The following is a 144,179-nucleotide window of genomic DNA, read 5'->3' as shown; positions in this document are numbered from 1 at the left end:
ACCGTGTTCTAACAGTCCCGGACAGACGGCGGAGCCCCGGAGTAAGCCGTTTGTCACATATGGTGGAGAATGCGGGCAGAACACTGAAAGGTCTGGGGGTTAAAGAACTTTAAAAAAAAAAAAAAAAGAAGGTTTTTTTTCTCTCTCTCCAAACAAGATGGAAGACGTGGTGAGTGCGCTGGTACGCAATGTCGCTGTCCAGAAAGACGCGAATGAAGCCCAGCAACAGGCGAGTGAAACCCAGCGACAGCTGTTAATAGCCCAGCAAGAGACTAATGCAAACCAGCAAGAGACAAACCGCCTGCTGAGAGAGGAGCAAAAGCGGTTCGCTCAGGGCTTACAGCAGGAACTCGAGATCCTGAGGGGGACTATCAGTGACCTTCCACTGGCAGAGGCAGCCCCAGTTCCGAAAATGACCAGGGCAAGCCACTACCTTCAGAAGATGGGACCCTCGGATGATGTGGAAGCCTATCTTCTCACGTTTGAACGCACGGCACAGAGAGAGGGATGGCCAGAAGCTGAGTGGGCTGGTCTAATCGCACCCTTCCTAAGCGGCGAACCCCAGAAGGCTTACTTTGATCTAGAGCCAGCCGAAGCTAACGTCTATGCAAAATTGAAGTTCGAGATCCTCGCCCGCCTCGGCGTAACCACGGCTGTTCGTGCCCAAAGGTTTCACGCATGGTCCTTCACGATGGATAAAGCCACCCGAAGCCAGATGTATGACCTCATCCACCTCGCCCGGAAGTGGCTACAACCCGAGATCAACTCAGCAAGCCACATCGTGGAACGGTTGGTCATGGACCAGTTCTTGAGGAAACTTCCCTCTGCCTTACGCCGTTGGGTCAGTCGGAGTGACCCCCACAATGCGGATGAGCTTGTGGCCCTTGTAGAAAGGTACAGTGCAGCAGAAGAGCACCCGCAACCCACAGTCGTGGAGCAACCCCACTATCCGAGGTTCCAGGACTCTTCCAGAGACGGTAAAAGGGTACCGGGGTTAAGGGGCGCTGAAGAGCGGCGACCACCTTCACGCCGCTCCAGCAACAGTGGTTCGCACACTAAGGGCAATAGCCAACATGGGGAGCCGGGAAAAGGCTCTAAGTGGGACACAGACTATGTACCTAAATGTGTAAATTGTCATGAAAGGGGCCACACAGCAAAAATCTGCCCACTAAATGATGAGCCCATGCAATGCAACAGCGTGGAACCTTATTCGCTGTTGTCCCAATGTATGGGCCCTAGCCCAGAGGACCCCTTGAATAACCATCTGTGGGCATTTGTAAAGGTTAATGGTAAGAGGGTTCGGGCACTTCTTGACTCTGGGAGTATGGTCACACTAGTGTCCGAATACCTATTGCCCATTAAGAAGAAACAGGTAAACAGTTCACAAAGAGTGGCAATTTGTTGTATACATGGGGATAATCATGAATATTCCACTGTTGATGTTTTTTTTGAAACAGAATTTGGTTCTTTAGATTTCAAGGTGGGTGTTGTACCCAAACTGGCACATGATGTGTTAATAGGGACCGACTTTCCCCATTTTCTAAAAATGTGGTCCCCAGCTCAGAATAGCGCCCAGAGTTCAATAGCAGACCATAACGAAGTGTTAGAAGAAACAAATCCTTTCCCTTTTTCAGAAATGGAGGTTGACGAGGGCCCAAATAAGAAGGGGGAAAAGGAGGAGTGCTGTGAAATTCCCTTCCCCATCACTACTTTGGTAGGGAATACCCCAAATCAAGATGTTGATCAGGCACTTACCACCCCAGTACAGGATAAGACCCTCGCTGACCTAGAGGTCAGTCCTGGGAGTTTTAAGAAGGCCCAGTGGGAGGACCCCACATTAGCGGTAGCAAGGGGAAATATACGGGACCAGAATAGTACTCATGGCCAACCAGATAGGTCACTTGCTTACCCCTACTTCGAGGTAGAGAACGACCTAGTATATCGGGTTGATAAAAGAAAATCAGTTACAACTAAACAATTGTTGGTACCACGGACATTCCGTAACGTAGTATTACACCTCGCACATAGTCATCCATTGGGGGGACACCTAGGGGTGGAAAAGACAAAAGAAAAGGTTCTCCGAAGCTTTTATTGGCCTGGGGTTCTGGCAGAAATTACAAACTATTGTTCCTCATGCCCAGAATGTCAGATCACCGCCCCGTTCAAAGCATACCGCAGCCCATTGGTACCCCTTCCCATAATAGAGGTACCATTTGACCGGATTGCTATGGATCTAGTAGGACCCCTAATAAAGTCTGCTAGGGGACATCAGCATATATTGGTAATATTAGATTATGCTACCCGATATCCGGAGGCAGTTCCCCTACGTAGCACCTCTGCTAAAAACATAGCAAAAGAGTTAGTACTTCTGTTTTCCCGGGTCGGAATTCCTAAAGAGATCTTATCTGACCAGGGAACACCATTTATGTCCCAAGTAACAAAAGAGCTATGTAAACTCCTAAAAATCAAGCATCTCAGAACCTCAGTCTATCATCCACAAACAGATGGTTTAGTGGAAAGGTTCAATAAAACCTTAAAGAGCATGTTACGCCGGGCGGTCGATAAGGATGGGAAAAACTGGGACTGTTTGTTACCATACCTGTTATTTGCCATTAGGGAAGTTCCCCAGTCATCCACAGGCTTCTCCCCGTTTGAACTATTGTATGGCCGACATCCAAGGGGCTTACTGGATATAGCCAAAGAAACTTGGGAACACGAGGTTACCCCTTACAGAAGTGTAATAGAGCATGTTGCCCAAATGCAGGACCGCATTGCTGCAGTCCTACCCATAGTGAGGGAACACATGGAGAAAGCTCAAGAAGCACAAAGGAATACGTATAATAAGGGTGCTAGGGTCAGAATTTTTTTTCCAGGTGATAGGGTACTAGTTCTGGTTCCCACCGTGGAGAGTAAATTCCTTGCTAAATGGCATGGGCCATATGAGGTCTTGGAAAGAGTGGGAGAAGTAAATTATAGGGTAAGGCAGCCAGGTAGGAGGAAACCTGAGCAAATTTACCATATAAACCTACTCAAGCCCTGGAAAGATAGAGAGGTCTTGTTAACCCTAGTACCCCCAGGTCCGTCAGAGAATCAAGAAACTGACCCAGAGGTTAGCATAGCTGAAACACTGTCCGTGCATCAGAAACGAGAGGTCCAGAGTTTAGTGAGAAGGAACAAAGAAATCTTCTCTACACAGCCAGGTAAAACTAACGTAATTAAACATGACATAGTCTCTGAACCGGGGGTCCGAGTTAACCTTAAACCGTACCGAATCCCAGAGGCCAAGAGAGAGGCTATAAGTTTAGAGGTTAAAAAAATGCTAAAACTAGGCGTAATTGAGGAATCCCAAAGTGGGTGGAACAGCCCTATAGTTTTAGTCCCAAAGCCAGACGGTACAACAAGGTTTTGTAATGACTACCGGAAACTAAACGCGGTGTCAAAATTTGATACTTATCCTATGCCCAGGTTGGATGAACTTGTAGAGAGACTGGGCAAAGCCCGATATCTCAAAACCCTAGACCTAACAAAAGGGTACTGGCAGGTTCCCCTCACAGAAAGGGCAAAAGAAAAAACAGCCTTCTCAACCCCAGACGGCCTCTTTCAATATAAGGTGCTGCCTTTTGGCTTACATGGAGCTCCCGCCACATTCCAAAGAATGATGGATAAAATTTTAAAACCACATGTTCGGTACGCTGCCGCCTACCTGGATGATGTGGTAATCCATAGTGAAGATTGGCAGTCCCACCTTCCAAAGGTCCAAGCTGTGCTCGACGCAGTTCGGTCTGCTGGACTAACTGCTAACCCCGCTAAATGCACTATTGGTCTGGAGGAGGCCAAGTATCTGGGGTATTCTATTGGTAGAGGGTTACTCAAACCACAAACACTCAAAGTAGAGGCGATACAAAATTGGCCAAGGCCAGTCACAAAAAAACAAGTAAGGACCTTTTTGGGGTTAATTGGCTACTATAGGAGGTTTATTCCCAATTTTGCAACTAAGGCAACCCCACTAACCGACCTCACAAAAGCAAGAGGACCGCTAATGGTAAAGTGGTCCCCCGAAGCCGAACAGGCCTTTAGAAGCCTGAAAGAAGCTCTCTGTGCCCAACCAGTGTTGGTCACACCTGACTTCTCCAAAGAGTTCGTAGTCCAAACCGACGCATCTGAGGTAGGGCTGGGGGCGGTACTCTCCCAGGAGTCTCAAGGGGAGGAGCACCCCATCCTTTATTTAAGTAGGAAACTAAATCCCCAGGAGAAAAATTACTCCATAGTCGAGAAAGAGTGTCTCGCAATAAAGTGGGCTGTAGAGACACTCAAGTATTATCTGTTGGGGAGAAAGTTCCGATTGGTCACAGATCATGCACCCCTTACGTGGATGTGTCAAAATAGGGAGAAGAACGCTAGGGTGACCAGGTGGTTCCTAAGCCTACAGCCCTTTAAATTTTCTGTGGAACACAGGTCGGGGCACAAACATGGCAATGCCGACGGGTTGTCAAGGATGCACTCCCTAATATCCATGGTCGCTCACCCCTCGAGGTCTGAGCTGGGGGGGAGGATATGTGACAGAAACCAGGGGTTGGTAATAAACTCCATATACAGGGCTCCCAGGATACTGAACAGTTTCTGTCCTGTCTAAGCTGAACAGGGCAGCCTCGTGGTACAGGCACTCCATTCCACAGTTTGTCTGCTGCCTGTTTTCTGTCACCTGTCATGCTGATTAGAGTTCAGGTATATAAGACCTGTTTCCTGTTTCCTCTGAGCCCCGCCCAAGAGCCTGGAAGGCTGCTGAACTGCAGAGGGGTGAGAAAGCCTCTTTCCCAAATCGCTTCATTCATTCTGTTAGTTTGTCTAAAGACTGCAAAGGTACTTATTTTGTTGGTGGAAGTGGACAAGCCACTTCCAACTCTGAGTCAGGGACATCTAAGTTTAAGTTATCGCTCAGACGAGCAGCTTTTTGTTTGGCTTTGTTTTCTGTTTAAACTGTGGCAGTCTCAGTGCCTGGGACTGAATAAACCAGGCATAGCCTGTTTAAAGGAACAGTACGTGACGTCTCATCATTTAACCTACCCTAAAAGACCGTGTTCTAACAGTCCCGGACAGACGGCGGAGCCCCGGAGTAAGCCGTTTGTCACAGTAGGTACACTCCTAGTGGAGTGAAGGACACTTGGGACTGAGTTATATTGTGGAGTTACCCTCTACGGGAAGTATTAGCATTATAAGTGTGTGTTATTGTCTGCGTTACAGTAAAGTGGTTATATACATTCCTGTGTATGTGGTTATTGTATATGCGGGTCCGGTGTAGGCAACCTTCTACATCCCTAGAACCCTACACAGGTGGAGGCGCTGAAACCGAGAACGTTCCAGATGATTCACCCCAGGCTCTCACTGGCGGAGGCTCATACCTCCTGTGAGCCTGACAGGTATACTGCACCACACCTGGTAACACATAGGTTTCCACCCACACACGGTATCTGTGATTGGGATAGAGGGAATACCCGTTACATTTGGAGGCACTGCTGAGAGTCTCAGACCTGGGGTGCCCTATTCAAAACAGTATCATAAGAGATCAGCAACATGGTAATTCCCTCACGTCAAGAGGTCCATGCGTGGGCCACCTCCGTCCTGGAACCACCAAGTTACGTCGTGGCCGTAGGGAACGTTCCAGCGTTAGTGGCGGAAACTGACATCCGGGACTCACTGAGGAAGCTCTTAGGGCCAGATAAAGTATGGTGCCGTGGCAGGGTGTTCGACTCTACTTATAATAGGAGCGCCATACTATTCACTGTGGGGCGGGACATATGCCAAGAAACAGCCTCGAACACTCTAGTAGCCCCCGAGTGCCCGCCAGAAGGTTATCCCCTTATATACTCGGAATTACCAGTCATACGGGAAATGTTTTCATCAAGGGGTCCCACTCAGGTTCCAGATGAACTTGTCCACTAACTGCACCAGTGTCAAGTACTCCAATCCGGGTAGACCGCGCCCCACCCAAAGTCTCCTTTACCCCAAGCGCTCTCACGGGAGCCACTAGTTGGGCTGACAGTCCGCCCCCCTCACCAGCACCCGCCCTCCGTGAGATGAACTCCCGGCCTATCAGAGACAGTATGGTAACTAATGAAGGTTCCGTAATGGGGGTGACACTCCCTCAATTCGTAGAAGTCATCACCATGGCCGCACAGTCCCAAAGCTACCGGAAACTCAAAGCTTTCTCGGGAGTACTTCCAACACCACAGGGGGAGGAAGGGATAGACCTTTGGAGGGAGAATGCATTAAAAGTCGTAGAGGAATGGTCGTGCGCTGACACCGTAAAAAGTCAGCGTATCATGGAGTGTCTCAGGCCTCCCGCTTCTGCCATTGTAACCATCCACAGGGACCAACACCCAGAGTTGACGGCGTTGGAGATGGTTCAGTTCCTGCTGGAAGCATATGGACTAAAAGAGGATGAAGGAGCGATCTGGATGAAGTACTTCAATCTTTATCAGAAGGAGGGAGAGGACTTGTCGGCCTTTATACACCGCCTGCAGCTGGTCTTGGGAATCCTACTCAATCGTAAGCTGATTCCTGCCTCTGGGATGGATGAGGCGCTCCATAAGCAGTACCTGCGGGGATCAAGCCCCACTCACCCCATAGCCAATATGCTCCGCAGCAAAATAATGGACGGGGGTCCCCCTACGTTCACCGGGTTGCTGTGCCAAGTGAAAATGCAGGAGGCACATGCTATGTTACACTCTACCGCAAAACCCAAGAACCCCTCCGTCTCAAAGGGAAAGGGCTCTATGGAAAAGAAGGAAGAGTCTGCTGCCCCATCCAAGGGGTACAAGCCAAGACCCACCGACAGACCACCTTCCCCGTCCAAGGTTTGTCCGGAACGCCGCGAGGTTGTGTGCTATAACTGCGGTAAGAAGGGCCACTTCGCCAGTAACTGTCCAGAGATGGAGGGCCCTCCAGAGGAAAACCCTCCTGATAGAGGGAAATCAGCCCGGTCAATGGTCTGCCGCATACACATGGCAGAATCTGACCCAGAACCCCCTCCTTCTGGAACCGAAGATGCCCCTTCTGACTCCGGCCTCAGTGATGACGCCCCACCAAGGAAAGCTTACAGTCAAGTAGGCCCCGTGGCCATCGTGCCTGTTGTACTGGAAGGGATCTACGCATCGGCCCTACTGGACACGGGGTCACAAGTGACCATTATATACCGCAAGTTCTATGACCAGCACCTTAAACACTGCCCCCTGAGGCCGGCTGAACATATGAAGGTTAGGGGGTTAAGTAATGAAGACTACCCCATCGATGGGATTGTAAGGGTTCAACTGGAAATACTCCAACTGAACACCGGTAAGAAACACCCCATGCAGGTAGCGGCAATGGTATGCCCGGAGCCCCAAGACCAGTGCAAGTATCCGATCACCTTGGGAACCAACACTGATATAGTACAAGCTGTAATCAGAGCCTACCTGAAGGAGACCAACGAGTTGCCGCTGGCCAATTCGCTCCTAGATCCCTTCCTACGAGAAGAGTGCAACCGGGTATATGCTTTGGAGCGTCACGGGGATCTCTACAACCGTCAACGTGGACTGACGACCATATTACCAGGGGGAGTGCAACGCATGGACGTCTGGTGCTGTTATCCCGAGCGAGATGAGAACGATCAGCTCTTCTCTCTGGAGAGTAGCCCTGAGGAGGAAGTTCAGAAAGGGTATAGGGTTGTACCCGAAGTAAGGGAGTGGGCGACTAAAATCCCTCTACGAACTTACGTATATGTGCAGAACATCTCCCCCTTCCCGATGGAACTTGATGCCGGACAGAGTCTGGGTTGCATATATCCGGTCAGCCCTGTGGAAACAACGCCCCAGGTGAATGCGGCGGCAGCGGGTGAACGGTTAGCCGATCTGGACTTCAACTTCGGCGAGTTGACGTTGCCCACTGAGTGGAAAGAGCGGCTAACAACCCAATTGAATAAACGATGGACTGTGTTCTCCACAAGTGAGATGGATGTGGGGTGCAGTCGCAGCACTCAACATGCCATTAGGCTGAGTGATGCCACTCCGTTCCACGAACGCTCTCGTCGCATCGCCCCGAGGGATGTGGACAATGTGAGGAACGTCTTGCAGGAAATGGAGACCGCTGGGATTTTGACGGAGTCTCGGAGCCCTTACGCCTCTCCCATAGTATGGTGAGGAAAAAGAACGGATCCGTACGACTGTGTGTCGACTATTGAACCCTGAACAATCGTACAATACCGGACCAGTACAATCTTCCTCGCATTGAAGCGATCCTGAATGCTTTGAACGGAAGCCAATGGTTCAGCGTGCTCGATCTACGATCTGGGTACTATCAGGTACCCATGAGTGCAGAGGATCAGGAGAAAACAGCCTTTGTCTGTCCCCTGGGGTTCTACCAATTTACCCGTATGCCCCAAGGTATATGTGGGGCCCCTGCTACTTTCCAAAGGCTGATGGAGAAGACTATCGGGGACATGAACCCTCGGGAGTGTCTCGTATATCTGGATGACATCATTGTCTTCGGAAGGACGCTGGAAGAGCACGAGGAGAGGCTGCTTAAAGTGATAGATCGTCTTGGGAAACTCCCAGGACCAGGGGTGCGAGCTATGTGTAGCACTGCCGCCATCATCAACGATCAAGTGGCCTTCTCCGAATTACGGGTTGCATATTCCTTGGGATACCAGTCGCAGGCTGTCCCCGCAGCCTACTGCGACCCGAAAGGAATGCACATAACTCATGACAAAGTGCTGCAGTGGAAAGATCTAGTGGACTACCAAATACAGGATCCTGTAGTTAGTATTATTAGGCAAGCAGTTAAAAAGAGGAATCCAGCTCTCTTGAAGTGTGCTCCCAAGGACTTGGTCGCTTTGCTCATGCGGGAAGCGGACAAATTTGAAATAGACAACTGCTTACTCTATCGGGTGGTGCAATACCACAACCACCCCGATAGGCGACAACTAGTCCTACCTAGGAACTTGCAGTACATGGTGTTGAAGTCCCTACATGACGAGCATGGACATCTCGATGTAGATAAGACCATTGGGTTGGTCAGAGACCGTTTTTTCTGGCTCAAGATGCGAGAGGCCGTAGAATGCCACTGTCGCCGTTGTACTCAGTGTATACAACGCAAGGCCCTGCCTACCAGAGCCGCACCCATGGGCCATCTGAAGTGTTCTGGCCCAATGGACCTTGTGTGTATGGACTTTTTGTGCATTGAGCCTGATAGCCGGGGAATATGCAACGTGCTGGTCATCACGGACCATTACACCCGGTATGCCCAGGCCTTCCCCACGAAAGATCAGAAAGCCATCACGGTGGCAAAAATATTATGGGAGAAGTACTTCGTGCACTACGGTCTCCCAAACCGCCTTCATTCAGACTAAGGTCGGGCTTTTGAGAGCACTCTGATCCGAGAACTACTCGAAATGCTGAACATCGCCAAATCACGAACGAACCCGTACCACCCCGAAGGAGATGCGTTGCCAGAACGATTTAATCGAACCTTACTGGACATGCTCGGAACTCTACAGAGTGCTCAGAAGACCGAATGGAGTCGACACGTGGAGGCCCTGGTGCATGCGTACAATTGTACCCGACACGAGTCAACTGGATTCTCCCCATACTTCCTAATGTTTGGGCGAGAGGCGAGACTGCCAGTGGATGTACGTCTTAGAGTATCGACGGATGGGATACACAATGCTACCCATTTCAAATACGTACAAAGACTTAAAGACAGTTTGCAGCAGGCCTATCAACAGGCTGAGATGTCTACGGCTAAGCTGAACGCTGACAATAAAAGGCGATATGATCAAAAGGTCAAATATCGGGAACTTCGTCCTGGAGACGCAGTGTTGCTTCGCAATCTGGGAGTCCCGGGAAAACATAAGTTGGCCGACCGATGGAGAGACGGTGTATATGAAATAGAATCTCAAATGCCTGGCCTCCCGGTCTACCGCATCAAAGACACTGACGGCCGGGTAAAGGTATGGCACCGTAATCATCTCCTCCCCATTCCACAAGTGGGAGATGAGGAAGCAGAGATACTGGCCACGCCGCTCAACGGTGATTCAAACTTATCAGAGATTGGCCAAGAGACTGTACCTGATCATACCAATCTTGAAACTCTGGAAGATCCTATGGAAGGACCCTCTCAAAGGGATTCTCCCAATGGAGGGGCATCTCCCGGAGGAGCTACGGGTAAAGGGCCCTGTAGGCCAACGCCTACTAAGGTGGCTCCAGCGGGCCAGCCTTTGGATCCACAGAGCCCATGTTTTGTGCCGAACAGAGACTGTTCAGAGACATTTCTCCCCTCAAGGAAAGAGGCTGAGCCTCAGGACTTCACTTATTACTCCCCAGAGGGAGTTGCTGAAGAACAGCTTCGTAGGAGCCAAAGAGTAAGGTACCCTCCAAACCGGGTAACCTATGATCAAATTGGGGCACCCCATTATGAGACTCAGCAGTGGTCTCGGAGCAAAATCCAATCTGTGATTGTGATGCTCACAGAATTGTGCAACATCGTATAAAGTCAATGCGAATGTGCTAAGTTATATAATTGAGCAGCATTTTTATTATATAACTGATGTATATAGTTGTATTGTATTGTATTGTATGTCTTTATTTATATAGCGCCATTAGTGTACATAGCGCTTCACAGTAGTAATACATGTGGTAATCAAATAAATAACAGATAATATAAATAACAGGTCATGGGAATAAGTGCTTTAGACATAAAAGTAACATTTCGGAAGAGGAGTCCCTGCCCCGAGGAGCTTACAGTCTAATTAGTTATCAAGTATTGTGTCCCAAGCGAGGACGTTGGGGTTTTTACCAGGGGGAGGATGTAGCTAGAATCAGCAATGTGGAGGAGGACATGTCTGAAACACACCAAACAGCAGAAGAATTGAGGGGAAAAAACTGCATATTGGAGGAAAAAGTAGATGACCTTGAAAATAGTAGAAAAAAGGAGCAAACCGCGCACTGCCAGGGAGTCAGGTGGTGAGAAGATAAAAATCCATTTATTTCAGAACATATCTGATAAAAAACATCACCTCAGGGGGGGTAACAAACAGCCTCCTACGCGTTTCGGACGGGTAGGTCCTTTATCAAGGAGTGTGGAACATAGAGCAACCAGGGCGCTTTATATACTGCAGCCCATATCCAAGTGGCCCATTATACAGTAAGTGGCATGACTACAGGCATACCCCGCTTTAAGTACACTCACTTTAAGTACACTCGCGAGTACGTACATATCGCTCAATAGGCAAACGGCAGCTCACGCATGCGCCTGTCATCACGTCCTGAATAGCAATATGTCTCCCTACGTGTACCGAAGCTGTGCGCAAGCGGGGAGACTATAGAGCCTGTTACAAATGCGTTATTTACATCAGTTATGCACGTATATAACGATTGCAGTACAGTACATGCATCGATAAGTGGGAAAAAGGGAGTGCTTCACTTTCAGTACATTTCCGCTTTACATACATGCTCCGGTCCCATTGCGTACGCTAATGTGGGGTATGCCTGTACTGAACAACTGAAGTTTAAAAGGAAGGAACTCTTACCCTAATGGATCTTATCCTTCTTCTCTCCTCAGGTAAAATCCATCTCTAAATCCTCAAAGAAAGCCTCTGCTGTGTGTATTATATAGTATATGCAAGTGATCCAATGCTAGGTAAAATCCATCTCTAAATCCTCATTGAAGCCTCTGCTGTGTGTATTATATCGTATATGCAAGTGATCCAATGCTAGGTAAAAACCATCTCTAATTCCTCATTGAAGCCTCTGCTGTGTGTATTATATAGTATATGCAAGTGATCCAATGCTAGGTAAAAACCATATTTGAATGCTGTTTTCTGTCTACCCCTAATCAAATTAAGTGTTGCCACCTAGGCAGGGAACACCCTGTGTAGAAAACCATTTGTTTGAATGTGCCTCAGATGTGCTAATTAAGCAGACAGAACCACACTGTCAGGTGACTTTTTAGGCCTATATAAACCCAGTCAGAACAGCTAGTCTGCTTGCAGCCCAAATCCAAGTGGCCCATTATAAGTGGCATGACTACTGAACAACTGAAGTTTAAAAGGAAGTGGCCCATTATAAGTGGCATGACTACTGAACAACTGAAGTTTAAAAGGAAGTGGCCCATTATAAGTGGCATGACTACTGAACAACTGAAGTTTAAAAGGAAGTGGCCCATTATAAGTGGCATGACTACTGAACAACTGAAGTTTAAAAGGAAGTTCAAAAGAAGTGAGGAAGAAGTGGACACCCCATCTGGCCCTGATTCCTGCATTTGATCTAAGCTGGAAAGGAGGATATCATCAATACCAGACTGCATCATTACTGCTGTGATGCTGCCTTTACCATTTATATTTGCTGTGACTTCACTTCTTCTCAAATTATGCACTTCCTTCTACCAGCCTCAGTATGTCTCAAACTCTATTCATATATCTCCATCTCTCCTTTCTTCACCCCTTCTCAGTTCACATGAACTCCTTTCTTACCTGCGTCCTCTGACACCACACAGCTATATCCCCTGCACTAAAAAACACCCCTACAAATCCTCCTCACACATCCTCTTTCTATCCATGCTTCTCCTCCTTGCTTCTGGGGATATCTCTCCCAATCCTGGTCCCTGTCTTATTTCTACTTGCTCTCGTCCTCGTCTCCCACATGCAACTTCTACTCCTTCTGGTGTCAACCCCTCTAACCTCATACCCATCCCCTGCCACCCTCCCCTCCTCTCTCCCTTTCTCCTGTGCCCTTTGGAATGCTCGCTCCCTCTCTAACAAGTCACACTCTGTACATGACTTCTTTCTCTCTCACTCCCTGCTCCTATTTGCTATAACTGAGACCTGGCTCACTCAGTCTGACTCTGCTCTGGAAGCTGCCCTCTCCTATGGTGGCCTTTCCTTCTCCCACACTCTGCGCCCTGATGGCAGGGGTGGAGGCGTGGGGCTCCTGCTCTCCTCTCTCTGCCATTACCGAACCCTTCCTATTCCTCCCTCTCTTGCTTTTCCCTCCTTTGAGGCTTACACTGTCCAGATCTTCTCTCCTCTCCCTGTTCATGTGGCGGTCATCTATCGCCCACCTACCTCTACTCATCCCCCTTCTGCCTTTCTCTCTCACTTTGAATCCTGGCTCTCTTTCTTCCTCTCCTCAGACTCCCCTGTTCTTCTCCTTGGGGACTTCAATTGCCACATTGATGACCCCTCTCTCTCTTGGGCTTCCCGCTTTCTTTCTCTTACCTCTTCTTTTGGCCTTCAACAGTGGACTGCAGCCAGCACCCACAAGGATGGCCACTACTAAGACCTGGTTTTCACTAAAAACTTCTCTCTCTCTGATTTCTCCATTTCCCCTTTTCCTCTCTCTGACCATCATCTCATCTCATTCTCTTTATCTCGCTTCTCCCCTTCTCCACCTCCATCTACCCCCCGGTTCTGCAGAAACCTGCGCTCTATTCACTTACCTGACTTTGAGTCCACTTTACGCTCCTCCCTCTCCTCTCTCAGCTCTGCTACAGACCCTGACAACCTGGTCAGAAAGTACAACTCTGTCTTGTCCTCGTCTCTTGATCTACATGCCCCGCTTTCTCTCTGCCGCCCTTCTAACCCTAGACCCTGGCTAAATTCCTACACGCGCATGCTGCGTTCCTCCACTCGTTCCTCTGAACGCCTCTGGAGGAAGTCTCACACTCTCGCAGACTTCCTTCACTACAAATTTATGCTATCCTGTTTCAACTCTGCCCTCTCGCAAGCTAAACAAGCCTACTTTTCTTCACTAATCAACATGCACAAGTCTAACCCACGCCGACTGTTCTCTGTCTTTGATACTCTACTCAAACCACCCTCAGCTGCCTCTCCTTCCTCCATCTCCGCTCAGGACTTTGCTGACTATTTTAAGGAAAAGGTGGAATCCATACGGCAGAACATCCCCTCTGTTTCTTCCCCCCATCCTACACCTCTTCCTAACTCTCCTCCTGCCTTCCTTGACTCTTTTTCCACTGTCTCAGAGGAGGATGTGTCGCTGTTGATTGCCTCTTCTCCCTCTACCACTTGCCCTCTTGACCCCATTCCCTCCCATCTCCTAAAACCTCTAGCTCCTACTATAATCCCTACGCTTACACACATTTTTAACTCCTCCCTCTGTTCTGGAACCTTTCCATCCTCCTTCAAACATGCAACAGTCATACCATTACTCAAAAACAGCAAGCTTGACCCTACCTGTCTTTCTAACTATCGACCTGTCTCCCTCCTGCCTTTTGCCTCTAAACTCCTTGAACGTCTTGTATTCTCTCGCTTGCTCCATTTTCTCAACACCTATTCTCTCCTAGACCCTGTACAATCTGGCTTCCGCACTGCTCACTCCACCGAAACAGCCCTCACTAAAATAACTGACGACCTCCATGCTGCCAAAGACAGAGGTCATTACACTCTGCTCATATTACTCGACCTCTCTGCAGCATTTGACACAGTGGACCACCCTCTTCTCCTCCACATTCTCCATACTCTAGGTATTCGGAACAAAGCTCTATCCTGGATCTCATCCTACCTCTCCCATCGTACTTTTAGTGTCTCTTCTGCTAACACCTCCTCCTCCTCTATTGATCTCTCTGTGGGGGTACCCCAGGGCTCTGTCCTGGGACCTCTTCTCTTTTCTCTGTACACACTCTCTCTAGGTGACCTAATAACATCTTTTGGGTTTAATTATCACCTCTATGCTGACGACACACAAATATACTTTTCAACACCTGACCTTACACCTGCTATACAGACCAAAGTTTCTGAATGTCTCTCTGCTATATCATCCTGGATGGCCCTCCGCCGCCTTAAACTCAACATGGCTAAAACAGAGCTCCTCATACTTCCTCCCAAACTTGGCCCTACTACCTCCTTCCACATTACTGTTGGAAGTACAATCATTCACCCAGTGTAAGGAATCCGCTCCACGGTTTACTGGTTGCCTTACCTTACAGACCGGTGCAGTTCTGGAACAGCTCTCCTGAGGTTTGCTGCAGCCTGGATTCACTCACCAAAGCAATACACACTCCCTCTGGTATCTACTGCAGCTGTGCAGCCTATCACTGCAACCTAGACTTGCATTCATTCATTGGAGCAGTACCTTCACACCCCCCTCCGGGGATTGGCCCGCTGGCCTTTAAGTACTGTCTTCCCATAATGCTCCCTGCCGAGCATAGTCCTAACTGGATGTCTACTGTTTTGCCACAAGCCCTCGCTTGTTCTCCTATGCTGATACCAGGTTCCGCCCTGCGTCCTTCAGCTCCCTTCAAGCCGCTTGTTCTCCTTTGCTGATACCAGGTTCCACCCTGCGTCCTTCAGCTTCCTTCAAGCCGCTTGTTCTCCTATGCTGATACCAGGTTCCGCCCTGCGTCCTTCAGCTTCCTTCAAGCTCCCGCTTGTTCTCCTGTGCTGAAGCGGAGGTTCCGTCCTGCGTCCTTCAGCTTCCTGTTCTCCTGTGCTGAAGCAGAGGTTTCGTCCCTGCGTCCTTCAGCCTCCTGGTTTCCTGCACTGAAGCGGAGGTTTCCCTGTGTATCTACAGCTTCCTGGTTCCTGGGGCCTACTCTTTCCCTAATCTAGAGAGGCCGTGTCCTGGTTCCTGCGCTGTTACAGAGGATTCCCCAGCCGCTCAGGACTCTTGCGCTGTAGCACTGGTTTACCCGTGCAGCAAAGCGGTGTGCTACTCTGGTCTGCCTACCATCTCCTGTGACCAGTACCATGGGCCATGGTCGTCGCTCGCGCAGAGGCCAACCCCGCGCTCCTAAGCTGAAGCGGGGCTCTCCTGACTACCTGTTGCCGAACTCTTGCCTGAACAATGTTTATCCTGATGTCTCCTGTCCTGACCCTGGCTTGTACAACGACGACGCTGTCTTCTCCTATCCTGATCCTGCGATATATGACAACGAACTGCGCAATCCGGATCAGCCTGCGTGGTCTCAGGTCGGTGCTTTTACAACCCCACCTCAGCCTCGCGGTCCGACCCTGGTTTGTGGCGAGCAGAACCCTGACAGTATGCTCGGCCTCACAAACTCGGACCCCGCTGAGGTGTGGGTTGGTAAGTTTTTTCTTGAAAACCTGTCCCGGTCTGTAGACCAGTCCCAGTTTGAGAATGATGATTTTTTGTGCGATATACCCCTGATGGAAGATCCGTTTATGTCGGAGGGCTTAACTCCCTTGCAAAAGAAATGCCGTAATGATCTGGTTTGTAAGGCTTACTGCCTCAGAGACTTAAAACAGTATCTGGCCAGTGTTTTGGCCATTGCAAACAGTGCTTTCTCCCCTGATTCCCCTTTTGCTGGGGATGAGGTGAGCCCTGTGGAACTGGTCAACGCCTGTAGTACACTCAATGCCCTGGCTTTATCATTGGACATTCCTTTAGTACTCCCGGACCCTTCCGTCATGGTGGCTCTCGCTCACGACACGCTGCATGTACTTTCCGTGGTATTGGATGATTGCTTGTTAAAACAGGATCGCCCCCTGGCCGCTAACGCCGTCCACTGGCGGTTTTTCTCTGCTGCCAGTCCTGTCGCTAAACCGGGGAACGTATCTCCCGCTTCGGGAGATGACCAAACGAACCCATTAGCAATATCTCCTAACGTAGTAACTGCCACAGTCCCTAGCTCTGATTGTATGCCCGGGTTCCCTGACACCAATGATATGTCTACGTTAACCCCTGCCGATCAGTCCTGTGAGGTTCCCCTGGAGAGTACATATGTTTCACTACCTAACACTAAGGTTCTAGTATCAGAGAATAAGTCCCTTAGTTCCCCTATTTCTAGCTCTGAATCCCTCTCTTTAGGTCTTGAGGGTTTCCCAGCTTTAACCTCTGCTAGGCAGTCCTGTGCGCTTTCCCCGTCAGAGAAAGAATCCCTAAGTTCTGTTCCCAGGGTCATTTCTGTATTAACCCCTGTGGGGCAGCTCTCTGAGTTTCCTTTGGTAAATCCCTGTTCTCTGTCAGCCATGGTCACGCCCCTAGCTTCAGAGGAGAGATTCCTGGTCTCTCCTAATACAGAGAGAAGATTACCTATGTTTTACTCTCAGGCATTGTCTGCATTAACCCCTGTAAATTCTTGCTGCCTCCAAGTTAATGCCTTTGTTTTTGCCTCAGAGAATGAGTCCACAAGTCAGACAGCAGAGGTTGCATTGAGGGATTCCCATAACCGTACGGAGTCCTTAGATATTCTTTGTTATAAATCCCCTGCTTCAGCTCAAGTTTCCGCAGTTTCGTCTCCGGAGACTTCGGCTAAAGTTCTGGTTCCTGATAAATGTATTCAGGAGTCAGGTTTTTCCCTAAGCTTGGTCGCAGAGTTCCTTCTCCCGGGTGTTTCGCTGAACCAGCCTGTCGCCCACATAGCGGTGATCCCTGCTTCAGCGCATAGTTTCCACATTCTGGAGTCTGCAGTAATTTCTGGTTTCCCAGACATTCCTTACCAAATACCTACTTCAGAGACCAGTACAGTTATGATTCACCCCCGTGTACTGTCTGAGTTCTCCTCCTCTTTAAGCTTAGGGTTAAAAGCATACAGTAGTCTGTATGTCCCTCCTGGGGTTCATATTATGTTCCCAGGAATGTTTGCTGACGCACGGTTTTCTCCCAAAAGTGACGCTTTTTCATATAGATTAGTAAAAAGTCTGCACACTGTTTCCCTTTTCGCTGAATTGTGTCTTACTAGTTTTGAGACTCTGAGAGGTAATGATTCTCCTTCTGATTCTGAAGCTCTTCCTACAAGGAGTATCCTGATTGGGGGTCCCCCTGATTTCTCTGTCCAGGCTAATTCTCCAGGGATCAGCATATCTGTGGTCACTCCCTTAGTACTGTCTGAGGTCACCATGCATATATTACAAGTCCTGGGGTTTAAATCTGAGCTATTGAGCTGTCCTGCCTTTGCTGAAATCCAGTCCCTCAGTACTGTGTCTAAATATGCCCCAGCAAACATTGGGTTACTCTTGGAAGAAATTAAAACTCCTGTCTTAAAGGGTATTTTTTCTCACATGTCCAGCAAAACTAGAACCTCAGTAATTGTCTCTAAGTCACTTATCAATACATCTGATTTTTTCTCTAATCAAACCAAGACACCCTCACTATCGGTTAGGAGTCCTGGGATCAGAGATTTTGCACTAGAAAACACACCAATTCATGTTTTTGTCAGGTTAGGTACCCCTGTGGTTAGGGCCATTGCAGTTTCGGAAAAGACTCCTTGTACTCCTAAGGTGCCTGTCATCAAGAGTTTTCATAGTTCATACTTGCTGCTTGTTGATTCTCAGGGCCCTGTCACTGAGGTACAGACTTCAGCTTCTGATGTTAGCTTCCCTCCCGCCACTACCCTGGCTCTGCCTTTTTCTCAAGCTACTGATTTGAAAATCCCAAGGACTATTCCTGATTCACTGACAATATTATCTCCCAATGAAGATTTCCCAGTATTGGAGAGCTCTACTGTTGTTTGCTTCTCTGCTCCTGCTAAACCATGGTTTTGTCCCTCGGATTTTTCGGTTGCCCCTGTTATTTCCTCTCAGTTGGAAATACTCTGTACGTATCCCAAGATTTCGGTCCCTATGCCTGGTTTACTGCTTGCCTTGTCACCTTCCATACCAATACCGGGAGATGCTTCCAACCAACCTATACCCTTACTAACCATTACCTGGGAGCCTTCTAGAGGAAAAATTCCTCGCAAATTCCAACATGCAGTGGTCAGCCAAGACTTTTTCTGTTACAAAGTTCCTCCTGGTGTATTCGATCAACTATCAGGGCCGCTGATCCTAGATTCAGGTTCCTTTATTAAAGACTGGGCTTTCAGTGGGGGTTCTTCTGCCGTTTCTGCTCTGGAACTCTCTGGTTCTTCACAGCCCTGGATTTCCAAGACATTTTGCGAGGCGAGCCATGTACCAAGGATGTTTCTTCCATCAATCTCATATCCTAGAACTGTACTCACCAAAGAACTGCTCGTTTACGGATGCCCTTTCTACCTAAAGAATTTTAGGAACAACTCAATGTCCCCAAGGCCCATGGATGGTCCTGTCTGGCCGCAGTTCTCACCGGGGGGTGGGGGTACACTAAGGACTAATCACGAGTCTCTGGAGCACGACTCTAACCCCAATCCTAGACGGTTCAGCAACAATTCCCGGCCCTCCAACTCTATGTGTGCTCATGTTCGCCCGGAGGTCTCGCGTGAAGGGGGGGGGGGGGTACTGTAAAGAATCCGCTCCACGGTTTACTGGTTGCCTTACCTTACAGACCGGTGCAGTTCTGGAACAGCTCTCCTGAGGTTTGCTGCAGCCTGGATTCACTCACCAAAGCAATACACACTCCCTCTGGTATCTACTGCAGCTGTGCAGCCTTTCACTGCAACCTATACTTGCATTCACTCATTGGAGCAGTACCTTCACACCCCCGCCGGGGATTGGCCCGCTGGCCTTTAAGTATTGTCTTCCCATAATGCTCCCTGCCGAGCATAGTCCTAACTGGATGTCACTACTGTTTTGCCACAAGCCCTCGCTTGTTCTCCTATGCTGATACCAGGTTCCGCCCTGCGTCCTTCAGCTTCCTTCAAGCCGCTTGTTCTCCTATGCTGATACGGAGGTTCCGCCCTGCGTCCTTCAGCTTCCTTCAAGCCCTCGCTTGTTCTCCTATGCTGATACGGAGGTTCCGCCCTGCGTCCTTCAGCTTCCTTCAAGCCCTCGCTTGTTCTCCTATGCTGATACGGAGGTTCCGCCCTGCGTCCTTCAGCTTCCTTCAAGCCCTCGCTTGTTCTCCTATGCTGATACCAGGTTCCGCCCTGCGTCCTTCAGCTTCCTTCAAGCTCCCGCTTGTTCTCCTGTGCTGAAGCGGAGGTTCCGTCCTGCGTCCTTCAGCTTCCTGTTCTCCTGTGCTGAAGCAGAGGTTTCGTCCCTGCGTCCTTCAGCCTCCTGGTTTCCTGCACTGAAGCGGAGGTTTCCCTGTGTATCTACAGCTTCCTGGTTCCTGGGGCCTACTCTTTCCCTAATCTAGAGAGGCCGTGTCCTGGTTCCTGCGCTGTTACAGAGGATTCCCCAGCCGCTCAGGACTCTTGCGCTGTAGCACTGGTGCACCCGTGCAGCTAGGCGTTGTGCTACTCTGGTCTGCCTACCATCTCCTGTGACCAGTACCATGGGCCATGGTCGTCGCTCGCGCAGAGGCCAACCCCGCGCTCCTAAGCTGAAGCGGGGCTCTCCTGACTACCTGTTGACGAACTCTTGCCTGAACAATGTTTATCCTGATATCTCCAGCCCTGACCCTGGCTTGTACAACGACGACGCTGTCTTCTCCTATCCTGATCCTGCGATATATGACAACGAACTGCGCAATCCGGATCAGCCTGCGCGGTCTCAGGTCGGTGCTTTTACAACCCCACCTCAGCCTCGCGGTCCGACCCTGGTTTGTGGCGAGCAGAACCCTGACACCCAGTAGCCCAAGCACGCTGCCTAGGGGTCACACTCGACTCCTCTCTCACATCCGCCCCTCACATTCAAAACATTTCTAAAACTTGTCGCTTTTTCCTCCGCAATATAACAAAGATACGCCCTTTCCTCTGTTGTTCGACTGCTAAAACTCTGACTCAGGCCCTCATTCTCTCCCGTCTTGATTACTGTAACTTCCTGCTGTCCGGCCTTCCTGCCTCTCACCTGTCTCCCCTACAATCTATCCTTAACGCTGCTGCCAGAATCACTCTACTCTTTCCTAGATCTGTCTCAGCATCTCCCCTCCTGAAATCCCTCTCCTGGCTTCCGATCAAATCCCGCATCTCACACTCCATTCTTCTCCTCACTTTTGAAGCTTTACATTCTTCTGCCCCTCCTTACATCTCATCCCTAATTTCTCGCTATGCACCATCCCGACTCTTGCGTTCTGCTCAAGGATGTCTTCTTTCTACCCCCTTTGTATCTAAAGCCCTCTCCCGCCTTAAACCTTTCTCACTGACTGCCCCACACCTCTGGAATGCCCTTCCCCTCAGTACCCGACTAGCACCCTCTCTATCCACCTTTAAGACCCACCTTAAGACACACTTGCTTAAAGAAGCATATGAATAGCACTGTGGATATTCTGAACACGATACTTAATGCTTGGCCCCTGCAGACGCACTTACCAGAACTCCCTCCTACTGTCTCTGTACGTTCTACCTACCTACCAATTAGACTGTAAGCTCCTCGGGGCAGGGACTCCTCTTCCTTAATGTTACTTTTATGTCTAAAGCGCTTATTCCCATGATCTGTTATTTATATTATCTGTTATTTATTTGATTACCACGTGTATTACTACTGTGAAGCGCTATGTACACTAATGGCGCTATATAAATAAAGACATACAATACAATTCAATATACCCCTTACTTGATGATTAGAAAATTTCAATCACATGAAAAAACTCGGCCCGCTCCCCACTGCGCATGCGCGTGACGTCACGCGAGGCGCCACCATCGCCGACCAAGCATCGGCAGGTAGACACGCCCCCCCGCTCACCACGCGCATGCGCACCAAAGGGAAGGGCACCCGATGAGTGTATTCCTTTGTCTGAGGTGACGTAACACTTCTCCGCCCCCAAGGCACGCCCCTACCGGTTACCCATAGGTGTAGAGGTGCCGGTCCTTAGCCAATCAAAGACTGGAATTAGTGGGCAACAAAACGCCCCCCCCCCCCCCATCGGCGCCTTTCCTGATGGCCCTGGATGGTCAGGAGGACATAGTGATATATAATAGTGCTCCTTATACAAATATCAGACATAAAACCCATGCTGATTAATACACTATAAGGTAGGAAAGCGCAACAACTATAAACACCAGGGGTAAAGAAACCCCCTTATTGCTCCACGTCCCGAGCTCCGCCAAGGGTCTGTGCTCTCATTTGGTGCAGTGGAGTGGAACTACCAGCACTGTAATGTGCGTCTGCGAGGGCGGCACCCGCCATCGGCCTGTTTGCCTGCTAATCTGACATTACTACTGCGGAGGAGGATCGCACAGCCCAGAGACAACCGGGAAGGGTTATCGCGTCACATCCGGAAGTGACGTCACACCCGGAAACCCGCCGGGCTATGCAGAGTCAGCATCTTACCATCGTGACCGGAGAGGTTGTTGATTTGGGAGAACCATCGGGCCCCCACGAGACATCAGCGGAGGTTGGGTGAGCACCCCGAGCATTGGCTCAACCCACGGGCACCCCCCTCAACATCATATCCCCTGACGTTTTACGTATTCATCTGGGGACACTTCCCTGGTCACAAGACTTTGATCTTAAGCCAGGAGACATCCTGGTGTAACCCCTCTGACATTCAATTAGCAGGAACTTGCTTTGATCGCCTCTCAGTAATGCACCCACTTCCACTTGTTGTTTTTTATTAATATCTTTTGAGTTTAATTTGACAATTGTTGTTATTGTTTGTGATTATATTGACATAATTTAATATAAAGGTGTTTTCTTACCAGTTCCCCTTTGACTGCGCTTCCATATATATTTTTTTCTTTTGTACTACTATTTATCTCAAGGACTCGGGGTTCCTTGTTTAGGAAGCTGCGTTATCATTTGGGTTTTGGTTTTTCAACACACTTACCTTTTTGTTGCCAGACCCTACATGCTCCGGATTGGTTCATGTCACATTATATATTGTATATTTATTTGAATTATTTTATAAGATTTAGTCCAGTATTTTAAGTTGTATTTTCTATTTGGCGCACCCACTATTCTTTTTTTCTTTTTGCTTTTATTAATATGGTTACTACTGTCTCAGCATCCGCATATAGACAGAGGTATCCCCTATTAACGGTCCTCAAATTTCAAACTAAGGGGGTTATGCACTAAGCAGTGATACGTGGGTTTTCTGGGTGCTATGCACAAATCAGTGATAAGTGCTTTTAAATGAGATAACTGCCTTTATAGCGTGATACTGTCTGCTGTGAGATTCACAAAGCAGTGATAACACTGCAGTATCGCGCTATAATGGCTACTTAAAAGCACTTATCACTGCTTTGTGAATCTCACAGCAGGCAGTATCACGCTATAATGGCTTTTTATCCCACTTAAAAGCACTTATCACTGCTTAGTGCATAACCCCCTAAGCAACCAATGTGGACTTGACTTTGCTACAATCCAAGTTCCTAAGACTTGGTGCCCCAGCCATTGCCAAACCAATTGCTTCCATAATCAACTCTATCCTGTCTGCAGGCCATATCCCTAAGACTTGGAAAACTGCCAGAGATGTCCCAATCTTCAAAAGTGGGGACAAAAACACTGTCTCAAACTACAAATCAATCTCTCTTCTCCCAATACACACTTGCTCTCATTCATGCCTCACTGTCACCTGCCATTTCCTCTGATGCAAATGGTGTCAACCTTTTAGTCATTTAATACTAACTAACCTTAAAACTCGCCCCACAAATCAAGATTTGTCCTATAGCCTGCACTCATGGCTATTGTCCCACACACACAGTCACTCCTACCACCCATTGTGGCCAAGCACTGCCATCTACAGCACTTATTCCCTCACCTGCTATCTCTGTAAGTTCCATACAAATATTATCCAAAGTCATGGACAAAAATGTGTTCACTCCCAATTAATATAATCTATATCAAGACAAATTTCCCTAGCCAATTCCAATCTGGCTTTCACCTCACACACTTCACTGTAATTATTCTGCTAAAAATATAAAATGCCTTGTAAATAATGTATACCCTGTTCACCTATGCAACTGCACCTGTAACCATGCATCACCTGTCCTTTAACTCTATGTCCAGGACACACCCAAAAACGAGAGGCGACTGCCAACTCACTATTTCCTGGCAAAACATTCTAGATTACACAGCGATTTTGACAATAACTAATGATTATGGACACCTTTGGAAAAAATAAATGGTTAAAAGTTATAAAGTTGGCAGATATGATATATCCCGCAACATATGGATGGCTTGCTGCTTGCTTTGCTGTGACATCTGCAGATATCCTTGGGATTTGGTGATCCTTATATACGGGCAGCAAAACTCCAGTGGACTAAGTACATTTTTTGAAATTTCAACTGACATCTGGTTTTTATTTTATTTTTGAAGTTTCATATTTTTTATTTTTGCTATAGATTTCAGTTATTTTTATCACAAATTCGCCCTTTTGGGGATTCTTTGGTCAATAGCCTTGTTAACTCTATCTGATTTACACAGCTGATTTATCCTTATGTGAGGCTTCCTAAGGCGCTACTCCAATTTGTTATATATATATACATACAAAGATATAAACATAGTTATGAAAACAGTAGTGGCTAAAGTGTTGGTTGCTTGATATATAGCAAAATTAAACTGGTAAATAGATTTGTATACAGTATGTAGCGACTACAACAATATATACTGCTTGTGGTAAAAGGAAAAGCCTGTAGTAGGTCTTTTAACATCTGTGGCCTTAACAATAGGGAACCTGTAAATATAAGAAAAACCCTGAAATCCTGAGCAGGAGATTTCCTTTTAAAATAGACAAATGATTTTGCATAGGACTCCACACTAATTTCTTGTAATATAATTTCTTTGCGAAATGCCGAGCACACGGCCAGCTTTATATGTTTAAAGACACTCAGCATTAATTAATTTAACTAAAAAGTAATTCTCAAAGCTCTTTTTTTTTCTTTTCGGGCACAAAGCCAACAAGCTTCTGGGCGTTTCGCCAAAAACCTTGAGCGGTACAGACGGTTTCGCCGTCTTCTACATATTAATTGCTGGATTGTAACATTAGTTTAATGTTAAAAATGAAGCTTTCTCCACAGCCCTAAAAACGAAAACATTTTATGGCCTCTCAAAAATAAAATAACGGGTCTTTTATACCAATAGGTCACATTACAGCACCGACAAAGTTTATTGCAGCAAATGCCGCCGGTTCACCGGGATTTACTCCGGCTGGTGCTGAGGAAAGTCAGCACATCAGCCGCATCCAGCCGCGTCCCCTCCGTTCCCCCCCCCCCTCCAATCCGCGCGCAATTTACATACCTTCCCGACCCCCTAGCTGTGCCTGCTGTGCCCCTCTGCTTCCCCGCTCCCCCGCTTACCTCACTTCAAACCTTCAGGGGAGTCGGGGAAGCCGGGGAAGCCGGGGAAGCCGGGGAAGCCGGGCGCTCACGTGACTGTGACGTCACCGACGTCACGCGAACGAGCCGCTTGTCAACGCTACTCCACGCTGCCGCCACGCATCCTGCCGGGCGTTTTTTGCTGCAATAAACTTTGTCGGTGCTGTTACTTTATAAACACAAAATCTAGCCTAACAAGAGCATGCTACATTCTTCCACTCATTCCTTTGAATGCCTTCTTAAAGAAATCTCATATTCCCACAAACTTCCTTCACTACAAATTTATGTTATCCTGTTTCAACTTTGCCCTCTCTCAAGCCAAACAAAACTATTTCTCTCCATTAATCAATCTCTTCAAACATGCAACAGTTATACCATGATTCAAAAACAGCAAGCTTGCCCCTACCTGTCTTGTATTCTGTCGCTTGCTCCATTTTCTCAACACCCATTCTCTCCTTGACCCTCTACAATTTATCCTAAACGCTGCTGCCAGAATCACTCTACTCTTTAAACTCGGACTTTAAAGTGATAGTGAGTTTCAAGACACAACTATCCACACACCTCTCAGGGCTTTGTACCCCACACCGTGTCCACAGCAACCCCAAAGCCCCACACCCAACCTCCCTGGTGTGTGAGACAGCGCTGCCCACAATGTGTATGTATTTGTTGGTGCACTTAGCTACGATACCTGCCCAGTGCGCCAGCACCTGGGCCCGCTGATCTCTTCGCAAAGGATCCGCCGATCCCGCGATGAAACTGCCTCCACGTGGGTTGGTGTCCCGCCGGATGCTCCCATCATGAAGACAGTCTCTTTCCTGAAGAGGTCTGTTCCCTGACCAAACTTGCCATGCCACGTTGCACACAGCTGTGTCCCTGACTATATTGAAATACACCTGACTGCTAAGGGGATCCGTTCCCTAGCTAGGGCATGTCCCTGTAGCAGTTCCAACCTTTCAATGACTGGGGCCTAGGGCAATACAGGCCTCGTGCACTGGGTCCCTGACCCCTGCACACACAACCTCCCCTGACTGTATCCCAGCTCCATCTCCTCGCACACAACAATGTATCTATTCCCTGCTGCAGAGAATCCTAGAGCCCTACTGGCTGTAATGAGTCACCTGTGCTCCAGCACCAGGGGCTGCTGGGAGTTGTAGTCCCTTGGGAAGCTCTTTGCTATGGGGCCATGTGCGCGATCTATACTGCGTATGTCTAAAGCTGTTATGGCCGCCGCTACTCTTAACTTGGCATGCGCAACTTCCAAGAGCTCCTGCACACTTGGAATGGCCACCGCTACCCTTGCCAACCTCTGCGCATTGCACTGCGCAGGCGCGAACTCCCACGCCAACCTCAACATGGCCACCGCAACTGCTCTGCGCATGCGCGACCCTCCGCACATGCGCTGTCACATTAAACATGGCGGCGTCCTGACACAGCTCGCCCCCGCAGCGCCCCCCGCGAAGCTGGAGGTAAGGGGGAAGAGAACCAGGGGTCAGAGGGTCCGGGGGGGGGCCCTGGCTTCACTTACAAGACACACTATACAAACTAATGACAATAGATAGACTGGAGACACGCATAGACAGGAACAGAACAATGGGGGACTTCCGTCAGAGGTGGGATTGGTTCCTAGAGGACAGAGACATGAAGACAAAGGACGGTACAGGATAAAAGCACTAGATAGGGGACGGAAAGAAGAAAGAGTGAAAATACCAACACTGCAAGTTGCGTTAGAGTTCAAAGTTAAAATAGATAAGATTTGAGTTTGAAAAATATTGTAAACTTTGTATATAAACTTTGGGTGATACACTGTGATTGTAATTGGAAAAGTCAAAGATGATCGCCTGTATGCTGAAACCTAATAAAAAAGATTTGTGGAAAAAAATAATAATCATAGCTTTGACTCCTGTTATTATTGACACAGTTGACATCTTGTCTTGTCTTTGTGAGTTTTAATGTCATCTTTCTATGTGAGAAATCTGTGTGAAACAGAGAATGGAAGGTTTTTGCTCCTAGCTGACTTTATTGACCTTTCCTCATCCAATCAGCTCCAAATGAAAGTGTAAACAGGCCAGATATTATGAGAAGCCTTTAAGATAAGCTCAGATTCTTACAGTGAAACTGTTTCTCACACAATGTGCCAAGTGGCAGAACAGACACATCACATTTAACCCCATAATGATTTTTAGCTGACAGACAGTTATCCAGTATTATTATGTATTACAAAATGACATCAGCTTTAGTATTGTTATGTATTACAAAATGAGGTAATGTTTAGTGACGTGCAAGCCCCCCATAAAGGGGTGGAGCGTTAGGTTTTAGGGTATAAATATATGGCACACAGTGTTATCCGGGGGAGAGCTTTTTGTTTTGAAGCTGTCTCCGCTGTGTGCACCTGAAATAAACTCATTTGATAACTGAATTTTTGTTGTAACATTTTTACAGCTTTAACATTATTTAATTACTTATTCTATCTTTAATCTGCTATAGATAATTATTATATATGATTTACAATCGAAACTGGACCATAATAACTTACATCAGTGGAGTGAGACTGAAATAAAGTAAATGTGGAAATGTATCAAGCTGTTAAATAATAGTAACAGTTCATGAATATAAACTTTGTGCATTGATAGCACTCCATACGTGTGACACATACAGGTCACACGCTCACAGGTGCTGTACCTGTCACTCCCTGTCCCATATACAGGTCACACGCTCACAGGTGCTGTACCTGTCACTCCCTGTCCCGTATACAGGTCACACGCTCACAGGTGCTGTACGTGTCACTCCCTGTCCCGTATACAGGTCACACGCTCACAGGTGCTGTACGTGTCACTCCCTGTCCCGTATACAGGTCACACGCTCACAGGTGCTGTACGTGTCACTCCCTGTCCCGTATACAGGTCACACGCTCACAGGTGCTGTACGTGTCACTCCCTGTCCCGTATACAGGTCACACGCTCACAGGTGCTGTACGTGTCACTCCCTGTCCCGTATACAGGTCACGTGCTCACAGGTGCTGTACGTGTCACTGCCTGTCCCGTATACAGGTCACACGCTCACAGGTGCCGTACGTGTCACTCCCTGTCCCGTATACAGGTCACACGCTCACAGGTGCTGTACGTGTCACTCCCTGTCCCGTATACAGGTCACACGCTCACAGGTGCTGTACCTGTCACTCCCTGTCCCGTATACAGGTCACGCGCACACAGGTGCTGTACCTGTCACTCCCTGTCCCGTATACAGGTCACGCGCACACAGGTGCTGTACGTGTCACTCCCTGTCCCGTATACAGGTCACGCGCACACAGGTGCTGTACGTGTCACTCCCTGTCCCGTATACAGGTCACGCGCTCACAGGTGCTGTACGTGTCACTCCCTGTCCCATATACAGGTCACACGCTCACAGGTGCTGTACCTGTCACTCCCTGTCCCGTATACAGGTCACGCGCTCACAGGTGCTGTACGTGTCACTCCCTGTCCCGTATACAGGTCACACGCTCACAGGTGCAGTACCTGTCACTCCCTGTCCCGTATACAGGTCACACACTCACAGGTGCTGTACGTGTCACTCCCTGTCCCGTATACAGGTCACGCGCACACAGGTGCTGTACGTGTCACTCCCTGTCCCGTATACAGGTCACGCGCACACAGGTGCTGTACCTGTCACTCCCTGTCCCGTATACAGGTCACACGCTCACAGGTGCTGTACGTGTCACTCCCTGTCCCATATACAGGTCACGTGCTCACAGGTGCTGTACGTGTCACTCCCTGTCCCATATACAGGTCACGCGCTCACAGGTGCTGTACGTGTCACTCCCTGTCCCATATACAGGTCACGCGCACACAGGTGCTGTACCTGTCACTCCCTGTCCCGTATACAGGTCACACGCTCACAGGTGCTGTACGTGTCACTCCCTGTCCCATATACAGGTCACACGCTCACAGGTGCTGTACGTGTCACTCCCTGTCCCATATACAGGTCACACGCTCACAGGTGCTGTACGTGTCACTCCCTGTCCCATATACAGGTCACACGCTCACAGGTGCTGTACGTGTCACTCCCTGTCCCGTATACAGGTCACGCGCACACAGGTGCCGTACGTGTCACTCCCTGTCCCGTATACAGGTCACACACTCACAGGTGCTGTACGTGTCACTCCCTGTCCCGTATACAGGTCACGCGCTCACAGGTGCTGTACGTGTCACTCCCTGTCCCGTATACAGGTCACACGCACACAGGTGCTGTACGTGTCACTCCCTGTCCCGTATACAGGTCACACGCTCACAGGTGCTGTACGTGTCACTCCCTGTCCCGTATACAGGTCACGCGCACACAGGTGCTGTACGTGTCACTCCCTGTCCCGTATACAGGTCACACGCTCACAGGTGCTGTACGTGTCACTCCCTGTCCCGTATACAGGTCACACGCTCACAGGTGCTGTACGTGTCACTCCCTGTCCCGTATACAGGTCACGCGCACACAGGTGCTGTACGTGTCACTCCCTGTCCCGTATACAGGTCACGCGCTCACAGGTGCTGTACGTGTCACTCCCTGTCCCGTATACAGGTCACGCGCTCACAGGTGCTGTACCTGTCACTCCCTGTCCCGTATACAGGTCACACGCTCACAGGTGCTGTACGTGTCACTCCCTGTCCCGTATACAGGTCACGCGCTCACAGGTGCTGTACCTGTCACTCCCTGTCCCGTATACAGGTCACGCGCTCACAGGTGCTGTACGTGTCACTCCCTGTCCCGTATACAGGTCACGCGCTCACAGGTGCTGTACCTGTCACTCCCTGTCCCGTATACAGGTCACGCGCACACAGGTGCTGTACCTGTCACTCCCTGTCCCGTATACAGGTCACACGCTCACAGGTGCTGTACGTGTCACTCCCTGTCCCGTATACAGGTCACACACTCACAGGTGCTGTACCTGTCACTCCCTGTCCCGTATACAGGTCACACGCTCACAGGCGCTGTACGTGTCACTCCCTGTCCCGTATACAGGTCACGCGCTCACAGGTGCTGTACGTGTCACTCCCTGTCCCGTATACAGGTCACGCGCACACAGGTGCTGTACGTGTCACTCCCTGTCCCGTATACAGGTCACACGCTCACACGTGCTGTACGTGTGACTACCTGTCCCGTATACAGGTCACACGCTCACAGGTGCTGTACCTGTCACTCCCTGTCCCGTATACAGGTCACGTGCTCACAGGTGCTGTACCTGTCACTCCCTGTCCCGTATACAGGTCACGCGCACACAGGTGCTGTACGTGTCACTCCCTGTCCCGTATACAGGTCACGCGCTCACAGGTGCTGTACCTGTCACTCCCTGTCCCGTATACAGGTCACACGCTCACAGGTGCCGTACCTGTCACTCCCTGTCCCGTATACAGGTCACGCGCACACAGGTGCTGTACCTGTCACTCCCTGTCCCGTATACAGGTCACGCGCTCACAGGTGCTGTACCTGTCACTCCCTGTCCCGTATACAGGTCACACGCTCACAGGTGCCGTACCTGTCACTCCCTGTCCCGTATACAGGTCACGCGCACACAGGTGCTGTACCTGTCACTCCCTGTCCCGTATACAGGTCACGCGCTCACAGGTGCTGTACCTGTCACTCCCTGTCCCGTTTACAGGTCACGCGCACACAGGTGCTGTACGTGTCACTCCCTGTCCCGTATACAGGTCACACACTCACAGGTGCTGTACCTGTCACTCCCTGTCCCGTATACAGGTCACACGCTCACAGGTGCTGTACGTGTCACTCCCTGTCCCGTATACAGGTCACGCGCTCACAGGTGCTGTACGTGTCACTCCCTGTCCCGTATACAGGTCACACGCACACAGGTGCTGTACGTGTCACTCCCTGTCCCGTATACAGGTCACACGCTCACAGGTGCTGTACGTGTCACTCCCTGTCCCGTATACAGGTCACGCGCACACAGGTGCTGTACGTGTCACTCCCTGTCCCGTATACAGGTCACACGCTCACAGGTGCTGTACGTGTCACTCCCTGTCCCGTATACAGGTCACACGCTCACAGGTGCTGTACGTGTCACTCCCTGTCCCGTATACAGGTCACGCGCACACAGGTGCTGTACGTGTCACTCCCTGTCCCGTATACAGGTCACACGCTCACAGGTGCTGTACGTGTCACTCCCTGTCCCGTATACAGGTCACGCGCTCACAGGTGCTGTACGTGTCACTCCCTGTCCCGTATACAGGTCACACGCACACAGGTGCTGTACGTGTCACTCCCTGTCCCGTATACAGGTCACACGCTCACAGGTGCTGTACGTGTCACTCCCTGTCCCGTATACAGGTCACGCGCACACAGGTGCTGTACGTGTCACTCCCTGTCCCGTATACAGGTCACACGCTCACAGGTGCTGTACGTGTCACTCCCTGTCCCGTATACAGGTCACACGCTCACAGGTGCTGTACGTGTCACTCCCTGTCCCGTATACAGGTCACGCGCACACAGGTGCTGTACGTGTCACTCCCTGTCCCGTATACAGGTCACGCGCTCACAGGTGCTGTACGTGTCACTCCCTGTCCCGTATACAGGTCACGCGCTCACAGGTGCTGTACCTGTCACTCCCTGTCCCGTATACAGGTCACACGCTCACAGGTGCTGTACGTGTCACTCCCTGTCCCGTATACAGGTCACGCGCTCACAGGTGCTGTACCTGTCACTCCCTGTCCCGTATACAGGTCACGCGCTCACAGGTGCTGTACCTGTCACTCCCTGTCCCGTATACAGGTCACGCGCACACAGGTGCTGTACCTGTCACTCCCTGTCCCGTATACAGGTCACACGCTCACAGGTGCTGTACGTGTCACTCCCTGTCCCGTATACAGGTCACACACTCACAGGTGCTGTACCTGTCACTCCCTGTCCCGTATACAGGTCACACGCTCACAGGTGCTGTACGTGTCACTCCCTGTCCTGTATACAGGTCACGCGCTCACAGGTGCTGTACGTGTCACTCCCTGTCCCGTATACAGGTCACGCGCACACAGGTGCTGTACGTGTCACTCCCTGTCCCGTATACAGGTCACACGCTCACACGTGCTGTACGTGTGACTCCCTGTCCCGTATACAGGTCACACGCTCACAGGTGCTGTACCTGTCACTCCCTGTCCCGTATACAGGTCACGTGCTCACAGGTGCTGTACCTGTCACTCCCTGTCCCGTATACAGGTCACGCGCTCACAGGTGCTGTACGTGTGACTCCCTGTCCCGTATACAGGTCACACGCTCACAGGTGCCGTACCTGTCACTCCCTGTCCCGTATACAGGTCACGCGCACACAGGTGCTGTACCTGTCACTCCCTGTCCCGTATACAGGTCACGCGCTCACAGGTGCTGTACCTGTCACTCCCTGTCCCGTATACAGGTCACGCGCTCACAGGTGCTGTACCTGTCACTCCCTGTCCCGTATACAGGTCACACGCTCACAGGTGCCGTACCTGTCACTCCCTGTCCCGTATACAGGTCACGCGCACACAGGTGCTGTACCTGTCACTCCCTGTCCCGTATACAGGTCACGCGCTCACAGGTGCTGTACCTGTCACTCCCTGTCCCGTTTACAGGTCACGCGCACACAGGTGCTGTACGTGTCACTCCCTGTCCCGTATACAGGTCACACACTCACAGGTGCTGTACCTGTCACTCCCTGTCCCGTATACAGGTCACGCGCACACAGGTGCTGTACCTGTCACTCCCTGTCCCATATACAGGTCACACGCTCACAGGTGCTGTACCTGTCACTCCCTGTCCCGTATACAGGTCACGCGCACACAGGTGCTGTACCTGTCACTCCCTGTCCCGTATACAGGTCACGCGCTCACAGGTGCTGTACGTGTCACTCCCTGTCCCATATACAGGTCACACGCTCACAGGTGCTGTACCTGTCACTCCCTGTCCCGTATACAGGTCACGCACTCACAGGTGCCGTACGTGTCACTCCCTGTCCCATATACAGGTCACACGCTCACAGGTGCTGTACCTGTCACTCCCTGTCCCGTATACAGGTCACGCGCTCACAGGTGCTGTACGTGTCACTCCCTGTCCCGTATACAGGTCACACGCTCACAGGTGCAGTACCTGTCACTCCCTGTCCCGTATACAGGTCACACACTCACAGGTGCTGTACGTGTCACTCCCTGTCCCGTATACAGGTCACGCGCACACAGGTGCTGTACGTGTCACTCCCTGTCCCGTATACAGGTCACGCGCACACAGGTGTTGTACGTCTCACTCCCTGTCCCGTATACAGGTCACGCGCTCACAGGTGCTGTACCTGTCACTCCCTGTCCCATATACAGGTCACACGCTCACAGGTGCTGTACGTGTCACTCCCTGTCCCGTATACAGGTCACGCGCACACAGGTGCTGTACGTGTCACTCCCTGTCCCGTATACAGGTCACGTGCTCACAGGTGCTGTACGTGTCACTCCCTGTCCCATATACAGGTCACGCGCACACAGGTGCTGTACGTGTCACTCCCTGTCCCGTATACAGGTCACACGCTCACAGGTGCTGTACCTGTCACTCCCTGTCCCGTATACAGGTCACACGCTCACAGGTGCTGTACATGTCACTCCCTGTCCCGTATACAGGTCACACACTCACAGGTGCTGTACGTGTCACTCCCTGTCCCGTATACAGGTCACACACTCACAGGTGCTGTACGTGTCACTCCCTGTCCCGTATACAGGTCACACACTCACAGGTGCTGTACGTGTCACTCCCTGTCCCATATACAGGTCACGCGCACACAGGTGCTGTACGTGTCACTCCCTGTCCCGTATACAGGTCACACGCTCACAGGTGCTGTACGTGTCACTCCCTGTCCCGTATACAGGTCACACGCTCACAGGTGCTGTACATGTCACTCCCTGTCCCGTATACAGGTCACACACTCACAGGTGCTGTACGTGTCACTCCCTGTCCCGTATACAGGTCACACACTCACAGGTGCTGTACGTGTCACTCCCTGTCCCGTATACAGGTCACACGCTCACAGGTGCTGTACGTGTCACTCCCTGTCCCGTATACAGGTCACACGCTCACAGGTGCTGTACGTGTCACTCCCTGTCCCGTATACAGGTCACACGCTCACAGGTGCTGTACGTGTCACTCCCTGTCCCGTATACAGGTCACGTGCTCACAGGTGCTGTACGTGTCACTGCCTGTCCCGTATACAGGTCACACGCTCACAGGTGCCGTACGTGTCACTCCCTGTCCCGTATACAGGTCACACGCTCACAGGTGCCGTACGTGTCACTCCCTGTCCCGTATACAGGTCACACGCTCACAGGTGCTGTACCTGTCACTCCCTGTCCCGTATACAGGTCACGTGCTCACAGGTGCTGTACGTGTCACTCCCTGTTCCGTATACAGGTCACACGCTCACAGGTGCTGTACGTGTCACTCCCTGTCCCGTATACAGGTCACGTGCTCACAGGTGCTGTACGTGTCACTCCCTGTCCCGTATACAGGTCACACACTCACAGGTGCTGTACCTGTCACTCCCTGTCCCGTATACAGGTCACGCGCACACAGGTGCTGTACGTGTCACTCCCTGTCCCGTATACAGGTCACATGCTCACAGGTGCCGTATGTGTGACTCCCTGTCCCGTATACAGGTCACGCGCTCACAGGTGCTGTACGTGTCACTCCCTGTCCCGTATACAGGTCACACGCTCACAGGTGCTGTACCTGTCACTCCCTGTCCCGTATACAGGTCACGCGCACACAGGTGCTGTACGTGTCACTCCCTGTCCCGTATACAGGTCACGCGCACACAGGTGCAGTACCTGTCACTCCCTGTCCCGTATACAGGTCACACGCTCACAGGTGCTGTACCTGTCACTCCCTGTCCCGTATACAGGTCACACGCTCACAGGTGCTGTACCTGTCACTCCCTGTCCCGTATACAGGTCACACGCTCACAGGTGCTGTACCTGTCACTCCCTGTCCCGTATACAGGTCACGCGCACACAGGTGCTCTACCTGTCACTCCCTGTCCCGTATACAGGTCACGCGCACACAGGTGCTGTACGTGTCACTCCCTGTCCCGTATGAAGGTCACACGCTCACAGGTGCTGTACCTGTCACTCCCTGTCCCGTATACAGGTCACGCGCACACAGGTGCTGTACCTGTCACTCCCTGTCCCGTATACAGGTCACGCGCACACAGGTGCTGTACGTGTCACTCCCTGTCCCGTATACAGGTCACACGCTCACAGGTGCTGTACGTGTCACTCCCTGTCCCGTATACAGGTCACACGCTCACAGGTGCTGTACGTGTCACTCCCTGTCCCGTATACAGGTCACACGCTCACAGGTGCTGTACGTGTCACTCCCTGTCCCGTATACAGGTCACACGCTCACAGGTGCTGTACCTGTCACTCCCTGTCCCGTATACAGGTCACACGCTCACAGGTGCTGTACGTGTCACTCCCTGTCCCGTATACAGGTCACACGCTCACAGGTGCTGTACGTGTCACTCCCTGTCCCGTATACAGGTCACACGCTCACAGGTGCTGTACGTGTCACTCCCTGTCCCGTATACAGGTCACACGCTCACAGGTGCTGTACGTGTCACTCCCTGTCCCGTATACAGGTCACACGCTCACAGGTGCTGTACCTGTCACTCCCTGTCCCGTATACAGGTCACACGCACACAGGTGCTGTACGTGTCACTCCCTGTCCCGTATACAGGTCACGCACTCACAGGTGCCGTACCTGTCACTCCCTGTCCCGTATACAGGTCACACACTCACAGGTGCTGTACGTGTCACTCCCTGTCCCGTATACAGGTCACACGCTCACAGGTGCTGTACGTGTCACTCCCTGTCCCGTATACAGGTCACGCGCACACAGGTGCTGTACGTGTCACTCCCTGTCCCGTATACAGGTCACGCGCACACAGGTGCTGTACGTGTCACTCCCTGTCCCGTATACAGGTCACGCGCACACAGGTGCTGTACGTGTCACTCCCTGTCCCGTATACAGGTCACGCGCACACAGGTGCTGTACGTGTCACTCCCTGTCCCGTATACAGGTCACACGCTCACAGGTGCTGTACGTGTCACTCCCTGTCCCGTATACAGGTCACGCGCACACAGGTGCTGTACGTGTCACTCCCTGTCCCGTATACAGGTCACGCGCACACAGGTGCTGTACGTGTCACTCCCTGTCCCGTATACAGGTCACGCGCACACAGGTGCTGTACGTGTCACTCCCTGTCCCGTATACAGGTCACGCGCACACAGGTGCTGTACGTGTCACTCCCTGTCCCGTATACAGGTCACACACTCACAGGTGCTGTACGTGTCACTCCCTGTCCCGTATACAGTTCACACGCTCACAGGTGCTGTACCTGTCACTCCCTGTCCCGTATACAGGTCACGCGCTCACAGGTGCTGTACGTGTCACTCCCTGTCCCGTATGCAGGTCACGCGCACACAGGTGCTGTACGTGTCACTCCCTGTCCCGTATACAGGTCACACGCTCACAGGTGCTGTACGTGTCACTCCCTGTCCCGTATACAGGTCACACGCTCACAGGTGCTGTACGTGTCACTCCCTGTCCCGTATACAGGTCACACGCTCACAGGTGCTGTACGTGTCACTCCCTGTCCCGTATACAGGTCACGCGCACACAGGTGTGCCGTACGTGTCACTCCCTGTCCCGTATACAGGTCACACGCTCACAGGTGCTGTACGTGTCACTCCCTGTCCCGTATACAGGTCACGCGCACACAGGTGCTGTACGTGTCACTCCCTGTCCCGTATACAGGTCACGCGCACACAGGTGTGCCGTACGTGTCACTCCCTGTCCCGTATACAGGTCACACACTCACAGGTGCTGTACGTGTCACTCCCTGTCCCGTATACAGGTCACACGCTCACAGGTGCTGTACGTGTCACTCCCTGTCCCGTATACAGGTCACGCGCACACAGGTGCTGTACGTGTCACTCCCTGTCCCGTATACAGGTCACGCGCACACAGGTGCTGTACGTGTCACTCCCTGTCCCGTATACAGGTCACGCGCACACAGGTGCTGTACGTGTCACTCCCTGTCCCGTATACAGGTCACGCGCACACAGGTGCTGTACGTGTCACTCCCTGTCCCGTATACAGGTCACACGCTCACAGGTGCTGTACGTGTCACTCCCTGTCCCGTATACAGGTCACGCGCACACAGGTGCTGTACGTGTCACTCCCTGTCCCGTATACAGGTCACGCGCACACAGGTGCTGTACGTGTCACTCCCTGTCCCGTATACAGGTCACGCGCACACAGGTGCTGTACGTGTCACTCCCTGTCCCGTATACAGGTCACGCGCACACAGGTGCTGTACGTGTCACTCCCTGTCCCGTATACAGGTCACACACTCACAGGTGCTGTACGTGTCACTCCCTGTCCCGTATACAGTTCACACGCTCACAGGTGCTGTACCTGTCACTCCCTGTCCCGTATACAGGTCACACGCTCACAGGTGCTGTACGTGTCACTCCCTGTCCCGTATACAGGTCACGCGCACACAGGTGTGCCGTACGTGTCACTCCCTGTCCCGTATACAGGTCACACGCTCACAGGTGCTGTACGTGTCACTCCCTGTCCCGTATACAGGTCACGCGCACACAGGTGTGCCGTACGTGTCACTCCCTGTCCCGTATACAGGTCACACGCTCACAGGTGTGCCGTACGTGACTAATTGCCTATGACTTCGTGCTATCGTTGGTAAGGGCCCCCCAAGTTTACAGACTAAACACTGTATAGTCAGCGCTCCAAAGTGCAGCTACTTATTTTTGACCTGTATACAGACCTGGCCATAGAGGTCATTGCATTCGCTTTCAGTACAACACCTCTTTTCCTCCAGATCACAAATAATGTCTGCAATTGCACCACTGCTTCCTGGGGCGGTCTGTACGGCCGTTGGGGTGGGGCATCTGGTCCCTGTGCACCAACCATCACATGTGTTAGTCTCCCACAATCATTGTTAATTCTGGAAATTGCTGCACTACCTGCGTGAGACAGACCACGAACATCAGGCCACTGAAATTAACTAGTAATCAATTCCCCAGGGCAAACACTGCCCTGCACCCTCATATACAGAAGGATCGCATAATACCGCCTTTCTACCTTTCGGGTTTCCGAATAACCTTATTTCCTAGATCCAGACCCCTTATTTATTTTTTTGCATGACGTCTGTACCAGTGATATTCTCGGCACCGCTGCGGTGTCAAATCAATTCTGGTCTAAAAAACCCCCATCAGACACCAGGGTACGAGTGGTACCTCCGTGACCATGATATCCTACTATAGTACAAAGGCACCCCTGGCAACAACAGTAACATTTGTCTTGTTACACTTAATTGTGCCCCAGTATCAATAAGACATTCTGTGTCTCAGCCCCTAAGAAAAGGTCTCCCTTCAGCACGGATATTTACTGGAGTTAGTAACTCGCGGAGACGGGTCTCAGGGCCTCCAACCCTCATGTTGGGTCTCACGGCCTCCAACCCTCATGTTGGGTCTCAGGGCCTCCAACCCTCATGTTGGGTCTCAGGGCCTCCAACCCTCATGTTGGGTCTCAGGGCCTCCAACCCTCATGTTGGGTCTCAGGGCCTCCAACCCTCATGTTGGGTCTCAGGGCCTCCAACCCTCATGTTGGGTCTCAGGGCCTCCAACCCTCATGTTGGGTCTCAGGGCCTCCAACCCTCATGTTGGGTCTCAGGGCCTTCAACCCTGATGTTGGGTCTCACGGCCTCCAACCCTCATGTTGGGTCTCAGGGCCTCCAACCCTCATGTTGGGTCTCACGGCCTCCAACCCTCATGTTGGGTCTCAGGGCCTCCAACCCTCATGTTGGGTCTCAGGGCCTCCAACCCTCATGTTGGGTCTCAGGGCCTCCAACCCTCATGTTGGGTCTCAGGGCCTCCAACCCTCATGTTGGGTCTCAGGGCCTCCAACCCTCATGTTGGGTCTCAGGGCCTCCAACCCTCATGTTGGGTCTCAGGGCCTCCAACCCTCATGTTGGGTCTCAGGGCCTCCAACCCTCATGTTGGGTCTCAGGGCCTCCAACCCTCATGTTGGGTCTCAGGGCCTCCAACCCTCATGTTGGGTCTCAGGGCCTCCAACCCTCATGTTGGGTCTCAGGGCCTCCAACCCTCATGTTGGGTCTCACGGTCTCCAACCCTCATGTTGGGTCTCAGGGCCTCCAACCCTCATGTTGGGTCTCAGGGCCTCCAACCCTCATGTTGGGTCTCAGGGCCTCCAACCCTCATGTTGGGTCTCAGGGCCTTCAACCCTCATGTTGGGTCTCAGGGCCTTCAACCCTCATGTTGGGTCTCAGGGCCTCCAACCCTCATGTTGGGTCTCACGGCCTCCAACCCTCATGTTGGGTCTCAGGGCCTTCAACCCTCATGTTGGATGAAGTAACTTGTCTTGGTTAGTTGTGCTACAAACGAAACCGTTTGTGTGTGCAGTCATTTAACTGTATACGACTGGCTACACTGTCTCTAACTTGCTTAATACTGTAGGGGCGACATCTGGAGAAAGTTGTGTGTAATTAGACTGTAAGCTCCTCGGAGCAGGGACTCCTCTTCCGAAATGTTACTTTTATGTCTGAAGCACTTATTCCCATGACCTGTTATATATATTATTTGTTACTTATATGATTGTCACATGTATTACTTCTGTGAAGCGCTATGTACATTAATGGCGCTATAAACATAAAGTAACATACATACGAGGAGCTAAGGGCTGAAAAATCCATTCTCTTTCCCCAAATCGTTCTGCATGTTTAAATATCCCGTGGCGATGTATTACCTCCCCTGGAATGTCTTCCCGTGGCGATGTATTACCTCCCCTGGAATGTCTTCCCGTGGCGATGTATTACCTCCCCTGGAATGTCTTCCCGTGGCGATGTATTACCTCCCCTGGAATATCTTCCCGCGGCGATGTATTACCCCCCCTGGGATATCTTCCCGTGGCGATGTATTACCTCCCCTGGAATATCTTCCCGTGCCGATGTATTACCTCCCCTGGAATGTCTTCCCGGGGCGATGTATTACCTCCCCTGGAATATCTTCCCGTGGCGATGTATTACCCCCCCTGGAATATCTTCCCGTGGCGATGTATTACCCCCCCTGGGACATCTTCCCGTGGCGATGTATTATCTCCCCTGGAATATCTTCCCGTGGCGATGTATTACCTCCCCTGGGATATCTTCCCGTGGCGATGTATTACCTCCCCTGGAATATCTTCCCGTGGCGATGTATTACCTCCCCTGGAATATCTTCCCGTGGCGATGTATTACCCCCCCTGGGATATCTTCCCGTGGCGATGTATTACCTCCCCTGGAATATCTTCCCACGGCGATGTATTACCTCCCCTGGAATATCTTCCCGTGGCGATGTATTACCCCCCCTGGGATATCTTCCCGTGGCGATGTATTACCTCCCCTGGAATATCTTCCCGTGGCGATGTATTACCTCCCCTGGAATATCTTCCCGTGGCGATGTATTACCTCCCCTGGAATATCTTCCCGTGGCGATGTATTACCTCCCCTGGAATATCTTCCCGTGGCGATGTATTACCTCCCCTGGAATATCTTCCCGTGGCGATGTATTACCTCCCCTGGAATATCTTCCCGTGGCGATGTATTACCTCCCCTGGAATATCTTCCCGTGGCGATGTATTACCTCCCCTGGAATATCTTCCCGTGGCGATGTATTACCTCCCCTGGAATATCTTCCCGTGACGATGTATTACCCCCCCTGGAATATCTTCCCGCGGCGATGTATTACCCCCCCTGGAATTTCTTCCCGTGGCGATGTATTACCTCCCCTGGGATATCTTCCCGTGGCGATGTATTACCTCCCCTGGAATATCTTCCCGTGGCGATGTATTACTTCTCCTGGAATATCTTCCCGTGGCGATGTATTACCTCCCCTGGAATATCTTCCCGTGGCGATGTATTACCTCCCCTGGAATATCTTCCCGTGGCGATGTATTACCTCCCCTGGAATATCTTCCCGTGGCGATGTATTACTTCCCCTGGAATATCTTCCCGTGGCGATGTATTACCTCCCCTGGAATATCTTCCCGTGGCGATGTATTACCTCCCCTGGAATGTCTTCCCGTGGCGATGTATTACCTCCCCTGGAATGTCTTCCCGTGGCGATGTATTACCTCCCCTGGAATATCTTCCCGCGGCGATGTATTACCCCCCCTGGGATATCTTCCCGTGGCGATGTATTACCTCCCCTGGAATATCTTCCCGTGCCGATGTATTACCTCCCCTGGAATGTCTTCCCGGGGCGATGTATTACCTCCCCTGGAATATCTTCCCGTGGCGATGTATTACCCCCCCTGGAATATCTTCCCGTGGCGATGTATTACCCCCCCTGGGACATCTTCCCGTGGCGATGTATTATCTCCCCTGGAATATCTTCCCGTGGCGATGTATTACCTCCCCTGGGATATCTTCCCGTGGCGATGTATTACCTCCCCTGGAATATCTTCCCGTGGCGATGTATTACCTCCCCTGGAATATCTTCCCGTGGCGATGTATTACCCCCCCTGGGATATCTTCCCGTGGCGATGTATTACCTCCCCTGGAATATCTTCCCACGGCGATGTATTACCTCCCCTGGAATATCTTCCCGTGGCGATGTATTACCCCCCCTGGGATATCTTCCCGTGGCGATGTATTACCTCCCCTGGAATATCTTCCCGTGGCGATGTATTACCTCCCCTGGAATATCTTCCCGTGGCGATGTATTACCTCCCCTGGAATATCTTCCCGTGGCGATGTATTACCTCCCCTGGAATATCTTCCCGTGGCGATGTATTACCTCCCCTGGAATATCTTCCCGTGGCGATGTATTACCTCCCCTGGAATATCTTCCCGTGGCGATGTATTACCTCCCCTGGAATATCTTCCCGTGGCGATGTATTACCTCCCCTGGAATATCTTCCCGTGGCGATGTATTACCTCCCCTGGAATATCTTCCCGTGACGATGTATTACCCCCCCTGGAATATCTTCCCGCGGCGATGTATTACCCCCCCTGGAATTTCTTCCCGTGGCGATGTATTACCTCCCCTGGGATATCTTCCCGTGGCGATGTATTACCTCCCCTGGAATATCTTCCCGTGGCGATGTATTACTTCTCCTGGAATATCTTCCCGTGGCGATGTATTACCTCCCCTGGAATATCTTCCCGTGGCGATGTATTACCTCCCCTGGAATATCTTCCCGTGGCGATGTATTACCTCCCCTGGAATATCTTCCCGTGGCGATGTATTACTTCCCCTGGAATATCTTCCCGTGGCGATGTATTACCTCCCCTGGAATATCTTCCCGTGGCGATGTATTACCTCCCCTGGAATATCTTCCCGTGGCGATGTATTACCTCCCCTGGAATATCTTCCCGTGGCGATGTATTACCTCCCCTGGAAAATCTTCCCGCGGCGATGTATTACCCCCCCTGGGATATCTTCCCGTGGCGATGTATTACCTCCCCTGGAATATCTTCCCGTGGCGATGTGTTACCTCCCCTGGAATGTCTTCCCGTGGCGATGTATTACCTCCCCTGGAATATCTTCCCGTGGCGATGTATTACCCCCCCATGAATATCTTCCCGTGGCGATGTATTACCCCCCCTGGAATATCTTCCCGTGGCGATGTATTACCCCCCCTGGGACATCTTCCCGTGGCAATGTATTATCTCCCCTGGAATATCTTCCCGTGGCGATGTATTACCTCCCCTGGAATATCTTCCCGTGGCGATGTATTACCTCCCCTGGAATATCTTCCCGTGGCGATGTATTACCTCCCCTGGAATATCTTCCCGTGGCGATGTATTACCTCCCCTGGAATATCTTCCCGTGGCGATGTATTACCCCCCCTGGAATATCTTCCCGTGGCGATGTATTACCTCCCCTGGAATATCTTCCCATGGCGATGTATTACCTCCCCTGGAATATCTTCCCGTGGCGATGTATTACCTCCCCTGGAATATCTTAATGTGGCGATGTATTACCTCCCCTGGGATATCTTCCCGTGGCGATGTATTACACCCCCTGGAATATCTTCCCGTGGCGATGTATTACCTCCCCTGGAATATCTTCCCGTGGCGATGTATTACCTCCCCTGGAATATCTTCCCGTGGCGATGTATTACCTCCCCTGGAATATCTTCCCGTGGCGATGTATTACCTCCCCTGGAATATCTTCCCGTGGCGATGTATTACCTCCCCTGGAATATCTTCCCGTGGCGATGTATTACCTCCCCTGGAATATCTTCCCGTGGCGATGTATTACCCCCCCTGGAATATCTTCCCGTGGCGATGTATTACCTCCCCTGGAATATCTTCCCGTGGCGATGTATTACCTCCCCTGGAATATCTTCCCGTGGCGATGTATTACCTCCCCTGGAATATCTTCCCGTGGCGATGTATTACCCCCCCTGGAATATCTTCCCGTGGCGATGTTTTACCTCCCCTGGAATATCTTCCCGTGGCGATGTATTACCTCCCCTGGAGTATCTTCCCGTGGCGATGTATTACCTCCCCTGGAATATCTTAATGTGGCGATGTATTACCTCCCCTGGGATATCTTCCCGTGGCGATGTATTACACCCCCTGGAATATCTTCCCGTGGCGATGTATTACCTCCCCTGGAATATCTTCCCGTGGCGATGTATTACCTCCCCTGGAATATCTTAATGTGGCGATGTATTACCTCCCCTGGGATATCTTCCCGTGGCGATGTATTACACCCCCTGGAATATCTTCCCGTGGCGATGTATTACCTCCCCTGGAATATCTTCCCGTGGCGATGTATTACCTCCTCTGGAATATCTTCCCGTGGCGATGTATTACCCCCCCTGGAATATCTTCCCGTGGCGATGTATTACCTCCCCTGGGATATCTTCCCGTGGCGATGTATTACCCCCCCTGGAATATCTTCCCGTGGCGATGTATTACCTCCCCTGGAATATCTTCCCGTGGCGATGTATTACCTACCCTGGAATATCTTCCTGTGGCGATGTATTACCTCCCCTGGAATATCTTCCCGTGGCGATGTATTACCTCCCCTGGAATATCTTCCCGTGGCGATGTATTACCCCCCCTGGAATATCTTCCCGTGGCGATGTATTACCTCCCCTGGAATATCTTCCCGTGGCGATGTATTACCTCCCCTGGAATATCTTCCCGTGGCGATGTATTACCTCCCCTGGAATATCTTAATGTGGCGATGTATTACCTCCCCTGGGATATCTTCCCGTGGCGATGTATTACACCCCCTGGAATATCTTCCCGTGTCGATGTATTACCTCCCCTGGAATATCTTCCCGTGGCGATGTATTACCTCCCCTGGAATATCTTAATGTGGCGATGTATTACCTCCCCTGGGATATCTTCCCGTGGCGATGTATTACACCCCCTGGAATATCTTCCCGTGGCGATGTATTACCTCCCCTGGAATATCTTCCCGTGGCGATGTATTACCTCCTCTGGAATATCTTCCCGTGGCGATGTATTACCCCCCCTGGAATATCTTCCCGTGGCGATGTATTACCTCCCCTGGGATATCTTCCCGTGGCGATGTATTACCCCCCCTGGAATATCTTCCCGTGGCGATGTATTACCTCCCCTGGAATATCTTCCCGTGGCGATGTATTACCTCCCCTGGAATATCTTCCCGTGGCGATGTATTACCTCCCCTGGAATATCTTCCCGTGGCGATGTATTACCTCCCCTGGGATATCTTCCCGTGGCGATGTATTACCTCCCCTGGGATATCTTCCCGTGGCGATGTATTACACCCCCTGGAATATCTTCCCGTGGCGATGTATTACCTCCCCTGGAATATCTTCCCGTGGCGATGTATTGCCTCCCCTGGAATGTCTTCCCGTGGCGATGTATTACCTCCCCTGGAATATCTTCCCGTGGCGATGTATTACCTCCTCTGGAATATCTTCCCGTGGCGATGTATTACTTCCCCTGTGATATCTTCCCGTGGCGATGTATTACCTCCCCTGGAATATCTTCCCGTGGCGATGTATTACCTCCCCTGGAATATCTTCCCTTGGCGATGTATTACCTCCCCTGGAATATCTTCCCGTGGCGATGTATTACCCCCCCTGGGATATCTTCCTGTGGCGATGTATTACCCCCCTGGAATATCTTCCCGTGGCGATGTATTACCTCCCCTGGAAAATCTTCCCGTGGCGATGTATTACCTCCCCTGGAATATCTTCCCGTGGCGATGTATTACCTCCCCTGGAATATCTCCCCGTGGCGATGTATTACCTCCCCTGGGATATCTTCCCGTGGCGATGTATTAACTCCCCTGGAATATCTTCCCGTGGCGATGTATTACCTCCCCTGGAATATCTTCCCGTGGCGATGTATTGCCTCCCCTGGAATGTCTTCCCGTGGCGATGTATTACCTCCCCTGGAATATCTTCCCGTGGCGATGTATTACCTCCTCTGGAATATCTTCCCGTGGCGATGTATTACTTCCCCTGTGATATCTTCCCGTGGCGATGTATTACCTCCCCTGGAATATCTTCCCTTGGCGATGTATTACCTCCCCTGGAATATCTTCCCGTGGCGATGTATTACCCCCCCTGGGATATCTTCCCGTGGCGATGTATTACCCCCCCTGGAATATCTTCCCGTGGCGATGTATTACCTCCCCTGGAAAATCTTCCCGTGGCAATGTATTACCTCCCCTGGGATATCTTCCCGTGGCGATGTATTACCCCCCCTGGAATATCTTCCCGTGGCGATGTATTACCTCCCCTGGAATATCTTCCCGTGGCGATGTATTACCTCCCCTGGAATATCTTCCCGTGGCGATGTATTTCCTCCCCTGGAATATCTTCCCGTGGCGATGTATTACCTCCCCTGGAATGTCTTCCCGTGGCGATGTATTACCCCCCTGGAATATCTTCCCGTGGCGATGTATTACCTCCCCTGGAATATCTTCCCGTGGCGATGTATTACCTCCCCTGGGATATCTTCCCGTGGCGATGCATTACCTCCCCTGGAATATCTTCCCGTGGCGATGTAATACCTCCCCTGGAATATCTTCCCGTGGCGATGTATTACCTCCCCTGGAATATCTTCCCGTGGCGATGTAATACCTCCCCTGGAATATCTTCCCGTGGCGATGTATTACCTCCCCTGGAATATCTTCCCGCGGCGATGTATTACCTCCCCTGGAGTATCTTCCCGTGGCGATGTATTACCTCCCCTGGAATATCTTCCCGTGGCGATGTATTACCTCCCCTGGAATATCTTCCCGTGGCGATGTATTACCTCCCCTGGAATATCTTCCCATGGCGATGTATTACCTCCCCTGGAATGTCTTCCCGTGGCGATGTATTACCTCCCCTGGGATATCTTCCCGTGGCGATGTATTACCTCCCCTGGGATATCTTCCCGTGGCGATGTATTACCCCCTCTGGAATATCTTCTCGTGGCGATGTATTACCTCCCCTGGGATATCTTCCCGTGGCGATGTATTACCTCCCCTGGAATATCTTCCCGTGGCGATGTATTACCTCCCCTGGAATATCTTCCCGTGGCGATGTATTACCTCCCCTGGGATATCTTCCCGTGGCGATGTATTACCCCCCCTGGTATATCTTCCCGTGGCGATGTATTACCTCCCCTGGAATATCTTCCCGTGGCGATGTATTACCCCCCCTGGAATATCTTCCCGTGGCGATGTATTACCTCCCCTGTAATATCTTCCCGTGGCGATGTATTACCTCCCCTGGAATATCTTCCCGTGGCGAGGTATTACCCCCCCTGGAATATCTTCCCGTGGCGATGTATTACACCCCCTGGAATATCTTCCCGTGGCGATGTATTACCTCCCCTGGAATATCTTCCCGTGGCGATGTATTACCTCCCCTGGAATATCTTCCCGCGGCGATGTATTACCTCCCCTGGAATATCTTCCCGTGGCGATGTATTACCTCCCCTGGAATATCTTCCCGCGGCGATGTATTACTTCCCCTGGGATATCTTCCCGTGGCGATGTATTACCTCCCCTGGGATATCTTCCCGTGGCGATGTATTACCTCCCCTGGAATATCTTCCCGTGGCGATGTATTACCTCCCCTGGAATATCTTCCCGTGGCGATGTATTACCTCCCCTGGAATATCTTCCCGTGGCGATGTATTACCTCCCCTGGGATATCTTCCCGTGGCGATGTATTACCTCCCCTGGAATATCTTCCCGTGGCGATGTATTACCTCCCCTGGAATGTCTTCCCGTGGCGATGTATTACCTCCCCTGGAATATCTTCCCGTGGCGATGTATTACCTCCCCTGGAATATCTTCCCGTGGCGATGTATTACCTCCCCTGGAATATCTTCCCGTGGCGATGTATTACTTCCCCTGGAATATCTTCCCGTGGCGATGTATTACCTCCCCTGGAATATCTTCCCGTGGCGATGTATTACCTCCCCTGGAATATCTTCCCGTGGCGATGTATTACCTCCCCTGGAATATCTTCCCGCGGCGATGTATTACTTCCCCTGGGAAATCTTCCCGTGGCGATGTATTACCTCCCCTGGAATATCTTCCCGTGGCGATGTATTACCTCCCCTGGAATGTCTTCCCGTGGCGATGTATTACCTCCCCTGGAATATCTTCCCGTGGCGATGTATTACCCCCCCTGGAATATCTTCCCGTGGCGATGTATTACCCCCCCTGGGACATCTTCCCGTGGCGATGTATTATCTCCCCTGGAATATCTTCCCGTGGCGATGTATTACCTCCCCTGGGATATCTTCCCGTGGCGATGTATTACCTCCCCTGGGATATCTTCCTGTGGCGATGTATTACCTCCCCTGGAATATCTTCCCGTGGCGATGTATTACCCTCCCTGGGATATCTTCCCGTGGCGATGTATTACCTCCCCTGGAATATCTTCCCGTGGCGATGTATTACCTCCCCTGGAATATCTTCCCGTGGCGATGTATTACCCCCCCTGGGATATCTTCCCGTGGCGATGTATTACCTCCCCTGGAATATCTTCCCACGGCGATGTATTACCTCCCCTGGAATATCTTCCCGTGGCGATGTATTACCTCCCCTGGAATATCTTCCCGTGGCGATGTATTACCCCCCCTGGGATATCTTCCCGTGGCGATGTATTACCTCCCCTGGGATATCTTTCCGCGGCGATGTATTACCTCCCCTGGAATGTCTTCCCGTGGTGATGTATTACCCCCCCTGGGATATCTTCCCGTGGCGATGTATTACCTCCCCTGGAATATCTTCCCGTGGCGATGTATTACCTCCCCTGGAATATCTTCCCGTGGCGATGTATTACCCCCCCTGGAATATCTTCCCGTGGCGATGTATTACCTCCCCTGGGAAATCTTCCCGTGGCGATGTATTACCTCCCCTGGGATATCTTCCCGTGGCGATGTATTACCTCCCCTGGGATATCTTCCCGTGGCGATGTGTTACCCCCCCCTGGAATATCTTCCAGTGGCGATGTATTACCCCCCTTCGAATATCTTCCCGTGGCGATGTATTACCTCCCCTGGAATATCTTCCCGTGGCCATGTATTACCCCCCCTGGAATATCTTCCCGTGGCCATGTATTACCCCCCCTGGAATATCTTCCCGTGGTGATGTATTAACTCCCCTGGAATATCTTCCCTTGGCGATGTATTACCCCCCCTGGAATATCTTCCCGTGGCGATGTATTACCTCCCCTGGAATATCTTCCCGTGGCCATGTATTACCCCCCCTGGAATATCTTCCCGTGGCGATGTATTACCCCCCCTGGAATATCTTCCCGTGGCGATGTATTACCTCCCCTGGAATATCTTCCCGTGGCGATGTATTACCTCCCCTGGAATATCTTCCAGTGGCGATGTATTACCTCCCCTGGAATATCTTAATGTGGCGATGTATTACCTCCCCTGGGATATCTTCCCGTGGCGATGTATTACACCCCCTGGAATATCTTCCCGTGGCGATGTATTACCTCCCCTGGAATATCTTCCCGTGGCGATGTATTACCTCCCCTGGAATATCTTAATGTGGCGATGTATTACCTCCCCTGGGATATCTTCCCGTGGCGATGTATTACACCCCCTGGAATATCTTCCCGTGGCGATGTATTACCTCCTCTGGAATATCTTCCCGTGGCGATGTATTACCCCCCCTGGAATATCTTCCCGTGGCGATGTATTACCTCCTCTGGAATATCTTCCCGTGGCGATGTATTACCCCCCCTGGAATATCTTCCCGTGGCGATGTATTACCTCCCCTGGGATATCTTCCCGTGGCGATGTATTACCCCCCCTGGAATATCTTCCCGTGGCGATGTATTACCTCCCCTGGAATATCTTCCCGTGGCGATGTATTACCTCCCCTGGAATATCTTCCCGTGGCGATGTATTACCTCCCCTGGAATATCATCCCGTGGCGATGTATTACCTCCCCTGGGATATCTTCCCGTGGCGATGTATTACCTCCCCTGGGATATCTTCCCGTGGCGATGTATTACACCCCCTGGAATATCTTCCCGTGGCGATGTATTACCTCCCCTGGAATATCTTCCCGTGGCGATGTATTACCTCCTCTGGAATATCTTTCCCGTGGCGATGTATTACCTCCTCTGGAATATCTTCCCGTGGCGATGTATTACCCCCCCTGGAATATCTTCCCGTGGCGATGTATTACCCCCCCTGGGATATCTTTCCGTGGCGATGTATTACCTCCCCTGGGATATCTTCCCGTGGCGATGTATTACCTCCCCTGGAATGTCTTCCCGTGGCGATGTATTACCTCCTCTGGAATATCTTCCCGTGGCGATGTATTACCCCCCCTGGAATATCTTCCCGTGGCGATGTATTACCTCCTCTGGAATATCTTCCCGTGGCGATGTATTACCCCCCCTGGAATATCTTCCCGTGGCGATGTATTACCTCCCCTGGGATATCTTCCCGTGGCGATGTATTACCCCCCCTGGAATATCTTCCCGTGGCGATGTATTACCTCCCCTGGAATATCTTCCCGTGGCGATGTATTACCTCCCCTGGAATATCTTCCCGTGGCGATGTATTACCTCCCCTGGAATATCATCCCGTGGCGATGTATTACCTCCCCTGGGATATCTTCCCGTGGCGATGTATTACCTCCCCTGGGATATCTTCCCGTGGCGATGTATTACACCCCCTGGAATATCTTCCCGTGGCGATGTATTACCTCCCCTGGAATATCTTCCCGTGGCGATGTATTACCTCCTCTGGAATATCTTTCCCGTGGCGATGTATTACCTCCTCTGGAATATCTTCCCGTGGCGATGTATTACCCCCCCTGGAATATCTTCCCGTGGCGATGTATTACCTCCTCTGGAATATCTTCCCGTGGCGATGTATTACCCCCCCTGGAATATCTTCCCGTGGCGATGTATTACCTCCCCTGGGATATCTTCCCGTGGCGATGTATTACCCCCCCTGGAATATCTTCCCGTGGCGATGTATTACCTCCCCTGGAATATCTTCCCGTGGCGATGTATTACCTCCCCTGGAATATCTTCCCGTGGCGATGTATTACCTCCCCTGGAATATCATCCCGTGGCGATGTATTACCTCCCCTGGGATATCTTCCCGTGGCGATGTATTACCTCCCCTGGGATATCTTCCCGTGGCGATGTATTACACCCCCTGGAATATCTTCCCGTGGCGATGTATTACCTCCCCTGGAATATCTTCCCGTGGCGATGTATTACCTCCTCTGGAATATCTTTCCGTGGCGATGTATTACCTCCTCTGGAATATCTTCCCGTGGCGATGTATTACCCCCCCTGGAATATCTTCCCGTGGCGATGTATTACCCCCCCTGGGATATCTTTCCGTGGCGATGTATTACCTCCCCTGGGATATCTTCCCGTGGCGATGTATTACCTCCCCTGGAATGTCTTCCCGTGGCGATGTATTACCCCCCCTGGGATATCTTCCCGTGGCGATGTATTACCTCCCCTGGAATATCTTCCCGTGGCGATGTATTACCTCCCCTGGAATATCTTCCCGTGGCGATGTATTACCTCCCCTGGAATATCTTCCCGTGGCGATGTATTACCTCCCCTGGAATATCTCCCCGTGGCGATGTATTACCTCCCCTGGGATATCTTCCCGTGGCGATGTATTAACTCCCCTGGAATATCTTCCCGTGGCGATGTATTACCTCCCCTGGAATATCTTCCCGTGGCGATGTATTGCCTCCCCTGGAATATCTTCCCGTGGCGATGTATTACCTCCCCTGGAATATCTTCCCGTGGCGATGTATTACCTCCTCTGGAATATCTTCCCGTGGCGATGTATTACTTCCCCTGTGATATCTTCCCGTGGCGATGTATTACACCCCCTGGAATATCTTCCCGTGGCGATGTATTACCTCCCCTGGAATATCTTCCCGTGGCGATGTATTACCTCCCCTGGAATATCTTAATGTGGCGATGTATTACCTCCCCTGGGATATCTTCCCGTGGCGATGTATTACACCCCCTGGAATATCTTCCCGTGGCGATGTATTACCTCCCCTGGAATATCTTCCCGTGGCCATGTATTACCCCCCCTGGAATATCTTCCCGTGGCGATGTATTACCCCCCCTGGAATATCTTCCCGTGGCGATGTATTACCCCCCCTGGAATATCTTCCCGTGGCGATGTATTACACCCCCTGGAATATCTTCCCGTGGCGATGTATTACCTCCCCTGGAATATCTTCCCGTGGCCATGTATTACCCCCCCTGGAATATCTTCCCGTGGCGATGTATTACCCCCCCTGGAATATCTTCCCGTGGCGATGTATTACCCCCCCTGGAATATCTTCCCGTGGCGATGTATTACCTCCCCTGGAATATCTTCCCGTGGCGATGTATTACCTCCTCTGGAATATCTTCCCGTGGCGATGTATTACCCCCCCTGGAATATCTTCCCGTGGCGATGTATTACCTCCCCTGGAATATCTTCCCTTGGCGATGTATTACCCCCCCTGGAATATCTTCCCGTGGCGATGTATTACCTCCCCTGGAATATCTTCCCGTGGCCATGTATTACCCCCCCTGGAATATCTTCCCGTGGCGATGTATTACCCCCCCTGGAATATCTTCCCGTGGCGATGTATTACCCCCCCTGGAATATCTTCCCGTGGCGATGTATTACCTCCCCTGGAATATCTTCCCGTGGCGATGTATTACCTCCCCTGGAATATCTTCCCGTGGCGATGTATTACCCCCCCTGGAATATCTTCCCGTGGCGATGTATTACCTCCCCTGGAATATCTTCCCGTGGCGATGTATTACCTCCCCTGGAATATCTTCCCGTGGCGATGTATTACCTCCCCTGGAATATCTTAATGTGGCGATGTATTACCTCCCCTGGGATATCTTCCTGTGGCGATGTATTACACCCCCTGGAATATCTTCCCGCGGCGATGTATTACCTCCCCTGGAATATCTTCCCGTGGCGATGTATTACCTCCCCTGGAATATCTTAATGTGGCGATGTATTACCTCCCCTGGGATATCTTCCCGTGGCGATGTATTACACCCCCTGGAATATCTTCCCGTGGCGATGTATTACCTCCCCTGGAATATCTTCCCGTGGCGATGTATTACCTCCTCTGGAATATCTTCCCGTGGCGATGTATTACCCCCCCTGGAATATCTTCCCGTGGCGATGTATTACCTCCTCTGGAATATCTTCCCGTGGCGATGTATTACCTCCTCTGGAATATCTTCCCGTGGCGATGTATTACCCCCCCTGGAATATCTTCCCGTGGCGATGTATTACCCCCCCTGGGATATCTTCCCGTGGCGATGTATTACCTCCCCTGGGATATCTTCCCGTGGCGATGTATTACCTCCCCTGGAATATCTTCCCGTGGCGATGTATTACCTCCCCTGGAATATCTTCCCGTGGCGATGTATTACCTCCCCTGGAATATCTTCCCGTGGCGATGTATTACCTCCCCTGGAATATCTCCCCGTGGCGATGTATTACCTCCCCTGGGATATCTTCCCGTGGCGATGTATTAACTCCCCTGGAATATCTTCCCGTGGCGATGTATTACCTCCCCTGGAATATCTTCCCGTGGCGATGTATTGCCTCCCCTGGAATATCTTCCCGTGGCGATGTATTACCTCCCCTGGAATATCTTCCCGTGGCGATGTATTACCTCCTCTGGAATATCTTCCAATGGCGATGTATTACTTCCCCTGTGATATCTTCCCGTGGCGATGTATTACTTCCCCTGTGATATCTTCCCGTGGCGATGTATTACACCCCCTGGAATATCTTCCCGTGGCGATGTATTACCTCCCCTGGAATATCTTCCCGTGGCGATGTATTACCTCCCCTGGAATATCTTCCCGTGGCGATGTATTACCTCCCCTGGAATATCTTAATGTGGCGATGTATTACCTCCCCTGGGATATCTTCCCGTGGCGATGTATTACACCCCCTGGAATATCTTCCCGTGGCGATGTATTACCTCCCCTGGAATATCTTCCCGTGGCGATGTATTACCTCCTCTGGAATATCTTCCCGTGGCGATGTATTACCCCCCCTGGAATATCTTCCCGTGGCGATGTATTACCTCCCCTGGGATATCTTCCCGTGGCGATGTATTACTCCCTGTGGAATATCTTACCGTGGCGATGTATTACCTCCCCTGGAATATCTTCCCGTGGCGATGTATTACCTCCCCTGGAATATCTTCCCGTGGCGATGTATTACCTCCCCTGGAATATCTTCCCGTGGCGATGTATTACCTCCCCTGGGATATCTTCCCGTGGCGATGTATTACCTCCCCTGGGATATCTTCCCGTGGCGATGTATTACACCCCCTGGAATATCTTCCCGTGGCGATGTATTACCTCCCCTGGAATATCTTCCCGTGGCGATGTATTACCCCCCCTGGGATATCTTCCCGTGGCGATGTATTACCTCCCCTGGGATATCTTCCCGTGGCGATGTATTACCTCCCCTGGAATGTCTTCCCGTGGCGATGTATTACCCCCCCTGGGATATCTTCCCGTGGCGATGTATTACCTCCCCTGGAATATCTTCCCGTGGCGATGTATTACCTCCCCTGGAATATCTTCCCGTGGCGATGTATTACCTCCCCTGGAATATCTTCCCGTGGCGATGTATTACCTCCCCTGGAATATCTCCCCGTGGCGATGTATTACCTCCCCTGGGATATCTTCCCGTGGCGATGTATTACCTCCCCTGGAATATCTTCCCGTGGCGATGTATTACCTCCCCTGGAATGTCTTCCCGTGGCGATGTATTACCTCCCCTGGAATATCTTCCCGTGGCGATGTATTACCTCCCCTGGAATATCTTCCCGTGGCGATGTATTGCCTCCCCTGGGATATCTTCCCGTGGCGATGTATTACACCCCCTGGAATATCTTCCCGTGGCGATGTATTACCTCCCCTGGAATATCTTCCCGTGGCGATGTATTACCTCCCGTGGGATATCTTCCCGTGGCGATGTATTACCTCCCCTGGAATATCTTCCCGTGGCGATGTATTACCCGTCCTGGAATATCTTCCCGTGGCGATGTATTACCTCCCCTGGGATATCTTCCAGTGGCGATGTATTACCCCCCCTGGAATATCTTCCCGTGGCGATATATTACCTCCCGTGGGATATCTTCCCGTGGCGATGTATTACGTCCCCTGGAATATCTTCCCGTGGCGATGTATTACCTCCCCTGGGACTTCTTTCCGTGGCGATGTATTACCTCCCCTGGAATATCTTCCCGTGGCGATGTATTACCCGTCCTGGAATATCTTCCCGTGGCGATGTATTACCTCCCCTGGGATATCTTCCCGTGGCGATGTATTACCCCCCCTGGAATATCTTCCCGTGGCGATGTATTACCTCCCCTGGAATATCTTCCCGTGGCGATGTATTACCTCCCCTGGAATATCTTCCCTTGGCGATGTATTACCCCCCCTGGAATATCTTCCCGTGGCGATGTATTACCTCCCCTGGAATATCTTCCCGTGGCGATGTATTACCTCCCCTGGAATATCTTCCCGTGGCGATGTATTACCTCCCCTGGAATATCTTAATGTGGCGGTGTATTACCTCCCCTGGAATATCTTCCCGTGGCGATGTATTACCTCCCCTGGGATATCTTCCTGTGGCGATGTATTACCTCCCCTGGAATATCTTAATGTGGCGATGTATTACCTCCCCTGGGATATCTTCCTGTGGCGATGTATTACACCCCCTAGAATATCTTCCAGTGGCGATGTATTACCTCCCCTGGAATATCTTCCCGTGGCGATGTATTACCTCCCCTGGAATATCTTCCTGTGGCGATGTATTACCTCCCCTGGAATATCTTAATGTGGCGATGTATTACCTCCCCTGGGATATCTTCCTGTGGCGATGTATTACACCCCCTAGAATATCTTCCAGTGGCGATGTATTACCTCCCCTGGAATATCTTCCCGTGGCGATGTATTACCTCCTCTGGAATATCTTCCCGTGGCGATGTATTACCCCCCCTGGAATATCTTCCCGTGGCGATGTATTACCTCCCCTGGGATATCTTCCCGTGGCGATGTATTACCCCCCCTGGAATATCTTCCCGTGGCGATGTATTACCTCCCCTGGAATATCTTCCCGTGGCGATGTATTACCTCCCCTGGAATATCTTCCCGTGGCGATGTATTACCTCCCCTGGGATATCTTCCCGTGGCGATGTATTACCTCCCCTGGGATATCTTCCCGTGGCGATGTATTACACCCCCTGGAATATCTTCCCGTGGCGATGTATTACCTCCCCTGGAATATCTTCCCGTGGCGATGTATTACCTCCTCTGGAATATCTTCCCGTGGCGATGTATTACCTCCTCTGGAATTTCTTCCCGTGGCGATGTATTACCCCCCCTGGAATATCTTCCCGTGGCGATGTATTACCCCCCCTGGGATATCTTCCCGTGGCGATGTATTACCTCCCCTGGGATATCTTCCCATGGCGATGTATTACCTCCCCTGGAATGTCTTCCCGTGGCGATGTATTACCCCCCCTCGGATATCTTCCCGTGGCGATGTATTACCTCCCCTGGAATATCTTCCCGTGGCGATGTATTACCTCCCCTGGAATATCTTCCCGTGGCGATGTATTACCTCCCCTGGAATATCTTCCCGTGGCGATGTATTACCTCCCCTGGAATATCTCCCCGTGGCGATGTATTACCTCCCCTGGGATATCTTCCCGTGGCGATGTATTAACTCCCCTGGAATATCTTCCCGTGGCGATGTATTACCTCCCCTGGAATATCTTCCCGTGGCGATGTATTGCCTCCCCTGGAATATCTTCCCGTGCGATATGTATTACCTCCCCTGGAATATCTTCCCGTGGCGATGTATTACCTCCTCTGGAATATCTTCCCGTGGCGATGTATTACTTCCCCTGTGATATCTTCCCGTGGCGATGTATTACACCCCCTGGAATATCTTCCCGTGGCGATGTATTACCTCCCCTGGAATATCTTCCCGTGGCGATGTATTACCCCCCCTGGAATATCTTCCCGTGGCGATGTATTACCTCCCCTGGAATATCTTCCCGTGGCGATGTATTACCTCCCCTGGAATATCTTCCCGTGGCGATGTATTACCTCCCCTGGAATATCTTCCCGTGGCGATGTATTAACTCCCCTGGGATATCTTCCCGTGGCGATGTATTACCTCCCCTGGGATATCTTCCCGTGGCGATGTATTACACCCCCTGGAATATCTTCCCGTGGCGATGTATTACCTCCCCTGGAATATCTTCCCGTGGCGATGTATTACCTCCTCTGGAATATCTTCCCGTGGCGATGTATTACCTCCCCTGGAATATCTTCCCGTGGCGATGTATTACCTCCTCTGGAATATCTTCCCGTGGCGATGTATTACTTCCCCTGTGATATCTTCCCGTGGCGATGTATTACACCCCCTGGAATATCTTCCCGTGGCGATGTATTACCTCCCCTGGAATATCTTCCCGTGGCGATGTATTACCCCCCCTGGGATATCTTCCCGTGGCGATGTATTACCTCCCCTGTAATATCTTCCCGTGGCGATGTATTACCTCCCCTGGAATATCTTCCCGTGGCGATGTATTACCTCCCCTGGAATATCTTCCCGTGGCGATGTATTACCTCCCCTGGAATATCTCCCCGTGGCGATGTATTACCTCCCCTGGGATTTCTTCCCGTGGCGATCTATTAACTCCCCTGGAATATCTTCCCGTGGCGATGTATTACCTCCCCTGGAATATCTTCCCGTGGCGATGTATTGCCTCCCCTGGAATATCTTCCCGTGGCGATGTATTACCTCCCCTGGAATATCTTCCCGTGGCGATGTATTACCTCCTCTGGAATATCTTCCCGTGGCGATGTATTACTTCCCCTGTGATATCTTCCCGTGGCGATGTATTACCTCCCCTGGAATATCTTCCCGTGGCGATGTATTACCTCCCCTGGAATATCTTCCCGTGGCGGTGTATTACCCCCCCTGGAATATATTCCCGTTACGGTGTATTACCCCCCCTGGAATATCTTCCCGTGGCGATGTATTACCTCCCCTGGAATATATTCCCGCGGCGATGTATTACCTCCCCTGGAATATCTTCCCGCGGCGATGTATTACCTCCCCTGGAATATCTTCCCGCGGCGATGTATTACCTCCCCTGGAATATCTTCCCGTGGCGATGTATTACCTCCCCTGAAATATCTTCCCGTGGCGATGTATTACCCCCCCTGGAATATCATCCCGCGGCGATGTATTACCCCCCCTGGAATATCATCCCGCGGCGATGTATTACCTCCCCTGGAATATCTTCCCGTGGCGATGTATAACCTCCCCTGGAATGTCTTCCCGCGGCGATGTATTACCTCCCCTGGAATATCTTCCCGTGGCGATGTATTACCTCCCCTGGAATATCTTCCCGTGGCGATGTATTTCCTCCCCTGGAATGTCTTCCCGCAGCGATGTATTACCTCCCCTGGAATGTCTTCCCGCGGCGATGTATTACCTCCCCTGGAATGTCTTCCCGCGGCGATGTATTACCTCCCCTGGAATGTCTTCCCGCGGCGATGTATTACCTCCCCTGGAATATCTTCCCGTGGCGATGTATTACCTCCCCTGGAATATCTTCCCGTGGCGATGTATTACCTCCCCTGGAATATCTTCCCGTGGCGATGTATTACCTCCCCTGGGATATCTTCCCGTGGCGATGTATTACCTCCCCTGGAATATCTTCCCGTGGCGATGTATTACCTCCCCTGGAATATCTTCCCGTGGCGATGTATTACCTCCCCTGGAATATCTTCCCGTGGCGATGTATTACCTCCCCTGGGATATCTTCCCGTGGCGATGTATTACCTCCCCTGGGATATCTTCCCGTGGCGATGCATTACCTCCCCTGGAATATCTTCCCGTGGCGATGTATTACCTCCCCTGGAATATCTTCCCGTGGCGATGTATTACCTCCCCTGGAATATCTTCCCGTGGCGATGTATTACCTCCCCTGGAATATCTACCCGTGGCGATGTATTACCTCCCCTGGAATATCTTCCCGTGGCGATGTATTTCCTCCCCTGGAATGTCTTCCCGTGGCGATGTATTACCTCCCCTGGAATATCTTCCCGTGGCGATGTATTACCACCCCTGGGATATCTTCCCGTGGCGATGCATTACCTCCCCTGGGATATCTTCCCGCGGCGATGTATAACCTCCCCTGGAATGTCTTCCCGTGGCGATGTATTACCTCCCCTGGAATATCTTCCCGTGGCGATGTATTACCTCCCCTAGAATATCTTCCCGTGGCGATGTATAACCTCCCCTGGAATATCTTCCCGTGGCGATGTATTACCTCCCCTGGAATGTCTTCCCGTGGCGATGTATTACCTCCCCTGGAATATCTTCCCGTGGCGATGTATTACCTCCCCTGGAATATCTTCCCGTGGCGATGTATTACCTCCCCAGGAATATCTTCCCGTGGCGATATATTACCTCCCGTGGGATATCTTCCCGTGGCGATGTATTACGTCCCCTGGAATATCTTCCCGTGGCGATGTATTACCTCCCCTGGGACATCTTTCCGTGGCGATGTATTACCTCCCCTGGAATATCTTCCCGTGGCGATGTATTAACCGTCCTGGAATATCTTCCCGTGGCGATGTATTACCTCCCCTGGAATATCTTCCCGTGGCGATGTATTACCTCCCCTGGAATATCTTCCCGCGGCGATGTATTACCTCCCCTGGAATATCTTCCCGTGGCGATGTATTACCTCCCCTGGAATATCTTCCCGTGGCGATGTATTACCTCCCCTGGAATATCTTCCCGTGGCGATGTATTACCTCCCCTGGGATATCTTCCCGTGGCGATGTATTACCTCCCCTGGAATATCTTCCCGTGGCGATGTATTACCTCCCCTGGAATATCTTCCCGTGGCGATGTATTACCTCCCCTGGAATATCTTCCCGTGGCGATGTATTACCTCCCCTGGGATATCTTCCCGTGGCGATGTATTACCTCCCCTGGAATATCTTCCCGTGGCGATGTATTACCTCCCCTGGAATATCTTCCCGTGGCGATGTATTACCTCCCCTGGAATATCTTCCCGTGGCGATGTATTACCTCCCCTGGAATATCTTCCCGTGGCGATGTATTACCTCCCCTGGGATATCTTCCCGTGCGATGTATTACCTCCCCTGGGATATCTTCCCGTGGCGATGCATTACCTCCCCTGGAATATCTTCCCGTGGCGATGTATTACCTCCCCTGGGATATCTTCCCGTGGCGATGTATTACCTCCCCTGGAATATCTTCCCGTGGCGATGTATTACCTCCCCTGGAATATCTTCCCGTGGCGATGTATTACCTCCCCTGGAATATCTTCCCGTGGCGATGTATTACCTCCCCTGGGATATCTTCACGTGCGATGTATTACCTCCCCTGGGATATCTTCCCGTGGCGATGCATTACCTCCCCTGGAATATCTTCCCGTGGCGATGTATTACCTCCCCTGGAATATCTTCCCGTGGCGATGTATTACCTCCCCTGGAATATCTTCCCGTGGCGATGTATTACCTCCCCTGGGATATCTTCCCGTGGCGATGTATTACCTCCCCTGGGATATCTTCCCGTGGCGATGTATTACCTCCCCTGGAATGTCTTCCCGTGGCGATGTATTACCCCCCCTGGGATATCTTCCCGTGGCGATGTATTACCTCCCCTGTAATATCTTCCCGTGGCGATGTATTACCTCCCCTGGAATATCTTCCCGTGGCGATGTATTACCTCCCCTGGAATATCTTCCCGTGGCGATGTATTACCTCCCCTGGAATATCTCCCCGTGGCGATGTATTACCTCCCCTGGGATTTCTTCCCGTGGCGATCTATTAACTCCCCTGGATTATCTTCCCGTGGCGATGTATTACCTCCCCTGGAATATCTTCCCGTGGCGATGTATTGCCTCCCCTGGAATATCTTCCCGTGGCGATGTATTACCTCCCCTGGAATATCTTCCCGTGGCGATGTATTACCTCCTCTGGAATATCTTCCCGTGGCGATGTATTACTTCCCCTGTGATATCTTCCCGTGGCGATGTATTACCTCCCCTGGAATATCTTCCCGTGGCGATGTATTACCTCCCCTGGAATATCTTCCCGTGGCGGTGTATTACCCCCCCTGGAATATCTTCCCGTGGCGGTGTATTACCCCCCCTGGAATATCTTCCCGTGGCGATGTGTTACCTCCCCTGGAATATATTCCCGCGGCGATGTATTACCTCCCCTGGAATATATTCCCGCGGCGATGTATTACCTCCCCTGGAATATCTTCCCGCGGCGATGTATTACCTCCCCTGGAATATCTTCCCGTGGCGATGTATTACCTCCCCTGAAATATCTTCCCGTGGCGATGTATTACCCCCCCTGGAATATCATCCCGCGGCGATGTATTACCCCCCCTGGAATATCATCCCGCGGCGATGTATTACCTCCCCTGGAATATCTTCCCGTGGCGATGTATAACCTCCCCTGGAATGTCTTCCCGTGGCGATGTATTACCTCTCCTGGAATATCTTCCCGTGGCGATGTATTACCTCCCCTGGAATATCTTCCCGCGGCGATGTATTACCTCCCCTGGAATATCTTCCCGTGGCGATGTATTACCTCCCCTGGAATATCTTCCCGTGGCGATGTATTTCCTCCCCTAGAATGTCTTCCCGCGGCGATGTATTACCTCCCCTGGAATATCTTCCCGTGGCGATGTATTACCTCCCCTGGAATATCTTCCCGTGGCGATGTATTACCTCCCCTGGAATATCTTCCCGTGGCGATGTATTACCTCCCCTGGGATATCTTCCCGTGGCGATGTATTACCTCCCCTGGAATATCTTCCCGTGGCGATGTATTACCTCCCCTGGAATATCTTCCCGTGGCGATGTATTACCTCCCCTGGAATATCTTCCCGTGGCGATGTATTACCTCCCCTGGGATATCTTCCCGTGGCGATGTATTACCTCCCCTGGGATATCTTCCCGTGGCGATGCATTACCTCCCCTGGAATATCTTCCCGTGGCGATGTATTACCTCCCCTGGAATATCTTCCCGTGGCGATGTATTACCTCCCCTGGAATATCTTCCCGTGGCGATGTATTACCTCCCCTGGAATATCTACCCGTGGCGATGTATTACCTCCCCTGGAATATCTTCCCGTGGCGATGTATTGCCTCCCCTGGAATATCTTCCCGTGGCGATGTATTACCTCCCTTGGAATATCTTCCCGTGGCGATGTATTACCTCCCCTGGAATATCTTCCCGTGGCGATGTATTACCTCCCCTGGAATGTCTTCCCGCGGCGATGTATTACCTCCCCTGGAATATCTTCCCGTTTCGATGTATTACCTCCCCTGGAATATCTTCCCGTGGCGATGTATTACCTCCCCTGGAATATCTTCCCGTGGCGATGTATTACCTCCCCTGGGATATCTTCCCGTGGCGATGCATTACCTCCCCTGGAATATCTTCCCGTGGCGATGTATTACCTCCCCTGGAATATCTTCCCGTGGCGATGTATTACCTCCCCTGGAATATCTTCCCGTGGCGATGTATTACCTCCCCTGGAATATCTTCCCGTGGCGATGTATTACCTCCCCTGAAATATCTTCCCGTGGCGATGTATTACCCCCCCTGGAATATCATCCCGCGGCGATGTATTACCCCCCCTGGAATATCATCCCGCGGCGATGTATTACCTCCCCTGGAATATCTTCCCGTGGCGATGTATAACCTCCCCTGGAATGTCTTCCCGTGGCGATGTATTACCTCTCCTGGAATATCTTCCCGTGGCGATGTATTACCTCCCCTGGAATATCTTCCCGCGGCGATGTATTACCTCCCCTGGAATATCTTCCCGTGGCGATGTATTACCTCCCCTGGAATATCTTCCCGTGGCGATGTATTTCCTCCCCTAGAATGTCTTCCCGCGGCGATGTATTACCTCCCCTGGAATATCTTCCCGTGGCGATGTATTACCCCCCCTGGAATATCATCCCGCGGCGATGTATTACCCCCCCTGGAATATCATCCCGCGGCGATGTATTACCTCCCCTGGAATATCTTCCCGTGGCGATGTATAACCTCCCCTGGAATGTCTTCCCGTGGCGATGTATTACCTCTCCTGGAATATCTTCCCGTGGCGATGTATTACATCCCCTGGAATATCTTCCCGCGGCGATGTATTACCTCCCCTGGAATATCTTCCCGTGGCGATGTATTACCTCCCCTGGAATATCTTCCCGTGGCGATGTATTTCCTCCCCTAGAATGTCTTCCCGCGGCGATGTATTACCTCCCCTGGAATATCTTCCCGTGGCGATGTATTATCTCCCCTGGAATATCTTCCCGTGGCGATGTATTACCTCCCCTGGAATATCTTCCCGTGGCGATGTATTACCTCCCCTGGGATATCTTCCCGTGGCGATGTATTACCTCCCCTGGAATATCTTCCCGTGGCGATGTATTACCTCCCCTGGAATATCTTCCCGTGGCGATGTATTACCTCCCCTGGAATATCTTCCCGTGGCGATGTATTACCTCCCCTGGGATATCTTCCCCTGGCGATGTATTACCTCCCCTGGGATATCTTCCCGTGGCGATGCATTACCTCCCCTGGAATATCTTCCCGTGGCGATGTATTACCTCCCCTGGAATATCTTCCCGTGGCGATGTATTACCTCCCCTGGAATATCTTCCCGTGGCGATGTATTACCTCCCCTGGAATATCTACCCGTGGCGATGTATTACCTCCCCTGGAATATCTTCCCGTGGCGATGTATTGCCTCCCCTGGAATATCTTCCCGTGGCGATGTATTACCTCCCTTGGAATATCTTCCCGTGGCGATGTATTACCTCCCCTGGAATATCTTCCCGTGGCGATGTATACCTCCCCTGGAATGTCTTCCCGCGGCGATGTATTACCTCCCCTGGAATATCTTCCCGTTTCGATGTATTACCTCCCCTGGAATATCTTCCCGTGGCGATGTATTACCTCCCCTGGAATATCTTCCCGTGGCGATGTATTACCTCCCCTGGGATATCTTCCCGTGGCGATGCATTACCTCCCCTGGAATATCTTCCCGTGGCGATGTATTACCTCCCCTGGAATATCTTCCCGTGGCGATGTATTACCTCCCCTGGAATATCTTCCCGTGGCGATGTATTACCTCCCCTGGAATATCTTCCCGTGGCGATGTATTGCCTCCCCTGGAATATCTTCCCGTGGCGATGTATTACCTCCCTTGGAATATCTTCCCGTGGCGATGTATTACCTCCCCTGGAATATCTTCCCGTGGCGATGTATTACCTCCCCTGGAATATCTTCCCGTGGCGATGTATTACCCCCCCTTGAATATCTTCCCGTGGCGATGTATTACCCCCCCTGGAATATCTTCCCGTGGCGATGTATTACCCCCCCTGGAATATCTTCCCGTGGCGATGCATTACCTCCCCTGGAATATCTTCCCGTGGCGATGCATTACCTCCCCTGGGATATCTTCCCGTGGCGATGTATTACCTCCCCTGGGATATCTTCCCATGGCGATGTATAACCTCCCCTGGGATATCTTCCCGTGGCGATGTATTTCCTCCCCTGGAATGTCTTCCCGTGGCGATGTATTACCTCCCCTGGAATATCTTCCCGTGGCGATGTATTTCCTCCCCTGGAATGTCTTCCCGTGGCGATGTATTACCTCCCCTGGAATATCTTCCCGTGGCGATGTATTACCACCCCTGGGATATCTTCCCGTGGCGATGCATTACCTCCCCTGGGATATCTTCCCGCGGCGATGTATAACCTCCCCTGGAATGTCTTCCCGTGGCGATGTATTACCTCCCCTGGAATATCTTCCCGTGGCGATGTATTACCTCCCCTAGAATATCTTCCCGTGGCGATGTATAACCTCCCCTGGAATATCTTCCCGTGGCGATGTATTACCTCCCCTGGAATGTCTTCCCGTGGCGATGTATTACCTCCCCTGGAATGTCTTCCCGTGGCGATGTATTACCTCCCCTGGAATATTTTCCCGTGGCGATGTATTACCTCCCCTGGAATATCTTCCCGTGGCGATGTATTACCTCCCCTGGAATATCTTCCCGTGGCGATGTATTACCTCCCCAGGAATATCTTCCCGTGGCGATATATTACCTCCCGTGGGATATCTTCCCGTGGCGATGTATTACGTCCCCTGGAATATCTTCCCGTGGCGATGTATTACCTCCCCTGGGACATCTTTCCGTGGCGATGTATTACCTCCCCTGGAATATCTTCCCGTGGCGATGTATTAACCGTCCTGGAATATCTTCCCGTGGCGATGTATTACCTCCCCTGGAATATCTTCCCGTGGCGATGTATTACCTCCCCTGGGATATCTTCCCGTGGCGATGTATTACCTCCCCTGGAATATCTTCCCGTGGCGATGTATTACCTCCCCTGGAATATCTTCCCGTGGCGATGTATTACCTCCCCTGGAATATCTTCCCGTGGCGATGTATTACCTCCCCTGGAATATCTTCCCGTGGCGATGTATTACCTCCCCTGGGATATCTTCCCGTGGCGATGTATTACCTCCCCTGGAATATCTTCCCGTGGCGATGTATTACCTCCCCTGGAATTTCTTCCCGTGGCGATGTATTACCTCCCCTGGAATATCTTCCCGTGGCGATGTATTACCTCCCCTGGGATATCTTCCCGTGCGATGTATTACCTCCCCTGGGATATCTTCCCGTGGCGATGCATTACCTCCCCTGGAATATCTTCCCGTGGCGATGTATTACCTCCCCTGGGATATCTTCCCGTGGCGATGTGTTACCTCCCCTGGAATATCTTCCCGTGGCGATGTATTACCTCCCCTGGAATATCTTCCCGTGGCGATGTATTACCTCCCCTGGAATATCTTCCCGTGGCGATGTATTACCTCCCCTGGAATATCTTCCCGTGGCGATGTATTACCTCCCCTGGGATATCTTCCCGTGCGATGTATTACCTCCCCTGGGATATCTTCCCGTGGCGATGCATTACCTCCCCTGGAATATCTTCCCGTGGCGATGTATTACCTCCCCTGGAATATCTTCCCGTGGCGATGTATTACCTCCCCTGGAATATCTTCCCGTGGCGATGTATTACCTCCCCTGGAATATCTTCCCGTGTCGATGTATTACCTCCCCTGGAATATCTTCCCGTGGCGATGTATTGCCTCCCCTGGAATATCTTCCCGTGGCGATGTATTACCTCCCTTGGAATATCTTCCCGTGGCGATGTATTACCTCCCCTGGAATATCTTCCCGTGGCGATGTATTACCTCCCCTGGAATATCTTCCCGTGGCGACGTATTACCCCCCCTTGAATATCTTCCCGTGGCGATGTATTACCCCCCCTGGAATATCTTCCCGTGGCGATGTATTACCCCCCCTGGAATATCTTCCCGTGGCGATGCATTACCTCCCCTGGAATATCTTCCCGTGGCGATGCATTACCTCCCCTGGGATATCTTCCCGTGGCGATGTATTACCTCCCCTGGGATATCTTCCCGTGGCGATGTATAACCTCCCCTGTGATATCTTCCCGTGGCGATGTATTACCTCCCCTGGAATGTCTTCCCGTGGCGATGTATTACCTCCCCTGGAATGTCTTCCCGTGGCGATGTATTTCCTCCCCTGGAATGTCTTCCCGTGGCGATGTATTACCTCCCCTGGAATATCTTCCCGTGGCGATGTATTACCTCCCCTGGAATATCTTCCCGTGGCGATGTATTACCTCCCTTGGAATATCTTCCCGTGGCGATGTATTACCACCCCTGGGATATCTTCCCGTGGCGATGCATTACCTCCCCTGGGATATCTTCCCGCGGCGATGTATAACCTCCCCTGGAATGTCTTCCCGTGGCGATGTATTACCTCCCCTGGAATATCTTCCCGTGGCGATGTATTACCTCCCCTAGAATATCTTCCCGTGGCGATGTATAACCTCCCCTGGAATATCTTCCCGTGGCGATGTATTACCTCCCCTGGAATGTCTTCCCGTGGCGATGTATTACCTCCCCTGGAATGTCTTCCCGTGGCGATGTATTACCTCCCCTGGAATATTTTCCCGTGGCGATGTATTACCTCCCCTGGAATATCTTCCCGTGGCGATGTATTACCTCCCCTGGAATATCTTCCCGTGGCGATGTATTACCTCCCCAGGAATATCTTCCCGTGGCGATGTATTACCTCCCGTGGGATATCTTCCCGTGGCGATGTATTACGTCCCCTGGAATATCTTCCCGTGGCGATGTATTACCTCCCCTGGGACATCTTTCCGTGGCGATGTATTACCTCCCCTGGAATATCTTCCCGTGGCGATGTATTACCCGTCCTGGAATATCTTCCCGTAGCGATGTATTACCTCCCCTGTAATATCTTCCCGTGGCGATGTATTACCTCCCCTGGAATATCTTCCCGTGGCGATGTATTACCCGTCCTGGAATATCTTCCCGTAGCGATGTATTACCTCCCCTGGAATATCTTCCCGTGGTGATGTATTAGCTCCCCTGGAATATCTTCCCGTGGCAATGTATTACCTCCCCTGGAATATCTTCCCGTGGCGATGTATTACCTCCCCTGGAATATCTTCCCGTGGCGATGTATTACCTCCCCTGGAATACCTTCCCGTGGCGATGTATTACCCGTCCTGGAATATCTTCCCGTGGCGATGTATTACCTCCCCTGGAATATCTTCCCGTGGCGATGTATTACCTCCCCTGGAATATCTTCCCGTGGCGATGTATTACCTCCCCTGGAATATCTTCCCGTGGCGATGTATTACCTCCCCTGGAATATCTTCCCGTGGCAATGTATTAGCTCCCCTGGAATATCTTCCCGTGGCAATGTATTAGCTCCCCTGGAATATCTTCCCGTGGCAATGTATTACCTCCCCTGGAATATCTTCCCGTGGCGATGTATTACCTCCCCTGGAATATCTTCCCGTGGCGATGTATTACCTCCCCTGGGATATCTTCCCGTGGCGATGTATTACCCCCCCTGGGATATCTTCCCGTGGCGATGTATTACCCCCCTGGGATATCTTCACGTGGCGATGTATTACCTCCCCTGAAATATCTTCCCGTGGCGATGAATTACCTCCCCTGGAATATCTTCCCGTGGCGATGTATTACCTCCCCTGGAATATCTTCCCGTGGCGATGTATTACCTCCCCTGGAATATCTTCCCGTGGCGATGTATTACCCCCCCTTGAATATCTTCCCGTGGCGATGTATTACCCCCCCTGGAATATCTTCCCGTGGCGATGTATTACCCCCCCTGGAATATCTTCCCGTGGCGATGCATTACCTCCCCTGGAATATCTTCCCGTGGCGATGCATTACCTCCCCTGGGATATCTTCCCGTGGCGATGTATTACCTCCCCTGGAATATCTTCCCGTGGCGATGTATTACCTCCCCTGGAATATCTTCCCGTGGCGATGTATTACCTCCCCAGGAATATCTTCCCGTGGCGATGTATTACCTCCCGTGGGATATCTTCCCGTGGCGATGTATTACGTCCCCTGGAATATCTTCCCGTGGCGATGTATTACCTCCCCTGGGACATCTTTCCGTGGCGATGTATTACCTCCCCTGGAATATCTTCCCGTGGCGATGTATTACCCGTCCTGGAATATCTTCCCGTAGCGATGTATTACCTCCCCTGTAATATCTTCCCGTGGCGATGTATTACCTCCCCTGGAATATCTTCCCGTGGCGATGTATTACCTCCCCTGGAATATTTTCCCGTGGCGATGTATTACCTCCCCTGGAATATCTTCCCGTGGCAATGTATTAGCTCCCCTGGAATATCTTCCCGTGGCAATGTATTACCTCCCCTGGAATATCTTCCCGTGGCGATGTATTACCTCCCCTGGAATATCTTCCCGTGGCGATGTATTACCTCCCCTGGAATATCTTCCCGTGGCGATGTATTACCCGTCCTGGAATATCTTCCCGTGGCGATGTATTACCTCCCCTGGAATATCTTCCCGTGGCGATGTATTACCTCCCCTAGAATATCTTCCCGTGGCGATGTATAACCTCCCCTGGAATATCTTCCCGTGGCGATGTATTACCTCCCCTGGAATGTCTTCCCGTGGCGATGTATTACCTCCCCTGGAATGTCTTCCCGTGGCGATGTATTACCTCCCCTAGAATATCTTCCCGTGGCGATGTATAACCTCCCCTGGAATATCTTCCCGTGGCGATGTATTACCTCCCCTGGAATATCTTCCCGTGGCGATGTATTACCTCCCCTGGAATGTCTTCCCGTGGCGATGTATTACCTCCCCTGGAATATTTTCCCGTGGCGATGTATTACCTCCCCTGGAATATCTTCCCGTGGCGATGTATTACCTCCCCTGGGACATCTTTCCGTGGCGATGTATTACCTCCCCTGGAATATCTTCCCGTGGCGATGTATTACCTCCCCTGTAATATCTTCCCGTGGCGATGTATTACCTCCCCTGGAATATCTTCCCGTGGCGATGTATTACCCGTCCTGGAATATCTTCCCGTAGCGATGTATTACCTCCCCTGGAATATCTTCCCGTGGCGATGTATTAGCTCCCCTGGAATATCTTCCCGTGGCAATGTATTACCTCCCCTGGAATATCTTCCCGTGGCGATGTATTACCTCCCCTGGAATATCTTCCCGTGGCGATGTATTACCTCCCCTGGAATATCTTCCCGTGGCGATGTATTACCCGTCCTGGAATATCTTCCCGTGGCGATGTATTACCTCCCCTGGAATATCTTCCCGTGGCGATGTATTACCTCCCCTGGAATATCTTCCCGTGGCGATGTATTACCTCCCCTGGAATATCTTCCCGTGGCGATGTATTACCTCCCCTGGAATATCTTCCCGTGGCAATGTATTAGCTCCCCTGGAATATCTTCCCGTGGCAATGTATTACCTCCCCTGGAATATCTTCCCGTGGCGATGTATTACCTCCCCTGGAATATCTTCCCGTGGCGATGTATTACCTCCCCTGGGATATCTTCCCGTGGCGATGTATTACCCCCCCTGGGATATCTTCCCGTGGCGATGTATTACCCCCCTGGGATATCTTCACGTGGCGATGTATTACCTCCCCTGAAATATCTTCCCGTGGCGATGAATTACCTCCCCTGGAATATCTTCCCGTGGCGATGTATTACCTCCCCTGGAATATCTTCCCGTGGCGATGTATTACCTCCCCTGGAATATCTTCCCGTGGCGATGTATTACCCCCCCTTGAATATCTTCCCGTGGCGATGTATTACCCCCCCTGGAATATCTTCCCGTGGCGATGTATTACCCCCCCTGGAATATCTTCCCGTGGCGATGCATTACCTCCCCTGGAATATCTTCCCGTGGCGATGCATTACCTCCCCTGGGATATCTTCCCGTGGCGATGTATTACCTCCCCTGGGATATCTTCCCGTGGCGATGTATAACCTCCCCTGGGATATCTTCCCGTGGCGATGTATTACCTCCCCTGGAATGTCTTCCCGTGGCGATGTATTACCTCCCCTGGAATGTCTTCCCGTGGCGATGTATTTCCTCCCCTGGAATGTCTTCCCGTGGCGATGTATTACCTCCCCTGGAATATCTTCCCGTGGCGATGTATTACCTCCCCTAGAATATCTTCCCGTGGCGATGTATAACCTCCCCTGGAATATCTTCCCGTGGCGATGTATTACCTCCCCTGGAATGTCTTCCCGTGGCGATGTATTACCTCCCCTGGAATGTCTTCCCGTGGCGATGTATTACCTCCCCTGGAATATTTTCCCGTGGCGATGTATTACCTCCCCTGGAATATCTTCCCGTGGCGATGTATTACCTCCCCTGGAATATCTTCCCGTGGCGATGTATTACCTCCCCAGGAATATCTTCCCGTGGCGATGTATTACCTCCCGTGGGATATCTTCCCGTGGCGATGTATTACGTCCCCTGGAATATCTTCCCGTGGCGATGTATTACCTCCCCTGGGACATCTTTCCGTGGCGATGTATTACCTCCCCTGGAATATCTTCCCGTGGCGATGTATTACCCGTCCTGGAATATCTTCCCGTAGCGATGTATTACCTCCCCTGTAATATCTTCCCGTGGCGATGTATTACCTCCCCTGGAATATCTTCCCGTGGCAATGTATTACCTCCCCTGGAATATTTTCCCGTGGCGATGTATTACCTCCCCTGGAATATCTTCCCGTGGCAATGTATTAGCTCCCCTGGAATATCTTCCCGTGGCAATGTATTACCTCCCCTGGAATATCTTCCCGTGGCGATGTATTACCTCCCCTGGAATATCTTCCCGTGGCGATGTATTACCTCCCCTGGAATATCTTCCCGTGGCGATGTATTACCCGTCCTGGAATATCTTCCCGTGGCGATGTATTACCTCCCCTGTAATATCTTCCCGTGGCGATGTATTACCTCCCCTGGAATATCTTCCCGTGGCGATGTATTACCTCCCCTGGAATATCTTCCCGTGGCGATGTATTACCTCCCCTGGAATATCTTCCCGTGGCGATGTATTACCTCCCCTGGAATATCTTCCCGTGGCAATGTATTAGCTCCCCTGGAATATCTTCCCGTGGCAATGTATTACCTCCCCTGGAATATCTTCCCGTGGCGATGTATTACCTCCCCTGGAATATCTTCCCGTGGCGATGTATTATCTCCCCTGGGATATCTTCCCGTGGCGATGTATTACCCCCCCTGGGATATCTTCCCGTGGCGATGTATTACCCCCCTGGGATATCTTCCCGTGGCGATGTATTACCTCCCCTGAAATATCTTCCCGTGGCGATGAATTACCTCCCCTGGAATATCTTCCCGTGGCGATGTATTACCTCCCCTGGTATATCTTCCCGCGGCGATGTATTACCTCCCCTGGAATGTCTTCCCGTGGCGATGTATTACCTCCCCTGGGATATCTTCCCGTGGCGATGTATTACCTCCCCTGGGATATCTTCGCGTGGCGATGTATTACCTCCACTGGAATATCTTCCCGTGGCGATGTATTACCTCCCCTGGAATATCTTCCCGTGGCGATGTATTACCTCCACTGGAATATCTTCCCGTGGCGATGTATTACACCCCCTGGGCTCTCTGTGACATGTGACTACCCCAGGGCCTGTTAACCTTTAGAGTGCCAGAAGATAAATCCGTAGCCCGATTTCTGAGCGCTTAAGTCTGGGATTGTGTTGTAGAGGTTTAATATGATGAATAACGAGGCGCTATTTCCCCGGAGTCTGGTTCTGAAGCTGCTGATAAAGTGATCGGTTCCCGAGGACGCACATTTCTTCACAAACGCACGGATCATCGTTTCTTCATTGGGGCGTCTTCTAGTCGCTCCAAAGTTGTGATTGCCAAACACAAGAAGCGTAATGTAATGCTGCACTGCGTGCTCTGCATAATGTGTCGCGTGGCGCGGCGTGCTCTGCATGGTAATGTGTCGCGCTCCTCTGCGTCACTCTGAGATGCAGTGCTGGCCTCACTGGCACACAGTGTGTGAGTGTGTGTGAGAGTGTGTGAGAGTGTGTGAGTGTGAGTGTCCAGCGAGTACTAATGACAATGACGTGTTCGGGGTCAGTTCTGGACACGGAAGACACGATCATTTAAACTTTATTTCAGTATCAATATTTCCTGCCATTCTTCTGAGCGGGGGGGGGGGGAGACGGTGACAGAGGATAGTGGGACTGCAACCCGTCACACCGCGCACACGCCGGGGACTGCAACCCGTCACACCGCGCACACGCCGGGGACTGCAACCCGTCACACCGCGCACACACAGAGGACACCGGACACACACACAGGACACCGGACACACACACACACAGGACACCGGACACACACACACAGGACACCGGACACACAGGACACCGGACACACACACAGGACACCGGACACACAGGACACCGGACACACACACAGGACACCGGACACACAGGACACCGGACACACACACAGGACACCGGACACACACACAGGACACAGGACACAGGACACCGGACACACACACAGGACACCGGACACACACACAGGACACCGGACACACACACAGGACACCGGACACACACACAGGACACCGGACACACACACAGGACACAGGACACACACGACATCGGACACACACGACATCGGACACACACACAGGACACCGGACACACACACACAGGACACACACACAGGACACCGGACACACACAGAGGACACCGGACACACGACACAGGACACACACGACACCGGACACACACACAGGACACCGGACACACACACACAGGACACCGGACACACACACACAGAGGACACCGGACACACACACAGGACACCGGACACACACAGAGGACACCGGACACACAGAGGACACCGGACACACACACAGGACACCGGACACACACACAGGACACCGGACACACACACAGGACACACACGACATCGGACACACACGACATCGGACACACACACAGGACACCGGACACACACAGGACACACACACAGGACACCGGACACACACAGAGGACACCGGACACACGACACAGGACACACACGACACCGGACACACACACAGGACACCGGACACACACACACAGGACACCGGACACACACAGAGGACACCGGACACACACACAGGACACCGGACACACACAGAGGACACCGGACACACAGAGGACACCGGACACACACACAGGACACCGGACACACACACAGGACACCGGACACACACACAGGACACCGGACACACACACAGGACACCGGACACACACACAGGACACCGGACACACACACAGGACACCGGACACACACACAGGACACCGGACACACACGACACAGGACACCCACACAGGACACCGGACACACACACAGGACACCCACACAGGACACAGGACACCCACACAGGACACCGGACACACACACAGGACACCGGACACACACACAGGACACCGGACACACACAGAGGACACCGGACACACACAGAGGACACCGGACACACACACAGGACACCGGACACACACACAGGACACCGGACACACACAGAGGACACCGGACACACACAGAGGACACCGGACACAGGACACCGGACACACACACAGGACACCGGACACACACACAGGACACCGGACACACACACAGAGGACACCGGACACACACAGAGGACACCGGACACACACACAGGACACCGGACACACACACAGAGGACACCGGACACACACAGAGGACACCGGACACACAGAGGACACCGGACACACAGAGGACACCGGACACCGGACACACACAGAGGACACCGGACACAGGACACCGGACACACACACAGGACACCGGACACACACACAGGACACCGGACACACACACAGAGGACACCGGACACACACAGAGGACACCGGACACACAGAGGACACCGGACACACAGAGGACACCGGACACACACAGAGGACACCGGACACACAGAGGACACCGGACACACAGAGGACACCGGACACCGGACACACACAGAGGACACCGGACACACACAGAGGACACCGGACACACAGAGGACACCGGACACACAGAGGACACCGGACACACAGAGGACACCGGACACACACAGAGGACACCGGACACACAGAGGACACCGGACACACACAGAGGACACCGGACACACACAGGACACCGGACACACACAGAGGACACCGGACACACACAGAGGACACCGGACACACAGAGGACACCGGACACACACAGGACACCGGACACACACAGGACACCGGACACACACAGAGGACACCGGACACACACAGAGGACACCGGACACACACAGGACACCGGACACACACAGAGGACACCGGACACACACAGGACACCGGACACACACAGAGGACACCGGACACACACAGGACACTGGACACCGGACGTAGAGATTACAAAACACAGTAATCTGACATTTTTAGAGAACAGAAAACTTTTGGCGGGTTTTACAGAAGAAGACGATGACGGAGCCGGGGGACGGCCTCCCAAACCCTTTCCCCGCAGAACCAGTACGGAAAGCCGCGCAGAGCGATGCTATGCGCAGTGCACACACAGAGGACACCGGACACACAGAGGACACCGGACACACAGAGAACACCGGACACACAGAGGACACCGGACACACAGAGGACACCGGACACACACAGGACACCGGACACACACAGGACACCGGACACACACAGGACACCGGACACACACAGGACACTGGACACCGGACACACACAGGACACCGGACACACACAGAGGACACCGGACACACACAGGACACCGGACACACACAGAGGACACCGGACACACACAGAGGACACCGGACACACACAGAGGACACCGGACACACACAGAGGACACCGGACTCTCACAGGATACTGGACACCGGACACACAGAGGACACCGGACACACAGAGGACACCGGACACCGGACACACACAGAGGACACCGGACACACAGAGGACACCGGACACACAGAGGACACCGGACACACAGAGGACACCGGACACCGGACACACACAGAGGACACACACAGAGGACACCGGACACACACAGAGGACACCGGACACACACAGGACACCGGACTCTTACAGGACACCGGACACACACAGAGGACACCGGACACACACAGGACACTGGACACCGGACGTAGAGATTACAAAACACAGTAATCTGACATTTTTAGAGAACAGAAAACTTTTGGCGGGTTTTACAGAAGATGACGATGACGGAGCCGGGGGACGGCCTCCCAAACCCTTTCCCCGCAGAACCAGTACGGAAAGCCGCGCAGAGCGATGCTATGCGCAGTGCGCAGACAGGATGCAGGGGCTGTGCTGTGCTGGACGGTGGAAAGGGACACTTCAATGACCTCCTGAGACAAGTAAAACCCAAAGGAATGACCATGCTGGTGACATCTCACAGACGGGGCTCCCCCGGGGGGTGGTGACATCTCACAGACGGGGCTCCCCCGGGGGCTGGTGACATCTCACAGACGAGGCTCCCCCGGGGGGTGGTGACATCTCACAGACGGGGCTCCCCTGGGGGGGGGGTGACATCTCAGACGGGACTCCCCCGGGGGGGTGGTGACATCTCACAGACGGGGCTCCCCCGGGGGGTGGTGACATCTCAGACGGGGCTCCCCCGGGGGGGGGGTGACATCTCACAGACGGGGCTCAACCCGGGGGGTGGTGACATCTCACAGACGGGGCTCCCCCGGGGGGTGGTGACATCTCACAGACGAGGCTCCCCCGGGGGGTGGTGACAGCTCACAGGCGGGGCTCCCCCGGGGGGGTGGTGACAGCTCACAGACGGGGCTCCCGGGGGGGGGGGGGTGGTGACATCTCACAGACGAGGCTCCCCCGGGGGGTGGTGACATCTCACAGACGGAGCTCAGATTAATTATGGAGAGATGGGCCATGTTCCCAGCACACTTTACAGTCTATGGGTCTGTGCGTTAGTTGTGTGTTTGCGGGGGTCTTTGTGCCTTGGATTAGTGGTCTCTGTGCCCTGGGTGGTGTTTCCCACAATGGTCCTGAGGATCTCTGTGAATTGGGTGGGAGGTCCCCGCACTGGTCCCGGGAGAATGAGAAAGGGGGTGCATTGGGTAGAAGGGAGAAGTCTCTGTGTTGGCTCTGGGGGCCTCCGTCACCCCCCCTATAACACGGTGCCCGTTACAATCAGCTCCGGGGTCTCTATGTCCCTTTTGCTCTGGATCATCCTGAGCTCCAGCTGGGAGGATGAAGGTCTCACACCTGGGCCGGCAAGAGCTGCGGAGAGACGGACCATCAGACAGTGGAAAGCAAACCCCTCCCACAGCGCTAACAGCCAATCAGAGCAAGCCCATCCCACAGCGCTAACAGCCAATCAGAGCAGGCCCCTCCCACAGCACAATCAGAGCACTGCAAAGAGACCCAATGAGCACGAGCGTCCCCCGGCTGCTCCGCACTCACCACGGGCGCTGCGTATCGTTCTCTGCAGGACATGCTGCATGGCGGAGATGGTTTTCTCATAGGCCAGCTGTAACACAGGGTCAGACAGGGTCACTCAGGGGAGGGGGCAGGAGATCAGGAAGTGGGGAGACCTGGAGGGAGGGATCAGGGGTTCCTCTCAGGGGGGAGTGGGACGAATTGGGGTGGTCTTGAAGATCAAGAGTGTAGGCGAGGGGTTCTCCTGCAGGAGAGGGGTGGTGGGATGGTAGGTCCTGAGGGGGAAGGGTTAGGCGCTCCTCTGAGAGCTGGGTCTGAGGGGATCATTCATGGGAGCGTTGGGGTCACCTTGAAGTTATTGGGGTGATGGTGCGTCCAAGCCAGAAGCATCGCAGCAAACAGGTCCCCAGTTCCCACGAACACGGCATCCACACGAGGCAACTCCAAGCAGATCCGCTGAGTGTGCTCACTACCATCCTCCCCCACTGAGAGAAAGGCGAGAGGGGCGAAAGGAGAGGAGAAAGGCGAGGGGAGAGGAGAAAGGCGAGAGGGGGCGAGGGGAGAGGAGAAAGGCGAGAGAGGGCGAGGGGAGAGGAGAAAGGCGAGAGGGGCGAGGAGAAAGGCGAGAGGGGCGAGGAGAAAGGCGAGAGGAGAGGAGAAAGGCAAGGGGAGAGGAGAAAGGCGAGGGGAGAGGAGAAAGGCGAGAGGAGGGGAGAGGAGAAAGGCGAGGGGAGAGGAGAAAGGCGAGAGGGGGCGAGGGGAGAGGAGAAAGGCGAGAGAGGGCGAGGGGAAAGGGGAGAGGAGAAAGGCGAGAGGGGCGAGGGGAGAGGAGAAAGGCGAGGGGAGAGGAGAAAGGCGAGAGAGGGCGAGGAGAGAGAAAGATGAGAGGGCGAGGAGAGAGAAAGATGAGAGGGGCGAGGAGAGAGAGAGAGACGAGAGGGGCGAGGAGAGAGAAAGACGAGAGGGGCGAGGAGAGAGAGAGAGAGAGACGAGAGGGGCGAGGAGAGAGAAAGACGAGAGGGGCGAGGAGAGAGAGAGACGAGAGGGGCGAGGAGAGAGAAAGAAGAGAGGGGCGAGGAGAGAGAGAGAAAGACGAGAGGGGCGAGGAGAGAGAGAAAAAGACGAGAGACGAGGGCGAGAGAGATGAGGGCAAGGAGAGAGAAAGACGCGAGAGAGACGAGGAGAGAGAGACGAGAGGGGTGAGGAGAGAAAGACGAAAGGGGTGAGGAGAGAGAGAAAGACGAGAGGGGTGAGGAGAGAGAGAAAGACGAGAGGGGTGAGGAGAGAGAGAAAGACGAGAGGGGTGAGGAGAGAGAGAAAGACGAGAGGGGTGAGGAGAGAGAGAAAGACGAGAGGGGTGAGGAGAGAGAGAAAGACGAGAGGGGTGAGGAGAGAGAGAAAGACGAGAGGGGTGAGGAGAGAGAGAAAGACGAGAGGGGTGAGGAGAGAGAGAAAGACGAGAGGGGTGAGGAGAGAGAGAAAGACGAGAGGGGTGAGGAGAGAGAGAAAGACGAGAGGGGAGAGGAGAGAGAAAGACGAGAGGGGAGAGGAGAGAAAGACGAGAGGGGAGAGGAGAGAAAAACGAGAGGGGCGAGGAGAGAGAGAAAGACAAGAGGGGCGAGGAGAGAGAAAGACGAGAGGGGCGAGGAGAGAGAGAGGAGAAAGGCGAGAGGGGCGAGGAGAGAGAGAGAAAGACGAGAGGGGAGAGGAGAGAGAGACGAGATGGGAGGAGAGAGACGAGAGGGGCGAGGAGAGAGACGAGAGGGGCGAGGAGAGAGACGAGAGGGGCGAGGAGAGAGACGAGAGGGGCGAGGAGAGAGACGAGAGGGGCGAGGAGAGAGACGAGAGGGGCGAGGAGAGAGACGAGAGGGGCGAGGAGAGAGACGAGAGGGGCGAGGAGAGAGAGACGAGAGGGGCGAGGAGAGAGAAAGACGAGAGGGGTGAGGAGAGAGAGACGAGAGGGGTGAGGAGAGAGAGAGAGACGAGAGGGGTGAGGAGAGAGAGACGAGGGCGAGGAGAGAGAGAGAGATGAGGGGCAAGGAGAGAGAGAGATGAGGGGCGAGGAGAGAGACGAGAGGGGTGAGGAGAGAGAGAGACGAGAGGGGTGAGGAGAGAGAGACGAGGGCGAGGAGAGAGAGAGAGATGAGGGGCGAGGAGAGAGAGAGATGAGGGGCGAGGAGAGAGACGAGAGGGCCGAGGAGAGAGAGACGAGAGGGGTGAGGAGAGAGAGAGAGAGACGAGAGGGGTGAGGAGAGAGAGAGAGACGAGGGCGAGGAGAGAGAGATGAGGGGCGAGGAGAGAGAGATATATTAAGTTTCTACTATACGCAGGTAGATCTGCTCCTTCTGTCACCAACAGGACAGGTCCTCCCACAGAACCTGGCTATACTACAAACATTCAGCCAGACCTGGCACTCTCTGTGCGACAAAACCAGAACAATGGTATTCTAGAAAAAATCTAAAAAACATCCAACCAATCACAATTCCCACTGAATGACAATGCCCAGCGGGCTATCTGGGGGTTTTTTGTTTGCCTTCCTCTGGATCAATAAGTATAGATATAGGATAAAGTATCGGTTGTCTAAATTTAGCATAGGTTGAACTTGATGGACGTATGTCTTTTTTCAACCTCATCTACTATGTAACTATGTAACTACACATACCTCGGTCTAACAAACAGCTCATCAGGGAAACTGTGCAATTATTACTGCAGAGCAAACACAGCGCTGGTCTCCGCAGCAGGTTCCTTCGTGCAGCTGAGTAATGGATCCCGTGTCCTTGTATGTGACACATCGCTGGTCTCCGCAGCAGGTTCCTCCGTGCAGCTGAGTAATGGATCCCGTGTCCTTGTATGTGACACATCGCTGGTCTCCGCAGCAGGTTCCTCCGTGCAGCTGAGTAATGGATCCCGTGTCCTTGTATGTGACACAGCGCTGGTCTCCGCAGCAGGTTCCTCCGTGCAGCTGAGTAATGGATCCCGTGTCCTTGTATGTGACACATCGCTGGTCTCCGCAGCAGGTTCCTCCGTGCAGCTGAGTAATGGATCCCGTGTCCTTGTATGTGACACATCGCTGGTCTCCGCAGCAGGTTCCTCCGTGCAGCTGAGTAATGGATCCCGTGTCCTTGTATGTGACACATCGCTGGTCTCCGCAGCAGGTTCCTCCGTGCAGCTGAGTAATGGATCCCGTGTCCTTGTATGTGACACATCGCTGGTCTCCGCAGCAGGTTCCTCCGTGCAGCTGAGTAATGGATCCCGTGTCCTTGTATGTGACACATCGCTGGTCTCCGCAGCAGGTTCCTCCGTGCAGCTGAGTAATGGATCCCGTGTCCTTGTATGTGACATAGCGCTGGTCTCCGCAGCAGGTTCCTCCGTGCAGCTGAGTAATGGATCCCGTGTCCTTGTATGTGACACATCGCTGGTTTCCGCAGCAGGTTCCTCTGTGCAGCTGAGTAATGGATCCCGTGTCCTTGTATGTGACACATCGCTGGTCTCCGCAGCAGGTTCCTCCGTGCAGCTGAGTAATGGATCCCGTGTCCTTGTATGTGACACATCGCTGGTCTCCGCAGCAGGTTCCTCCGTGCAGCTGAGTAATGGATCCCGTGTCCTTGTATGTGACACATCGCTGGTCTCCGCAGCAGGTTCCTCTGTGCAGCTGAGTAATGGATCCCGTGTCCTTGTATGTGACACATCGCTGGTCTCCGCAGCAGGTTCCTCCGTGCAGCTGAGTAATGGATCCCGTGTCCTTGTATGTGACACATCGCTGGTCTCCGCAGCAGGTTCCTCCGTGCAGCTGAGTAATGGATCCCGTGTCCTTGTATGTGACACATCGCTGGTCTCCGCAGCAGGTTCCTCCGTGCAGCCGAGTAATGGATCCCGTGTCCTTGTATGTGACACATCGCTGGTCTCCGTAGCAGGTTCCTCCGTGCAGCTGAGTAATGGATCCCGTGTCCTTGTATGTGACAGAGCGCTGGTCTCCGCAGCAGGTTCCTCCGTGCAGCTGAGTAATGGATCCCGTGTCCTTGTATGTGACACATCGCTGGTCTCCGCAGCAGGTTCCTCCGTGCAGCTGAGTAATGGATCCCGTGTACATACACATACAAGGACACGGGATCCATTACTCAGCTGCACGGAGGAACCTGCTGCGGAGACCAGCGATGTGTCACATACAAGGACACGGGATCCATTACTCAGCTGCACGGAGGAACCTGCTGCGGAGACCAGCGATGTGTCACATACAAGGACACGGGATCCATTACTCAGCTGCACGGAGGAACCTGCTGCGGAGACCAGCGATGTGTCACATACAAGGACACGGGATCCATTACTCAGCTGCACGGAGGAACCTGCTGCGGAGACCAGCGATGTGTCACATACAAGGACACGGGATCCATTACTCAGCTGCACGGAGGAACCTGCTGCGGAGACCAGCGATGTGTCACATACAAGGACACGGGATCCATTACTCAGCTGCACGGAGGAACCTGCTGCGGAGACCAGCGATGTGTCACATACAAGGACACGGAATCCATTACTCAGCTGCACGGAGGAACCTGCTGCGGAGACCAGCGATGTGTCACATACAAGGACACGGGATCCATTACTCAGCTGCACGGAGGAACCTGCTGCGGAGACCAGCGATGTCACATACAAGGACACGGGATCCATTACTCAGCTGCACAGAGGAACCTGCTGCGGAGACCAGCGATGTGTCACATACAAGGACACGGGATCCATTACTCAGCTGCACGGAGGAACCTGCTGTGGAGACCAGCGATGTGTCACATACAAGGACACGGGATCCATTACTCAGCTGCACGGAGGAACCTGCTGCGGAGACCAGCGATGTGTCACATACAAGGACACGGGATCCATTACTCAGCTGCACGGAGGAACCTGCTGCGGAGACCAGCGATGTGTCACATACAAGGACACGGGATCCATTACTCAGCTGCACGGAGGAACCTGCTGCGGAGACCAGCGCTCTGTCACATACAAGGACACGGGATCCATTACTCAGCTGCACGGAGGAACCTGCTGCGGAGACCAGCGATGTGTCACATACAAGGACACGGGATCCATTACTCAGCTGCACGGAGGAACCTGCTGCGGAGACCAGCGATGTGTCACATACAAGGACACGGGATCCATTACTCAGCTGCACGGAGGAACCTGCTGCGGAGACCAGCGATGTGTCACATACAAGGACACGGGATCCATTACTCAGCTGCACGGAGGAACCTGCTGCGGAGACCAGCGATGTGTCACATACAAGGACACGGGATCCATTACTCAGCTGCACGGAGGAACCTGCTGCGGAGACCAGCGCTCTGTCACATACAAGGACACGGGATCCATTACTCAGCTGCACGGAGGAACCTGCTGCGGAGACCAGCGATGTGTCACATACAAGGACACGGGATCCATTACTCAGCTGCACGGAGGAACCTGCTGCGGAGACCAGCGATGTGTCACATACAAGGACACGGGAACCATTACTCAGCTGCACGGAGGAACCTGCTGCGGAGACCAGCGATGTGTCACATACAAGGACACGGGATCCATTACTCAGCTGCACGGAGGAACCTGCTGCGGAGACCAGCGATGTGTCACATACAAGGACACGGGATCCATTACTCAGCTGCACGGAGGAACCTGCTGCGGAGACCAGCGATGTGTCACATACAAGGACACGGGATCCATTACTCAGCTGCACGGAGGAACCTGCTGCGGAGACCAGCGATGTGTCACATACAAGGACACGGGATCCATTACTCAGCTGCACGGAGGAACCTGCTGCGGAGACCAGCGATGTCACATACAAGGACACGGGATCCATTACTCAGCTGCACAGAGGAACCTGCTGCGGAGACCAGCGATGTGTCACATACAAGGACACGGGATCCATTACTCAGCTGCACGGAGGAACCTGCTGCGGAGACCAGCGATGTGTCACATACAAGGACACGGGATCCATTACTCAGCTGCACGGAGGAACCTGCTGCGGAGACCAGCGATGTGTCACATACAAGGACACGGGATCCATTACTCAGCTGCACAGAGGAACCTGCTGCGGAGACCAGTGATGTGTCACATACAAGGACACGGGATCCATTACTCAGCTGCACGGAGGAACCTGCTGCGGAGACCAGCGATGTGTCACATACAAGGACACGGGATCCATTACTCAGCTGCACAGAGGAACCTGCTGCGGAGACCAGCGATGTGTCACATACAAGGACACGGGATCCATTACTCAGCTGCACGGAGGAACCTGCTGCGGAGACCAGCGATGTGTCACATACAAGGACACGGGATCCATTACTCAGCTGCACGGAGGAACCTGCTGCGGAGACCAGCGATGTGTTTGCTCTGCAGTAATAATTGCACAGCTGTATTGTCACCACTTATATTGTCACTTACTCCCCCAGTTTGCTCCCCATTGCTCCCCATTAGTCGCCCCCCGTTTTACTGCGGCTGGAAAATCGCAGGTATCTGGCAGCCCCCGGTTATAAGCACATCGCTGTATCTTATGGGATATATTGGTTAATAATATTTCACATATAACTAGCACATTATTTACTTAATGATATAAGGGTTTGCGCTTTATTTTGTTCATCACTTCATCCTGCCCATAAATACACTGAAGGAGAAGCCGCAGAGCGCGCGATGCAATAAGGAGGCAGCTGTACCACCTCAAACCCCCAATAAGGAAGGAACAGTATGTGACCATGTGATCAGAGCTTACAGAGAGAATACACTCTGGCACCCTACCTACTGAAGGTAAATAACCCCAAGCAGAGACAGACCCTGAGCCAGTACAGAATGAGCGCCCACAGCCTGGAAATACAAACAGGCAGACACAGACAGAACTGGAAGCCCCGGGAGGTGAGACTGTGCCAGCGATGTGAGCTAGGAGAGGTGTGTGAGAGACACAGGCAGAACTGGAAGCCCCGGGAGATGAGACTGTGCCAGCGATGTGAGCTAGGAGAGGTGTGTGAGAGACACAGGCAGACACAGGCAGAACTGGAAGCCCCGGGAGATGAGACTGTGCCAGCGATGTGAGCTAGGAGAGGTGTGTGAGAGACACAGGCAGAACTGGAAGCCCCGGGAGATGAGACTGTGCCAGCGATGTGAGCTAGGAGAGGTGTGTGAGAGACACAGGCAGACACAGACAGAACTGGAAGCCCCGGGAGATGAGACTGTGCCAGCGATGTGAGCTAGGAGAGGTGTGTGAGAGACACAGGCAGACACAGACAGAACTGGAAGCCCCGGGAGATGAGGCTGTACCAGAGATGTGAGCTAGGAGAGGTGTGTGAGAGACACAGGCAGACACAGACAGAACTGGAAGCCCCGGGAGATGAGACTGTGCCAGCGATGTGAGCTAGGAGAGGTGTGTGAGAGACACAGGCAGACACTGACAGAACTGGAAGCCCCGGGAGATGAGGCTGTACCAGAGATGTGAGCTAGGAGAGGTGTGTGAGAGAGACACAGGCAGACACAGAGAGAACTGGAAGCCCCGGGAGGTGAGACTGTGCCAGCGATGTGAGCTAGGAGAGGTGTGAGAGACACAGGCAGGCACAGACAGAACTGGAAGCCCCGGGAGATGAGACTGTGCCAGCGATGTGAGCTAGGAGAGGTGTGTGAGAGACACAGGCAGACACAGACAGAATTGGAAGCCCCGGGAGAGGAGACTGTGCCAGCGATGTGAACTAGGAGAGGTGTGAGAGACACAGGCAGACACAGGCAGAACTGGAAGCCCCGGGAGGTGAGACTGTGCCAGCGATGTGAGCTAGGAGGGGTGTGTGAGAGACACAGGCAGACACAGGCAGAACTGGAAGCCCCGGGAGATGAGACTGTGCCAGCGATGTGAGCTAGGAGGGGTGTGTGAGGGACACAGGCAGACACAGACAGAACTGGAAGCCCCGGGAGATGAGACTGTGCCAGCGATGTGAGCTAGGAGAGGTGTGTGAGAGACACAGGCAGACACAGACAGAACTGGAAGCCCCGGGAGGTGAGACTGTGCCAGCGATGTGAGCTAGGAGAGGTGTGTGAGAGACACAGGCAGACACAGACAGAACTGGAAGCCCCGGGAGGTGAGACTGTGCCAGCGATGTGAGCTAGGAGAGGTGTGTGAGAGAGAAAGGCAGACACAGACAGAACTGGAAGCCCCGGGAGATGAGACTGTGCCAGTGATGTGAGCTAGGAGAGGTGTCTGAGAGACACAGGCAGAACTGGAAGCCCCGGGAGATGAGACTGTGCCAGCGATGTGAGCTAGGAGAGGTGTGTGAGAGACACAGCCAGAACTGGAAGCCCTGGGAGGTGAGACTGTGCCAGCGATGTGAGCTAGGAGAGGTGTGTGAGAGACACAGGCAGACACAGACAGAACTGGAAGCCCCGGGAGATGAGACTGTGCCAGCGATGTGAGCTAGGAGAGGTGTGAGAGACACAGGCAGACACAGACAGAACTGGAAGCCCCGGGAGATGAGACTATGCCAGCGATGTGAGCTAGGAGAGGTGTGTGAGAGACACAGACAGAACTGGAAGCCTCGGGAGATGAGACTGTGCCAGCGATGTGAGCTAGGAGAGGTGTGTGAGAGACACAGGCAGACACAGACAGAACTGGAAGCCCCGGGAGGTGAGACTGTGCCAGCGATGTGAGCTAGGAGAGGTGTCTGAGAGACACAGGAAGAACTGGAAGCCCCGGGAGATGAGACTGTGCCAGCGATGTGAACTAGGAGAGGCGTGAGAGACACAGGCAGACACAGGCAGAACTGGAAGCCCCGGGAGATGAGACTGTGCCAGCGATGTGAGCTAGGAGAGGTGTGTGGGAGACACAGGCAGACACAAACAGAACTGGAAGCCCCGGGAGATGAGACTGTGCCAGCGATGTGAGCTAGGAGAGGTGTGTGAGAGACACAGGCAGACACAGACAGAACTGGATGCCCCGGGAGATGAGGCTGTACCAGCGATGTGAGCTAGGAGAGGTGTGTGAGAGACACAGGCAGACACAGACAGAACTGGAAGCCCTGGGAGGTGAGACTGTGCCAGAGATGTGAGCTAGGAGAGGTGTGTGAGAGACACAGGCAGAACTGGAAGCCCCGGGAGGTGAGACTGTGCCAGCGATGTGAGCTAGGAGAGGTGTGCGAGAGAGACAGGCAGACACAGACAGAACTGGAAGCCCCGGGAGGTGAGACTGTGCCAGCGATGTGAGCTAGGAGAGGTGTGTGAGAGACAGGCAGACACAGACAGAAATGGAAGCCACGGAAGGTGAGACTGTGCCAGCGATGTGAGCTAGGAGAGGTGTGTGAGAGACACAGGAAGAACTGGAAGCCCCGGGAGATGAGACTGTGCCAGCGATGTGAGCTAGGAGAGGTGTGTGAGAGACAGGCAGACACAGACAGAAATTGAAGCCCCGGGAGATGAGGCTGTACCAGCGATGTGAGCTAGGAGAGGTGTGTGAGAGACACAGGCAGACACAGACAGAACTGGAAGCCCTGGGAGGTGAGACTGTGCCAGAGATGTGAGCTAGGAGAGGTGTGTGAGAGACACAGGCAGAACTGGAAGCCCCGGGAGGTGAGACTGTGCCAGCGATGTGAGCTAGGAGAGGTGTGTGAGAGAGACAGGCAGACACAGACAGAACTGGAAGCCCCGGGAGGTGAGACTGTGCCAGCGATGTGAGCTGGGAGAGGTGTGTGAGAGACAGGCAGACACAGACAGAAATGGAAGCCCCGGGAGGTGAGACTGTGCCAGCGATGTGAGCTAGGAGAGGTGTGTGAGAGACACAGGAAGAACTGGAAGCCCCGGGAGATGAGACTGTGCCAGCGATGTGAGCTAGGAGAGGTGTGTGAGAGACAGGCAGACACAGACAGAAATGGAAGCCCCGGGAGGTGAGACTGTGCCAGCGATGTGAGCTAGGAGAGGTGTGTGAGAGACACAGGCAGACACAGACAGAACTGGAAGCCCTGGGAGGTGAGACTGTGCCAGAGATGTGAGCTAGGAGAGGTGTGTGAGAGACACAGGCAGACACAGACAGAACTGGAAGCCCCGGGAGGTGAGACTGTGCCAGCGATGTGAGCTAGGAGAGGTGTGTGAGAGACACAGGCAGACACAGACAGAACTGGAAGCCCCGGGAGGTGAGACTGTGCCAGCGATGTGAGCTAGGAGAGGTGTGTGAGAGAGAAAGGCAGACACAGACAGAACTGGAAGCCCCGGGAGATGAGACTGTGCCAGTGATGTGAGCTAGGAGAGGTGTCTGAGAGACACAGGCAGAACTGGAAGCCCCGGGAGATGAGACTGTGCCAGCGATGTGAGCTAGGAGAGGTGTGTGAGAGACACAGGCAGAACTGGAAGCCCTGGGAGGTGAGACTGTGCCAGCGATGTGAGCTAGGAGAGGTGTGTGAGAGACACAGGCAGACACAGACAGAACTGGAAGCCCCGGGAGATGAGACTGTGCCAGCGATGTGAGCTAGGAGAGGTGTGAGAGACACAGGCAGACACAGACAGAACTGGAAGCCCCGGGAGATGACACTATGCCAGCGATGTGAGCTAGGAGAGGTGTGTGAGAGACACAGACAGAACTGGAAGCCTCGGGAGATGAGACTGTGCCAGCGATGTGAGCTAGGAGAGGTGTGTGAGAGACACAGGCAGACACAGACAGAACTGGAAGCCCCGGGAGGTGAGACTGTGCCAGCGATGTGAGCTAGGAGAGGTGTGTGAGAGACACAGCCAGAACTGGAAGCCCTGGGAGGTGAGACTGTGCCAGCGATGTGAACTAGGAGAGGCGTGAGAGACACAGGCAGACACAGGCAGAACTGGAAGCCCCGGGAGATGAGACTGTGCCAGCGATGTGAGCTAGGAGAGGTGTGTGGGAGACACAGGCAGACACAAACAGAACTGGAAGCCCCGGGAGATGAGACTGTGCCAGCGATGTGAGCTAGGAGAGGTGTGTGAGAGACACAGGCAGACACAGACAGAACTGGATGCCCCGGGAGATGAGGCTGTACCAGCGATGTGAGCTAGGAGAGGTGTGTGAGAGACACAGGCAGACACAGACAGAACTGGAAGCCCTGGGAGGTGAGACTGTGCCAGAGATGTGAGCTAGGAGAGGTGTGTGAGAGACACAGGCAGAACTGGAAGCCCCGGGAGGTGAGACTGTGCCAGCGATGTGAGCTAGGAGAGGTGTGCGAGAGAGACAGGCAGACACAGACAGAACTGGAAGCCCCGGGAGGTGAGACTGTGCCAGCGATGTGAGCTGGGAGAGGTGTGTGAGAGACAGGCAGACACAGACAGAAATGGAAGCCCCGGGAGGTGAGACTGTGCCAGCGATGTGAGCTAGGAGAGGTGTGTGAGAGACACAGGAAGAACTGGAAGCCCCGGGAGATGAGACTGTGCCAGCGATGTGAGCTAGGAGAGGTGTGTGAGAGACAGGCAGACACAGACAGAACTGGAAGCCCCGGGAGGTGAGACTGTGCCAGCGATGTGAGCTGGGAGAGGTGTGTGAGAGACAGGCAAACACAGACAGAAATGGAAGCCCCGGGAGGTGAGACTGTGCCAGCGATGTGAGCTAGGAGAGGTGTGTGAGAGACACAGGAAGAACTGGAAGCCCCGGGAGATGAGACTGTGCCAGCGATGTGAGCTAGGAGAGGTGTGTGAGAGACAGGCAGACACAGACAGAAATGGAAGCCCCGGGAGGTGAGACTGTGCCAGCGATGTGAGCTAGGAGAGGTGTGTGAGAGACACAGGCAGACACAGACAGAACTGGAAGCCCTGGGAGGTGAGACTGTGCCAGAGATGTGAGCTAGGAGAGGTGTGTGAGAGACACAGGCAGACACAGACAGAACTGGAAGCCCCGGGAGGTGAGACTGTGCCAGCGATGTGAGCTAGGAGAGGTGTGTGAGAGACACAGGCAGACACAGACAGAACTGGAAGCCCCGGGAGGTGAGACTGTGCCAGCGATGTGAGCTAGGAGAGGTGTGTGAGAGAGAAAGGCAGACACAGACAGAACTGGAAGCCCCGGGAGATGAGACTGTGCCAGTGATGTGAGCTAGGAGAGGTGTCTGAGAGACACAGGCAGAACTGGAAGCCCCGGGAGATGAGACTGTGCCAGCGATGTGAGCTAGGAGAGGTGTCTGAGAGACACAGGAAGAACTGGAAGCCCCGGGAGATGAGACTGTGCCAGCGATGTGAACTAGGAGAGGCGTGAGAGACACAGGCAGACACAGGCAGAACTGGAAGCCCCGGGAGATGAGACTGTGCCAGCGATGTGAGCTAGGAGAGGTGTGTGAGAGACACAGGCAGACACAGACAGAACTGGATGCCCCGGGAGATGAGGCTGTACCAGCGATGTGAGCTAGGAGAGGTGTGTGAGAGACACAGGCAGACACAGACAGAACTGGAAGCCCTGGGAGGTGAGACTGTGCCAGAGATGTGAGCTAGGAGAGGTGTGTGAGAGACACAGCCAGAACTGGAAGCCCTGGGAGGTGAGACTGTGCCAGCGATGTGAACTAGGAGAGGCGTGAGAGACACAGGCAGACACAGACAGAACTGGAAGCCCCGGGAGATGAGACTGTGCCAGCGATGTGAGCTAGGAGAGGTGTGAGAGACACAGGCAGACACAGACAGAACTGGAAGCCCCGGGAGATGAGACTATGCCAGCGATGTGAGCTAGGAGAGGTGTGTGAGAGACACAGACAGAACTGGAAGCCTCGGGAGATGAGACTGTGCCAGCGATGTGAGCTAGGAGAGGTGTGTGAGAGACACAGGAAGAACTGGAAGCCCCGGGAGATGAGACTGTGCCAGCGATGTGAACTAGGAGAGGCGTGAGAGACACAGGCAGACACAGGCAGAACTGGAAGCCCCGGGAGATGAGACTGTGCCAGCGATGTGAGCTAGGAGAGGTGTGTGAGAGACACAGGCAGACACAGACAGAACTGGATGCCCCGGGAGATGAGGCTGTACCAGCGATGTGAGCTAGGAGAGGTGTGTGAGAGACACAGGCAGACACAGACAGAACTGGAAGCCCTGGGAGGTGAGACTGTGCCAGAGATGTGAGCTAGGAGAGGTGTGTGAGAGACACAGCCAGAACTGGAAGCCCTGGGAGGTGAGACTGTGCCAGCGATGTGAACTAGGAGAGGCGTGAGAGACACAGGCAGACACAGACAGAACTGGAAGCCCCGGGAGATGAGACTGTGCCAGCGATGTGAGCTAGGAGAGGTGTGAGAGACACAGGCAGACACAGACAGAACTGGAAGCCCCGGGAGATGAGACTATGCCAGCGATGTGAGCTAGGAGAGGTGTGTGAGAGACACAGACAGAACTGGAAGCCTCGGGAGATGAGACTGTGCCAGCGATGTGAGCTAGGAGAGGTGTGTGAGAGACACAGGCAGACACAGACAGAACTGGAAGCCCCGGGAGGTGAGACTGTGCCAGCGATGTGAGCTAGGAGAGGTGTGTGAGAGACACAGCCAGAACTGGAAGCCCTGGGAGGTGAGACTGTGCCAGCGATGTGAACTAGGAGAGGCGTGAGAGACACAGGCAGACACAGGCAGAACTGGAAGCCCCGGGAGATGAGACTGTGCCAGCGATGTGAGCTAGGAGAGGTGTGTGGGAGACACAGGCAGACACAAACAGAACTGGAAGCCCCGGGAGATGAGACTGTGCCAGCGATGTGAGCTAGGAGAGGTGTGTGAGAGACACAGGCAGACACAGACAGAACTGGATGCCCCGGGAGATGAGGCTGTACCAGCGATGTGAGCTAGGAGAGGTGTGTGAGAGACACAGGCAGACACAGACAGAACTGGAAGCCCTGGGAGGTGAGACTGTGCCAGAGATGTGAGCTAGGAGAGGTGTGTGAGAGACACAGGCAGAACTGGAAGCCCCGGGAGGTGAGACTGTGCCAGCGATGTGAGCTAGGAGAGGTGTGCGAGAGAGACAGGCAGACACAGACAGAACTGGAAGCCCCGGGAGGTGAGACTGTGCCAGCGATGTGAGCTGGGAGAGGTGTGTGAGAGACAGGCAGACACAGACAGAAATGGAAGCCCCGGGAGGTGAGACTGTGCCAGCGATGTGAGCTAGGAGAGGTGTGTGAGAGACACAGGAAGAACTGGAAGCCCCGGGAGATGAGACTGTGCCAGCGATGTGAGCTAGGAGAGGTGTGTGAGAGACAGGCAGACACAGACAGAACTGGAAGCCCCGGGAGGTGAGACTGTGCCAGCGATGTGAGCTGGGAGAGGTGTGTGAGAGACAGGCAGACACAGACAGAAATGGAAGCCCCGGGAGGTGAGACTGTGCCAGCGATGTGAGCTAGGAGAGGTGTGTGAGAGACACAGGAAGAACTGGAAGCCCCGGGAGATGAGACTGTGCCAGCGATGTGAGCTAGGAGAGGTGTGTGAGAGACAGGCAGACACAGACAGAAATGGAAGCCCCGGGAGGTGAGACTGTGCCAGCGATGTGAGCTAGGAGAGGTGTGTGAGAGACACAGGCAGACACAGACAGAACTGGAAGCCCTGGGAGGTGAGACTGTGCCAGAGATGTGAGCTAGGAGAGGTGTGTGAGAGACACAGGCAGACACAGACAGAACTGGAAGCCCCGGGAGGTGAGACTGTGCCAGCGATGTGAGCTAGGAGAGGTGTGTGAGAGACACAGGCAGACACAGACAGAACTGGAAGCCCCGGGAGGTGAGACTGTGCCAGCGATGTGAGCTAGGAGAGGTGTGTGAGAGAGAAAGGCAGACACAGACAGAACTGGAAGCCCCGGGAGATGAGACTGTGCCAGTGATGTGAGCTAGGAGAGGTGTCTGAGAGACACAGGCAGAACTGGAAGCCCCGGGAGATGAGACTGTGCCAGCGATGTGAGCTAGGAGAGGTGTCTGAGAGACACAGGAAGAACTGGAAGCCCCGGGAGATGAGACTGTGCAAGCGATGTGAACTAGGAGAGGCGTGAGAGACACAGGCAGACACAGGCAGAACTGGAAGCCCCGGGAGATGAGACTGTGCCAGCGATGTGAGCTAGGAGAGGTGTGTGGGAGACACAGGCAGACACAAACAGAACTGGAAGCCCCGGGAGATGAGACTGTGCCAGCGATGTGAGCTAGGAGAGGTGTGTGAGAGACACAGGCAGACACAGACAGAACTGGATGCCCCGGGAGATGAGGCTGTACCAGCGATGTGAGCTAGGAGAGGTGTGTGAGAGACACAGGCAGACACAGACAGAACTGGAAGCCCTGGGAGGTGAGACTGTGCCAGAGATGTGAGCGACACAGGCAGAACTGGAAGCCCCGGGAGGTGAGACTGTGCCAGCGATGTGAGCTAGGAGAGGTGTGCGAGAGAGACAGGCAGACACAGACAGAACTGGAAGCCCCGGGAGGTGAGACTGTGCCAGCGATGTGAGCTAGGAGAGGTGTGTGAGAGACAGGCAGACACAGACAGAAATGGAAGCCACGGAAGGTGAGACTGTGCCAGCGATGTGAGCTAGGAGAGGTGTGTGAGAGACACAGGAAGAACTGGAAGCCCCGGGAGATGAGACTGTGCCAGCGATGTGAGCTAGGAGAGGTGTGTGAGAGACAGGCAGACACAGACAGAAATTGAAGCCCCGGGAGATGAGGCTGTACCAGCGATGTGAGCTAGGAGAGGTGTGTGAGAGACACAGGCAGACACAGACAGAACTGGAAGCCCTGGGAGGTGAGACTGTGCCAGAGATGTGAGCTAGGAGAGGTGTGTGAGAGACACAGGCAGAACTGGAAGCCCCGGGAGGTGAGACTGTGCCAGCGATGTGAGCTAGGAGAGGTGTGTGAGAGAGACAGGCAGACACAGACAGAACTGGAAGCCCCGGGAGGTGAGACTGTGCCAGCGATGTGAGCTGGGAGAGGTGTGTGAGAGACAGGCAGACACAGACAGAAATGGAAGCCCCGGGAGGTGAGACTGTGCCAGCGATGTGAGCTAGGAGAGGTGTGTGAGAGACACAGGAAGAACTGGAAGCCCCGGGAGATGAGACTGTGCCAGCGATGTGAGCTAGGAGAGGTGTGTGAGAGACAGGCAGACACAGACAGAAATGGAAGCCCCGGGAGGTGAGACTGTGCCAGCGATGTGAGCTAGGAGAGGTGTGTGAGAGACACAGGCAGACACAGACAGAACTGGAAGCCCTGGGAGGTGAGACTGTGCCAGAGATGTGAGCTAGGAGAGGTGTGTGAGAGACACAGGCAGAACTGGAAGCCCCGGGAGATGAGACTGTGCCAGCGATGTGAGCTAGGAGAGGTGTGTGAGAGACACAGGCAGACACAGACAGAACTGGAAGCCCTGGGAGGTGAGACTGTGCCAGCGATGTGAGCTAGGAGAGGTGTGTGAGAGACACAGGCAGACACAGACAGAACTGGAAGCCCTGGGAGGTGAGACTGTGCCAGCGATGTGAACTAGGAGAGGCGTGAGAGACACAGGCAGACACAGGCAGAACTGGAAGCCCCGGGAGATGAGACTGTGCCAGCGATGTGAGCTAGGAGAGGTGTGTGGGAGACACAGGCAGACACAAACAGAACTGGAAGCCCCGGGAGATGAGACTGTGCCAGCGATGTGAGCTAGGAGAGGTGTGTGAGAGACACAGGCAGACACAGACAGAACTGGAAGCCCCGGGAGATGAGGCTGTACCAGCGATGTGAGCTAGGAGAGGTGTGTGAGAGACACAGGCAGACACAGACAGAACTGGAAGCCCTGGGAGGTGAGACTGTGCCAGAGATGTGAGCTAGGAGAGGTGTGTGAGAGACACAGGCAGAACTGGAAGCCCCGGGAGGTGAGACTGTGCCAGCGATGTGAGCTAGGAGAGGTGTGCGAGAGAGACAGGCAGACACAGACAGAACTGGAAGCCCCGGGAGGTGAGACTGTGCCAGCGATGTGAGCTAGGAGAGGTGTGTGAGAGACAGGCAGACACAGACAGAAATGGAAGCCCCGGAAGGTGAGACTGTGCCAGCGATGTGAGCTAGGAGAGGTGTGTGAGAGACACAGGAAGAACTGGAAGCCCCAGGAGATGAGACTGTGCCAGCGATGTGAGCTAGGAGAGGTGTGTGAGAGACAGGCAGACACAGACAGAAATGGAAGCCCCGGGAGATGAGGCTGTACCAGCGATGTGAGCTAGGAGAGGTGTGTGAGAGACACAGGCAGACACAGACAGAACTGGAAGCCCTGGGAGGTGAGACTGTGCCAGAGATGTGAGCTAGGAGAGGTGTGTGAGAGACACAGGCAGAACTGGAAGCCCCGGGAGGTGAGACTGTGCCAGCGATGTGAGCTAAGAGAGGTGTGTGAGAGAGACAGGCAGACACAGACAGAACTGGAAGCCCCGGGAGGTGAGACTGTGCCAGCGATGTGAGCTAGGAGAGGTGTGTGAGAGACAGGCAGACACAGACAGAAATGGAAGCCCCGGGAGGTGAGACTGTGCCAGCGATGTGAGCTAGGAGAGGTGTGTGAGAGACACAGGAAGAACTGGAAGCCCCGGGAGATGAGACTGTGCCAGCGATGTGAGCTAGGAGAGGTGTGTGAGAGACAGGCAGACACAGACAGAAATGGAAGCCCCGGGAGGTGAGACTGTGCCAGCGATGTGAGCTAGGAGAGGTGTGTGAGAGACACAGGCAGACACAGACAGAACTGGAAGCCCTGGGAGGTGAGACTGTGCCAGAGATGTGAGCTAGGAGAGGTGTGTGAGAGACACAGGCAGAACTGGAAGCCCCGGGAGATGAGACTGTGCCAGCGATGTGAGCTAGGAGAGGTGTGTGAGAGACACAGGCAGACACAGACAGAACTGGAAGCCCTGGGAGGTGAGACTGTGCCAGCGATGTGAGCTAGGAGAGGTGTGTGAGAGACACAGGCAGACACAGACAGAACTGGAAGCCCTGGGAGGTGAGACTGTGCCAGCGATGTGAGCTAGGAGAGGTGTGTGAGAGACACAGGCAGAACTGGAAGCCCCGGGAGATGAGACTGTGCCAGCGATGTGAGCTAGGAGAGGTGTGTGAGAGACACAGACAGACACAGACAGAACTGGAAGCCCCGGGAGATGAGACTGTGCCAGCGATGTGAGCTGGGAGAGGTGTGTGAGAGACACAGACAGACACAGACAGAACTGGAAGCCCTGGGAGGTGAGACTGTGCCAGCGATGTGAGCTAGGAGAGGTGTGTGAGAGACACAGGCAGAACTGGAAGCCCCGGGAGATGAGACTGTGCCAGCGATGTGAGCTAGGAGAGGTGTGTGAGAGACACAGACAGACACAGACAGAACTGGAAGCCCCGGGAGATGAGACTGTGCCAGCGATGTGAGCTGGGAGAGGTGTGTGAGAGACACAGACAGACACAGACAGAACTGGAAGCCCCGGGAGATGAGGCTGTGCCAGCGATGTGAGCTAGGAGAGGTGTGTGAGAGAGAAAGGCAGACACAGACAGAACTGGAAGCCCCGGGAGATGAGACTGTGCCAGTGATGTGAGCTAGGAGAGGTGTCTGAGAGACACAGGCAGAACTGGAAGCCCCGGGAGATGAGACTGTGCCAGCGATGTGAGCTAGGAGAGGTGTGTGAGAGACACAGGCAGACACAGACAGAACTGGAAGCCCTGGGAGGTGAGACTGTGCCAGCGATGTGAGCTAGGAGAGGTGTGTGAGAGACACAGGCAGACACAGACAGAACTGGAAGCCCTGGGAGGTGAGACTGTGCCAGCGATGTGAACTAGGAGAGGCGTGAGAGACACAGGCAGACACAGGCAGAACTGGAAGCCCCGGGAGATGAGACTGTGCCAGCGATGTGAGCTAGGAGAGGTGTGTGGGAGACACAGGCAGACACAAACAGAACTGGAAGCCCCGGGAGATGAGACTGTGCCAGCGATGTGAGCTAGGAGAGGTGTGTGAGAGACACAGGCAGACACAGACAGAACTGGAAGCCCCGGGAGATGAGGCTGTACCAGCGATGTGAGCTAGGAGAGGTGTGTGAGAGACACAGGCAGACACAGACAGAACTGGAAGCCCTGGGAGGTGAGACTGTGCCAGAGATGTGAGCTAGGAGAGGTGTGTGAGAGACACAGGCAGAACTGGAAGCCCCGGGAGGTGAGACTGTGCCAGCGATGTGAGCTAGGAGAGGTGTGCGAGAGAGACAGGCAGACACAGACAGAACTGGAAGCCCCGGGAGGTGAGACTGTGCCAGCGATGTGAGCTAGGAGAGGTGTGTGAGAGACAGGCAGACACAGACAGAAATGGAAGCCCCGGAAGGTGAGACTGTGCCAGCGATGTGAGCTAGGAGAGGTGTGTGAGAGACACAGGAAGAACTGGAAGCCCCAGGAGATGAGACTGTGCCAGCGATGTGAGCTAGGAGAGGTGTGTGAGAGACAGGCAGACACAGACAGAAATGGAAGCCCCGGGAGATGAGGCTGTACCAGCGATGTGAGCTAGGAGAGGTGTGTGAGAGACACAGGCAGACACAGACAGAACTGGAAGCCCTGGGAGGTGAGACTGTGCCAGAGATGTGAGCTAGGAGAGGTGTGTGAGAGACACAGGCAGAACTGGAAGCCCCGGGAGGTGAGACTGTGCCAGCGATGTGAGCTAAGAGAGGTGTGTGAGAGAGACAGGCAGACACAGACAGAACTGGAAGCCCCGGGAGGTGAGACTGTGCCAGCGATGTGAGCTAGGAGAGGTGTGTGAGAGACAGGCAGACACAGACAGAAATGGAAGCCCCGGGAGGTGAGACTGTGCCAGCGATGTGAGCTAGGAGAGGTGTGTGAGAGACACAGGAAGAACTGGAAGCCCCGGGAGATGAGACTGTGCCAGCGATGTGAGCTAGGAGAGGTGTGTGAGAGACAGGCAGACACAGACAGAAATGGAAGCCCCGGGAGGTGAGACTGTGCCAGCGATGTGAGCTAGGAGAGGTGTGTGAGAGACACAGGCAGACACAGACAGAACTGGAAGCCCTGGGAGGTGAGACTGTGCCAGAGATGTGAGCTAGGAGAGGTGTGTGAGAGACACAGGCAGAACTGGAAGCCCCGGGAGATGAGACTGTGCCAGCGATGTGAGCTAGGAGAGGTGTGTGAGAGACACAGGCAGACACAGACAGAACTGGAAGCCCTGGGAGGTGAGACTGTGCCAGCGATGTGAGCTAGGAGAGGTGTGTGAGAGACACAGGCAGACACAGACAGAACTGGAAGCCCTGGGAGGTGAGACTGTGCCAGCGATGTGAGCTAGGAGAGGTGTGTGAGAGACACAGGCAGAACTGGAAGCCCCGGGAGATGAGACTGTGCCAGCGATGTGAGCTAGGAGAGGTGTGTGAGAGACACAGACAGACACAGACAGAACTGGAAGCCCCGGGAGATGAGACTGTGCCAGCGATGTGAGCTGGGAGAGGTGTGTGAGAGACACAGACAGACACAGACAGAACTGGAAGCCCTGGGAGGTGAGACTGTGCCAGCGATGTGAGCTAGGAGAGGTGTGTGAGAGACACAGGCAGAACTGGAAGCCCCGGGAGATGAGACTGTGCCAGCGATGTGAGCTAGGAGAGGTGTGTGAGAGACACAGACAGACACAGACAGAACTGGAAGCCCCGGGAGATGAGACTGTGCCAGCGATGTGAGCTGGGAGAGGTGTGTGAGAGACACAGACAGACACAGACAGAACTGGAAGCCCCGGGAGATGAGGCTGTGCCAGCGATGTGAGCTAGGAGAGGTGTGTGAGAGACACAGGCAGACACAGACAGAACTGGAAGCCCTGGGAGGTGAGACTGTGCCAGCGATGTGAGCTAGGAGAGGTGTGTGAGAGACACAGACAGACACAGACAGAACTGGAAGCCCCGGGAGATGAGGCTGTGCCAGCGATGTGAGCTAGGAGAGGTGTGTGAGAGACACAGGCAGACACAGACAGAACTGGAAGCCCTGGGAGGTGAGACTGTGCCAGCGATGTGAGCTAGGAGAGGTGTGTGAGAGACACAGGCAGACACAGACAGAACTGGAAGCCCTGGGAGGTGAGACTGTGCCAGCGATGTGAGCTAGGAGAGGTGTGTGAGAGACACAGGCAGAACTGGAAGCCCCGGGAGATGAGACTGTGCCAGCGATGTGAGCTAGGAGAGGTGTGTGAGAGACACAGGCAGACACAGACAGAACTGGAAGCCCTGGGAGGTGAGACTGTGCCAGCGATGTGAGCTAGGAGAGGTGTGTGAGAGACACAGGCAGACACAGACAGAACTGGAAGCCCTGGGAGGTGAGACTGTGCCAGAGATGTGAGCTAGGAGAGGTGTGTGAGAGACACAGGCAGAACTGGAAGCCCCGGGAGGTGAGACTGTGCCAGCGATGTGAGCTAGGAGAGGTGTGCGAGAGACAGGCAGACACAGACAGAACTGGAAGCCCCGGGAGGTGAGACTGTGCCAGCGATGTGAGCTAGGAGAGGTGTGTGAGAGACAGGCAGACACAGACAGAAATGGAAGCCACGGAAGGTGAGACTGTGCCAGCGATGTGAGCTAGGAGAGGTGTGTGAGAGACACAGGAAGAACTGGAAGCCCCGGGAGATGAGACTGTGCCAGCGATGTGAGCTAGGAGAGGTGTGTGAGAGACAGGCAGACACAGACAGAAATTGAAGCCCCGGGAGATGAGGCTGTACCAGCGATGTGAGCTAGGAGAGGTGTGTGAGAGACACAGGCAGACACAGACAGAACTGGAAGCCCTGGGAGGTGAGACTGTGCCAGAGATGTGAGCTAGGAGAGGTGTGTGAGAGACACAGGCAGAACTGGAAGCCCCGGGAGGTGAGACTGTGCCAGCGATGTGAGCTAGGAGAGGTGTGTGAGAGAGACAGGCAGACACAGACAGAACTGGAAGCCCCGGGAGGTGAGACTGTGCCAGCGATGTGAGCTGGGAGAGGTGTGTGAGAGACAGGCAGACACAGACAGAAATGGAAGCCCCGGGAGGTGAGACTGTGCCAGCGATGTGAGCTAGGAGAGGTGTGTGAGAGACACAGGAAGAACTGGAAGCCCCGGGAGATGAGACTGTGCCAGCGATGTGAGCTAGGAGAGGTGTGTGAGAGACAGGCAGACACAGACAGAAATGGAAGCCCCGGGAGGTGAGACTGTGCCAGCGATGTGAGCTAGGAGAGGTGTGTGAGAGACACAGGCAGACACAGACAGAACTGGAAGCCCTGGGAGGTGAGACTGTGCCAGAGATGTGAGCTAGGAGAGGTGTGTGAGAGACACAGGCAGAACTGGAAGCCCCGGGAGATGAGACTGTGCCAGCGATGTGAGCTAGGAGAGGTGTGTGAGAGACACAGGCAGACACAGACAGAACTGGAAGCCCTGGGAGGTGAGACTGTGCCAGCGATGTGAGCTAGGAGAGGTGTGTGAGAGACACAGGCAGACACAGACAGAACTGGAAGCCCTGGGAGGTGAGACTGTGCCAGCGATGTGAACTAGGAGAGGCGTGAGAGACACAGGCAGACACAGGCAGAACTGGAAGCCCCGGGAGATGAGACTGTGCCAGCGATGTGAGCTAGGAGAGGTGTGTGGGAGACACAGGCAGACACAAACAGAACTGGAAGCCCCGGGAGATGAGACTGTGCCAGCGATGTGAGCTAGGAGAGGTGTGTGAGAGACACAGGCAGACACAGACAGAACTGGAAGCCCCGGGAGATGAGGCTGTACCAGCGATGTGAGCTAGGAGAGGTGTGTGAGAGACACAGGCAGACACAGACAGAACTGGAAGCCCTGGGAGGTGAGACTGTGCCAGAGATGTGAGCTAGGAGAGGTGTGTGAGAGACACAGGCAGAACTGGAAGCCCCGGGAGGTGAGACTGTGCCAGCGATGTGAGCTAGGAGAGGTGTGCGAGAGAGACAGGCAGACACAGACAGAACTGGAAGCCCCGGGAGGTGAGACTGTGCCAGCGATGTGAGCTAGGAGAGGTGTGTGAGAGACAGGCAGACACAGACAGAAATGGAAGCCCCGGAAGGTGAGACTGTGCCAGCGATGTGAGCTAGGAGAGGTGTGTGAGAGACACAGGAAGAACTGGAAGCCCCAGGAGATGAGACTGTGCCAGCGATGTGAGCTAGGAGAGGTGTGTGAGAGACAGGCAGACACAGACAGAAATGGAAGCCCCGGGAGATGAGGCTGTACCAGCGATGTGAGCTAGGAGAGGTGTGTGAGAGACACAGGCAGACACAGACAGAACTGGAAGCCCTGGGAGGTGAGACTGTGCCAGAGATGTGAGCTAGGAGAGGTGTGTGAGAGACACAGGCAGAACTGGAAGCCCCGGGAGGTGAGACTGTGCCAGCGATGTGAGCTAAGAGAGGTGTGTGAGAGAGACAGGCAGACACAGACAGAACTGGAAGCCCCGGGAGGTGAGACTGTGCCAGCGATGTGAGCTAGGAGAGGTGTGTGAGAGACAGGCAGACACAGACAGAAATGGAAGCCCCGGGAGGTGAGACTGTGCCAGCGATGTGAGCTAGGAGAGGTGTGTGAGAGACACAGGAAGAACTGGAAGCCCCGGGAGATGAGACTGTGCCAGCGATGTGAGCTAGGAGAGGTGTGTGAGAGACAGGCAGACACAGACAGAAATGGAAGCCCCGGGAGGTGAGACTGTGCCAGCGATGTGAGCTAGGAGAGGTGTGTGAGAGACACAGGCAGACACAGACAGAACTGGAAGCCCTGGGAGGTGAGACTGTGCCAGAGATGTGAGCTAGGAGAGGTGTGTGAGAGACACAGGCAGAACTGGAAGCCCCGGGAGATGAGACTGTGCCAGCGATGTGAGCTAGGAGAGGTGTGTGAGAGACACAGGCAGACACAGACAGAACTGGAAGCCCTGGGAGGTGAGACTGTGCCAGCGATGTGAGCTAGGAGAGGTGTGTGAGAGACACAGGCAGACACAGACAGAACTGGAAGCCCTGGGAGGTGAGACTGTGCCAGCGATGTGAGCTAGGAGAGGTGTGTGAGAGACACAGGCAGAACTGGAAGCCCCGGGAGATGAGACTGTGCCAGCGATGTGAGCTAGGAGAGGTGTGTGAGAGACACAGACAGACACAGACAGAACTGGAAGCCCCGGGAGATGAGACTGTGCCAGCGATGTGAGCTGGGAGAGGTGTGTGAGAGACACAGACAGACACAGACAGAACTGGAAGCCCTGGGAGGTGAGACTGTGCCAGCGATGTGAGCTAGGAGAGGTGTGTGAGAGACACAGGCAGAACTGGAAGCCCCGGGAGATGAGACTGTGCCAGCGATGTGAGCTAGGAGAGGTGTGTGAGAGACACAGACAGACACAGACAGAACTGGAAGCCCCGGGAGATGAGACTGTGCCAGCGATGTGAGCTGGGAGAGGTGTGTGAGAGACACAGACAGACACAGACAGAACTGGAAGCCCCGGGAGATGAGGCTGTGCCAGCGATGTGAGCTAGGAGAGGTGTGTGAGAGAGAAAGGCAGACACAGACAGAACTGGAAGCCCCGGGAGATGAGACTGTGCCAGTGATGTGAGCTAGGAGAGGTGTCTGAGAGACACAGGCAGAACTGGAAGCCCCGGGAGATGAGACTGTGCCAGCGATGTGAGCTAGGAGAGGTGTGTGAGAGACACAGGCAGACACAGACAGAACTGGAAGCCCTGGGAGGTGAGACTGTGCCAGCGATGTGAGCTAGGAGAGGTGTGTGAGAGACACAGGCAGACACAGACAGAACTGGAAGCCCTGGGAGGTGAGACTGTGCCAGCGATGTGAACTAGGAGAGGCGTGAGAGACACAGGCAGACACAGGCAGAACTGGAAGCCCCGGGAGATGAGACTGTGCCAGCGATGTGAGCTAGGAGAGGTGTGTGGGAGACACAGGCAGACACAAACAGAACTGGAAGCCCCGGGAGATGAGACTGTGCCAGCGATGTGAGCTAGGAGAGGTGTGTGAGAGACACAGGCAGACACAGACAGAACTGGAAGCCCCGGGAGATGAGGCTGTACCAGCGATGTGAGCTAGGAGAGGTGTGTGAGAGACACAGGCAGACACAGACAGAACTGGAAGCCCTGGGAGGTGAGACTGTGCCAGAGATGTGAGCTAGGAGAGGTGTGTGAGAGACACAGGCAGAACTGGAAGCCCCGGGAGGTGAGACTGTGCCAGCGATGTGAGCTAGGAGAGGTGTGCGAGAGAGACAGGCAGACACAGACAGAACTGGAAGCCCCGGGAGGTGAGACTGTGCCAGCGATGTGAGCTAGGAGAGGTGTGTGAGAGACAGGCAGACACAGACAGAAATGGAAGCCCCGGAAGGTGAGACTGTGCCAGCGATGTGAGCTAGGAGAGGTGTGTGAGAGACACAGGAAGAACTGGAAGCCCCAGGAGATGAGACTGTGCCAGCGATGTGAGCTAGGAGAGGTGTGTGAGAGACAGGCAGACACAGACAGAAATGGAAGCCCCGGGAGATGAGGCTGTACCAGCGATGTGAGCTAGGAGAGGTGTGTGAGAGACACAGGCAGACACAGACAGAACTGGAAGCCCTGGGAGGTGAGACTGTGCCAGAGATGTGAGCTAGGAGAGGTGTGTGAGAGACACAGGCAGAACTGGAAGCCCCGGGAGGTGAGACTGTGCCAGCGATGTGAGCTAAGAGAGGTGTGTGAGAGAGACAGGCAGACACAGACAGAACTGGAAGCCCCGGGAGGTGAGACTGTGCCAGCGATGTGAGCTAGGAGAGGTGTGTGAGAGACAGGCAGACACAGACAGAAATGGAAGCCCCGGGAGGTGAGACTGTGCCAGCGATGTGAGCTAGGAGAGGTGTGTGAGAGACACAGGAAGAACTGGAAGCCCCGGGAGATGAGACTGTGCCAGCGATGTGAGCTAGGAGAGGTGTGTGAGAGACAGGCAGACACAGACAGAAATGGAAGCCCCGGGAGGTGAGACTGTGCCAGCGATGTGAGCTAGGAGAGGTGTGTGAGAGACACAGGCAGACACAGACAGAACTGGAAGCCCTGGGAGGTGAGACTGTGCCAGAGATGTGAGCTAGGAGAGGTGTGTGAGAGACACAGGCAGAACTGGAAGCCCCGGGAGATGAGACTGTGCCAGCGATGTGAGCTAGGAGAGGTGTGTGAGAGACACAGGCAGACACAGACAGAACTGGAAGCCCTGGGAGGTGAGACTGTGCCAGCGATGTGAGCTAGGAGAGGTGTGTGAGAGACACAGGCAGACACAGACAGAACTGGAAGCCCTGGGAGGTGAGACTGTGCCAGCGATGTGAGCTAGGAGAGGTGTGTGAGAGACACAGGCAGAACTGGAAGCCCCGGGAGATGAGACTGTGCCAGCGATGTGAGCTAGGAGAGGTGTGTGAGAGACACAGACAGACACAGACAGAACTGGAAGCCCCGGGAGATGAGACTGTGCCAGCGATGTGAGCTGGGAGAGGTGTGTGAGAGACACAGACAGACACAGACAGAACTGGAAGCCCTGGGAGGTGAGACTGTGCCAGCGATGTGAGCTAGGAGAGGTGTGTGAGAGACACAGGCAGAACTGGAAGCCCCGGGAGATGAGACTGTGCCAGCGATGTGAGCTAGGAGAGGTGTGTGAGAGACACAGACAGACACAGACAGAACTGGAAGCCCCGGGAGATGAGACTGTGCCAGCGATGTGAGCTGGGAGAGGTGTGTGAGAGACACAGACAGACACAGACAGAACTGGAAGCCCCGGGAGATGAGGCTGTGCCAGCGATGTGAGCTAGGAGAGGTGTGTGAGAGACACAGGCAGACACAGACAGAACTGGAAGCCCTGGGAGGTGAGACTGTGCCAGCGATGTGAGCTAGGAGAGGTGTGTGAGAGACACAGACAGACACAGACAGAACTGGAAGCCCCGGGAGATGAGGCTGTGCCAGCGATGTGAGCTAGGAGAGGTGTGTGAGAGACACAGGCAGACACAGACAGAACTGGAAGCCCTGGGAGGTGAGACTGTGCCAGCGATGTGAGCTAGGAGAGGTGTGTGAGAGACACAGGCAGACACAGACAGAACTGGAAGCCCTGGGAGGTGAGACTGTGCCAGCGATGTGAGCTAGGAGAGGTGTGTGAGAGACACAGGCAGAACTGGAAGCCCCGGGAGATGAGACTGTGCCAGCGATGTGAGCTAGGAGAGGTGTGTGAGAGACACAGGCAGACACAGACAGAACTGGAAGCCCTGGGAGGTGAGACTGTGCCAGCGATGTGAGCTAGGAGAGGTGTGTGAGAGACACAGGCAGACACAGACAGAACTGGAAGCCCTGGGAGGTGAGACTGTGCCAGAGATGTGAGCTAGGAGAGGTGTGTGAGAGACACAGGCAGAACTGGAAGCCCCGGGAGGTGAGACTGTGCCAGCGATGTGAGCTAGGAGAGGTGTGCGAGAGACAGGCAGACACAGACAGAAATGGAAGCCCCGGGAGATGAGGCTGTACCAGCGATGTGAGCTAGGAGAGGTGTGTGAGAGACACAGGCAGACACAGACAGAACTGGAAGCCCTGGGAGGTGAGACTGTGCCAGAGATGTGAGCTAGGAGAGGTGTGTGAGAGACACAGGCAGAACTGGAAGCCCCGGGAGATGAGACTGTGCCAGCGATGTGAGCTAGGAGAGGTGTGTGAGAGACACAGGCAGACACAGACAGAACTGGAAGCCCTGGGAGGTGAGACTGTGCCAGCGATGTGAGCTAGGAGAGGTGTGTGAGAGACACAGGCAGACACAGACAGAACTGGAAGCCCTGGGAGGTGAGACTGTGCCAGAGATGTGAGCTAGGAGAGGTGTGTGAGAGACACAGGCAGACACAGACAGAACTGGAAGCCCTGGGAGGTGAGACTGTGCCAGCGATGTGAGCTAGGAGAGGTGTGTGAGAGACACAGGCAGAACTGGAAGCCCCGGGAGATGAGACTGTGCCAGCGATGTGAGCTAGGAGAGGTGTGTGAGAGACACAGACAGACACAGACAGAACTGGAAGCCCCGGGAGATGAGACTGTGCCAGCGATGTGAGCTGGGAGAGGTGTGTGAGAGACACAGACAGACACAGACAGAACTGGAAGCCCCGGGAGATGAGGCTGTGCCAGCGATGTGAGCTAGGAGAGGTGTGTGAGAGACACAGGCAGACACAGACAGAACTGGAAGCCCTGGGAGGTGAGACTGTGCCAGCGATGTGAGCTAGGAGAGGTGTGTGAGAGACACAGACAGACACAGACAGAACTGGAAGCCCCGGGAGATGAGGCTGTGCCAGCGATGTGAGCTAGGAGAGGTGTGTGAGAGACACAGGCAGACACAGACAGAACTGGAAGCCCTGGGAGGTGAGACTGTGCCAGCGATGTGAGCTAGGAGAGGTGTGTGAGAGACACAGGCAGAACTGGAAGCCCCGGGAGATGAGACTGTGCCAGCGATGTGAGCTAGGAGAGGTGTGTGAGAGACACAGACAGACACAGACAGAACTGGAAGCCCCGGGAGATGAGACTGTGCCAGCGATGTGAGCTGGGAGAGGTGTGTGAGAGACACAGACAGACACAGACAGAACTGGAAGCCCCGGGAGATGAGGCTGTGCCAGCGATGTGAGCTAGGAGAGGTGTGTGAGAGACACAGGCAGACACAGACAGAACTGGAAGCCCTGGGAGGTGAGACTGTGCCAGCGATGTGAGCTAGGAGAGGTGTGTGAGAGACACAGACAGACACAGACAGAACTGGAAGCCCCGGGAGATGAGGCTGTGCCAGCGATGTGAGCTAGGAGAGGTGTGTGAGAGACACAGGCAGACACAGACAGAACTGGAAGCCCTGGGAGGTGAGACTGTGCCAGCGATGTGAGCTAGGAGAGGTGTGTGAGAGACACAGGCAGAACTGGAAGCCCCGGGAGATGAGACTGTGCCAGCGATGTGAGCTAGGAGAGGTGTGTGAGAGACACAGGCAGACACAGACAGAACTGGAAGCCCTGGGAGGTGAGACTGTGCCAGCGATGTGAGCTAGGAGAGGTGTGTGAGAGACACAGGCAGACACAGACAGAACTGGAAGCCCTGGGAGGTGAGACTGTGCCAGCGATGTGAACTAGGAGAGGCGTGAGAGACACAGGCAGACACAGGCAGAACTGGAAGCCCCGGGAGATGAGACTGTGCCAGCGATGTGAGCTAGGAGAGGTGTGTGGGAGACACAGGCAGACACAAACAGAACTGGAAGCCCTGGGAGGTGAGACTGTGCCAGCGATGTGAACTAGGAGAGGCGTGAGAGACACAGGCAGACACAGGCAGAACTGGAAGCCCTGGGAGGTGAGACTGTGCCAGCGATGTGAACTAGGAGAGGCGTGAGAGACACAGGCAGACACAGGCAGAACTGGAAGCCCCGGGAGATGAGACTGTGCCAGCGATGTGAGCTAGGAGAGGTGTGTGGGAGACACAGGCAGACACAAACAGAACTGGAAGCCCCGGGAGATGAGACTGTGCCAGCGATGTGAGCTAGGAGAGGTGTGTGAGAGACACAGGCAGACACAGACAGAACTGGAAGCCCCGGGAGATGAGGCTGTACCAGCGATGTGAGCTAGGAGAGGTGTGTGAGAGACACAGGCAGACACAGACAGAACTGGAAGCCCTGGGAGGTGAGACTGTGCCAGAGATGTGAGCTAGGAGAGGTGTGTGAGAGACACAGGCAGAACTGGAAGCCCCGGGAGGTGAGACTGTGCCAGCGATGTGAGCTAGGAGAGGTGTGCGAGAGACAGGCAGACACAGACAGAAATGGAAGCCCCGGGAGGTGAGACTGTGCCAGCGATGTGAGCTAGGAGAGGTGTGTGAGAGACAGGCAGACACAGACAGAAATGGAAGCCCCGGAAGGTGAGACTGTGCCAGCGATGTGAGCTAGGAGAGGTGTGTGAGAGACACAGGAAGAACTGGAAGCCCCGGGAGATGAGACTGTGCCAGCGATGTGAGCTAGGAGAGGTGTGTGAGAGACAGGCAGACACAGACAGAAATGGAAGCCCCGGGAGATGAGGCTGTACCAGCGATGTGAGCTAGGAGAGGTGTGTGAGAGACACAGGCAGACACAGACAGAACTGGAAGCCCTGGGAGGTGAGACTGTGCCAGAGATGTGAGCTAGGAGAGGTGTGTGAGAGACACAGGCAGAACTGGAAGCCCCGGGAGATGAGACTGTGCCAGCGATGTGAGCTAGGAGAGGTGTGTGAGAGACACAGGCAGACACAGACAGAACTGGAAGCCCTGGGAGGTGAGACTGTGCCAGCGATGTGAGCTAGGAGAGGTGTGTGAGAGACACAGGCAGACACAGACAGAACTGGAAGCCCTGGGAGGTGAGACTGTGCCAGCGATGTGAACTAGGAGAGGCGTGAGAGACACAGGCAGACACAGGCAGAACTGGAAGCCCCGGGAGATGAGACTGTGCGAGCGATGTGAGCTAGGAGAGGTGTGTGGGAGACACAGGCAGACACAAACAGAACTGGAAGCCCCGGGAGATGAGACTGTGCCAGCGATGTGAGCTAGGAGAGGTGTGTGAGAGACACAGGCAGACACAGACAGAACTGGAAGCCCCGGGAGATGAGGCTGTACCAGCGATGTGAGCTAGGAGAGGTGTGTGAGAGACAGGCAGACACAGACAGAAATGGAAGCCCCGGAAGGTGAGACTGTGCCAGCGATGTGAGCTAGGAGAGGTGTGTGAGAGACACAGGAAGAACTGGAAGCCCCGGGAGATGAGACTGTGCCAGCGATGTGAGCTAGGAGAGGTGTGTGAGAGACAGGCAGACACAGACAGAAATGGAAGCCCCGGGAGATGAGGCTGTACCAGCGATGTGAGCTAGGAGAGGTGTGTGAGAGACACAGGCAGACACAGACAGAACTGGAAGCCCTGGGAGGTGAGACTGTGCCAGAAATGTGAGCTAGGAGAGGTGTGTGAGAGACACAGGCAGAACTGGAAGCCCCGGGAGGTGAGACTGTGCCAGCGATGTGAGCTAGGAGAGGTGTGTGAGAGAGACAGGCAGACACAGACAGAACTGGAAGCCCCGGGAGGTGAGACTGTGCCAGCGATGTGAGCTAGGAGAGGTGTGTGAGAGACAGGCAGACACAGACAGAAATGGAAGCCCCGGGAGGTGAGACTGTGCCAGCGATGTGAGCTAGGAGAGGTGTGTGAGAGACACAGGAAGAACTGGAAGCCCCGGGACATGAGACTGTGCCAGCGATGTGAGCTAGGAGAGGTGTGTGAGAGACAGGCAGACACAGACAGAAATGGAAGCCCCGGGAGGTGAGACTGTGCCAGCGATGTGAGCTAGGAGAGGTGTGTGAGAGACACAGGCAGACACAGACAGAACTGGAAGCCCTGGGAGGTGAGACTGTGCCAGAGATGTGAGCTAGGAGAGGTGTGTGAGAGACACAGGCAGAACTGGAAGCCCCGGGAGATGAGACTGTGCCAGCGATGTGAGCTAGGAGAGGTGTGTGAGAGACACAGGCAGACACAGACAGAACTGGAAGCCCTGGGAGGTGAGACTGTGCCAGCGATGTGAGCTAGGAGAGGTGTGTGAGAGACACAGGCAGACACAGACAGAACTGGAAGCCCTGGGAGGTGAGACTGTGCCAGCGATGTGAGCTAGGAGAGGTGTGTGAGAGACACAGGCAGAACTGGAAGCCCCGGGAGATGAGACTGTGCCAGCGATGTGAGCTAGGAGAGGTGTGTGAGAGACACAGACAGACACAGACAGAACTGGAAGCCCCGGGAGATGAGACTGTGCCAGCGATGTGAGCTGGGAGAGGTGTGTGAGAGACACAGACAGACACAGACAGAACTGGAAGCCCTGGGAGGTGAGACTGTGCCAGCGATGTGAGCTAGGAGAGGTGTGTGAGAGACACAGGCAGAACTGGAAGCCCCGGGAGATGAGACTGTGCCAGCGATGTGAGCTAGGAGAGGTGTGTGAGAGACACAGACAGACACAGACAGAACTGGAAGCCCCGGGAGATGAGACTGTGCCAGCGATGTGAGCTGGGAGAGGTGTGTGAGAGACACAGACAGACACAGACAGAACTGGAAGCCCCGGGAGATGAGGCTGTGCCAGCGATGTGAGCTAGGAGAGGTGTGTGAGAGACACAGGCAGACACAGACAGAACTGGAAGCCCTGGGAGGTGAGACTGTGCCAGCGATGTGAGCTAGGAGAGGTGTGTGAGAGACACAGACAGACACAGACAGAACTGGAAGCCCCGGGAGATGAGGCTGTGCCAGCGATGTGAGCTAGGAGAGGTGTGTGAGAGACACAGGCAGACACAGACAGAACTGGAAGCCCTGGGAGGTGAGACTGTGCCAGCGATGTGAGCTAGGAGAGGTGTGTGAGAGACACAGGCAGAACTGGAAGCCCCGGGAGATGAGACTGTGCCAGCGATGTGAGCTAGGAGAGGTGTGTGAGAGACACAGGCAGACACAGACAGAACTGGAAGCCCTGGGAGGTGAGACTGTGCCAGCGATGTGAGCTAGGAGAGGTGTGTGAGAGACACAGGCAGACACAGACAGAACTGGAAGCCCTGGGAGGTGAGACTGTGCCAGCGATGTGAACTAGGAGAGGCGTGAGAGACACAGGCAGACACAGGCAGAACTGGAAGCCCCGGGAGATGAGACTGTGCCAGCGATGTGAGCTAGGAGAGGTGTGTGGGAGACACAGGCAGACACAAACAGAACTGGAAGCCCCGGGAGATGAGACTGTGCCAGCGATGTGAGCTAGGAGAGGTGTGTGAGAGACACAGGCAGACACAGACAGAACTGGAAGCCCCGGGAGATGAGGCTGTACCAGCGATGTGAGCTAGGAGAGGTGTGTGAGAGACACAGGCAGACACAGACAGAACTGGAAGCCCTGGGAGGTGAGACTGTGCCAGAGATGTGAGCTAGGAGAGGTGTGTGAGAGACACAGGCAGAACTGGAAGCCCCGGGAGGCGAGACTGTGCCAGCGATGTGAGCTAGGAGAGGTGTGCGAGAGAGACAGGCAGACACAGACAGAACTGGAAGCCCCGGGAGGTGAGACTGTGCCAGCGATGTGAGCTAGGAGAGGTGTGTGAGAGACAGGCAGACACAGACAGAAATGGAAGCCCCGGAAGGTGAGACTGTGCCAGCGATGTGAGCTAGGAGAGGTGTGTGAGAGACACAGGAAGAACTGGAAGCCCCGGGAGATGAGACTGTGCCAGCGATGTGAGCTAGGAGAGGTGTGTGAGAGACAGGCAGACACAGACAGAAATGGAAGCCCCGGGAGATGAGGCTGTACCAGCGATGTGAGCTAGGAGAGGTGTGTGAGAGACACAGGCAGACACAGACAGAACTGGAAGCCCTGGGAGGTGAGACTGTGCCAGAGATGTGAGCTAGGAGAGGTGTGTGAGAGACACAGGCAGAACTGGAAGCCCCGGGAGGTGAGACTGTGCCAGCGATGTGAGCTAGGAGAGGTGTGTGAGAGAGACAGGCAGACACAGACAGAACTGGAAGCCCCGGGAGGTGAGACTGTGCCAGCGATGTGAGCTAGGAGAGGTGTGTGAGAGACAGGCAGACACAGACAGAAATGGAAGCCCCGGGAGGTGAGACTGTGCCAGCGATGTGAGCTAGGAGAGGTGTGTGAGAGACACAGGAAGAACTGGAAGCCCCGGGAGATGAGACTGTGCCAGCGATGTGAGCTAGGAGAGGTGTGTGAGAGACAGGCAGACACAGACAGAAATGGAAGCCCCGGGAGGTGAGACTGTGCCAGCGATGTGAGCTAGGAGAGGTGTGTGAGAGACACAGGCAGACACAGACAGAACTGGAAGCCCTGGGAGGTGAGACTGTGCCAGAGATGTGAGCTAGGAGAGGTGTGTGAGAGACACAGGCAGAACTGGAAGCCCCGGGAGATGAGACTGTGCCAGCGATGTGAGCTAGGAGAGGTGTGTGAGAGACACAGGCAGACACAGACAGAACTGGAAGCCCTGGGAGGTGAGACTGTGCCAGCGATGTGAGCTAGGAGAGGTGTGTGAGAGACACAGGCAGACACAGACAGAACTGGAAGCCCTGGGAGGTGAGACTGTGCCAGCGATGTGAGCTAGGAGAGGTGTGTGAGAGACACAGGCAGAACTGGAAGCCCCGGGAGATGAGACTGTGCCAGCGATGTGAGCTAGGAGAGGTGTGTGAGAGACACAGACAGACACAGACAGAACTGGAAGCCCCGGGAGATGAGACTGTGCCAGCGATGTGAGCTGGGAGAGGTGTGTGAGAGACACAGACAGACACAGACAGAACTGGAAGCCCTGGGAGGTGAGACTGTGCCAGCGATGTGAGCTAGGAGAGGTGTGTGAGAGACACAGGCAGAACTGGAAGCCCCGGGAGATGAGACTGTGCCAGCGATGTGAGCTAGGAGAGGTGTGTGAGAGACACAGACAGACACAGACAGAACTGGAAGCCCCGGGAGATGAGACTGTGCCAGCGATGTGAGCTGGGAGAGGTGTGTGAGAGACACAGACAGACACAGACAGAACTGGAAGCCCCGGGAGATGAGGCTGTGCCAGCGATGTGAGCTAGGAGAGGTGTGTGAGAGACACAGGCAGACACAGACAGAACTGGAAGCCCTGGGAGGTGAGACTGTGCCAGCGATGTGAGCTAGGAGAGGTGTGTGAGAGACACAGACAGACACAGACAGAACTGGAAGCCCCGGGAGATGAGGCTGTGCCAGCGATGTGAGCTAGGAGAGGTGTGTGAGAGACACAGGCAGACACAGACAGAACTGGAAGCCCTGGGAGGTGAGACTGTGCCAGCGATGTGAGCTAGGAGAGGTGTGTGAGAGACACAGGCAGAACTGGAAGCCCCGGGAGATGAGACTGTGCCAGCGATGTGAGCTAGGAGAGGTGTGTGAGAGACACAGACAGAACTGGAAGCCCCGGGAGATGAGACTGTGCCAGCGATGTCAGCTAGGAGAGGTGTGTGAGAGACACAGGCAGACACAGACAGAACTGGAAGCCCTGGGAGGTGAGACTGTGCCAGCGATGTGAGCTAGGAGAGGTGTGTGAGAGACACAGGCAGAACTGGAAGCCCCGGGAGATGAGACTGTGCCAGCGATGTGAGCTAGGAGAGGTGTGTGAGAGACACAGACAGAACTGGAAGCCCTGGGAGGTGAGACTGTGCCAGCGATGTGAGCTAGGAGAGGTGTGTGAGAGACACAGGCAGAAACAGACAGAACTGGAAGCCCCGGGAGATGAGACTGTGCCAGCGATGTGAGCTAGGAGAGGTGTGTGAGAGACACAGGCAGACACAGACAGAACTGGAAGCCCCGGGAGATGAGGCTGTGCCAGCGATGTGAGCTAGGAGAGGTGTGTGAGAGTCAGGCAGACACAGACAGAACTGGAAGCCCCGGGAGATGAGACTGTGCCAGCGATGTGAGCTGAGAGGTGTGTGAGAGACACAGGCAGACACAGACAGAACTGGAAGCCCCGGGAGATGAGACTGTGCCAGCGATGTGAGCTGAGAGGTGTGTGAGAGACACAGACAGAACTGGAAGCCCCGGGAGATGAGACTGTGCCAGTGATGTGATCTAGGAGAGGTGTGGAGAGGTGTGTGAGAGACACAGGCAGACACAGACAGAACTGGAAGCCCCGGGAGATGAGACTGTGCCAGCGATGTGAGCTAGGAGAGGTGTGTGAGAGACACAGCCAGAACAGGAAGCCTCGGGAGATGAGACTGTGCCAGCGATGTGAGCTAGGAGAGGTGTGTGAGAGACACAGGCAGACACAGACAGAACTGGAAGACCCGGGAGGTGAGACTGTGGCAGCGATGTGAGGTAGGAGAGGTGTGTGAGAGACACAGGCAGAACTGGGAGGCGAGAGAGAGGAATGGGGGACAGAGAGAAAGGGGAAGAGAGAAGGGAAGTGAAGAGCGAGAAAGAGGGAGGGGAGGGAAGGGAGGGAAGGGAGGGAGGGGAGGGTGTGGCGATAGGCTTGGCCGGCCTTCCTTAATAAAGGGGGAGCCCGGCTGGCTGCCCCTGAAACCATATGGTATGGGCTGAGAGTGTCAGCTCTTGTGTCCAAATGTTGGTTCTCTGTGTTTTAAAACTGCAATGTATTATGTTTGTCCTGTGATTTAAACCCAGGTTGGTGACAAAAGGCAGTCTGAATTAGCATGTGAATTACATGTGGATTAGCATTTCAATGCCCCAGCTCAGGAAGGGTTTCCAAGCCCAAATCTCCCCAATGTATTTCCCTTATAAGTATAAGGTTCCCCAGAGTATATTCTGTAAGGAAGTGTACTTTATATTGTGTTTTAATGTTTACTATAAGGTTCTATACAGAAAGCACAGGCATATGGTTAATATGCTGGCTAGTTTGCATAGATTCCATAGTTCAAAGAGGAGAGGAATGGCAGAGGGGGGAAACCATTTGGTGAGCAGGATGTTCAGATTGGGATGTCTTTGTCTTACTAGACACCACGGAGCCAGGGAAAAAGAAAACGGCCCTGGATGTCAGAACTGATAAGCAAGGTTTCTATTGGCAAGTTTTGAATTTATCCCTCCTATCAGTGAATGCGTAATTTCAATCCCTGCTTTAATTGGCTATTACACTCCTCAATGATTTAGATAGGAATTCAGCCTATATAAGAGCGTGCAGTAAAAGCAGCTCTCTCTCTCTTTTTCCTGTTGGAGATCTGAAGACAAGCAGCTGCTGGCAGGCCTCTCACTTCTGATGCTTCTGTGAAAGAGCTATTCACACCTGGAAGCATGGGGAGGCCTAGCCAGCAGGCTGGATTTCGGTCCAGGAGCCCAAGGTCCTATCAAGGTAAGCCTTTGCTGAACAGGCGCCTTGCAACTAGGAAAGGGTAGATCGCTTCCCCAGGCCCCCGTAAGTGTGTATATTCTCTGTTTCTTGTATTTCTGTGTGTTTCCGAGGTCTTGTCCGAATAAACCGCAATTTATTTTACTGCCTGTTTTGCCTTGTGACTGATCCCTTAAATATAAATGTGTATTGGGCCTGCCCTCCCGTGACAGGCTTATTTTCTGGTGGCAGCGGTGGGATCATAGGGCTTTGCACTATAACTTCCTGCGGGGAATTATAGGACAAAGTGAGCTTGTGGATTGCAAGCTCTCAAAACAAGTAGTTTCGGAAAACACGCTATACAAAGCAGGGAATCACACTGTTCAGTGTCGCTTAGGTTATTAGTGCCTGAAAGGAGAAGATGTGGTCCCCAACAGGAAGGTATGTGTCCTGGGATCGTGCATCTGTGATTGGCCGGTGTGAGAAGTATGGGTTACCTACCCACGGCAGACCCATGGCAGTCCTATGCCAGGACTTGGAGTGGCATGAAGCCCGCGGGGCTGACTGCACTCCTGGGGTAGTAGCTGCGGCCACTACCCGGGCGCTTCGGTCTGGACGGTACCGGTCCTGGAGTCGGGCAGCCGTGACTGCCCGATGTAAAAGCTATATGCTGCCAGTGCATAGGCAGTCTAGGGCATCCCTAGAAAAGGAACTGGAGTGGCATGAAGCCCGCGGGGCTGAATGCACTCCCGAGGTAGCGGTCCTAGCCACTACCGGCGGGACAGTGAGCCCGGAGAGCGAGCCCCTCAAGAGTGTCTTGGAGGGGGACCTCAACCCTCCTGTGGCTCCCCCTGAAGCCGTTCTTACCACGGTATGCGAACTGCTAACACTCTATGCCCGGTTGTGTCCGAACGCGACGGTAAAGCAGAGGATGCAGTTCTGCCCAGTAGTAGAGCGCGTTGCGGGATGCATTGCCCTCCTCCCACCTGGGGAGAGGGCTGGAGAAACCTGGGCCGTGGTACTGAGCGCCCAGGCGGCAGATGGTGTGTCCACGGGGCACCGTCCCAGAAGCGGGTCGTAACCCCCGCAGGAGTGCCAGTGAATCAGGCACTCCACAGAGCTGACACTCTCCTCCGGGAGAGTCAGCTGAAGGCCAAGGTGGCAGAGGGAGTGATCAGCCATGCTGATGCTGGGGATCTTGTCTCCCTGAAAGCCACCGTGCTGGCTGAGGATGGTGCCACCCCGGCACCATGCCTCGTGGTCCCCGGAAGGGCGACCGGTGCTGCATCCACCCAGATGGTGGAGGGATGTGTGTCCCACAAGACACAGCCCAAGCAGCAGGTCCAGAACTCCGCAGGTGTGCCGGTGGAGCTAGTGCCATCGGTAGTTGCACCCCCTCTAGTCTCAGAGCAGGGGAGGGAGCAGCTTAGCGCCAAGGGAGTTGCTGGAGAGGGCAGCTGCACTGAGTCCAGTGATGCTGCCCACAGGAAAGCCTCTGTGTTGGCCGAGGGTACCACTCTGGTGCCCTGCCTTGTGTCCACCCCAGTGGTGGAGGGCTGTGTGCCGGCATGGGCACAGTCGGAGAAGTGGGTCTTAACCCCCACGGGTGTGCTTGTGAGCCGGGTAGTCCCAGGAGCTGACACTCTATTCCCAGAGTTCAGTTGAATGCCAATGTGGCTGAGGGAGAGATCCGCCAAGCTGATGCTGGGGATCGTGCCTCCCTGCAAGTCACCATGATGGCGGAGGATGGTGCCACGCGGGTGCCATGCCTCATGGCCGCCAAAAGGGCGACCAGTTGTGTGCCAGCATGGCCACAGGAAAAGGAGCGGGTCCCAAACCCCGCCGGTGTGCCAGTGACTCAGGCACTCCCCAGAGCTGACCCTCTATTCCCAGAGTGTCAAGTGAACACCGATGTGGCTGAGGGAGAGATCAGCCAAGCTGATGCTGGGGATCGTGCCTCCCTGCAAGCCACCATGATGGCGGAGGATGGTGCCACGCGGGTGCCATGCCTCATGGCCTCCAAAATGGCGACCAGCTGTGTGCCAGCATGGCTACAGGCAGAGAAGCGGGTAGTGACCCCCGCTGCAATTCCTGGTGCCCCCCGATCCAGTAACCCTAGTCTGGGGCAACGTTCCCTAGCTACAGAGAAGACGACCGGTGAGATGCTGTCCCCTGAACTCAAGCAGCCAGCAGCCGTGCAGCAGCTCCAGGAAAAGACACAGTCAGCGATCCCTGCAGCCCCTGCCAGCGACACAGCTATGGAGCTTCCAGATGAGCAGCAGTCTACAGCCATCGGGCAGGAGGACCAACCGGTCCACAAAGATTTGTTTTTGCATCCAGGGGTCCCAGGCAATCGGCAGGCGATCGGCCTGGGGGTCCCCTGCAACAAGGTACTTCCTGGGCAGCCTGACCCAGGCACCGGTTCCCAGAGACAGGGGGACCGGTGATGGTACATAAAGAGGATGCTCTTGTGACCGCAGTCACAGAGAGCCACAGTTGGGCAGTTGCCCAGGCAGAGGTGCAGTCGGCACCAATGTCCACCAAATTTGTTTATGCTCCCCAACATTTGGAGCCCACATGCATGGAGGACCTCGAAGGGACCAGGCAGGTAAGTCAGACCATGCCCGACCAGTGTTCCCATGTGTATAATGTTCCCCACTGTGACCTTTTTTCTGACTGTGTGACAGACCGGGAACTACCGGAGCTCAGTGAGTGGTACCAAGAGATGGGGCAGGCAGATGCTGATTTGCTTGCGGACCATAGTAGGCATTTTGCCTGGGTACCAGCCCCTGGGACTCCTGCTAGTTCAGAGACAGCAAGGGGCCAGTTAGTGGTTCCTTGGAGGTTTAGGGCAGGCTCCGTGGAGCAAGGGGAGACAGCTCCCCAGCTCGCAGCTCCCCTCTGGGAGTGGAAGCGAAAGGCGTTAGGGAGACCGAGGGTCCCTGCTATGGGTGAGCAAAGCAGGACCCGGTGTACTGATAGCCCAGGGGTCAGCAGCCCCACCATCAGACTGAGTACAGTGTCTTGATGGAGAGGGAGCGGATAGAGAGGGAGGTCAGGGACATACAAGGGTACTATAGGGATTTAGTGACCCACTACAGTGCTCTAACTGACCCCCGGACTAAGGCGATTGACCAGAGGGCAGTGGTGCTGGCAGCCTGGTTCCCAGAATGTGGACCAGCATTTCAATGTCTGCAGCGGATCCTTGCCCTGTTGAATTTGGACTATGGAGGCAAGGGGTCCAATCATGCTGGAGGACTTAACCAGCCAGATGGACTCCGTTTCTTCCTGGCAACCTCAATTTTTTCAGGCTCAGCAAGCTACCTGATGATGGTGACTGTCCTGGCGCCTTCATAATTGAGGGGGGAGGTGTGGCGATAGGCTTGGCCGGCCTTCCTTAATAAAGGGGGAGCCTGGCTGGCTGCCCCTGAAACCATATGGTATGGGCTGAGAGTGTCAGCTCTTGTGTCCAAATGTTGGTTCTCTGTGTTTTAAAACTGCAATGTATTATGTTTGTCCTGTGATTTAAACCCAGGTTGGTGACAAAAGGCAGTCTGAATTAGCATGTGAATTACATGTGAATTAGCATTTCAATGCCCCAGCTCAGGAAGGGTTTCCAAGCCCAAATCTCCCCAATGTATTTCCCTTATAAGTATAAGGTTCCCCAGAGTATATTCTGTAAGGAAGTGTACTTTATATTGTGTTTTAATGTTTACTATAAGGTTCTATACAGAAAGCACAGCATATGGTTAATATGCTGGCTAGTTTGCATAGATTCCATAGTTCAAAGAGGAGAGGAATGGCAGAGGGGGGAAACCATTTGGTGAGCAGGATGTTCAGATTGGGATGTCTTTGTCTTACTAGACACCGCGGAGCCAGGTATAAAACGGCTCTGGATGTCAGAACTGATAAGCAAGGTTTCTATTGGCAAGTTTTGAATTTATCCCTCCTATCAGGGAATGCGTAATTTCAATCCCTGCTTTAATTGGCTATTACACCCCTCAATGATTTAGATAGGAATTCAGCCTATATAAGAGCGTGCAGTAAAAGCAGCTCTCTCTCTCTCTCTCTTTTTCCTGTTGGAGATCTGAAGACAAGCAGCCTCTGGCAGGCCTCTCACTTATGATGCTTCTGTGAAAGAGCTATTCACACCTGGAAGCATGGGGAGGCCTAGCCAGCAGGCTGGATTTCGGTCCAGGAGCCCAAGGTCCTATCAAGGTAAGCCTTTCCTGAACAGGCGCCTTGCAACTAGGAAAGGGTAGATCTCTTCCCCAGACCCCCGTAAGTGTGTATATTCTCTGTTTCTTGTATTTCTGTGTGTTTCCGAGGTCTTGTCCGAATAAACCGCAATTTATTTTACTGCCTATTTTGCCTTGTGACTGATCCCTTAAATATAAATGTGTATTGGGCCTGCCCTCCCGTGACAGAGGGAAGGGAGGGGAGGGAGGGGAGGAAAGGGGAGGGAGGGGAGCGGGGGAGGGAGGGGAGCGGGGGGAGGGAGGGGAGGGGGAGGGGGGAGGGGGGAGGGGAGAGAGAGGAATGGGGGACAGAGAGAGAAAGGGGAAGAGAAGGGAAGTGAAGAGCGAGAAAGAGGGAGGGGAGAGAGGGAAGAGAGGGTGAGAGAGAGAGAGGGGGAGGGAGAGAGAGAGAGAGAGAGAAGGGGTTAGTGAGAGAGAGAGGGGAAGGGGGCAAAAGAGAAAGGGAGGGAAAGGGGGAGAAAGAGAAAGGGAGGGAAAGGGGGAGAAAGAGAAAGGGAGGGGAAGGGGAGAAAGAGAAACGGAGGGAAAGGGGGAGAGAGAGGGATGGGAAGTGGGAGATAGGGAGGGGAAGGGGGAGAGAGAGGGAGGGAAGGGGGAGAGATAGGGAGGGGAAGGGGGAGAGATAGGGAGGGGAAGGGGGAGAGATAGGGAGGGGAAGGGGGAGAGATAGGGAGGGGAAGGGGGAGAGATAGGGAGGGGAAGGGGGAGAGACAGGGAGGGGAAGGGAGAGAGAGGAAGGGGGAGAGAGAAAGAGAGGAAGTGGGTCTTGAGAGAGAGGGGAAGGGGGGAGAAAGAGGGAGGGGAGAGAAATGGTGGGGAGAAGGGGAGAGAAGGGGGGGAGGGAGGTGAGAGAGGGGAGAGAGGGAGGGAGGGGAGAGAGGGGAAAGAGGGAGGGGAGAGAGAGGAGAGAGGGAGGGAGGGGAGAGAGGGAGGGGAGAGAGGGAGGGGAGAGAGGGAGGGGAGAGAGGGAGGGGAGAGAGGGAGGGGAGAGAGGGAGGGGAGAGGGAGAGAGGGAGGGGAGAGGGAGAGAGGGAGGGGAGAGGGAGAGAGGGGAGGGAGAGAGAGGGAAGAGAGGGTGAGAGAGAGAGGGTGAGAGAGAGAGAGGGAGAGAGAGGAATGGGGGACAGAGAGAAAGAGGAAAAGAGAAGGGAAGTGAAGAGCGAGAAAGAGAGGCAGCAGAGGGATGAGAAGTGAGCAAGGGAGTAAAGGGGTGAGTGTTAGAGACACAGGTAACACTGGGAGAGTTCCCAAGGGGGAGGAATAAGAGAGGGACCTAGGACCATAAGAGAGAAGAGGGAAAGACACAGAGATGGAGATAGTGAGGAGAGGGTCTCTCCGTGTGGTGGGTGAGTGCTTAGGGGGTCTCCAGGGTCCTCACCATTCCTCTGGCTCCCCAGCGTGATAAGATACTCAGGTCCACGAGAGGAAGGAAGATCCGAGCTAGTTATAACCACCATGTGTGGTCCCATACCGTGCAGTATGTCCATCACCTGCGGAGAGACCGAGAGAGAGCTTAGAGAGAGACCGTGCAGTATGTCCATCACCTGCGGAGAGACCGAGAGACCGAGAGAGAGACGTGAGAGAGACCGTGCAGTATGTCCATCACCTGCGGAGCCACGAGAGGGAATGCTCAGAGAGAGACGTGAGAGAGAGATTGTGTAGGTTGGGTATAGCGGGAGGAGAGGTTGTTATGGTGGGAGGAGAGGCTGGGTATAGCGGGAGGAGAGGTTGGGTATAGCGGGAGGAGAGGTGGGGCATAGCGGGAGGAGAGGTTGGGCATAGCGGGAGGAGAGGTTGGGCATAGCGGGAGGAGAGGTTGGGCATAGCGGGAGGAGAGGTTGGGCATAGCGGGAGGAGAGGTTGGGCATAGCGGGAGGAGAGGTTGGGCATAGCGGGAGGAGAGGTTGGGCATAGCGGGAGGAGAGGTTGGGCATAGCGGGAGGAGAGGTTGGGCATAGCGGGAGGAGAGGTTGGGCATAGCGGGAGGAGAGGTTGGGTATAGCGGGAGGAGAGGTTGGGTATAGCGGGAGGAGAGGTTGGGTATAGCGGGAGGAGAGGTTGGGTATAGCGGGAGGAGAGGTTGGGTATAGCGGGAGGAGAGGTTGGGTATAGCGGGAGGAGAGGTTGGGTATAGCGGGAGGAGAGGTTGGGTATAGCGGGAGGAGAGGTTGGGTATAGCGGGAGGAGAGGTTGGGTATAGTGTGAATCTCCCTGTGTGTCCTGTGTGAGTCTCCCTGTGTATCATGTGTGAGTCTTCCTGTGTGAGTCTCCCTGTGTGAGTATCCCTGTGTGAGTCTCCCTGTGTGAGTCTCCCTGTGTGAGTCTCCCTGTGTGAGTCTCCCTGTGTGAGTCTCCCTGTGTGAGTCTCCCTGTGTGAGTCTCCCTGTGTGAGTCTCCCTGTGTGAGTCTCCCTGTGTGAGTCTCCCTGTGTGAGTCTCCCTGTGTGAGTCTCCCTGCGTGAGTCTCCCTGTGTGCCCTGCGTGTGTCTCCCTGTGTGCCCTGCGTGTGTCTCCCTGTGTGCCCTGCGTGTGTCTCCCTGTGTGCCCTGCGTGTGTCTCCCTGTGTGCCCTGCGTGTGTCTCCCTGTGTGCCCTGCGTGTGTCTCCATGTGTGCCCTGCGTGTGTCTCCCTGTGTGCCCTGCGTGTGTCTCCCTGTGTGTGTCTCCCTGTGTGTGTCTCCCTGTGTGCCCTGCGTGTGTCTCCCTGTGTGTGTCTCCCTGTGTGCCCTGCGTGTGTCTCCCTGTGTGTGTCTCCCTGTGTGCCCTGCGTGTGTCTCCCTGTGTGCCCTGCGTGTGTCTCCCTGTGTGCCCTGCGTGTGTCTCCCTGTGTGCCCTGCGTGTGTCTCCCTGTGTGCCCTGCGTGTGTCTCCCTGTGTGTGTCTCCCTGTGTGTGTCTCCCTGTGTGCCCTGCGTGTGTCTCCCTGTGTGTGTCTCCCTGTGTGCCCTGCGTGTGTCTCCCTGCGTGTGTCTCCCTGTGTGCCCTGCGTGTGTCTCCCTGCGTGTGTCTCCCTGTGTGCCCTGCGTGTGTCTCCCTGTGTGTCTCCCTGTGTGCCCTGCGTGTGTCTCCCTGTGTGCCCTGCGTGTCTCCCTGTGTGCCCTGCGTGTGTCTCCCTGTGTGCGTCTCCCTGTGTGCCCTGCGTGTGTCTCCCTGTGTGCCCTGCGTGTGTCTCCCTGTGTGCCCTGCGTGTGTCTCCCTGTGTGTGTCTCCCTGTGTGCCCTGCGTGTCTCCCTGTGTGTGTCTCCCTGTGTGTGTCTCCCTGTGTGCCCTGCGTGTGTCTCCCTGTGTGTGTCTCCCTGTGTGCAATGCGTGTGTCTCCCTGTGTGCCCTGCGTGTCTCGGTGTATCCTCTGTGGAGTGTCCTGAGCCCGTTATGCACTGTCTGTATTCTGCTGTAAGCCACGAGCTTGCCGATAAGGGGGCAGCTTCCCGGACACAGTGCGCCTGTTCAGCACAATGGACAGAGAACCTGCGTGAGACCTGCAGCATCTCCTGCCCCGTGCCCGGCTAGCTGACTATTATAGACTACAAGACCAGCCAGGTCCTGCTCCGGCAGCATCTCCTGCCCCGTGCCCGGCTAGCTGACTATTATAGACTACAGGACCAGAGAGGCCCTGCTCCGGCAGCATCTCCTGCACCGTGCCCGGCTAGCTGACTATTATAGACTACAGGACCAGCCAGGTCCTGCTCCGGCAGCATCTCCTGCCCCGTGCCCGGCTAGCTGACTATTATAGACCACAGGACCAGCCAGGCCCTGCTCCGGCAGCATCTCCTGCCCCGTGCCCGGCTAGCTGACTATTATAGACTACAGGACCAGCCAGGTCCTGCTCCGGCAGCATCTCCTGCCCCGTGCCCGGCTAGCTGACTATTATAGACTACAAGACCAGAGAGGTCCTGCTCCGGCAGCATCTCCTGCCCCGTGCCCGGCTAGCTGACTATTATAGACTACAGGACCAGCCAGGTCCTGCTCCGGCAGCATCTCCTGCCCCGTGCCCGGCTAGCTGACTATTATAGACTACAAGACCAGAGAGGTCCTGCTCCGGCAGCATCTCCTGCCCCGTGCCCGGCTAGCTGACTATTATAGACCACAGGACCAGCCAGGCCCTGCTCCGGCAGCATCTCCTGCCCCGTGCCCGGCTAGCTGACTATTATAGACCACAGGACCAGCCAGGCCCTGCTCCGGCAGCATCTCCTGCCCCGTGCCCGGCTAGCTGACTATTATAGACCACAGGACCAGAGAGGCCCTGCTCCGGCAGCATCTCCTGCCCCGTGCCCGGCTAGCTGACTATTATAGACCACAGGACCAGCCAGGCCCTGCTCCGGCAGCATCTCCTGCCCCGTGCCCGGCTAGCTGACTATTATAGACCACAGGACCAGCCAGGCCCTGCTCCGGCAGCATCTCCTGCCCCGTGCCCGGCTAGCTGACTATTATAGACCACAGGACCAGAGAGGCCCTGCTCCGGCAGCATCTCCTGCCCCGTGCCCGGCTAGCTGACTATTATAGACTACAGGACCAGCCAGGTCCTGCTCCGGCAGCATCTCCTGCCCCGTGCCCGGCTAGCTGACTATTATAGACCACAGGACCAGCCAGGTCCTGCTCCGGCAGCATCTCCTGCCCCGTGCCCGGCTAGCTGACTATTATAGACTACAGGACCAGCCAGGTCCTGCTCCGGCAGCATCTCCTGCCCCGTGCCCGGCTAGCTGACTATTATAGACTACAGGACCAGCCAGGTCCTGCTCCGGCAGCATCTCCTGCCCCGTGCCCGGCTAGCTGACTATTATAGACTACAAGACCAAAGAGGTCCTGCTCCGGCAGCATCTCCTGCCCCGTGCCCGGCTAGCTGACTATTATAGACTACAGGACCAGCCAGGTCCTGCTCCGGCAGCATCTCCTGCCCCGTGCCCGGCTAGCTGACTATTATAGACTACAGGACCAGAGAGGCCCTGCTCCGGCAGCATCTCCTGCCCCGTGCCCGGCTAGCTGACTATTATAGACTACAGGACCAGAGAGGTCCTGCTCCGGCAGCATCTCCTGCCCCGTGCCCGGCTAGCTGACTATTATAGACTACAGGACCAGCCAGGTCCTGCTCCGGCAGCATCTCCTGCCCCGTGCCCGGCTAGCTGACTATTATAGACTACAGGACCAGCCAGGTCCTGCTCCGGCAGCATCTCCTGCCCCGTGCCCGGCTAGCTGACTATTATAGACTACAGGACCAGCCAGGTCCTGCTCCGGCAGCATCTCCTGCCCCGTGCCCGGCTAGCTGACTATTATAGACTACAGGACCAGCCAGGTCCTGCTCCGGCAGCATCTCCTGCCCCGTGCCCGGCTAGCTGACTATTATAGACTACAAGACCAGAGAGGTCCTGCTCCGGCAGCATCTCGTGCCCCGTGCCCGGCTAGCTGACTATTATAGACTACAGGACCAGCCAGGTCCTGCTCCGGCAGCATCTCCTGCCCCGTGCCCGGCTAGCTGACTATTATAGACTACAAGACCAGAGAGGTCCTGCTCCGGCAGCATCTCCTGCCCCGTGCCCGGCTAGCTGACTATTATAGACCACAGGACCAGCCAGGCCCTGCTCCGGCAGCATCTCCTGCCCCGTGCCCGGCTAGCTGACTATTATAGACCACAGGACCAGAGAGGCCCTGCTCCGGCAGCATCTCCTGCCCCGTGCCCGGCTAGCTGACTATTATAGACTACAGGACCAGAGAGGCCCTGCTCCGGCAGCATCTCCTGCCCCGTGCCCGGCTAGCTGACTATTATAGATTACAGGACCAGCCAGGTCCTGCTCCGGCAGCATCTCCTGCCCCGTGCCCGGCTAGCTGACTATTATAGACTACAGGACCAGCCAGGTCCTGCTCCGGCAGCATCTCCTGCCCCGTGCCCGGCTAGCTGACTATTATAGACTACAGGACCAGCCAGGTCCTGCTCCGGCAGCATCTCCTGCCCCGTGCCCGGCTAGCTGACTATTATAGACTACAGGACCAGCCAGGTCCTGCTCCGGCAGCATCTCCTGCCCCGTGCCCGGCTAGCTGACTATTATAGACTACAAGACCAGAGAGGTCCTGCTCCGGCAGCATCTCCTGCCCCGTGCCCGGCTAGCTGACTATTATAGACTACAGGACCAGCCAGGTCCTGCTCCGGCAGCATCTCCTGCCCCGTGCCCGGCTAGCTGACTATTATAGACTACAAGACCAGAGAGGTCCTGCTCCGGCAGCATCTCCTGCCCCGTGCCCGGCTAGCTGACTATTATAGACTACAAGACCAGAGAGGTCCTGCTCCGGCAGCATCTCCTGCCCCGTGCCCGGCTAGCTGACTATTATAGACCACAGGACCAGCCAGGCCCTGCTCCGGCAGCATCTCCTGCCCCGTGCCCGGCTAGCTGACTATTATAGACCACAGGACCAGCCAGGCCCTGCTCCGGCAGCATCTCCTGCCCCGTGCCCGGCTAGCTGACTATTATAGACTACAAGACCAGAGAGGTCCTGCTCCGGCAGCATCTCCTGCCCCGTGCCCGGCTAGCTGACTATTATAGACCACAGGACCAGCCAGGTCCTGCTCCGGCAGCATCTCCTGCCCCGTGCCCGGCTAGCTGACTATTATAGACTACAGGACCAGAGAGGTCCTGCTCCGGCAGCATCTCCTGCCCCGTGCCCGGCTAGCTGACTATTATAGACTACAAGACCAGCCAGGTCCTGCTCCGGCAGCATCTCCTGCCCCGTGCCCGGCTAGCTGACTATTATAGACTACAAGACCAGAGAGGTCCTGCTCCGGCAGCATCTCCTGCCCCGTGCCCGGCTAGCTGACTATTATAGACTACAGGACCAGCCAGGTCCTGCTCCGGCAGCATCTCCTGCCCCGTGCCCGGCTAGCTGACTATTATAGACCACAGGACCAGCCAGGCCCTGCTCCGGCAGCATCTCCTGCCCCGTGCCCGGCTAGCTGACTATTATAGACTACAAGACCAGAGAGGTCCTGCTCCGGCAGCATCTCCTGCCCCGTGCCCGGCTAGCTGACTATTATAGACCACAGGACCAGCCAGGTCCTGCTCCGGCAGCATCTCCTGCCCCGTGCCCGGCTAGCTGACTATTATAGACTACAGGACCAGAGAGGTCCTGCTCCGGCAGCATCTCCTGCCCCGTGCCCGGCTAGCTGACTATTATAGACTACAAGACCAGCCAGGTCCTGCTCCGGCAGCATCTCCTGCCCCGTGCCCGGCTAGCTGACTATTATAGACTACAGGACCAGCCAGGTCCTGCTCCGGCAGCATCTCCTGCCCCGTGCCCGGCTAGCTGACTATTATAGACTACAAGACCAGCCAGGTCCTGCTCTAGAGGCTTTGGAGGAACTGAAGACTTTATTTTCTCCAGCCGGGGAACGCGGACGCTCTTCCCGTTCCCAGAGGCTGGGAAATCATCACTTCTTCTGACCCTTTCCTGCCGCGAGCTGCTCCCTGGTTTTGGGGACTCCCGCTTTCAGGGAACTGTGACTTACTCGGCCCTCGTGGCAAACTCCATCTCACCTCCCAAAGTCTCAGGGGGGGGGAGAGGTGGGCATGACTGGGTAACATGGGAGGGAGAGGTGGGCGTGATTGGGTAACATGGGGGGGAGAGGTGGGCGTGACTGGGTAACATGGGGGGAGAGGTGGGCGTGACTGGGTAACATGGGAGGGAGAGGTGGGCGTGACTGGGTAACATGGGGGGGAGAGATGGGCGTGACTGGGTAACATGGGGGGGAGAGATGGGCGTGACTGGGTAACATGGGGGGGAGAGATGGGCGTGACTGGGTAACATGGGAGGGAGAGGTGGGCGTGACTGGGTAACATGGGTGGAGAGGTGGGCGTGACTGGGTAACATGGGAGGAGAGGTGGGCGTGACTGGGTAACATGGGAGGAGAGGTGGGCGTGACTGGGTAACATGGGAGGAGAGATGGGCGTGACTGGGTAACATGGGAGGAGAGATGGGCGTGACTGGGTAACATGGGGGGGAGAGATGGGCGTGACTGGGTAACATGGGGGGAGAGGTGGGCGTGACTGGGTAACATGGGGGGAGAGGTGGGCGTGACTGGGTAACATGGCGGGGAGAGGTGGGCGTGACTGGGTAACATGGGAGGGAGAGGTGGGCGTGACTGGGTAACATGGGGGGGAGAGGTGGGCGTGACTGGGTAACATGGGAGGGAGAGGTGGGCGTGACTGGGTAACATGGGAGGGAGAGGTGGGCGTGACTGGGTAACATGGGAGGGAGAGGTGGGCGTGACTAGGTAACATGGGAGGGAGAGGTGGGCGTGACTGGGTAACATGGGGGGAGAGGTGGGCGTGACTGGGTAACATGGGGGGGAGAGATGGGCGTGACTGGGTAACATGGGAGGGAGAGGTGGGCGTGACTGGGTAACATGGGAGGGAGAGGTGGGCGTGACTGGGTAACATGGGGGGGAGAGGTGGGCGTGACTGGGTAACATGGGGGGGAGAGGTGGGCGTGACTGGGTAACATGGGAGGGAGAGGTGGGCGTGACTGGGTAACATGGGGGGGAGAGATGGGCGTGACTGGGTAACATGGGGGGGAGAGGTGGGCGTGACTGGGTAACATGGGGGGGAGAGGTGGGCGTGACTGGGTAACATGGGGGGGAGAGGTGGGCGTGACTGGGTAACATGGGGGGGGAGAGGTGGGCGTGACTGGGTAACATGGGGGGGAGAGGTGGGCGTGACTGGGTAACATGGGAGGGAGAGGTGGGCGTGACTGGGTAACATGGGGGGGAGAGGTGGGCGTGACTGGGTAACATGGGAGGGAGAGGTGGGCGTGACTGGGTAACATGGGAGGGAGAGGTGGGCGTGACTGGGTAACATGGGAGGGAGAGGTGGGCGTGACTGGGTAACATGGGAGGGAGAGGTGGGCGTGACTGGGTAACATGGGAGGGAGAGGTGGGCGTGACTGGGTAACATGGGAGGGAGAGATGGGCGTGACTGGGTAACATGGGGGGGAGAGGTGGGCGTGACTGGGTAACATGGGGGGAGAGGTGGGCGTGACTGGGTAACATGGGAGGAGAGGTGGGCGTGACTGGGTAACATGGGGGGGAGAGATGGGCGTGACTGGGTAACATGGGGGGGAGAGATGGGCGTGACTGGGTAACATGGGGGGGGAGAGATGGGCGTGACTGGGTAACATGGGGGGGGGGAGAGATGGGCGTGACTGGGTAACATGGGTGGAGAGGTGGGCGTGACTGGGTAACATGGGGGGGAGAGATGGGCGTGACTGGGTAACATGGGGGGGAGAGATGGGCGTGACTGGGTAACATGGGGGGGAGAGATGGGCGTGACTGGGTAACATGGGTGGAGAGGTGGGCGTGACTGGGTAACATGGGAGGAGAGGTGGGCGTGACTGGGTAACATGGGAGGAGAGGTGGGCGTGACTGGGTAACATGGGGGGGGAGAGGTGGGTTTGACTGGGTAACATGGGGGGGGAGAGGTGGGCGTGACTGGGTAACATGGGAGGGAGAGGTGGGCGTGACTGGGTAACATGGGGGGAGAGGTGGGCGTGACTGGGTAACATGGGGGGGAGAGATGGGCGTGACTGGGTAACATGGGGGGAGAGATGGGCGTGACTGGGTAACATGGGGGAGAGGTGGGCGCGACTGGGTAACATGGGGGGAGAGGTGGGCGCGACTGGGTAACATGGGGGGGAGAGGTGGGCGTGACTGGGTAACATGGGAGGGAGAGGTGGGCGTGACTGGGTAACATGGCGGGGAGAGGTGGGCGTGACTGGGTAACATGGGAGGGAGAGGTGGGCGTGACTGGGTAACATGGGGGGGAGAGATGGGCGTGACTGGGTAATATGGGGGGAGAGGTGGGCGTGACTGGGTAACATGGGGGGGAGAGATGGGCGTGACTGGGTAACATGGGGGGGAGAGGTGGGCGTGACTGGGTAACATGGGGGGGAGAGGTGGGCGTGACTGGGTAACATGGGGGGAGAGGCGGGCGTGACTGGGTAACATGGGGGGAGAGGTGGGCGTGACTGGGTAACATGGGGGGAGAGGTGGGCGTGACTGGGTAACATGGGGGGGAGAGGTGGGCGTGACTGGGTAACATGGGGGGGAGAGATGGGCGTGACTGGGTAACATGGGGGGGAGAGATGGGCGTGACTGGGTAACATGGGGGGGAGAGATGGGCGTGACTGGGTAACATGGGTGGAGAGGTGGGCGTGACTGGGTAACATGGGGGGGAGAGATGGGCGTGACTGGGTAACATGGGAGGGAGAGGTGGGCGTGACTGGGTAACATGGGGGGGAGAGGTGGGCGTGACTGGGTAACATGGGAGGGAGAGGTGGGCGTGACTGGGTAACATGGGGGGGAGAGGTGCGCGTGACTGGGTAACATGGGAGGGAGAGGTGGGCGTGACTGGGTAACATGGGGGGGAGAGATGGGCGTGACTGGGTAACATGGGGGGAGAGGTGGGCGTGACTGGGTAACATGGGGGGGAGAGATGGGCGTGACTGGGTAACATGGGGGGAGAGGTGGGCGTGACTGGGTAACATGGGGGGGAGAGGTGGGCGTGACTGGGTAACATGGGAGGGAGAGGTGGGCGTGACTGGGTAACATGGGGGGAGAGGTGGGCGTGACTGGGTAACATGGGAGGGAGAGGTGGGCGTGACTGGGTAACATGGGAGGGAGAGGTGGGCGTGACTGGGTAACATGGGAGGGAGAGGTGGGCGTGACTGGGTAACATGGGGGGAGAGGTGGGCTTGACTGGGTAACATGGGGGGGAGAGGTGGGCGTGACTGGGTAACATGGGAGGAGAGGTGGGCGTGACTGGGTAACATGGGGGGAGAGGTGGGCTTGACTGGGTAACATGGGGGGGAGAGGTGGGCGTGACTGGGTAACATGGGAGGAGAGGTGGGCGTGACTGGGTAACATGGGGGGAGAGGTGGGCTTGACTGGGTAACATGGGGGGGAGAGGTGGGCGTGACTGGGTAACATGGGAGGGAGAGGTGGGCGTGACTGGGTAACATGGGGGGGAGAGATGGGCGTGACTGGGTAACATGGGGGGGAGAGATGGGCGTGACTGGGTAACATGGGGGGGAGAGATGGGCGTGACTGGGTAACATGGGGGGGAGAGATGGGCGTAACTGGGTAACATGGGGGGGAGAGGTGGGCGTGACTGGGTAACATGGGAGGAGAGATGGGCGTGACTGGGTAACATGGGGGGGAGAGATGGGCGTGACTGGGTAACATGGGAGGGAGAGATGGGCGTGACTGGGTAACATGGGGGGGAGAGGTGGGCGTGACTGGGTAACATGGGGGGGAGAGGTGGGCGTGACTGGGTAACATGGGAGGAGAGATGGGCGTGACTGGGTAACATGGGGGGGAGAGATGGGCGTGACTGGGTAACATGGGGGGGAGAGATGGGCGTGACTGGGTAACATGGGGGGGAGAGATGGGCGTGACTGGGTAACATGGGGGGGAGAGATGGGCGTGACTGGGTAACATGGGGGGAGAGGTGGGCGTGACTGGGTAACATGGGAGGGAGAGGTGGGCGTGACTGGGTAACATGGGGGGGAGAGATGGGCGTGACTGGGTAACATGGGGGGGAGAGATGGGCGTGACTGGGTAACATGGGGGGGAGAGATGGGAGTGACTGGGTAACATGGGGGGGAGAGATGGGCGTGACTGGGTAACATGGGAGGAGAGGTGGGCGTGACTGGGTAACATGGGAGGAGAGATGGGCGTGACTGGGTAACATGGGGGGGAGAGATGGGCGTGACTGGGTAACATGGGGGGGAGAGATGGGCGTGACTGGGTAACATGGGAGGGAGAGGTGGGCGTGACTGGGTAACATGGGTGGAGAGGTGGGCGTGACTGGGTAACATGGGAGGAGAGGTGGGCGTGACTGGGTAACATGGGAGGAGAGGTGGGCGTGACTGGGTAACATGGGAGGAGAGATGGGCGTGACTGGGTAACATGGGGGGGAGAGATGGGCGTGACTGGGTAACATGGGGGGGAGAGATGGGCGTGACTGGGTAACATGGGGGGGAGAGGTGGGCGTGACTGGGTAACATGGGGGGAGAGGTGGGCGTGACTGGGTAACATGGCGGGGAGAGGTGGGCGTGACTGGGTAACATGGGAGGGAGAGGTGGGCGTGACTGGGTAACATGGGGGGGAGAGGTGGGCGTGACTGGGTAACATGGGAGGGAGAGGTGGGCGTGACTGGGTAACATGGGAGGGAGAGGTGGGCGTGACTGGGTAACATGGGAGGGAGAGGTGGGCGTGACTAGGTAACATGGGAGGGAGAGGTGGGCGTGACTGGGTAACATGGGGGGAGAGGTGGGCGTGACTGGGTAACATGGGGGGGAGAGATGGGCGTGACTGGGTAACATGGGAGGGAGAGGTGGGCGTGACTGGGTAACATGGGAGGGAGAGGTGGGCGTGACTGGGTAACATGGGGGGGAGAGGTGGGCGTGACTGGGTAACATGGGGGGGAGAGGTGGGCGTGACTGGGTAACATGGGAGGGAGAGGTGGGCGTGACTGGGTAACATGGGGGGGAGAGATGGGCGTGACTGGGTAACATGGGGGGGAGAGGTGGGCGTGACTGGGTAACATGGGGGGGAGAGGTGGGCGTGACTGGGTAACATGGGGGGGAGAGGTGGGCGTGACTGGGTAACATGGGGGGGAGAGGTGGGCGTGACTGGGTAACATGGGGGGGAGAGGTGGGCGTGACTGGGTAACATGGGAGGGAGAGGTGGGCGTGACTGGGTAACATGGGGGGGAGAGGTGGGCGTGACTGGGTAACATGGGAGGGAGAGGTGGGCGTGACTGGGTAACATGGGAGGGAGAGGTGGGCGTGACTGGGTAACATGGGAGGGAGAGGTGGGCGTGACTGGGTAACATGGGAGGGAGAGGTGGGCGTGACTGGGTAACATGGGAGGGAGAGATGGGCGTGACTGGGTAACATGGGGGGGAGAGGTGGGCGTGACTGGGTAACATGGGGGGAGAGGTGGGCGTGACTGGGTAACATGGGAGGAGAGGTGGGCGTGACTGGGTAACATGGGGGGGAGAGATGGGCGTGACTGGGTAACATGGGGGGGAGAGATGGGCGTGACTGGGTAACATGGGGGGGGAGAGATGGGCGTGACTGGGTAACATGGGGGGGGGAGAGATGGGCGTGACTGGGTAACATGGGTGGAGAGGTGGGCGTGACTGGGTAACATGGGGGGGAGAGATGGGCGTGACTGGGTAACATGGGGGGGAGAGATGGGCGTGACTGGGTAACATGGGGGGGAGAGATGGGCGTGACTGGGTAACATGGGTGGAGAGGTGGGCGTGACTGGGTAACATGGGAGGAGAGGTGGGCGTGACTGGGTAACATGGGAGGAGAGGTGGGCGTGACTGGGTAACATGGGGGGGGAGAGGTGGGTTTGACTGGGTAACATGGGGGGGGAGAGGTGGGCGTGACTGGGTAACATGGGAGGGAGAGGTGGGCGTGACTGGGTAACATGGGAGGGAGAGGTGGGCGTGACTGGGTAACATGGGAGGGAGAGGTGGGCGTGACTGGGTAACATGGGAGGGAGAGGTGGGCGTGACTGGGTAACATGGGAGGGAGAGGTGGGCGTGACTGGGTAACATGGGGGAGAGGTGGGCGTGACTGGGTAACATGGGGGGAGAGGTGGGTTTGACTGGGTAACATGGGGGGGAGAGGTGGGCGTGACTGGGTAACATGGGAGGGAGAGGTGGGCGTGACTGGGTAACATGGGGGGAGAGGTGGGCGTGACTGGGTAACATGGGAGGGAGAGGTGGGCGTGACTGGGTAACATGGGAGGGAGAGATGGGCGTGACTGGGTAACATGGGGGGAGAGGTGGGCGTGACTGGGTAACATGGGAGGGAGAGGTGGGCGTGACTGGGTAACATGGGAGGGAGAGGTGGGCGTGACTGGGTAACATGGGGGGGAGAGGTGGGCGTGACTGGGTAACATGGGAGGGAGAGGTGGGCGTGACTGGGTAACATGGGGGGGAGAGATGGGCGTGACTGGGTAACATGGGGGGGAGAGGTGGGCGTGACTGGGTAACATGGGGGGGAGAGGTGGGCGTGACTGGGTAACATGGGGGGGAGAGGTGGGCGTGACTGGGTAACATGGGGGGGGAGAGGTGGGCGTGACTGGGTAACATGGGGGGGAGAGGTGGGCGTGACTGGGTAACATGGGAGGGAGAGGTGGGCGTGACTGGGTAACATGGGGGGGAGAGGTGGGCGTGACTGGGTAACATGGGAGGGAGAGGTGGGCGTGACTGGGTAACATGGGAGGGAGAGGTGGGCGTGACTGGGTAACATGGGAGGGAGAGGTGGGCGTGACTGGGTAACATGGGAGGGAGAGGTGGGCGTGACTGGGTAACATGGGAGGGAGAGATGGGCGTGACTGGGTAACATGGGGGGGAGAGGTGGGCGTGACTGGGTAACATGGGGGGAGAGGTGGGCGTGACTGGGTAACATGGGAGGAGAGGTGGGCGTGACTGGGTAACATGGGGGGGAGAGATGGGCGTGACTGGGTAACATGGGGGGGAGAGATGGGCGTGACTGGGTAACATGGGGGGGGAGAGATGGGCGTGACTGGGTAACATGGGGGGGGAGAGATGGGCGTGACTGGGTAACATGGGTGGAGAGGTGGGCGTGACTGGGTAACATGGGGGGGAGAGATGGGCGTGACTGGGTAACATGGGGGGGAGAGATGGGCGTGACTGGGTAACATGGGGGGGAGAGATGGGCGTGACTGGGTAACATGGGTGGAGAGGTGGGCGTGACCGGGTAACATGGGGGGAGAGGTGGGCGTGACTGGGTAACATGGGGGGGAGAGGTGGGCGTGACTGGGTAACATGGGGGGGAGAGGTGGGCGTGACTGGGTAACATGGGAGGGAGAGGTGGGCGTGACTGGGTAACATGGGGGGGAGAGGTGGGCGTGACTGGGTAACATGGGAGGGAGAGGTGGGCGTGACTGGGTAACATGGGGGGGAGAGGTGGGCGTGACTGGGTAACATGGGGGGAGAGGTGGGCGTGACTGGGTAACATGGGGGGAGAGATGGGCGTGACTGGGTAACATGGGGGGGAGAGGTGGGCGTGACTGGGTAACATGGGGGGGAGAGATGGGCGTGACTGGGTAACATGGGTGGAGAGGTGGGCGTGACTGGGTAACATGGGGGGGAGAGATGGGCGTGACTGGGTAACATGGGGGGGAGAGATGGGCGTGACTGGGTAACATGGGGGGGAGAGATGGGCGTGACTGGGTAACATGGGGGGGAGAGATGGGCGTGGCTGGGTAACATGGGTGGAGAGGTGGGCGTGACTGGGTAACATGGGAGGAGAGGTGGGCGTGACTGGGTAACATGGGGGGAGAGGTGGGCGTGACTGGGTAACATGGGAGGAGAGGTGGGCGTGACTGGGTAACATGGGAGGAGAGGTGGGCGTGACTGGGTAACATGGGAGGAGAGGTGGGCGTGACTGGGTAACATGGGGGGGAGAGATGGGCGTGACTGGGTAACATGGGGGGGAGAGATGGGCGTGACTGGGTAACATGGGGGGGAGAGATGGGCGTGACTGGGTAACATGGGGGGGAGAGGTGGGCGTGACTGGGTAACATGGGGGGGAGAGGTGGGCGTGACTGGGTAACATGGGGGGAGAGGTGGGCGTGACTGGGTAACATGGGGGGGAGAGGTGGGCGTGACTGGGTAACATGGGGGGAGAGGTGGGCGTGACTGGGTAACATGGGAGGGAGAGGTGGGCGTGACTGGGTAACATGGGGGGGAGAGATGGGCGTGACTGGGTAACATGGGGGGGAGAGGTGGGCGTGACTGGGTAACATGGGGGGAGAGGTGGGCGTGACTGGGTAACATGGGGGGGAGAGGTGGGCGTGACTGGGTAACATGGGGGGAGAGGTGGGCGTGACTGGGTAACATGGGAGGGAGAGGTGGGCGTGACTGGGTAACATGGGGGGGAGAGGTGGGCGTGACTGGGTAACATGGGGGGGAGAGGTGGGCGTGACTGGGTAACATGGGAGGGAGAGGTGGGCGTGACTGGGTAACATGGGAGGGAGAGGTGGGCGTGACTGGGTAACATGGGAGGGAGAGGTGGGCGTGACTGGGTAACATGGGAGGGAGAGGTGGGCGTGACTGGGTAACATGGGAGGGAGAGGTGGGCGTGACTGGGTAACATGGGAGGGAGAGGTGGGCGTGACTGGGTAACATGGGAGGGAGAGATGGGCGTGACTGGGTAACATGGGGGGAGAGGTGGGCGTGACTGGGTAACATGGGGGGGAGAGGTGGGCGTGACTGGGTAACATGGGAGGGAGAGGTGGGCGTGACTGGGTAACATGGGAGGGAGAGGTGGGCGTGACTGGGTAACATGGGAGGGAGAGGTGGGCGTGACTGGGTAACATGGGAGGGAGAGGTGGGCGTGACTGGGTAACATGGGGGGGAGAGGTGGGCGTGACTGGGTAACATGGGGGGGAGAGGTGGGCGTGACTGGGTAACATGGGGGGGAGAGGTGGGCGTGACTGGGTAACATGGGAGGGAGAGGTGGGCGTGACTGGGTAACATGGGAGGGAGAGGTGGGCGTGACTGGGTAACATGGGAGGGAGAGGTGGGCGTGACTGGGTAACATGGGAGGGAGAGGTGGGCGTGACTGGGTAACATGGGAGGGAGAGGTGGGCGTGACTGGGTAACATGGGAGGGAGAGGTGGGCGTGACTGGGTAACATGGGAGGAGAGATGGGCGTGACTGGGTAACATGGGGGGGAGAGATGGGCGTGACTGGGTAACATGGGAGGGAGAGGTGGGCGTGACTGGGTAACATGGGAGGAGAGATGGGCGTGACTGGGTAACATGGGGGGGAGAGGTGGGCGTGACTGGGTAACATGGGGGGAGAGGTGGGCGTGACTGGGTAACATGGGAGGAGAGGTGGGCGTGACTGGGTAACATGGGAGGAGAGGTGGGCGTGACTGGGTAACATGGGAGGAGAGATGGGCGTGACTGGGTAACATGGGGGGGAGAGATGGGCGTGACTGGGTAACATGGGGGAAGAGATGGGCGTGACTGGGTAACATGGGAGGGAGAGGTGGGCGTGACTGGGTAACATGGGAGGGAGAGGTGGGCGTGACTGGGTAACATGGGAGGGAGAGGTGGGCGTGACTAGGTAACATGGGGGGAGAGGTGGGCGTGACTGGGTAACATGGGGGGGAGAGGTGGGCGTGACTGGGTAACATGGGAGGGTGAGGTGGGCGTGACTAGGTAACATGGGGGGAGAGGTGGGCGTGACTGGGTAACATGGGGGGAGAGGTGGGCGTGACTGGGTAACATGGCGGGGAGAGGTGGGCGTGACTGGGTAACATGGGAGGGAGAGGTGGGCGTGACTGGGTAACATGGGAGGGATAGGTGGGCGTGACTGGGTAACATGGGAGGGAGAGGTGGGCGTGACTAGGTAACATGGGAGGGAGAGGTGGGCGTGACTGGGTAACATGGGGGGAGAGGTGGGCGTGACTGGGTAACATGGGGGGGAGAGATGGGCGTGACTGGGTAACATGGGAGGGAGAGGTGGGCGTGACTGGGTAACATGGGAGGGAGAGGTGGGCGTGACTGGGTAACATGGGAGGGAGAGGTGGGCGTGACTGGGTAACATGGGAGGGAGAGGTGGGCGTGACTGGGTAACATGGGAGGGAGAGGTGGGCGTGACTGGGTAACATGGGGGGGAGAGGTGGGCGTGACTGGGTAACATGGGGGGGAGAGGTGGGCGTGACTGGGTAACATGGGGGGGAGAGGTGGGCGTGACTGGGTAACATGGGAGGGAGAGGTGGGCGTGACTGGGTAACATGGGGGGAGAGGTGGGCGTGACTGGGTAACATGGGAGGGAGAGGTGGGCGTGACTGGGTAACATGGGAGGGAGAGGTGGGCGTGACTGGGTAACATGGGAGGGAGAGGTGGGCGTGACTGGGTAACATGGGGGGAGAGGTGGGCTTGACTGGGTAACATGGGGGGGAGAGGTGGGCGTGACTGGGTAACATGGGAGGGAGAGGTGGGCGTGACTGGGTAACAAGGGGGGGGAGAGATGGGCGTGACCGGGTAACATGGGGGGGGAGAGGTGGGCGTGACTGGGTAACATGGGGGGAGAGGTGGGCGTGACTGGGTAACATGGGGGGGAGAGATGGGCGTGACTGGGTAACATGGGGGGGAGAGATGGGCGTGACTGGGTAACATGGGGAGGAGAGGTGGGCGTGACTGGGTAACATGGGAGGGAGAGGTGGGCGTGACTGGGTAACATGGGGGGGAGAGATGGGCGTGACTGGGTAACATGGGGGGGAGAGATGGGCGTGACTGGGTAACATGGGGGGGAGAGATGGGCGTAACTGGGTAACATGGGGGGGAGAGGTGGGCGTGACCTGGGTAACATGGGGGGGAGAGGTGGGCGTGACTGGGTAACATGGGAGGAGAGATGGGCGTGACTGGGTAACATGGGGGGGAGAGATGGGCGTGACTGGGTAACATGGGAGGGAGAGGTGGGCGTGACTGGGTAACATGGGAGGAGAGATGGGCGTGACTGGGTAACATGGGGGGGAGAGGTGGGCGTGACTGGGTAACATGGGGGGGAGAGGTGGGCGTGACTGGGTAACATGGGAGGAGAGATGGGCGTGACTGGGTAACATGGGGGGGAGAGATGGGCGTGACTGGGTAACATGGGGGGGAGAGATGGGCGTGACTGGGTAACATGGGGGGAGAGATGGGCGTGACTGGGTAACATGGGGGGGAGAGATGGGCGTGACTGGGTAACATGGGGGGAGAGGTGGGCGTGACTGGGTAACATGGAGGGGAGAGGTGGGCGTGACTGGGTAACATGGGGAGGGAGAGGTGGGCGTGACTGGGTAACATGGGGGGGAGAGATGGGCGTGACTGGGTAACATGGGGGGGAGAGATGGGCGTGACTGGGTAACATGGGTGGAGAGGTGGGCGTGACTGGGTAACATGGGGGGAGAGGTGGGCGTGACTGGGTAACATGGGAGGAGAGGTGGGCGTGACTGGGTAACATGGGAGGAGAGGTGGGCGTGACTGGGTAACATGGGAGGAGAGATGGGCGTGACTGGGTAACATGGGGGGGAGAGATGGGCGTGACTGGGTAACATGGGGGGAGAGATGGGCGTGACTGGGTAACATGGGAGGGAGAGGTGGGCGTGACTGGGTAACATGGGAGGGAGAGGTGGGCGTGACTAGGTAACATGGGGGGAGAGGTGGGCGTGACTGGGTAACATGGGGGGAGAGGTGGGCGTGACTGGGTAACATGGGAGGGAGAGGTGGGCGTGACTAGGTAACATGGGGGGAGAGGTGGGCGTGACTGGGTAACATGGGAGGGAGAGGTGGGCGTGACTGGGTAACATGGGAGGGAGAGGTGGGCGTGACTAGGTAACATGGGAGGGAGAGGTGGGCGTGACTGGGTAACATGGGGGGAGAGGTGGGCGTGACTGGGTAACATGGGGGGAGAGATGGGCGTGACTGGGTAACATGGGAGGGAGAGGTGGGCGTGACTGGGTAACATGGGAGGGAGAGGTGGGCGTGACTGGGTAACATGGGGGGAGAGGTGGGCGTGACTGGGTAACATGGGGGGGAGAGGTGGGCGTGACTGGGTAACATGGGGGGGAGAGGTGGGCGTGACTGGGTAACATGGGGGGGAGAGGTGGGCGTGACTGGGTAACATGGGGGGGAGAGATGGGCGTGACTGGGTAACATGGGGGGGAGAGGTGGGCGTGACTGGGTAACATGGGGAGGAGAGGTGGGCGTGACTGGGTAACATGGGAGGGAGAGGTGGGCGTGACTGGGTAACATGGGGGGGAGAGATGGGCGTGACTGGGTAACATGGGGGGGAGAGATGGGCGTGACTGGGTAACATGGGGGGAGAGATGGGCGTGACTGGGTAACATGGGGGGGAGAGGTGGGCGTGACTGGGTAACATGGGAGGAGAGATGGGCGTGACTGGGTAACATGGGGGGGAGAGATGGGCGTGACTGGGTAACATGGGAGGGAGAGGTGGGCGTGACTGGGTAACATGGGAGGAGAGATGGGCGTGACTGGGTAACATGGGGGGGAGAGGTGGGCGTGACTGGGTAACATGGGGGGGAGAGGTGGGCGTGACTGGGTAACATGGGGGGGAGAGGTGGGCGTGACTGGGTAACATGGGAGGAGAGATGGGCGTGACTGGGTAACATGGGGGGGAGAGATGGGCGTGACTGGGTAACATGGGGGGGAGAGATGGGCGTGACTGGGTAACATGGGGGGGAGAGATGGGCGTGACTGGGTAACATGGGGGGGAGAGATGGGCGTGACTGGGTAACATGGGGGGAGAGGTGGGCGTGACTGGGTAACATGGGGGGGAGAGGTGGGCGTGACTGGGTAACATGGGGGGGAGAGATGGGCGTGACTGGGTAACATGGGGGGGAGAGATGGGCGTGACTGGGTAACATGGGGTGGAGAGGTGGGCGTGACTGGGTAACATGGGAGGAGAGGTGGGCGTGACTGGGTAACATGGGAGGAGAGATGGGCGTGACTGGGTAACATGGGGGGGAGAGATGGGCGTGACTGGGTAACATGGGGGGAGAGATGGGCGTGACTGGGTAACATGGGAGGGAGAGGTGGGCGTGACTGGGTAACATGGGAGGGAGAGGTGGGCGTGACTAGGTAACATGGGGGGAGAGGTGGGCGTGACTGGGTAACATGGGGGGAGAGGTGGGCGTGACTGGGTAACATGGGAGGGTGAGGTGGGCGTGACTAGGTAACATGGGAGGGAGAGGTGGGCGTGACTGGGTAACATGGGGGGAGAGGTGGGCGTGACTGGGTAACATGGCGGGGAGAGGTGGGCGTGACTGGGTAACATGGGAGGGAGAGGTGGGCGTGACTGGGTAACATGGGAGGGATAGGTGGGCGTGACTGGGTAACATGGGAGGGAGAGGTGGGCGTGACTAGGTAACATGGGAGGGAGAGGTGGGCGTGACTGGGTAACATGGGGGGAGAGGTGGGCGTGACTGGGTAACATGGGGGGGAGAGATGGGCGTGACTGGGTAACATGGGAGGGAGAGGTGGGCGTGACTGGGTAACATGGGAGGGAGAGGTGGGCGTGACTGGGTAACATGGGAGGGAGAGGTGGGCGTGACTGGGTAACATGGGAGGGAGAGGTGGGCGTGACTGGGTAACATGGGAGGGAGAGGTGGGCGTGACTGGGTAACATGGGGGGGAGAGGTGGGCGTGACTGGGTAACATGGGGGGGAGAGGTGGGCGTGACTGGGTAACATGGGGGGGAGAGGTGGGCGTGACTGGGTAACATGGGAGGGAGAGGTGGGCGTGACTGGGTAACATGGGGGGAGAGGTGGGCGTGACTGGGTAACATGGGAGGGAGAGGTGGGCGTGACTGGGTAACATGGGAGGGAGAGGTGGGCGTGACTGGGTAACATGGGAGGGAGAGGTGGGCGTGACTGGGTAACATGGGGGGAGAGGTGGGCTTGACTGGGTAACATGGGGGGGAGAGGTGGGCGTGACTGGGTAACATGGGAGGGAGAGGTGGGCGTGACTGGGTAACAAGGGGGGGGAGAGATGGGCGTGACCGGGTAACATGGGGGGGGAGAGGTGGGCGTGACTGGGTAACATGGGGGGAGAGGTGGGCGTGACTGGGTAACATGGGGGGGAGAGATGGGCGTGACTGGGTAACATGGGGGGGAGAGATGGGCGTGACTGGGTAACATGGGGAGGAGAGGTGGGCGTGACTGGGTAACATGGGAGGGAGAGGTGGGCGTGACTGGGTAACATGGGGGGGAGAGATGGGCGTGACTGGGTAACATGGGGGGGAGAGATGGGCGTGACTGGGTAACATGGGGGGGAGAGATGGGCGTAACTGGGTAACATGGGGGGGAGAGGTGGGCGTGACTGGGTAACATGGGAGGAGAGATGGGCGTGACTGGGTAACATGGGGGGGAGAGGTGGGCGTGACTGGGTAACATGGGGGGGAGAGGTGGGCGTGACTGGGTAACATGGGAGGAGAGATGGGCGTGACTGGGTAACATGGGGGGGAGAGATGGGCGTGACTGGGTAACATGGGGGGGAGAGATGGGCGTGACTGGGTAACATGGGGGGAGAGATGGGCGTGACTGGGTAACATGGGGGGGAGAGATGGGCGTGACTGGGTAACATGGGGGGAGAGGTGGGCGTGACTGGGTAACATGGAGGGGAGAGGTGGGCGTGACTGGGTAACATGGGAGGGAGAGGTGGGCGTGACTGGGTAACATGGGGGGGAGAGATGGGCGTGACTGGGTAACATGGGGGGGAGAGATGGGCGTGACTGGGTAACATGGGTGGAGAGGTGGGCGTGACTGGGTAACATGGGGGGAGAGGTGGGCGTGACTGGGTAACATGGGAGGGAGAGGTGGGCGTGACTGGGTAACATGGGAGGAGAGGTGGGCGTGACTGGGTAACATGGGAGGAGAGATGGGCGTGACTGGGTAACATGGGGGGGAGAGATGGGCGTGACTGGGTAACATGGGGGGAGAGATGGGCGTGACTGGGTAACATGGGAGGGAGAGGTGGGCGTGACTGGGTAACATGGGAGGGAGAGGTGGGCGTGACTAGGTAACATGGGGGGAGAGGTGGGCGTGACTGGGTAACATGGGGGGAGAGGTGGGCGTGACTGGGTAACATGGGAGGGAGAGGTGGGCGTGACTAGGTAACATGGGGGGAGAGGTGGGCGTGACTGGGTAACATGGGAGGGAGAGGTGGGCGTGACTGGGTAACATGGGAGGGAGAGGTGGGCGTGACTAGGTAACATGGGAGGGAGAGGTGGGCGTGACTGGGTAACATGGGGGGAGAGGTGGGCGTGACTGGGTAACATGGGGGGAGAGATGGGCGTGACTGGGTAACATGGGAGGGAGAGGTGGGCGTGACTGGGTAACATGGGAGGGAGAGGTGGGCGTGACTGGGTAACATGGGGGGAGAGGTGGGCGTGACTGGGTAACATGGGGGGGAGAGGTGGGCGTGACTGGGTAACATGGGGGGGAGAGGTGGGCGTGACTGGGTAACATGGGGGGGAGAGGTGGGCGTGACTGGGTAACATGGGGGGGAGAGGTGGGCGTGACTGGGTAACATGGGGGGGAGAGGTGGGCGTGACTGGGTAACATGGGGGGAGAGGTGGGCGTGACTGGGTAACATGGGGGGGAGAGGTGGGCGTGACTGGGTAACATGGGGGGGAGAGGTGGGCGTGACTGGGTAACATGGGGGGGAGAGGTGGGCGTGACTGGGTAACATGGGGGGGAGAGGTGGGCGTGACTGGGTAACATGGGGGGGAGAGGTGGGCGTGACTGGGTAACATGGGAGGGAGAGGTGGGCGTGACTGGGTAACATGGGGGGGAGAGGTGGGCGTGACTGGGTAACATGGGGGGAGAGGTGGGCGTGACTGGGTAACATGGGAGGGAGAGATGGGCGTGACTGGGTAACATGGGGGGGAGAGGTGGGCGTGACTGGGTAACATGGGGGGGAGAGGTGGGCGTGACTGGGTAACATGGGGGGAGAGATGGGCGTGACTGGGTAACATGGGGGGGAGAGATGGGCGTGACTGGGTAACATGGAGGAGAGGTGGGCGTGACTGGGTAACATGGGGGGGAGAGATGGGCGTGACTGGGTAACATGGGGGGGAGAGATGGGCGTGACTGGGTAACATGGGGGGAGGAGAGGGCGTGACTGGGTAACATGGGAGGGAGAGATGGGCGTGACTGGGTAACATGGGGGGGGAGAGATGGGCGTGACTGGGTAACATGGGGGGGAGAGGATGGGCGTGACTGGGTAACATGGGGGGGAGAGATGGGCGTGACTGGGTAACATGGGGGGGAGAGGTGGGCGTGACTGGGTAACATGGGAGGAGAGGTGGGCGTGACTGGGTAACATGGGGGGGAGAGATGGGCGTGACTGGGTAACATGGGGGGGAGAGGATGGGCGTGACTGGGTAACATGGGGGGGAGAGATGGGCGTGACTGGGTAACATGGGGGGGAGAGATGGGCGTGACTGGGTAACATGGGGGGGAGAGGTGGGCGTGACTGGGTAACATGGGGGGGAGAGGTGGGCGTGACTGGGTAACATGGGGGGGAGAGGTGGGCGTGACTGGGTAACATGGGGGAGAGGTGGGCGTGACTGGGTAACATGGGGGGGAGAGGTGGGCGTGACTGGGTAACATGGGAGGGAGAGGTGGGCGTGACTGGGTAACATGGGAGGGAGAGGTGGGCGTGACTGGGTAACATGGGGGGGAGAGGTGGGCGTGACTGGGTAACATGGGAGGGAGAGGTGGGCGTGACTGGGTAACATGGGAGGGAGAGGTGGGCGTGACTGGGTAACATGGGGGGAGAGGTGGGCGTGACTGGGTAACATGGGGGGGAGAGGTGGGCGTGACTGGGTACATGGGAGGGAGAGGTGGGCGTGACTGGGTAACATGGGGGGAGAGGTGGGCGTGACTGGGTAACATGGGAGGGAGAGGTGGGCGTGACTGGGGTAACATGGGGGGAGAGGTGGGCGTGACTGGGTAACATGGGAGGGAGAGGTGGGCGTGACTGGGTAACATGGGAGGGAGAGGTGGGCGTGACTGGGTAACATGGGGGGAGAGGTGGGCGTGACTGGGTAACATGGGAGGGAGAGGTGGGCGTGACTGGGTAACATGGGGGGAGAGGTGGGACGTGACTGGGTAACATGGGGGGGAGAGGTGGGCGTGACTGGGTAACATGGGGGGGAGAGGTGGGCGTGACTGGGTAACATGGGAGGGAGAGGTGGCGTGACTGGGTAACATGGGGGGGAGAGATGGGCGTGACTGGGTAACATGGGGGGAGAGATGGGCGTGACTGGGTAACATGGGAGGGAGAGGTGGGCGTGACCTGGGTAACATGGGAGGGAGAGGTGGGCGTGACTGGGTAACATGGGGGGGAGAGGTGGGCGTGACTGGGTAACATGGGAGGGAGAGGTGGGCGTGACTGGGTAACATGGGAGGAGAGGTGGGCGTGACTGGGTAACATGGGGGGGAGAGGTGGGCGTGACTGGGTAACATGGGGGGAGAGGTGGGCGTGACTGGGTAACATGGAGGGAGAGATGGGCGTGACTGGGTAACATGGGGGGGAGAGGTGGGCGTGACTGGGTAACATGGGGGGGAGAGGTGGGCGTGACTGGGTAACATGGGGGGGAGAGATGGGCGTGACTGGGTAACATGGGGGGGAGAGATGGGCGTGACTGGGTAACATGGGAGGGAGAGGTGGGCGTGACTGGGTAACATGGGGGGGAGAGATGGGCGTGACTGGGTAACATGGGGGGGAGAGATGGGCGTGACTGGGTAACATGGGGGGGGAGAGATGGGCGTGACTGGGTAACATGGGGGGGAGAGATGGGCGTGACTGGGTAACATGGGGGGGAGAGAGTGGGCGTGACTGGGTAACATGGGGGGGAGAGATGGGCGTGACTGGGTAACATGGGGGGAGAGGTGGGCGTGACTGGGTAACATGGAGGAGAGGTGGGCGTGACTGGGTAACATGGGGGGGAGAGATGGGCGTGACTGGGTAACATGGGGGGAGAGATGGGCGTGACTGGGTACATGGGGGGGAGAGATGGGCGTGACTGGGTAACATGGGGGGGAGAGATGGGCGTGACTGGGTAACATGGGGGGGAGGTGGGCGTGACTGGGTAACATGGGGGGGAGAGGTGGGCGTGACTGGGTAACATGGGGGGAGAGGTGGGCGTGACTGGGTAACATGGGGGAGAGGTGGGCGTGACTGGGTAACATGGGGGGAGAGGTGGGCGTGACTGGGTAACATGGGAGGGAGAGGTGGGCGTGACTGGGTAACATGGGAGGGAGAGGTGGGCGTGACTGGTAACATGGGGGGGAGAGGTGGGCGTGACTGGGTAACATGGGAGGGAGAGGTGGGCGTGACTGGGTAACATGGGAGGGAGAGGTGGGCGTGACTGGGTAACATGGGGGGGAGAGGTGGGCGTGACTGGGTAACATGGGGGGAGAGGTGGGCGTGACTGGGTAACATGGGGGGAGAGGTGGGCGTGACTGGTACATGGGAGGGAGAGGTGGGCGTGACTGGGTAACATGGGAGGGGAGAGGTGGCGTGACCTGGGTAACATGGGGGGGAGAGGTGGCGTGACTGGGTAACATGGGGGGAGAGGTGGGCGTGACTGGGTAACATGGGAGGGAGAGGTGGGCGTGACTGGGTAACATGGGGGAGGTGGCGTGACTGGGTAACATGGGGGGAGAGGTGGGCGTGACTGGGTAACATGGGGGGAGAGGTGGGCGTGACTGGGTAACATGGGGGGGAGAGGTGGGCGTGACTGGGTAACATGGGGGGAGAGGTGGGCGTGACTGGGTAACATGGGAGGGAGAGGTGGGCGTGACTGGGTAACATGGGGGGGAGAGGTGGGCGTGACTGGTAACATGGGGGAGAGGTGGGCGTGACTGGGTAACATGGGGGGGAGAGGTGGGCGTGACTGGGTAACATGGAGGGAGAGGTGGGCGTGACTGGGTAACATGGGGGAGAGGTGGGCGTGACTGGGTAACATGGGGGGGAGAGGTGGGCGTGACTGGGTAACATGGGGGAGAGGTG

The 144,179-nt window shown here is 55.1% G+C and overlaps 1 protein-coding gene across 1 annotated transcript; it reads right to left on the bottom strand.

Annotated features, from left to right (window-relative positions):
* Positions 1–72,346: 72,346 nt before the first annotated feature.
* On the bottom strand, positions 72,347–119,327 carry LOC142486204 (pyridoxal kinase-like). Its single transcript, XM_075584843.1, has 4 exons — positions 118,939–119,327; positions 77,000–77,136; positions 76,676–76,742; positions 72,347–76,492 (listed from the first exon to the last, which is right to left on the bottom strand). The coding sequence occupies exons 1-4, from the start codon at positions 119,099–119,101 to the stop codon at positions 76,380–76,382; spliced, it is 480 nt and encodes a 159-aa protein (XP_075440958.1). The 5' UTR covers positions 119,102–119,327; the 3' UTR covers positions 72,347–76,379.
* Positions 119,328–144,179: the final 24,852 nt, after the last annotated feature.

Source organism: Ascaphus truei, unplaced genomic scaffold (assembly GCF_040206685.1).
Source record: "Ascaphus truei isolate aAscTru1 unplaced genomic scaffold, aAscTru1.hap1 HAP1_SCAFFOLD_779, whole genome shotgun sequence".
NCBI classification, from domain to species: domain Eukaryota; kingdom Metazoa; phylum Chordata; class Amphibia; order Anura; family Ascaphidae; genus Ascaphus; species Ascaphus truei.
The sequence above is the reverse complement of the archived record's forward strand: the minus strand, read 5'-3'. Positions and strand labels throughout refer to the sequence as shown.

Bases quoted from the DNA above. Each gene is read 5' to 3' on its own strand.
- LOC142486204 (XM_075584843.1), bottom strand. From the start codon at position 119,101: ATGGACATACTGCACGGTCTCTCTCTAAGCTCTCTCTCGGTCTCTCCG. The intron at 76,743-76,999 runs GTGACCCCAACG...CCTGTGTTACAG, and splicing joins ATCACCCCAATAACTTCAAG to CTGGCCTATGAGAAAACCAT. The intron at 76,493-76,675 runs GTGAGTGCGGAG...GTCTCTCCGCAG, and splicing joins AACGATACGCAGCGCCCGTG to CTCTTGCCGGCCCAGGTGTG.